Source organism: Microtus oregoni, unplaced genomic scaffold, assembly GCF_018167655.1.
Source record: "Microtus oregoni isolate MIOR12 unplaced genomic scaffold, Mior012 000017F_ref0000208, whole genome shotgun sequence".
NCBI lineage: Eukaryota > Metazoa > Chordata > Mammalia > Rodentia > Cricetidae > Microtus > Microtus oregoni.
The window spans coordinates 22719322-22841217 of record NW_024543076.1 but is presented as its reverse complement, the minus strand read 5'-3'; the positions used below and the strand labels follow the sequence as shown (position 1 = coordinate 22841217).

The following is a 121896-nucleotide window of genomic DNA, read 5'->3' as shown; positions in this document are numbered from 1 at the left end:
AGTTCTGCTGTCGGAAGAAGTGCGTCCATACTTAGTGATTTTGAGTACTAGAGTCAGGGTCTTCCAGAAACACATCTCTTGAAAAGTAACTTGGTAAATACGAAATCCGCACACAGTGATACGTAGGGGAGATAAGTAGGGATAGAAGATCTTCATGGGCTTTCTGTACTATAAGAAAGATTTTATTGTTTCATTGAAGACATTTGGTAGATGAGCTCGAATTAACAGTGGTCCCAAACTCACATTAACTAATGTAAATGCAAAAGTCGGCAGCAGATGGCGAGTGTGGGCATCGGAACTCTTTTGTTGGGGATTTGTTGTGTGGAGGGACCGGAAAAGGAGTGGGATTCTTGTCGCGATGTGGAGCGGTCGAAGGCTGAGCTCTTGTGGGGTTCGTTTTTTAGAAACGCTTGGCTCTGGGTGTCCCAGCGCAGTAGCCGAACCTCCTCGTGTGACTTCACGGTCGGGTGAGTGTCGCTGCGATTTTTCCGCAACCTTCCTTTGCCGCTGGCGGTCTGCGCAAGCGCGGCAGAGAGCGGCGGGCAGTCGCGGGCTCCACGCTGGTTCAGCTTCCAAACAGTACCTTGCGGCCACCGTCTCACCCTGGTTGTCCTTCAGTACTAGGTGTTGCCCTCCCCGGTAGTATCTCCAGTTCGCAGAAGTCGAGAAAAAACTGAGAACTAAGAATCTGGGCGGCGGGGAGGGTTTCCCGTGGGCCGCCGCCATGGGGCCTCAACCTTTGACCTGTTATATTTGAACTCTGAGCTTCTGCCCCCGGGAACCCCCAGTCGTCTTGCTGGACCCTGAGGTGGTGCTCGCTATTCTTACCAGATCAAGAAAGACACACCTGCTGATTACGTAGCACCGGGTCACGTCTTTGTTGCTCAATATCTTACCACCTCCGCCAAAGACTTGAAGGCTTTTGTGCTCTTTTGTTTTCCTCTAACAGCCCTGGCTCCGGAGACCAGGCTGGCCTGAGCTCACAGAGATCTACCTGCCTCTGCCTCCCTGGTGCTGGGATTACAAGTGTGCGCCAACACCGCCCGGCAGCCTCATTTATGCTCTTTGTTAATAACAATTCACCTGTTGGAAATGGGATTGAAAAAAAAAAACGTAGTTGCGTTTGGTGCAATAGATTTTGAACTCCCAAGTAGTAAAGAGAAAATTAGGTTCATCCTTTACATGAACATGGTAGAGTGGTGTGGATGGGAATTTTAATATGACAATAAAGGCAACAAAACCTACTTAAATTCTACTTGTACTCACCTGAAAAAAATATTAGCATAGTTTTAAGAGAGCAAGATATAAACCAGTAATAGTCATAAACTTGGAAATGTAGCAGAGAATACATATTCAACTTTAGCAAATTTAGGAATAGGTGATTTTGTATCATTTTATCATCTTTTATATGCTTTTATTTACTTAGCCTTTATTTTTAAGGATTTTTATTTTATGCATATGGGAACTTTGCTAATAGGTGCGTCTGTGCATCATGTGGGTATCTGGAGCCCTCAGAGGCCAGAAGAAGGTCTTGAATCCCCTGAGTCTGGTGTTCCTGATGGTTATGAGCTGTCCTATTGCTGATGGGTAAGGAAGCCAAGTCCCCCAGAAGAACAATCTGAGCCATCTCTCCAGACACACACATACACACACACATGCCTTTTATAATCAGACATTTAAAAAGGAACCAAGAAAACCTACAAATTTTGTAGGAAGAGCATCTAATCTGTATTTGGGATTAGGGAAAGTCTTGAGTGAGGTAGAGAGCAAATGAGGTTAGAGGGTATTAAGGTGGGGGCGCCTCCCCAGCCCTCTAACACCTTTATATCCAAGAAGTCTGGGAAGATTGGAAGCCCCTGGCCTGGACCCTGTGTGTGAAAGTGTCCGTGAGGCCAGAAGAGGACAGCAGAGTCTCCACAACAGGCGTTACAGGTGGTTGTGAGCTAGGGATGCTAGAAGCTGACTCTGGCATCCACATGGTTGTTTATAACTGTCTGTAACTCCAGTCCCAGGAAAGTCATTGTCTTCTTCTGACCTCTATGGGCACTGCAAACATCAGGTGCACACAATATTCATGTAAGCAAACACATAAAATTAAAACAAATTTTAACCAGTCTGAGGTCAGCCTGGGCCCCACAGCAACACCCCACAGGTCAGCTGAGATACAGCTCAGAAATCCCCAGCTCAGAACCATGGCAGCACAAATAGCAAAACAACAATAAAACAATTTTGAAGAGCATAAGTATGACAATAAGACAAAATTGGTATATATATAAATGATCATCATATATAAAGATACTTTACCTCACCCATGATGAATTAAAACTACATTAGTAAACCATTTTCACCAATTAACATTGCATGGGTGGTCGGTCAATGAGTAACCAGGCATTAGACACTCACGCGCATATTTTGTCTATAGGGTTATAAATGGATAGATTGATTCAATATTTATGAATGGCAATTGCAAACTTGTAAACGTGAACACATTTGGACTTTTTTGGTATTTTCACGTAAAGGAACATACAGAAAATTATTTAGTTCAATTTCATGGTTTGGTATTAGAGAAAAGAAATAACCTAAATGCTCATTCATATGGAGCTGCTTGAATAAATGATAATATACCAATGCAGTGGATTACTGTCCACTCTTAATTTAAGCAAAAAATTTACAATATTATGAAGCAGTCTCCAAAAACACCCTGGTAGATAAAAAAGCAAGGTACAAGAGAATGTGCATGTTTTATAAAATGACAGGAATTGATACATTAAAATAATTGCATATGTATAAAAAGGTTTCTGGAAGTTTGCATGCAAATCTAGTGACACTGGCTGCCTACCAGGAGAGCAACCGTATGGTGACAGCAGAGTTGGGAGCTATCCCGTTACTGCACTTTGTGGCTGAAACAACCCACAAATTGCAAAACAAACAAACAAAAAAACTATAGATATCTGTTGATGATATCTAGACTGCTTCCATTTCCTGTCTTATGAACAGTTCACTTACAAATGTGGATGTGAAAGTATTCTTTTTTTTTTTTTTCTGTTTTTTGAAACAGGGTTTTGTTTTTTTTTTTATTTAACAGCCCTGGCTGTCCTAGAACTTGCTGGCCTCAGTCACAGAGATCCACCTGCCTCTGCCTTCCTAGTGCTGGGGTTAAAGGCGTGCACCGCCACAATCCAGCTGGGATTAAAGGCATGTGCCACCACCATCCAGCTTTTAGCACATTTTTTTTTTCCTTTTGGTTACTTTGGTTAAAGATTTGTTGATCTCATTTATTTTACAAAGAACCAACTTTTTTCAGCGCTCAAGTTTAAACCTGGGCCTTGTGCTTTCCAGGCAAGAAATCTCCCACTGAACTACACCCTGTGCCCCATGAAGAGCCAGCTCTGGGCTTGATGGCTTGATTCTGTGTTTTGTTCCCATAGTCTTCATTTCGCCGATTTCTGCTTCAACTTATTTATTGTTTTATTGTTTTTATTGCACTATTTAAAGCCTGGTGGGAAGATGGCTAAGTCAGTAAAGCATCTGGCGCTCAGGTAGGAGAACCAGAGTATAGATCCTAGAACCCAAGGAAAAGCCGCTTGCAGCGACTTCTCTGTAACTCCTGCAGTGGTGGGATGGACTGGCAGAGACAGTCAGATTGGCAGAGATACGTGGCTCCTTGGAGCTCACTGGCTGGCAGCCTATCTGAATGAATGAGTTCAGTGAGAGAGTGTGTCCTAAAATATAGAGTGTTGGAGAAAGACATCTGATGTCAACTTTTGGCGTCATGCATGAGCATGTTTACAAACAATTTCATAGACACATACTGCATATACACACCACACAGGTACATAAGCACATTATTTTTATAAAAAACCTGTTATGTAACAATTTCTTCTGAATTAGAACTTTCCTTGCAGAAAGAAGGGAGAGTAAATGAATCTCACAAGTTGAGAAAGCTGAAAAGAACACAAGTCCCTCCCCAAGGCTATAGAAGCTATAAACAATTGATGAGAGGAGAGACTGGCCTACTCAACTGCTTGTGAGTCCTGCAGAGAGCCCAGGGGTTCCAGCTTCATGAGTTCTTACTCATGATGGGGTGGGATTTTTGGCAATGTAGCTGCCTTCCAGTGGCTCTGGCTCTCGTATCAGCCCCTCACCCATAACCCTGTAACTAGTACTAATGAACTCATGATGTGCCAGTTGAACTTTGGTTTGTAGTTGGCTCCCTATTGTTGCTTTTGCATCAGCACAAAGCCTGCACTTTGCTGCTGTTTTATCCGGGATTGTGGCTCCATAGTCATTGGCCTGCTTCTCTAGCTGTGGGCTGGTGGGAATTCTGTTCCTGCAGGCACCGGCTCTATCACTGCCACCAAATAACAGCTTTTAATTAAATCTGTATTGTTCTACTTATCAATAAGATTAAGGAGTCAGAGGCTGGGTTGAAAACCCGCTAGCTCAGAAAGACGGAGTGGCAACTAGCTGGCCTTCTCTCTTTGCTAGTGTCTCAGAAAGAGCTGTCCTTCCACAAAATAGAAAAAAACAAAAAAAACCATGCCACTCAAAGCCCCTTCCTACTACTTCCTGTCTGTCTCTATCACATTCCAGACATCTTCGGACTCTCTATGGTTACTTTCTTTTTTTTTTTTTTTTTTTGGTTTTTCGAGACAGGGTTTCTCTGTGGTTTTGGAGCCTGTCCTGGAACTAGCTCTTGTAGACCAGGCTGGTCTCGAACTCACAGAGATCTGCCTACCTCTGCCTCCCAAGTGCTGGGATTAAAGGCGTGCACCACCGCCGCCCAGCTGTATGGTTACTTTCTGTCAAATAGTTGCTAATTCAGCCTCCCGACCCAAGGTTGATTCTGTTTAATTAACACCAATGCAAATTCAGGGTTCACACTTTGGTTGACTATCCCACAGCACCCTATCTTAGGTCTATAGATGTTTGTTCACATCTCACGTAACATACTTGACACCCAAGAAGGGACCAATAGAACAGAAGATGAGTTGTATAGGATTGGTTGCATGGCCCCCCATGCTGAGACATGCAACTGAGTCTGATCCATGAGGGTGAAATACCTATGGGAGAAATTCCAAGGCTTCCTGTTCCCATGAGATAATGTGCCTCCTACTGTAGCAGTGGCCAGCCCTCATGAGATAGGTGACAGAACGTGTGACCACTGAGATGCCTGGGAGTGAAGCATCTTTGAGGGGAATTCCATCTTCCTGTTCTTGGTAGGGTGGCATGTCTTCTTGGTAAATGGGTTCCACCTCCTGAGTTATGGGAATGCTCCCTAAACAGCTAGTGGGCCAAAGAGTGTTCACCAGTCCCTGAAAGTGGAATGTATGAGTTGGTGTCTTAAGCAGGGTATGCCTTCAGTGATGCAGGCTTTGTTTTGGGAAACATGACATACATATGAGGGCTTAGCTCTCTTTCAGAAAGAACTTCTGAGAGTATGGGAGGAACTATGATTTTTTTTTTAAAAAAAGCAAACAAGCAAACCCTAAAATGTTTTATTTCTAGCCTCTGTACTAGTCACTAATGTGGAAAAGAAAGTTTAAAAAAAAGAGAGGAGAAGTGAAGTGTTATTGGTGTGTTGTTTCTCACAGTTGGCAAGTTCAAGTGAGAGAGAGTGCAGGCTGGGTGTGTGCTAAAGAGGCCTTCCTAGGATTCCAAAAGTTGGAACCCCAGAGAAAGATCAAAGTAAAGGTGATAGACGATAGCCCTCAGGTCCAGTCTTTAATAAGAGAAAGAAAATCCACGACTGATCATATAAATAAAAACCTTAGGAATGGTGCAATCCAGGGGACCATGCAAGGGAGTATTCTGTCTCTCAACTGTGGCATAGAAAAAACTTCATTTGTTTGTTTTCGAGATAGGCTCTCACTATGTAGCTTTGAATATCCTGGAACTCACTGTGTAGACCAGGCTGGCCTTGAACTCACAGAGATCCATCTACATCTGCCTCCCCAGTGCTGGGATTAAAGACAGTGCCAACACACCCACATGTGGAAAGGACTTTTAAACAAGCAATGAAAGCCTGTCAGTCTTTGTCTTACAACTGCATGAACATGAATGGGATTGGTCTGAATGCTGTAGAGGCAGAAAAACTATTAATAGAACCATCCATCCTTTTTCCAGACAATGGCTATATAACCTGAGGCAATATGAGAAGAATCAGTTCCTGGTGGACAGGCTTATCACAAGCTGTTGGGAACACTTGGTTATTCTCTGCTTAGATCCACACTGAAGGTCAAGAAGCAGAAGACAGTATGGGAAGGACATGCATTACTGGGGAAGTGAGAATGAGAAACGGAGTATTGATGTCCACAGGAAAAATTGAGAAAGTCGATTCAGTAGGAGCTTTAGTAGCTTTACTGAATCCTATGGTAGGATAGACTTTGGCAGCCCTGAGTGACCTAGCCTGGCTTCTAAATCAAGTTCATAAAATGCTAAAGCACTCAGGAGGAGGTGAAAGAGCGAGAGAGCAAACGATGGGCCCTGTCCCAGTTAGCTGAAAACGTCCACTGCAGGCCTGTGTCCAGCCGGAGTTCCTCTGCCGGAAAACTGATGAAGCCAAATGCTCTAATTGTGAGATTTTGGAAAGCTTTCAAACTTGATTGACAGTTTACTAAGGCTCACAAAAACAGATGGAAGAAAGCATGTCCCCACTGTATCCCTTGCTAAGGAGGAAGGCCATGTCCTTGAGTCACCTGAATGAGGGCCAGGTTTAAGGAGCAGGAGTCTTTTTTTTTTTTTGGATTTTCGAGACAGGGTTTCTCCGTAGGTGGAATGCCTTTAGTTCCTTGTCTAGGCTGAGTAGACGTTTGTTTGTGTGTCCACAAGAAAAGTCTCACATATCAGTAGATGAAGTCAAAATACTACCAAGTATAGAGAAGAGAAAAAAGAAACAAAGGATAAGAAAAATGTCTGCCTCTAATGGGGGGGAGCATAAATAAAATGAGATGGATTGAAGGGAAATGACAGATACAGATAATAAAAAGAAGACAGCAGGAGAGATGACTCAGTGATTAAGAGCACTTACTGGACTTTCAGAGGATCTGGGTTTGGGTCCCAACACCCACATGGTAGCTCACAGCCGTTTGTAACTCCAGGAGGACCAATGCCCTTTCAAAACCTCTGTGGGTAACAGACAAATGTGCACATATGTTCATACAGGCATAACACTCATACACGTAAGATAAATGAATAGGTAGAGAGATTAGTTAGAATTTTCTTTGGGCCACCAACTAGCTCCCAATAAAGACATGGAGATTTATTATAATTATGAATGCTCAACCTTAGCTTAGGCTTGTCCCATTACTTTTTTTTTTTTTAATTTAATTTAACCTGTTTCTTTTCATCTACATATTCCTCGGGACTTTTTACCTTTCTTTTATTCTGTATATCCTACCTTCCTGCTTCCATGTCTGTCTGTCTGGCCCCTGGCATTTCCCAGTCATCTCCCTGGCATCTCTTTTTCTCTCTCCCGTCAGCCTAAATTCCTGTTTCTACTTATTCTCGATGCCCAGAAGTCCTGCCTGTACCTCTTCCCTCACTATTGTCTGTTCAGCTTTTTATTAGACCAATCAGGTGTCTTAGTCAGGCAAGGTAAAAGAACAACACATTTTCACATAATTAAACAAATTCAACACATCTTTGCATAGTTAAACAAATATTCCACAATACTAGGTAGATAAATAGTTTAAATAAATTAATTAAATAGAAAAAGAAGGTGATGGCTCCTGATACCAGGCCTAACAACCTGAGATAGATTCCTGGAACCCACATGGTGGAAAGAGAACCAACTCCCTGAAGTGAATACACACACACACACACACACACAGAGAGAGAGAGAGAGAGAGAGAGAGAGAGAGAGAGAGAGAGAGAGAGAGTCTTTAAAATTTGGAGGCTCCTAGTCCAGTGCATAAAGAGGGAGAGCCAGCTGAGCTTGTGGGCTCTTGTCTTGGGTTATACTGTTGCTGAATGGTGTTTAAGTGCCCAGTGTCTTCCAGAGTAATCTTCACTGTTGGTGTTTTCCTTTTTTTGTGTGTGTGCCAGAAGCCTCTGCTTGCCACAGTTAGCTTTGCATTATGTGGGCAGGGCAGATGTCATACCTTCCAGAAGCTCCCCAGATGATACAATATAGGGCTGCTGTCTTAGCTTCTGGGTGTCTCCCAAATGACCTGGGAAGTGACCACAGCACTGGGATGAGCAAAAGCAGAGAACCTGTTGCCCTAGCTGCAAGGCCTCCTAGTACTAAGCACCCTGCTGGAGGGATGTCACTGGGAATGGTGTACCCCTCAGGAACTTCAGAGGTCATGGACTTCAGCGGTGAAGGACAGAGAGGTATCGTCAACACTGTATCTACCCACTGACTTTAGTATCAGAACTACCAAGCACCAGGGAAACAGAGGATGAGATCTGCTTCTGACCACTGAGAGAGGAACTGGTTTGCCTTATGCACTTCCCACCCTGAACCACCCTCTTGCTCGCTCCCTTTACCTTTTGGCACATCAGGCCCTCCTGCTTCTTACAGCTGCCTCTGGGCCATCCTTCATTCAGGAGCTGTGGCAGGCTAAATTGGGGTTCCTCAGGCTGTGGCTATTCCATGATGGCTCCTGGGGTGGCTTCATTTGTACCAATAGTTTTTCTCAGGATGATACTTGGCTGCTGTCCTCTGAGCAATGCAGGATGACAAAATGGGATTTTTCTTTGATGCTGTTGAATGTGCCTCAGAGGAATCACGATGTCACCAAAGCCTGTGACTGGATTTGAGGCTCTTGACCTGAGGGTGGAACTTCCTGGCTCTTATGATTTACTTTTTGCAGGCAGCTGGGGCATGGTGAAGGCTGTGTTCAGCTTACTCCTATGTGGCAGGTTTCTTTATTTCTGTTCTATTGTCTTTTCACTTCCCTCATGAATTTCCAAAACATTTCCTCTATTTCCCTTTGGAATAAAGTCTATTTCCCCCCTTATTCTGACTTCCTCCATCAGTTCTCATAGAAGTAGCCTCTAGTCTGCTGCCTCGTCCAAAACTCCCATTGATCTGTTTTCCGTAACTATAATTTTGTCATTTCAAAAGTGTTACTTACGTAAATAGGAGTTGGAGTGATGACTCAGTAGTTAACAGAGCTGACTGCTCTTTCCAGAGGACCACTGGTCAGTTCACAGCACCCATATAACTATTTATAACACCCATGTGGTTGACCATAACTGTCCGTAACCCTAGTTCCAAGGGACCTTGTACTCATTTTTGGCCTCTGCAGGCTCTAGGCACTGAAGTATTACACAAACATTACACATATATACATATACATGCAAAACACCATACACATTTGAAAAGATTTTTTTTAAATCTAGCTTTCAGGAGGCAATGGCAGGTGGATCTTTGTTGCGGGAGGTCCTTCTGCTCCTCCAGCCAATAGCCATTGAGATACCAGCCCATTGGGGCGTGGTCTCTCTCTTTAAAAAAGCGGCCACTTCCCTCCTCTCGCTCTCTTTGCTTCCTGCTCCATTTCCAGCAACTAGACTCCTTCCTGATTGCGCAGAGCGCTATTGTCTGGGACGGTGATCTGTAAGTTTTTTCTCCTTTAAATAAATACCACCCTATTAATCGTAATTCCAAACTGGTGTGGGATTGTTTGTGACTTACGCCTTCAGATCTATATGAGTTTGAGGCCAGCCTGGTCTACATAGTAAGTTGCAGGCCAGCCAGGGCACATAGTGAGACCCTGTCACAAAAACAAACAAAAATTTAAGTATTACATAAATGAATTATACATTATGTATCTTTTTATATTGCCAGTCTTTCTTACTTGGTCTGAATTCCCTTAACTTCATCTAAGTCTGCATGTATCAGTGTATGCCTTTTATTTCTGGATATAAGTTTGTAGTTATAATTTCTGAGTACAGTTTATACTTATATTTCTAAGTATAGTCATTCCACAGTTTCAAGCTGGCTATTTCAGTACTTCTTTGTTGTTCTCAGTTTGAAGGTTGTATGCATTTCACGGCTCTGAAATTAGCGTTTACATAGTACAGCTGCTGACTTGCATGTTAAACGAACGCTTTACTCTTTCGGAAGCTGCTAAATTGCTTTCCAGAGTGGCTGTACCATTTTCTGTGCCCACTCTCAGTATATAAAAGATATAGTTGCTTCTTTCCTGCTCTACATTGGATGATATCAGTGTTTTTAAATTTTAGATATTTTGGTAGGTGCGTGGTTCCCACTGTGCTTTCATTTGTTTTATTCCTCATTTTCATTAATATTGAACATCTGTTTTATTCTTCCACAATTACACACACACACACACACACACACACACACTGATCATAGTCATTCCCTATTCTTCTCCCTACTCTAATATCCATTCCTGAAGAATCTCTTCCTCCTCACAAGCCCTGTCTACTGTTAGGTGTGAGACTGTGTGAGACTCACTGAATTCAGTCAGGGTTGCTTGCATAAGCATCAGTGGGTTTCTCCTTGAGTTTTCATCCTATATGGGCGAGGATTTTGTAAAGTGTTTCATCTGCCTCATCCAGTATGGGCCTGCTAGATTATTTTTCTATGTATTGCTAGATTTTATTAATATTGATTTTGTTGTTATTTTTATGTCTGCTCTTTAGGTGGATTAATCTGTAATCTTCTTTAATTTTTTTAGAGTAATTCTAGCTTTGTAAAATGAGTTGGGAGGTATCCTGCATTGATTCTCTCTCTTTCTCTCTTTTTTTTTCTCTCTGTCTCAAATAGATAAATAACTAATTAGAAAAAAACCCAAAAAACCATAAACTTCAACAGGACAAAAAAAAGTAGTAAAATATATCAGGCTAGGGCCACTACATAGCATAGACTGACCTCCAGCTTGTGGTCTTTCTCTTCAGTGCTGGAATCACGAGTGTATTCTGTCGATGCTCACTGTCCACCACTGTGGTGTTTAATTGAAGAGGCTGGGTAGCATTGCTTGTTGTTTCTTCTTCCAGGAGCTTTGTTTAAATGTAAGGTTCCTTTGGGAGTACAAGGGATGGCTCAGTGGTTCAGAGCTCTTGCCGCCCTTGCACAGGAGATTCTTTAGTGGAACTGGCTGAGCCTGGATATTTTTTAAGAAGGTTTTTAAGTATGAAATTAGTTTCTTTAGAGGTTGAATAAGGATGATTTGGTCTATCTTTTTAAATACTCCATGAATGATTGAGAGCATGTAGATTCTACTGCAGTTTAGGTGGCGTGTTCACAAATTTCAGTTCTCCGTATTGCTCATCAATGTTCAGTTCGGTATCCTTGCTGACTTTCTTCTCCTGGTTGTTCCACCCACTGAGGAATGTTGGCACTCCACTAGAGCTGTGGGTTTGTTCTTTCTTGTTTCAGTTCTGTCAGTTTTTCTTTATTTGTTTTGAAAGTCCACGTTTTATACAAACACCACATTTAGAATTGCTTTATCATCTTGGTGAATTGTCCTTTGTCATGATTTATGTAATTTTTGTCTCTAGGATCCTTTGTCAAAATATTAATTGAACAACAGAATAATCCATTAAGCATGTCTCTATGTAAGTTTGAACATACAATCTTATTTCAGGTATCTAGCATGGAACTGGCAGAATCTGAACTAGTTTTGACAGCCTAGAAATTAATATTTTAGTATAAGATGAAATAGTTTGTATTTTGTGATTTTTTTTTAAATGCAATCTAGCGTAGATGTAAAAATTAATGGCAGGGACTGGAGAGATGGCTCATTGGATAAGAGCATTTGTTGATCTTGGAGAGGACTGGAATATGGTTTTCAGCACTAATGTCAGGTGATTTATAACTGCCTGTAACTCCAGCTCCAGGGGTGCAACATCTTTTCCTAGCTTCCACAGGCACCTGCATATCCATAGAACACAAACGCATACAAATACACACATACACACACACACACACACACACAAATAAATGTTAAAAAAAAGTGACAGGGCTTATATATTCTCTACTTAATTTTGGTAATTTTAATTTTTAGATGGAAGAAAGTAAGACCTTTATTTTTTATTTTTTAATTAAACCACAAATTAATAAACTCATTTGTTTATTAGTTACAATATACCATAGGAATGCCATATAAAAATTCTTCAACTGTATTCATTGATATAGAAAAAGGGGAAATGATGGAGGAAGGTCATTGGTTAAATAAAGAAACTGCCTTGGCCCTGATAGGAAAAAATTAGGTAGGCGGAGTAAACAGAATAGAATGCTGGGAGGAAGAGGAAGTGAGCTCAGACTCGATAGCTCTTCTCTCTAGGGCAGACGTGATGAAGCTCCGACCCAGGATGGACGTAGGCTAGAATCTTCCCGGTAAGCACACCTTGGCGTGCTACACACATTATTAGAAATGGGCTAGTCCAGGTGCGAGAGTTAGCCGAGAAGAGGCTAGATATAATGGGCCAAGCAGTGTTTAAAAGAATACAATTTCTGTGTTGTTATTTCGGGGCATAAGCTAGCCAGGCGGTCAGGAGCCGGGCTGTGGGAAGAGGCCCGCAGCTCCTTCAACAGTTCATAGCAAGAAATTACATGCTTTTCTCTGGATACTTAACTTTGTTCTCAGGTAACTCAGGGAATCAGCTCACCAGGAATCTACAGATTAAGCCAAAGAAATTCAGTGAACACAGGACCATGTGGTTTAGATCCTACAACATGGCTTTTTCCTGTGGGACCAGAATGAAAGCTTACAGGTGAGTTTATTTTTGTTATTCTGGTAGGGATTTACATAATTGTGCATAATAGTAGTTTAGTTTTGATTGTGTGTAATAAACTTGACCAGTATGTAAAAGCTCATCTGGTTTAGCTAAAGTGGCCTTTATTTAAATATTTTTAAATAGTATGTTGTAATAATTTTTAGGCTTAGAAAATTTCAAGGTCACTGAAAAGCTGTAAGAAAACATAGGATATAGCCATGTATGCTATTTATTCCAATTCAGGGACAATTTTCATTTTTAATAGATTAGACACATCTCTTTCCAGTTCTCCAGCCCACTTCCACCCTGGAGAGTGCCTTTTTCCTTCTTAGTAACCCCCATTTCTGTCCTAAAAAAAGAAAAGAGAGAAGGCTGCATTAAGGACATGGCGATGTTTTCTTCTCTGTAGTCCCCTTGTGATGGAACAAAAACATAAACACACTAAGGCAGAGAAGTCTGTAATGCTACATAGTAAGAATAAGTCAACAAATGTGTGTTTAGATTTTACAAATTCATTTCTAATCTTGTGAAAAACTACCTCCCTAGTATAGTTAAAACTGAGTCTACTTCCTGAGTGCATGGCCTTGCATCTTGTGAGCATGGTTGAGACTGGGTGTAGGTGTAACTCTTCTCTGTCAACGGAGCAACTACTTACTGTGCGTTACCTTCTGTGTGCTAGTCCTGGTTACTGAAGGTTTGACTAATCTCGCTTAAAGAAATTCATATTCCTAAGAAAACATTACAGAAAAGTGATAACTTAAATTTAAATTTTTAAGTTACATTTATTTATTTGTGTGTGTGTATGTAGGGAGGTGTCATGCATGCCTTCACACCCTTGCAGAGGTCAGTGAACAACTTTGAGGAATCATATCTCTTCTTCAACCATGTAAGTTTTAAAGATCAAGTAAAAGAGCGAGGACAAAGATCAAGTAAAAGAGCGAGGACAAATTATCCATTTTGTCTGATCTCTTCTCTTCAAATATCTATTTGACAATTATCTCCCTAGAAACTGCTGTGTTCTAGGAGCTGTTCTAGTCCCTAGGAATAAAATGATTTGCCACTGTCCTTGCCTTTCCTTCACAGTAGGTAGTCTGGTGAGTAACAGACGTGATTAGAAGGTATACACCCGTGAAGAAATACCGTGACATAGGAGTTAAAATGGGGGGGATGTGACCCATGTTTAAATACCAAGGACGATTTTGTAGTAGCAGTCTATTTAAATTAAGATTTGAGGTGCGCGATGGAAGTGCTTAGTAGAGAAAAGGAAGGGCTGTGGGGAAAATGATCGGTTCAGAAGAAACAATATCCACAAGGTCTGCGAGGTAAGAGCAAGCATGGCCCATTCAAAGGCTGCATGGCTGATGGGAGAAGATGAGGAGGAAATGAGCTTAGAGAGGACGGAAGCTGGGGACTCCATCATTTTGAGCTTTCTTTCACCCCAGGGGTTTTACTGTCTTTTCTAACGACATTGGAAACCTTGAGAGCATTTTATGTGAGAAAAAAAATTAATTAGATTTTTATTTCAGAATAATCTCTCTGTAGTTCATCTGGGAAAACTAGAAGGTGATGTATGGAGTCAGCAGACTATAGAAGAGTAAGACAGTGGCAGGAGATGGTGGAGATTAGACTTCCATGACATCTGTGAAAGTGGAGGGAGCAGGCGGATGGTAGAATCACTTGTGTTCAAGTCGGGGCTTAACCATTCACTTGACCTCTCTGAACTTTTCATTTCCCAACCATAAAATAAGGATAACAGTACAGTTGTCCAAAATAACATGTGTCTTAGATAGTACCTGACATTTAGTGGATACTTGATAAGTGATAGCTATTGTTGTTGTTATTATTTTTTTGTATTAGATGTGACCTAGAAGAACAGGCTTTGTACTCAAAAGCTTGTGAATTTATATGAGCACATGATTGATCCATCTATATATATTTAGAATCTAATAAATTAGGATATCTTTATATATAGTATATTCTGTTTATCATATTTTTTAGAACAACAGTATTGCCTGGTTCTTTGTTTTTGTCCCTTAGATCCCCTTGGCAAAGCTTATACAGTACTTCACAAACAACAGTTGACAGCAAGGAGGTGAAAACCTTCCTGGCCCTGGCTCATAAGTGGTGGGATGAACAAGGAATATTTGCACCTCTTCATTCTATGAATGACCTGAGGGTGCCATTCATAAGGTAATATTCCAGAAACTCCTTTTAAGTCTTTAAAAGTGCATAATTCACTATTTTGTATTCATTTCACTTTTGCTTTACTTGAGTTCAAAATTCCGCATCTTAGGTTTGCTTTGGATGTTAGGTCTGTCTCTCATCAGGATCCACCATTTACAAGCATTAACTTTGGGGGTGGGGAGATGACTTTGCAGTTCAGAATTCACCACGCTGCTCACAGAGGACCAGGGTTTGGTTCCTATCATGCACATGAGGCAGCTTACACCATTCCTGTTCCAGAAGATCTGACAACCTCACTGGCTTCTGAGGACACATGGGGCTCATGCACATACCCAGACCCATTCACACAATTTAAAAAAAAAAATTAAAAATATATTTTAAACCACTAACTTACAGAAACAGTACTAAAACCCAGGTTGCTTTTACAACTTAATTATAAACATTTTTGGCCCTATGAGGTGATTAGAATTCAGTCCTAATGAAAGGGAACCAAAGTGCTACACCATCAGGTTATTTTATAGCTGCTGCTCTGCAGTGGCCTTGATGACCTTTAGGCAGTTCTGATAAAGGGAACCTTACAGAGACAGATAGGTTCAACAAGGACGTTTTAAAGCTCACACTTATGGGGCTCCAGTTCCAGACTTTGAAAGCTACTTGGATGAACAAAATGTGGACCATGTGTTTCAATGGGAGATAAAGAAAGGCAAGAACTCAGTGGGCTTTGCCATTAATGTGTTATGCCCAGATCACAGAGTCCTCCCAAAACCAACTAGGAGACCCAGTCCTGTATGTAAAAGCAAAGAGCCTTTATTCTTCTATAAGTTTACAAACTCGGACTCTCCATGTGTCCAACTTACTGGAGTGATCAGACAGCCCCGAGCTCAGTGAGGGGTGGGTTTTATAGTAGGGGTGAGGAACTTCTAAGGTTCAGGATCCCCAGTGGGCTGACATTTGTCTAGGGGTGTCCTGGCAGGTGAGCCTATCTACAACGGTTGGAACGTTAGGAATTTCCTTTGGATGGTCTGTTCCTGGGTGGTGCCTGAGCAGTCTGTGGTCTTTCTTGGAACCAGGTATTGCCTTAGGGTAAAGTACTGAGACTCAGGCCTCTATTGAGCTTGTCATGGCTGGGTCCTCCAGATGCAGTTCATGTTTCAGCAAATCTAGGTGATTCCAGCATTACTAAGTTTGAGAACTGTAGTCCAACTACTGTGGCATCTTTATTTATACACATCACATAACACAGGCCATCTAGTGTGGTGCACGCTGTGGTTGTATGTTTGCATTTTATTTTCATCATAACTAGAAGCCATCAGAAGGAAACGGTACGGTCTAATTATAGCAGTCATTATGTGGCTGTTTGAAGAATGGCTTGGATTTATTTCATTGGCAATGGCTCATTCTGTACAACATCCTGAAGTGATCTACTTAGCTACTGTCTGGATTATTTTAAGAGTTTAGTTACTTTTACTAGCAATATTACATACCCTAATCTATGTTCATTATATTTATTTTCATTTTAGTATAAGTATAGTTAAATTATATATCCAATTTAAAACTTAATTTATAGTATTATACTACATATTGTGTATCAGATTATGTAGGTGCATATATATAATTGTTGTACATATGGTAAAGTATTACAGGTCTGGAAAGGTGGCTCAGCAGTTAAGAGCACTGACTGCACTTCCAGAGGTCCTGCGTTCAATTCCCAGTAACCACATGGTGACTCACAACCATCTCTGATGGGATTTGATGCCCTCTCCTGGGATAAAGGTGTGCATGCAAATATAACACACACACACACACACACACACACACACATATATATTAAACAAATAAATCTTTAAAAAAGTATTACACTGATTATACTAGAGTAAGTTTATTATACATGAAAAAGCCCTGTTAATTTAGGAGTCTAAAAGAGACATAATAAAAGACAGGAAGGTAGACCACTTAAATAAATGTGGGACTCCATCTGCTTTTCTAAATTTTATTTATTTTTATTGTATATACATTGGGGTTTTGGCTGCAGGTATGTCCGTATGCGGGTATTGGATCCCCTGGGACAGGAGTTATAGACAGTTGTGAGCTGCCATATAGATTAATGCTGGATTATTTCAGAACTTTATTGAAAATGTACAAATTAAGTAGGTTATTTAATTCTGAAAATAAAAGATACTTTTATAAAAATTTTAATGAGTCATTTCAAATTAGGATTCCAGACAGGGCATTGTGGCAACACTGTGATCCTAGAACTCAGGAGGCTGAGGAAGGAAGAGCAAGGACTCAAGGCATGTCTGAGCCTTGTAGTGAGCTCCCGTCTCCAGTAAGACAGCTAAATACGCAAATTAAATTAAATGGAGGTTAATATTTCCTTGAAGATTGTATGTTTTAAGACTTTTGTTGATAAAAGTAACCATCTGTCTTTATATATTTGAATTTTGCTTTTACAGAGACAATCTTTTGAAAACAAGTGCTAGTCACCATCCAGGGAAACCTTTGTCTGGGATGAAGATTCTTGACGTTGGCTGTGGCGGAGGCTTATTAACTGAAGTAAGTGCCTTGCTGTGTTTTTACACTCTTCATGGTCATGAGAATGGCTTAGGGAGGGCTAAGAGTGCCAGTAAAAGTGACTAAATTCTTAAAATCATCCCAACAGTAGCGAAATAGACTGTGTTGCTGTGTTTACAGAAAGAACCCATTTCTAAAGATGTCTGATTCATCAAACAGCTTGGGAGATTTATGCATGCATTTAATATGTTTTGATCAAAATTTTGTTGTTTTTAGCTGGGTAAAAAATTGAGAGTGGCCTTCTGCTTCATTTATCCCTTTACCAAATATATTGTTTATTTTTAAGTGAATAGTACTAATTTTAATATTATTATGAGTTATGATTTTATTACAAGTTCTGTTTTTTTTCTTCCTTTTTCTTTTTTTATTGAGAAAAGGAGAAAAAAAAAAACAAGTTTCCACCTCCTCCCAGGCTCCCATTTCCCTCCCCCTCCTCCCACCCTACGCCCCCTCCTCCCACCCTTCTCCCCCTCCCCCCACTCCTTTCCCCCTCCCTCTCCAGACCAAAGAGCAGTCAGGGTTTTCTGCCCTGTGGTAAGACCTAGGACCTCCCACCTCCGTCCATCTCTAGGAAGGTGAACATCCGAACTGGCTAGGCTCCCACAAAGCCATCACATTACATAGGATCAAAACCCCGTGCCATTGTCCTTTGCGTCTCATCAGCCCTCATTGTTCGCCATGTTCAGAGAGTCCAAGTTCTGTTTTTAAAATTGAAAAAAAGAATTTTCAGAAAACTACTGAAGTTTTTTTGGGTTTTGTTTTTAATAAATGGGCATGGGTCATTCAGAGCTTTGTTTAATCTCTTTTAGCCCAAGAAATTAGGCAGCTTCTTCGAGATTAAATGCAGGTTTAATCTTTCCTTTTACACATCTCTAATAAAGCCAGCAAGAGTTTTACTACTTGTGGGAATCAGTCCTTTGAAGTGTTGTAGGGTACTGGGATGTGCGGTTGTTGTCCAGGAGGAATGTGGTACAACTGTGTTTTATAGTATTCATCAGCACAGGGGCCTTTCGCATCATAATTTAATCTTTGATGGATATTTTCCATGATAGTTTTAGTATTTTATGTGCTGCCTTTTGAAACATGGAATAGCAGTTTTGAATTACTAAAGAATTAAATTAATTTAAAAAATGTATGTATGTCTATTGTATTGACATCATTTCTCTTTTATCTTTTTCCTCCCTCTACCCCTCACCCATGTCTCCCACGTCAAATCTATGACCTCTTTAAAAAAATTATTATTGCTACATATAGGTATTAGAATAAATATATGAATACAACCTTCTGTTTAGTGTTGTTCACATTTGTATGTTTTTAGGGCTGACTATTTGGTATTTGATAACCCTTTTGGTTACATTTTTGTTGCTAACATGTGTTCTGTTTTCTTCTTGAGCATAACCATTTTTATGCCTCTAGCCTCTAGGGCGACTGGGGGCTTCAGTTACTGGAATTGACCCTGTGGCTGAAAACATTAAGATAGCGCAGCACCATAAGTCCTTTGATCCAGTCCTGGATGAGAGGATAGAATACAAAGTGTGCTCCCTGGAGGAGATCGTGAATGAGACTGCAGAAGTCTTTGATGCTGTTGTGGCTTCTGAAGTTGTAGAGCATGTGATCGACCTCGAACTGTTCATACAGTGCTGCTATCAAGTATTAAAGGTAAGACAGAATTTGCTTTTCTCCCCCCTGTTTTCTTTTTTATACAACATTTCTCTCTGTAGCCCTAGCTGCCCTGGAACTTAGTCAATAGACCAGACTGGCCTTAAACTCAGAGATTTGCCTGCCTCTGCTTCCTGGATTCTGGGATTAAAGGCATGCACCACCACTGCCTGAGTCAATTTTCTTGTATATATTGAGACTTAGTTTGTGCCCTGGTATGTGGACAGGTTAGGAGACAGTTCCATGAGGTGCTGAGGAGAGGTATATTCTTTTGTGATCGGGTGAAATGTTCTGTAGCTCTCTGTTAGGTCTATTTGGTTTATAATGTCAGTTAACTCCAGCATTCCTCTGTTTAGATTTTGTCTGGATGATTTGCCTATTGGTGAGCGTGGTGCTGAAGTCCCCCACTATCAGTGCGTGAGCACTAATATGTGATTTAAGCTGTAGTAGTGTTTCTTTTATGAATTTGGGTGCCATTGTGTTTGGTGCATAGATGTTAAGAATTGCCAAGGGGGCTGGAGAAATAGCTCAGAGGTTAAGAGCATTGCCTGCTCTTCCAAAGGTCCTGAGTTCAATTCCCAGCAACCACATGGTGGCTCACAACCATCTGTAATGGGGTCTGGTGCTCTCTTCTGGCCTGCGGTCATACACACAGACAGAATATTGTATACATAATAAATAAATAAATACTTTTTTAAAAAAAAAAAAAGAATTGCCAAGATCTTTTGGTAGGTTTTCCCTTTGATTAGTATGTAGTATACTTTCTTATCTGTTCTGGTTAGTTTTGATTCAAAGTTTATTTTGTCACATATTTAAAAAAATAGCTATAATAGCTTGCTTTAGGTCCATTTACGTGAAATATCTTTTTCTATCCTTTTACCCTGAGGTGATGTCTAATCTTGATGTTAAGTTGTGTTTCTTAGCTGCAGCCAAAGGATGGACTTTGTTTTCACATCCATTCTGTTAATCTGTGTCTTTTTACTGGAGAATTGAGACCACTTATGCTGAGAGATATCAATGAGCAGTCTTTGTTGATTCCTGTTGTGGTGGTGGTGGTGATAGTGGCAGTGGTGGTGGTGGAGATGGTGTGTGTGTGTTATCCTTTTTTTGATTTGCTGGTTTGAGATTTTTTATTCCTTGTGGTTTTTTGGGTGTGACTAACCTCTTTAAGTTCAAGTTGTCCATCTACCACCCTCTATAGGGCTGGATTTGTATATAGATATTGCTAAATTTGATTTTATTGTGGAATGTCTTATTTTCTCCATCTATGATGATTGAAAGTTTTGCTGGGTATATTAGTCTAGGCTAGCATTTGTGGTCTCTTGGAGTCTGTAGCACATCTGCAGGCCTCTATGGCTTTTAGAGTCTCCATTGAGAAAGCAAGTATTATTCTAATAGTCTAGAATTACAATCTTCCCAATCCCATATACCTAGATGCTAGTATGAAAACACAACCAATCACATCCAGGACAATATCTCTCTACCAGATCCCAGGAAGCCTGACACAAAAGGCAATGAGCATTGTAACGTAACTGAAGCATAAGAAAAAGACCTTAAAACAGCCTGTATGAATATGACAGAGGACTATAAAGAGGAAATTAATACATTCCTTAATGAAATCTATGAAAACATAAACAATGGAAGGAAATGAATAAAACAGTCCAAAATATAAAAGAAAACACAAACTGAAGGAAATCTGGAAATGATAAATTTAGCAAATCCAACAGGAACCTTAGAAGCAAGCCTCACCAACAAAATAAGAGATGGAAAGGAGAATCTCACACATTAAAGACATAATAGAAGAAATTATTATGTAAATAAATGTTACTTGGTCTTTTTTCCTTGCATCTTTTAATATTCTTTCCTTGTTTGTACATTTAATGTTTTGATTATTACGTACTGAGGGAACTTTCTTTTCTGGTTGAATCTATTTTGTGTTCTGTATGCTTGTTGTACTTTGATAGGCATCTCCTGCTATGATTTTGTTGAAAATATTTTCTGTGCCTTTGGCCTGTGTTTCTTCACTTTCCTCTATTTCTGTGGTCTTTACATAGTGTCCCCAACTTCCTGGATGCTTTTTGTGCCAGGAGATTTTTATATTTAGTGTTGTCTTTGGTTGAGGTATCCATTTCTTCTATTATGTCTTTAATGTGTGAGATTCTCTTTTCCATCTTGTAGACCGCCTCGGCGGGTCGGTTAGTCTAGGGGTTGTAACCCGCCTGGCTGGTCAGTAATTCCAGGGTCCTGGAGAGGCGCTATCTGAAAGACATGGGCGGGAAAGAGGAAGGAGGCCAAGCAGATTTGTCAAAGACTCCGTTTATTAGAGTCATGGTTACAGCTTATATAACCCCTGGATGAGGAATTTGGGGGGGGCAGGGGCATGACCAGAGCAGGAAGGGATCTTGCAGCACGATCCAAGCCGGTCACAAGGTCACAAGGTTGTTGGCCAGGAGGTTACTATCGGTCAGGTCACAATTCCTCGGTCAGAGAGTTGCAAGTTGACACACCTAGTTCTCTAGATAGTTAGAATGTGGGGCGGGTTCCGCTAACAGATAGCTCTCTATTAACAGATAATTGGGTGTGGGATAGGCTCTACCAATTTTGGGGGGAAATGGCTCCTGACACCATCTCTTATTTTGTTGGTGAGGCTTGCTTCTAAGGTTCCTGTTTGATTTGCTAAATTTATCATTTCCAGTTTCCTTCAGTTTGTGTTTTCTTTATTGATTCTATTTCCACTTTTATGTTTTGGACTGTTTTATCCATTTCCTTCCACTGTTTATGTTTTCATAGATTTCATTAAGGAATGTATTAATTTTCTCTTTATGGTTCTCTGTCATATTTATACAGGCTGTTTTAAGGTCTTTTTCTTGTGCTTCAGTTACGTTACAATGCTCATTGCCTTTTATGTCAGGCTTCTTGGGTTCTGGTAGAGAGATATTGTCCTGGATGTGATTGGTTGTGTTTTCATATTAGCATCTAGGTGTACGGGATTGGGAAGATTGTAATTCTAGATACTGATATCTAGTCTTATCTTTGTTGGGTGGATGTTTTGTTCCTTGGTTTCTGTTTCATCTCTGGATTTTTTTAGGCAAGTGTAGTGGCTGTGTGTTGCCTAGTGGGAAATTCATCTGGGATCCTAGGTGGTAGCCACTGGGGATTCCAGATGAAATGTGTTTCTAGGTCTTAGAAGCTGATAAATAGAAATGGGGATGGGCTAGGAGTATGGGGGCAGGGGAGGGGGAGACGGGGCCCACCAGCTGGAGGAAAGCAGGGTGTTCCACTAGGATCTGCTTAGTCCTCTGGGAGTGGGGTAGAGAGTGAAGAGAGACCACAGCAGGTGTGCTACAGAGCTGGGTATGAGACTGGGGGATAGACTTAGAGGAGAAGGGAGAGGTGAAGATCTGCAGGTAGCTGCCTGCTTTGCCGACTGAAGTTCCCAGGAAATGCTTACTGGAATTGAGGGCTGAGACAAGCAATGAGCTGGGGAGTGAGACTGGGAGGGGAAAATCTGTGTGGTCCATCAGGAATGGCAGTAGGAAGGGAAGGGATATCAAAGCAAGTTGTCTGCTGCAGAGCTGGGGATGAGACTGGGGATTGGATTTGAAAGGACTGAAGGAGAGGTGAAGATGCAGTTAGCCTACCTGCTTTGCTGGCTGCAGCAGAAAGCGTTATAGTAAAAGAATTGTAGATTTGCAGAAGAGTTGCAAATACAGAGTGGTTTTGCCTTCACCTGTTTTTTTTCCCGTATATTAACACAGTTGTCCTCAGCCTTCCTAGTGCTGCGACCATTTAATACATTTCCTCATGTTGTGGTGACCTCCAACCATGAAATTATTTTTGTTGCTACTTCATAATTGTAATTTTGCTACTGTTATGAATTGTAATGTAAATAGTTTTGGGGATAGAGGTTTGCCAAAGGGGTTGTGACCCACTGTGTTAACAGCTCACAAATGGGTAGAGAAACCAGGTACTTAGGGCCCCATGTTGAAGGATCACTTCCTCTCAGATGCCCGCACATCACTGTATGCCCTAAAAGCACGTGCTGACCTCAATTCTGTGCCTCACTTGCCTCTTCGATGTCCTTTTCCTACACATAACCCCTGGTACATATCTACAGACTTAGACACAGACAGTGGCATTGCCTTATTAATGCATAGAGAGCTTGCTAGGCTTATCAGTTTCTCCACTGATGTTTTTCCCACTATGTATCCATCCTGCATTGCATTAGGTACTGCATCTCCTTAATCACCTTCCATCTTAGATGTTTTTGTACCTTTTAATTACTTTTTAATTTATTTATTGTATGTGTGTGTCATAGAACAGCTTGAGGGAGTTGATTCTCTCCCATCATATAGATCCCAGGGATTGAGTCAGGTCATTGGGCTTGTGTCAGGTCCATTACCCTTTGCCCTGAGCCATCTCATTGGCCCAGCTGTATAGCCCTGGCTGTCCTGGAGCTCACTCTGTTTACCAGGCTGGCCTCAAACTCACAGATCCACCTGTCTCTGCCTCCCAAGTGCTGGGATTAAAGGGAAGTGTTTCACTCTTTTTTTTTTTTTTTTTTTTTTTAATATTTATTTATTTATTATGTATACAATATTCTGTCTGTGTGTATGATGCCTGCTGGCCAGAAGAGGGCACCAGACCCCATTACAGATGGTTGTGAGCCACCATGTGGTTGCTGGGAATTGAACTCAGGACCTTTGGAAGAGCAGGCAATGCTCTTAACCACTGAGCCATCTCTCCAGCCCAAGTGTTTCACTCTTAAATGGAATTTTATTACATTCATTTCCTGTTTTTCAAGTAAAATCTTTATTTATTAGTTGTTGTATTTGTATCAGTACATATGTCTAAATTAAGATCCTTTGACACATACAAGGATGTGGATGTAATTTGGTTTTTAGTGGAGACCTGTTGCGGTCCAATGCCCCAACATAAAACTACTTTTTCCTCACTCTGGACCTGTGTGGAGTCGCAGGAAAATAATGAGACACAGTTTACACAGCAATATTGGAAGGGAGTCTCAGGCTTCGTTCATTCCTGAAGATCACCCACGTTTATTATTCAAACACCTTTTATTCTCCCTGTAAACCAAAGTGGGAGCTCATTAATATTCTCTTTTAATCACACCTGCCACTCAGTCACCAGCTTGGAATCCACACCTTTCCCCAGGCGATCTACATAATAACAAAAGAGAAGGAGCAGTTCACCCTGAGCCTTTTGTTAGGTAGCCACAGCTTGTCTGGCAGGATGGCAGCTGCCTTAGAAACTAAATATGGGCCTTCGTTTAAAGAAAAAGAAACATTGCTCACCACTATCACCATGAAGTGTGATACTACAGAACAGAGATGAGAGACTCATAAACGATTCCGAGTAAGATTTACAATACTAGAGTTTCCAGAGACAAAGTACAATGTGTAGTGATGTGCACACCCTGATATTTTGTCCTCTGTCTTAGTTTGAATCTAGGGTGGTGTTAAAAATTACCTCTTCTTCCTACTCTATACATTGCCATATCTATCTATCTATCTATCTATCTATCTATCTATCTATCTATCTATCTATCATCTTTCAATCTATCATCTATCTGTCACCTATTGTCTATCATCTATCTATCTTTTGCTCTATCATCTATCTGTCTGTATATCATCTATTATCTATCTATAAATCTATCATCTAAATCTGTCATATATCTATCATCTACCATCTGTCTAGCATTTATCTCTCTACTTATCTACCTATCTACCTATCCATCTCTATCTATCTATCTATCTATCTATCTATCTATCTATCTATTATCTATCTATCTATCTATCTATCTATCTATCTATCTTATCTATCTATCTATCTATCTATCTATGATCTATCCATCTGTTACAGTTGAGAGAGAAAGACAGAAAGACCCATAAGGTGATTTTGCAGTGGTATTTTATACTCGTTAGGCTAATGAGACTATAAGGAGTACGTCTTTCATGCTGTTTTGAAAATGAACATACGAAATAAAAAGATTGTCTTTAAATAGGCAGACTAAATACTCCCATAAATGATTTGCTTTCATCTAAGTGTTTTTCTTGATCTTTTCGTAACCGTTTCACAAATCAAAACAAAAAATGCTTGAACTTTAATCATTAATGTTTGTGTGAGAGAGCGTTTGTTGGCAGTACTCCTGAGCACACGATGTATGGGGGGTGCTGCTCCAGGCACATTAGGTGCAGCACCTGAGAGACACATGGAAGACCTCTGTATGTTAAGGGGACCCGAGGAATCAAGGCCTTCTAGACACAACAAGGCTGACACACACTCAACAGTACTATGACAACATGCACAGGGCCTGGGCCTGCATAGGTCTGCACCAGGTGCACAGGGCCGGGGCCTGCATAGGTCTGCATGAGATGGGCTCCTAAATCTGAAAGAAGTAGACAACAGACCCATTCTTCTTGTTCAAATAATTTATTTATTTTTATTTATGTGTTTTATTTATTGCTGTTTTCCCTACGTGTATATTTGTGTGAGAGTGTAGGATCACCTGGAACTGTAGTTACTGACAGTTGTGAGCTGTCATGTGGGTAATGGGAATTGAATCTGGGTTCTCTGGAAGAGCAATCAGTGCTCTTAACCGTGAAATCATTACTCCACCCCCCCCCCGCCACATTCTTTTTTTTTTTTTAAAGATTTATTTATTTATTATGTATACAACATTCTGCCTTGATGTATGCCCGCACGCCAGAGGAGAGCGCCAGATCTCAGTACAGATGGTTGTGAGCCACCATGTGGTTGCTGGGAATTGAACTCATGACCTCTGGAAGAGCAGCCAGTGCTCTTAACCTCTGAGCCATCTCTCCAGCCCCCCCTGCCACATTCTTAACCCAGAAGCTATCTCCAATTGAGAGCCAATTAGTTTTCTCCAAGGGGGTCTCATTGGAGAAACAAATCCTGGTAGACCCCATGCCCAGCAGTAGCTGGTCACAAAACTAACTCAGTGACATCTTTGAAGGTTCTTTGTCCCTTAATATTTTTCTTAATCTTATAAGTCCTTTACTTTATATATTATGGCTTCCAGTTTTGATTTTTTTGCGGGATTCCTGCGCGTTGCAAACGCGTGTCTGCATCTATGTGTTTCTTGTGCTTTTTTCTTTGGCCTTTTTTCTTGTTTGATTGTTTTGTCATATTCTGATTATTTACTTTTGGTTTATTTTATTTATTATTCCTTAGGTACATGTTTGTTTTCTACTGAGAGACAGAAAGGGTATGGATCCGGATGGGAGGGGAGATGGGAGGACATGGGAAGAATAGGAGGAGGGAGAACAGTAATAGGGATATATTGTATGGGGAAAAACCTATTTTCAATAAAAAGAGAAAAGAATGTAAATGTATGCAGGTATCGACCTTGATAAAGTGTTTAATACATATCAAAGAGATTATAGAAATATGCTATAGCAATAAAAGGATTTTGAGTTGAAAGTTGTGCTTGATGTGTACAGACTTAGTGACTGCCTGTAGATTGCCTGTGATAACAGATCTTCCCAAGAGAGAAGAAAAAGTGCTACTTTGGTAAATTCTGTTTTCTATCTACTTACATGTCTTGTTTGCACCAACATCATCTGGAAAGAAGGAGAGTGGGGAAGTAAGCCTCTCCCTGACAGTTGCTCCCAACTTTTTACACTTCCTCCATCCCTCCATCCGTTCACTTGCATGTATATTTCCTCCCTTTAGCCTGGTGGCTCGTTATTCATCACTACAATCAACAAAACACAGCTGTCCTACGCCTTGGGCATTGTTTTCTCAGAACAAATCATGGGCCTTGTTCCAAAAGGCACACACACATGGGAGAAGTTTGTTTCACCTGAAAAGCTGGAGAGTATTCTAGAACCAAGTAAGTGTTACGACTGTTGTCCAGTCCTTTCCGAACCTTTAATGCGTGTATAATTATTAATCTCATGATCTAGCGCATATTTAAGCAGGTTACCATTTTCCCCCATATTAGTTGTATCTCTTCAGCTATGTCTCAAACTCTTTGAAATGGTGGTTATGGAGGAGATACTGCTTCTGCCTGGCTCTTAGTCCTGGCTGCTTGGATCTTCACTTGTTTAAGGATGGACGTCAGTGTGTCTGTCTTACTTACACGTGCTCAGTGGCTCCTGGTGAGCCCTGTCTATCTCGATTTATCATATGATTTCTCCAGACTCTTCTATACTCAGATGTATTCCCACCTTCCATGTAATTTCTTCTGTATCTCTGGTTCCTGCAGAAGTGACCACGGTAGACATCAGAGCTGCAGTCGGCTTTGGAGCTCGTATATTTCACCCTGCAGTAGAGTGTGATCTAAATATGGCTGCATGTCATTTTCACATTTCTCCACTCTTTTCTGGCCCACAGTCTCCTTGTACTCCACTCAGTGCCTCACTGTGCTCGTGAAGTAATGCTTCCTAGCTCCCCTTCTTGGCAGAAGTGTACCCACCAACCGCTTCATTTAAAATACTCTCTGTTCAGGGCAGTGTGGTGGCTTCTAGAGATGTCTGTAATTTTGTTGATAATAGACTAGAAAAAAAATATTTTAAAGAATATTTTTGGAGCCAGGAATAGTAGTGCATGCTTGTGATTACAGCATATGAAAGGCTGTGACAGGAAAACTGGGTATTCAAGGCTAGCCTGGGCTACACAGAAAGGTGAGGCTCTGTTTCAACAAATAAAAGAGAAAATAACAAAGAAGATACCTTATGGAGACAATCTCTTATTGACAGGTATTCTCAAGTGGCAGCTAGCATTTGTTGAGAACTTAGAGAATTCTAAGTACTGAGCTATTTTAGACATATCTCCCCTAATTCCAATGCTGCAGGACACATGATCTGTCTGTGGCATTCGGAATGGGTCACCATTGCAACAGGTGTCAGAGCTGGCACTTGACCCAGTCCTCTGCTTTGGAGGACATATTCTCACTGCAGTCAAGTATGATCAAAGCAGTTTTGTTCATTAAATTAAGAATTACTGTAGACTCTTGTGGTTTGAATTGTACATGATTATTGAGTTCAAGTTTTCTGATTTGTTTTCAGATGGTCTGTCAGTTCACACTGTGGCAGGAATGCTCTACAATCCCTTCTTGGGCTACTGGCACTGGAGTGACAATACCAGCCTTAACTATGCAGCACATGCTGTGAAATCCAGTGCACAGGAATGCCAGGAGCCTGCCCCGTCTGCTTTACAGGGGGAAACAGAAACACTCCAAGCGAATGCCTCAAGTAGCCCGCGTGTACATGAAGAGCTGCAGTAATGAGATAGCTCTGACGACAGTAGTAATGTGCTTAAAAGTTTGTTGTTTACAGATTCAGAAAGCTTAATTTTTTCAACGAGAACCTGAAGAACAAAAGGTCAATAAAAATATCTAAATCATTGGAGAAAAGTTTTTGTGTCACCTAGGAGACACTTGGTGAAATTTTCTCAGGAGGTTTTGTCAAGTATGCTAAAGGAGCTTTTATTATAGAAATATGTGTGCTCACTTCATTTCATTCTACGTACTAGGCATTTCTCACATGTATATACAAAACATATGCTGTTATTTATTTTAACCAATGGAATCTCTGTTGTTTGTGGTATTTCTGTATTTTTGGTTAAAAGAAACACCTGACTAAATAAAAGCTACTGTAATTTATATCACTTTTACTTGTGATATACAAAATATATTTTGAGCCAGTGGTGGTGCACATCGTTAATTCCAGCATTTTGGAGTCAGAGACAGGTGGATCTCTGTGAGTTGGAGACCAGCCTAGTTTACACAGTGAGTTATAGGCCAGCTAGGTCTATATAATGAGATCCTGTCTCAGTCAATCAATGTTTTTCTTTGTTATTTGTTCTTTTAGAATTCTAAACAATATATTTTGTATTTTGATCATATTCAACCTCCTACCCCAATTCCTTCTCTACCCATTCACCTGTATGCGCGTATGTGTGCACATGCGTGTGTGTCTGTCTGTCTGTCTGTCAAGTTCAATTTGTGCTGCTCTTAGACTTTTGACTATGTGGATGCACTGAAGTGTGATTGACTTACCAGGATCCCCACCCTTAAAAACAAAACAAACAAAACCTGATATTATGTCTTCCAGTAGCTGTCAATTCCCAATAACTTCTAAGCTAGTGGTGGAACTTTGTACCTACCTCTCCTTTTCATACTGGGATTTTGTCTAGCATAAACTCGTGCAGGTCTTGTCCATGCTGTCTCAATCACGCTTAGTTCACACCATATGTACAATGGTTCATTGAATCTAGAAAACATTTTCTTGTACTCATCTGGTTGCACCCCATCCTTACTCAAGGGAGACAGATTTCTCAGTATTATCAACTATTTTCAATTTAATTTAGAAGACTTCTCATATTTCTTCTGATTCTTGAAGGTCAATCAAGGGTTGCTTAGAATGTTCTGCAATTTTGATTTTTCTGATTTTCTTCATGAAAATTAGTTAATTCAGATAGTGTATTTTTTATAAGGAATACTACATAGTGTGGATATAGTTCACTGGTAGAGCACTTGGCCAACATAGAAAAGGCCATGGGGGGCTGGAGAGATGGCTCAGAGGTTAAGAGCACTGGCTGTTCTTCCAGAGGTCATGAGTTCAATTCCCAGCAACCACATGGTGGCTCACAACCATCTATGATGAGATCTGGCGCCCTCCTCTGGCATGTGGGCATACATGAAGGCAGAATATTGTATGCATAATAAATAAATAAATCTTTTAAAAAAAAAAAAGAAAAAAAGAAAAGGCCACGGGTTTCTCCGTGATCCAAAGTAAATAAATAAAAATAAAAAGAATAAGAAAACAACAATACACAAACACACTACAGAAGTTTCCCATCAGGAAACTTATGCCATCAATTTCCTTATTACTTACTGGTGGCATTAATTTTCATAATTTTGATTGGTTGGTGTCTGATAGATTTGTTTCTGTAAATTTACTACTTTTTCCTTGGCACGATTAAGTGCCTTATAAAAGAATAGCTTGAGAATATTTAAATACTCTATTTTCCACATTCTTATTACCATCCTGTAAGAGCTCTCCAGAGTAAGAGAACTTATATGATGAATCTCTCCCTATATATAAAGGGATTTATTGGAATGGCTTACGGGCTGCAGTCCAGCTAATCCAACAACGGCTGGCTAGGAATGGAAAGCCCAAGAATCCAGAAGTTGCTCGCTCCATGAGGCTGGATGTCTCAGCTGATCTTCTATAGAAGATCAAAGAAGTAGGCTCTAATGCCAGAAGGAACGGATGTGCTAGCAAGGGAGGGCACAGAACAAATGCTTTCTTCTTCAATATCTTTATTTAGACGTCCAGCAGAAGGTGTGTTCCAGATTAAAGGCATTCCTGCCTCAAGGTCCAGATCAAAGATGTGTGTCTTTATACCTCAAATACCTAGATTAGAAGTGTATTCGCCCACTTCAAACCAAGCAAAAACTCTCTCACAAGTGTGCCTCCAATTCTGGATTCTAGTTCATTCCAGATGTAGACAAATTGACAACGAAGAATAGCCATCACTCATCCGGCTTCGGCTGACCCGAAACTTACTTTGTAGACCTGGATTGCCATAAACTCACAAAGATCTACCTGCTTTTGAAACCCCAAAGTAAATTAAACTTTCCTTCTTAAATTAAAATAAACTACCTTTCTAGTGCTGGGATTAAAGGCATGTGTCATGACACCTGGACTTTTGTTTTTGAGACAGAGTTTTGTGTAGCATGGTTGGCCTTGACCTGACGATATAGCCAACAATGACTTTGAACTTTTAATTCTCCTGCCACTACCTCCCTGCAGATATTCCTTACTCTACCCAGTTCACTACTTGTGGTTGAATAGGAATGCCCCCCACAGACTCACATGTTTGAATGCTTGGACCATAGGGAGTGATACTATTAAGAAGGAGTGTGCCTTTATTGAAGTGTATGTGGCTTTCGGGGGTAGGCTTTGAGGTCTCAGAAGCTCAAGCCAGTCCACTTCCTGCTGCCTATGGATCTAGATATAGAACTCTCAGTTACCTCTCCAGCACATTGTCTGCCTGCATGCTGTCATGCTTCCCACCATGACAATAATGGACTGAACTGGACTGAACCTCTGTCAGTAAGTCAGCCCTAGTTAAATGTTTTCCTTTATAATAGTTACCATGGTCATGGGGACTCTTCACGGCGATAGGAACCCTAACTAGGACACTACTATGTCTAGTTTACATGATGCTGGAGATGAAACCTTGTGCACTTTACCAACTGAACTACATACCTAGCCATGACTAGTCCCATGATGGCACTGCTCTTTCTGTCTCCCTTGCCTCTGTCTGATACACACTATACTTATTGTGCCAGTGTTTTTAATATGGGACTGGAGAGATGACTCATCAGTTAAGAGCACTTGTTCTTCCAGAGGATCCGAGTTCAGTTCCTAGCACCCACACTGGGTGGCTCACCACCATCTATAACTGCAGCTCCAGGTGATTCAATGCCTTCTTTTGACCTCCACATCAACACACACACACACACACACACACACACACACACACACACACACACAGAGAGAGAGAGAGAGAGAGAGAGAGAGAGAGAGAGAGAATTAAAGTCTTAAAAAGGAAAATTTGTTATATTTTAGCGTGGGAGCCCACAGTTGTGAATCTGTCCCATCTTGACTAACAGAGAGCTCTAACTTATTCTTGTTCCTCAAGGACAAATAAGATGTTCAGCCAAAGGTGTGCTACTGATGTCTTCCTACTCAAAGACCAGGCAGCAGGATACTTGATTTAGGGCGTGGTTACTAGGCGTTTTGAGATGTGAGGAGGTAATCATGCTTGTTTGTTCCTTGTATCATGGGAGGGAAGACTTTTTCTCTCTCCTTTTGATTGAGGAATATAAGGACTATGCATAGGAGTAAACTTTAGGCTGCTACAGTATCCACTGGAAACCCTTCCAACTCTACCCTCTGTCTCTTGTCTCTTTCTTACTCCTCACTCCCCTTTTCAGACACATGTGAACAAGTTGACTAGTACCTACATGTTAGTGTTGTCCTTAACTTCGTTAGAAGGCTCTTTGTTCTGATGACTTTCAGGGTAGGTAATGATCATAAGCTTGATACCAGGTGAGGTAACAGAGTGTTTGAGGCCATTCTAGTCCACAGTCTGGACCAGAAGATCATTCTTCAGTGACAGGGTCCTGAGGGGGACAATGAAGGGATGAGAAAATAAGGAACATAGGAAAGTTTGGGATCAGGAGGTCTTGCACACACTGATGGCTCACACAGGCAAGTTTATTAAGAAGCAAAGCTTCTTACATACAGTTTGGATGGGATGGAGTCAGCAGAATGTGGTTATACAGTAGGACAAGAAAACCTTCAAGGCCCCAGCCCCAGACTGGACCTTGCCAACTCTGCCCCTGGGCAAGGACACAGAACTAATTCTATTTTGTCCTTTCACTGGGGCCTTTGAGAAAGCCTCGGAACAGCTCCCAACAAATCCACACAGCAAAATCCTGCCTCACAAAACAAATATTTGTGGGTAAAATGTGCATGTATGTCTTAGCTCAGGTTCATCACTTTCTATTTTAGTGTAACATCTGGCACATAACTGGCACGTGTAACGAACTGATTGTAGTAAGATTTTTCTTTGGGCTGCCAGCTCACAGATAATGACACAGAGGCTTCTTATTAATTATGAGAGCTTGGCCTTTAGCTTCTTTAGCTTAGGCTTGCTTTCAACTAGCTCTTATAACTTAAACTAACCTATATTTTTTATTAATCCACATTCTACCACGTGGCTTTTTACCTCTGTCCCATTTTGTGTGTCTGACTTGTTCTGCATCTTGCTTGTGTATCTGGTTCCTAGATTCATCTCGAGTTTCACTTCTCTGTCTGGAAGTCCTGCCTATCTCTCCTGCCTAGCTATTGGTCTTGTAATTCTGTATTAAACCAATCAGAAGGTGCCTTAGGCAGAGACACATCTTTACAATGTAAACAAATACACTGTGACAAGTGATGAGGTTAATTTTCTTACATAGGCTCTTTTTCCCATTAAAGAAAATGTTTTTGTTCTTAGGGACTGAATCCTTGAAAAGTAAGAGACATGCAGTTTAGGTGAAATGGTTTTAAAAACGGAAACAGTCCATGTTGTTAGAAAAAGATGATTGCAGCTGTGCATGGGGATGCACACCCCTAATCCCAGCACGTGGGTGAGAGAAGCGGGCATTCTGTGAGTCTGAGGCTGCCTGATCCATACAGCAATTTCTATGTCAGTCAGGGCTACATAGTAAGACCCTGTCTCGATTAATCAATCAATCAAACACACAAACCCTTAAGGGCAAAACTAAACATAACAAGAAGACATGATAAGAAAATGAGAATAGAAAAAGATGGCTGGATGAAACACTTTTCAGAACTGTAGAAATGATTCCTGTGTATGTGTACATGCCTGGGTAGAAACAGAGAACGAACATGCAGGGAAATGTCAGCTGCTGGAGATTCTAGGTGCTTGTGTGAGATTTTGTTTGTGTTCTCACAAATAAAGTTTGCCTGGAGATCAGAGGGCTGAGCTAGTCACTAGGTAATCATCGAAGCTGGGCAGTGGTGGCACATACCTTTAATCCCAGCACTTGGGAGGTAGAGACAGGAAGTGATAAGGTGGGGTGGAGACAGGATCTCAGCCAGTTCAGACCCAGGAAGGAAGGTTCTCTGATCTTCCAGGGTTTTACACTGATATCTGACTTGTGGTTTTTACTGCTAAGACTGATTAGTATCACGCTTCACTTGATGGGCGTACAAAGATGCCCACTGCATTGCTTCTTTAACTTCTCTGTAAATCTCAAGAGTTCCAAAATAAAAAACAGGGAGAAGATGCATTGAAAATAGTTTTGATTAGCCTAATAGGGAAAATCCTGCATCAATCAATATGAAATTATATTTCATACTATTTTTTTTTAAAAAAAATAAGAATTCTTATGTAGCTGTGCCAGGTCTTTATCAAGAGCCAGGTCGTGTGCCAATGCTATCTCCTCTAATCCTCACAGTGACCCCATGAGATCAGGGCTATTAGCAACTCTGTTCCATGGAGCTACCACATGACATATTCAGAATTACACAGTTAGTAAGGAGGCAATTCTGATCCTCTGTACTTCATGCCTTTATATGGTCACAGCTGCATTTTTGCAGTATAAGCATGCAGCTGGATTATCTTGGCACATTTGAATGGTTTGCACACAACATAGCCCCTTCAAAAGCAAGAAAGCTGGTTTACAAAACAGTGTTTCTATGTGTACCCTTGGATGTTCTGGAACTGGATTTGTAGGTTGGCCTTGAATTCAGAAACCCACCTGCTTCTGCCTCCTGAGTGCTGGGATTAAAAGTGTGTACCACCACTGTCCATCTTTTCTTTTTTAAATTCCATTTTATTTTTATAACTTTTTCTTTTAAACTTTATTTTATGTGTATCAATGCTTTGCTTGTATGTATGTATGTATGTATTATGTATGTGCACCATGTGCATGGCTTGTGCCTGAAAAGGCCAGAAGAGGGCATCAGATCCCTGGAAATGGAGTAACAGGTGGTTGTGAACCATCAAGTGGGTGCTGAGAGTTGAGTCTTGAGTCCTCCAGACGAGCAGCCAGGGCTCCTAACCACTGAGCCATCTCTTCAGCCCTCGTTACCCTTTCTTTCTAAGTCATATATTGAGGTTTTACTATGGTAATCATGTTGAATAAAAGGGAAACTGGCATTTAAATAATATCCATCAAAACTATCTTAGTTGCATGGATAAAATGACTTAGAGGCTGAAAGTGCTAGTTACACAAACCTGATGGACTGAGTTGATCCTTGGAGACTGGGTAGAAGGACAGAAACTTCTCCTCAAAGTTGTTGTCTGGCCTACACACACACACACAGAGAGAGAGAGAGAGAGAGAGAGAGAGAGAGAGAGAGAGAGAGAATTATAACAGAAATATGGTTTTAAAATCTTAGTCAAGTAAAAAATAAAACTTTTGGATATTATTTGAAATATCTCGTTTTGTCTGCTAGATGGACTCAGGAGGGTTTCTTTGCTGCCATTGATCTAGAATACACCACAACACTGGGGAATCACCAACTAGAGATTTCGTGATGGCTTACTAACTGGTGTGTGTCTTTATGGAGATATTTAAACTTCTTTTTAAAGAATTTTTAAAGACGTGTATGGACGTTTCATGTACATGTATGTCTGTGCACTATGTGCATCTGGTGTCCACAGAGGTCAGAAAACCGCATCGTATTTGGAGTTACAGACAGCCATGAGTCGTCCCGTAGATACTGGGAATTGAATCCAGGGCCCCTGGAAGAGCTAGTGTTCTTAATCGCTGATCCATCTCTCCAGCCCCTATTTTAGAAACCTAGCCTGGTGAGATTGTCACCGTTTTATGAAACACTTGCATTATTATAGGCTACGGAGAAGTAGTCAAAAAGTCCAAGTGGAAACAAGTATGAAATGAGACTAAACGACAGTGTTTGAACAGCTAGCACACAACCACGTGGTTAACTATGAGACTAAACGACAGTGTTTGAACAGCTAGCACACAGCCACTGTGGTTAACTATGAGACTAAACGACAGTGTTTGAACAGCTAGCACACAGCCACTGTGGTTAACTATGAGACTAAACGACAGTGTTTGAACAGCTAGCACACAGCCACTGTGGTTAACTATGAGACTAAACGACAGTGTTTGAACAGCTAGCACACAGCCACTTTGGCTCTTTTAGGAAGAAACTTCTTAACTTGCCTATTACTAATTTGATGCAAATAATATGCAGGTTTTTTTCTGTATCACAAAAAGCATTTCAGCACTGATAATTGACATAAAAATCAAGGACACAGTAAAACCAATAAACCTCTTGTAGCCCAAATGAAAAAAAATATATGCAGGTCAAAAAAGAGGCTTGGTTCAGAAGATAAGAAGCACGATTAAGACCCAAAGAAAAGAAAGTGTGATCTCAAGACAGTGTGGTGGTCAAGTTGAGCTCTACTAGAGAGTTACAAGGCAGCTATGCTTGCGAGTGTTTCTCCTTCAGCCTCGAGTCCTTGTTTCCATTTTAAAGTAGGACCTTTGCTCTCAGCAAAAATCATAGCCCACATAACTTCTTATCTTTTCCCAGTCCTCAAATTAGTTCCTTTTTGAGGTTCACAGGCAGGTTTTACACGTTACATATAGCATCCAAAGTGCAGGTTTGAATAGCAGTCTCTTGGGGAGACCTGGTGTACAGAGGCGAGGCTCTTTTTTTTTTTAATATTTATTTATTTATTTATTTATTTATTTATTTATTTATTTATTATACAATATTCTGTCTGTGTGCATGTCTGCAGGCCAGAAGAGGGTACCAGACCTCTTTACAGATGGTTGTGAGCCACCATGTGGTTTTCGGGAATTGAACTCAGGACCTTTGGAAGAGCAGACAATACTCTTAACCACTGAGCCATCTCTCCAGCCCCTGAGGCGAGGCTCTTTTGAGAGGCCTGGTTGTTCAGCAGAGCCCTTGAGCAGCCAATACTGAGTACATACTCTTACTTCAGGCAGACACAATACATTCCCAGAGCTGCATCAGATAAATGGGGCTATGGGCTGGGGGCTCAATACCACCAGAGTGAGGATAGGCTCTCATGGACCTGAGGGGGCATAGCCCCTGCCCGTGCCACTCTGTGGTGGCAGCCTAGCAGTTTAAGATTTGCCTTCTGTGGTTAGAAAACACTGCAAGTGAGTGGTTGCAACCCTGCAAAAGGCCAGGTTCAAACACAGAAAACCTCAAAAAAGGCAAAGTATATTTAAAAATTTGCTTAGATGCTTAAGAAAGAAAAGAAAATGTGTATAGACAATCACAGAAAAAAATAGTTTAAATATTTAAAGAGAGAGTAAAGTAATATAAAAATAAGCCACACAAAGATGAAAAATACTATAATACAGAAAGTTTGGACCTTTAATGGAGCTTTGTTAGTTTTGAATTATTTGTTTATTTATTAATTAAATATTTATTTATTATGTATACAGTATTCTATGTGTGTGTGTATGCCTGCAGGCCAGAAGAGGACACTAGACCTCATTACAGATGGTTGTGAACCATCATATGGTTGCTAGGAATTGAACTCAGGACCTTTGGAAGAGCAGGCAATGCTCTTAACCATTGAGCCATCTCTCCAGCCCCAGTTTTGAATTTTTTAAATGCTAATGAACAAAAACCAATAGCTAACTGCTAAGAGACATTGGTTTGTGGAAACTGTCCAATTAAGCCAACCCATATATTTTAAGAGTATCTTAACTTCAAAATGAAAGTCATAAAATATGTTGCACTGGGGGAGAGGTTTGCCTTTGTTTCCACAGGAAACAAAAATTTATGGTTCTTTTGGAAGTTGCTTGCTCTCCGTTTCCTGTTTACTCAGGTAATATTATATCCTTCTCAAATCTCAGATGGAGTTGAAGATTGGATAGTTATAGTTACAGTTGTCCATAGTTTTGATAGAAAGTAAATCAGGTACAAAACGTAGGACTCACCAAGATGGATAGATAATGGAGTATTTTCTTTGAATTTACCAAATACTAATGGATTAAACACTGTGAATATATTTACTTGATAACTGTTCTTATTGCATATAGTTTTACTATGTTAGAATTAAACCCTTTTCTTTTTATTTAGACAAAAAGAGGAAATGTTGTGGAATATTTATACACTGTGTGAAGATATATTGCTATGCCTGGTGTAATAAAAAGCTGAACAGCCAATAGCTAGGCAGGAGGTATAGGCAGGACTTCCAGGCACAGAGAGGACTCTGGAAAGAAGAAAAGCAGAGTAGCCAGCCTGATGAAGAGAAAGGTAATACCATGTGGCAGATCCTAGATTAATATAAATGGGTTAAGTTATAAGAGCTAGTTGGGAAAAAGCGAAGGCCAAGTTTTCATGTCATTATTTGTGAGCGGACAGCCCAAAGGAAAAAAATCTATCTACATTTCTACAGTTTCCAAAATCACTGACTGACATAGAAAACAAACTTGTGTGGGTAGTGTGTGTGTGTGTGTGTGTGTGTGAGAGAGAGAGAGAGAGAGAGAGAGAGAGAGAGAGAGAGAGAGAGAGAAAGACGGAGAGAAAGAGAAAGGGAGAGAGAGAAAGGGAGGGAGAGAAAGGGAGGGAAGGGAGAGAGAGAGAGAGAGAGAGAGAGAGAGAGAGGGAGAGAGAGAGGAGATATGATATTCGGGGTTTAATGTAACCCAAACTGGCCTGAGACACACTTTATAGTCAAGAATGACCACAACCTTTTTATCTTCCTGCCTCTATGTCTCAACTGCTAGGATTACAGGCAGGATTGCCCTTCCCCCACCATTTTATGTGGTGCTGAGGAATCCTGGGAAAAGGAAAGGCAGAGATGCAGTGTCATCCAGAAGCAGAGGAAGCAAGATGAGAATGCCTTACTGAGAAAATGTACCAAGCCACATGGCTAACCATAGATACGAATTATAGGTTAATTTAAGTTGTAAGATCTAGTTAGTAATAAGTCTGAGTAATAGGTCAAACAGTTTATAAGCCTCTGTGTGTTTATTTAGGACTGAATGGCTGCAGGATCAGGCAGGATGGAAACTTCCATCTACATGGGCTCTCCCCCCATGAATCACTAATTTAGAAAGTGCCCTACAGGCTTGCCTACAGCCGGATCTAATGGAAGCATAACCTTAATTGAGGTTCTGACCTCTCAGATTTCTTTAGCATGTGTCAAGTTGACATAAATGACCCAGTATACAAATCAAGAGAACCAAATCCTTACAATAAAACTCAGAAGAACATTATCAAATAAATTATTTATTACTGAATAATACATAAACATTTTAATAAAATAACCTGATACATTTAATTATTTAAAATGCGCAAAAGAATCGTTTCACATCTACTTGTTACAAGTAGCAAGATATTAAATACTTTAAGTATAAAAATTGTATTTTAAAATGAGAAGTGTAGCATTATGAGAAATTTCCTAACACAAATAAACTGCCCATCTTGCTCATTTGATTATGCCTGAGAAATCTGCCAGATCTTTAACTGCTCAGGCAAGGAAGTAGAGACAAGATAACACACCTCTTATCTGTCCCCTTTTCTCCTACCCTCTTTAAGTTTCTCTACTGTCCTAAGGCTTCCTCCCTCAGCTTAGCACTTCAGGGGTCAGTTATGCATCACCTCTGCCATAATTATTCTTCTAGAGTCTTGGTACAGTTTTTAAATTTCTGATTCGATTCCAGCCCAATCCCTTTATCTGTATGTAATGGTCAAACTACTTAAAAACAGTGTGACCTGGTGGGGTTGATGAGGAACCATATGTCCAGGAATGCTTTTAGTCCTCAGAGGTCCGAATTCCTTCCGAGCTAGTGGTATAGAGAACTGCCATTCAGACTGTCTGGTATCACCTGGAAACCTGTTAGAGAGGCAGAACCCTTGCGCTGCTCAAAACACACTCCGGTTTATACTGTAACAAGCTTTCCCATAATTCATGAGCTCAGAAGTGTTTGAGAAACACTGGTGTGACCTAATTGTCATTAATTTGATGACTGACTCACAGGCGATACATGAGCTGGTTTCTTTTTTTGAAACAGGTAGTTGACTAGCCTTGAATAGGAAATTCTCCTGCCTCAGCCTGAGTGTGCGCGCGCACACACACACACACACCTGGCTATATACATACACTTGAGAGTTTGGGAAACTTGTTTGGTTTTCTCTTGGCCAGCTGTCATGGAAGAGGTGACAATGTAACTGTAGGTCACTGAGGTTTCTTAGTCATTCAATTTAGACACAGTTCAGATTGTAGCAGTATTCCTGCAATGCTGTAGATAGTGCTTCAGCACCCATGTGTGGTGTGAGTGGCAAGGGAAGTGATAGACAGCTCGCAGAGCCACTGGGTGAGACTGCAGACGTTTTTGGGTTTTGACACTGACTCTGTGGCTGTAAGCTTCGGATTGGGTCATTCACTGTTCTTCTGGGATCTTTGTTTCTTTGTAAGATGGGTGAAAACATGTGTCTAAGAAAGTTTGTTTTGGCCTGGCAGTGGTGGCATGCACGCCTTTAAACTCCGCACTTAGGAGGCAGAAGCAGGCGGATCTCTTGAGTTCAAGGCAAGCCTGGTCTACAAGAGCTAGTTCCAGGACAGACAGGGAAATCCTGTCTTGAAAAACCAAAAAAAAAAAAAAAAAAAAAAAAAAAAAGAAAAAGAAAAAAAGTTTGTTTTGAAAAATTATGTAGCATAATACTGCATAGGCAGGTGGTGTTGGGTTAATTAGTTCCTTCCCCTTTCAACAACTTGATGCAAGTTAATTTTGAAAACAAAAAACTTGGAAAAGAAAAATAACAGTTCTGAACCAAGTATGATTTTAATGCTATTATAGGAGAAATTAAGACTCCCTTTTTGGGCTCTTAGTTTTGTTCACAGACGAACTTAAAAATAGCCAATAGGAGCTCCAGGGAAATTTTATCAGTGCTAGCATCAATCTTCCTGAGGAGCTGGTCTCTTGGCCAAGTGATTGACAGGACCAAATGAATTAACTCTTAAGGGAGGAGACAATGGTATGAAGTTTTCTATTCTTCAGAGAAGATCAGAATGCCATGTTTCTACTCAGGAATACCCAGAGGTGTATTCCATTCTTTTGACCACCAGGAAACAGCAAAGCTGACAAAATCACTTGTGATAATGGGTGGGATGGAATAAAGGTGCTGGTTATGATCCCAGGATCTTCAACCATCCCAGTGACTGGTGGAACCTAGATGGAGTGTGATAGCTCATGCTTAGCTTCTACACCTTCTGCCTTCAGATGAGATAGGACCACACCGCAACTGCCAGTCCAATCTGGGATCGGAGTGTCCCCTGGGCTTTAAAAAGCCATTCTTTAAAGACTCACTCTGCCCAGCTCTTTGGTTAACCCCATCCTGTTTAGCTATTTATTTGTTTATTTATTTTTTTACTTTTTTCTAGTCAGGCTTCTCTGTGTAGCCCTGGCTGTGCTGGAACTCACTTACTCTGTAGACCAGGATGGCCTTGAACTGAGACAGATCTTCCTGCCTCTGCCTCGGGAGTGCTGGGATCAAAGGCATGAGTCACCTCTCTGGCCTGTTTAGCAGTTTAATATCCTTCTGTTGGGCTCACCACCTGGCTGAATCCCTGCCCTGAGCCCTGTGTTGCCTTCTTGCTGTAGCTGGACTGCGCTCCTCTGTGAGATTTAGGTGAACCTTGAATGAAACGCTGGCTAAAGGCTTCCATAGCTTTTATAGCTGTTGCCTTAATGGTTGTATCTGCTTTCCTTGTTCTCTCAAAGTTTACCAATTCTGAGTTGACTGTCATCTCTCAACATATTTGGCTATAGTAATAAGAATCTTTGCCTTCTATGGCATGCTAAAATTTAACCTGCATCAGATTAAGATGCTCTTTTGCTTTCTCTTGTGAGATTTTTTTTTCTGGTTTATTTGAGACAGGGTTTCTCTGTGTAGTTTCTGTGCCTGTCCTGGAACTAGCTCTTGTAGACCAGGCTGGCCTCGAACTCACAGAGATCCACCTGCCTCTGCCTCCTGAGTGCTGAGATTAAAGGCCGGTGCCTCCACCGTCTGGCCCTCTCTTGTGAGATTCTACTTGACTCTACTTGCTTCTTAAAAACACCCACTGTAGAATATCATGACCATTTAAACCACATTTGAGTCAAAGACCAGGAAATACTCAACAACTTTCCAATGACTTTCCATATACCACAGGGAACAGCAGAGGAGCTGTGTGAATGGCTTTGCGGGATGGGGAAAGGAACCCCTGAAATTCATGTCAACCTGGGTAGGGACTCCTTCCATGTCTGTGGGAGCAATGATTATTTCTAGCACGGCTGGACTACCTGCTTCTTCTAAAGGGGCAAAATCAAGGATATGGGAGGGTCCTTCATCACCACCCTATTTTCTACCATCTTGGGGGACGAATGTGTTCTTAAATTCACACCTGCATTTTAATTGTGAAGAATCTTACGTTTTGTTTTAATGTTTTAATTTTATTTCTTCTAAACTAAAATTGCCCATGCTTTGGTTAGAATTCGTGCACAAATCACAAACTTCTATAAGACACTGTTTTGTTCTCTGCGCTTAAGGACTTAAAGGGCTGGGAGGAGCATAGTTTGTTAGTAGAGCACTTGCTCTACATACAAACATGTATGTATGTATGTATGTATGTATGTATAAGAACCTAAATTCAGTTCCTAATAATCTTCTCAGTGTTATCCAGGGTAGGGGGAACCACTGAACACACAGTTGCTTATTTTACAATTGTTCTGCACCAAAGGGGAAGGAGACCGACAAATCATGCATCAGTGATATCCTTGCTAACAGTTTCTGAGGGGCAAAGACAAGCAGTCAGAGGGAAGATTTCTCACCTAGAGTTCTTTCTGCTGTTATTTGTCAAGGCAGACATCTCTTCGTCGGCACCCTACCCAGACTTAGGTGTCTGTGCCTCCCTGAGCAGAGGCTTCCTGATGGCCAGACTCTCCCGATCTTAACCTGCCCCCGCCTGACGCTTCCGGCCGGCGGCTCAGGGCAGGTGAGTCCCTCTCCCGCCCCGCACAGCGCCTGCGGGAACGGGCGGCACCGAGGGCGGCGGCTGCGGGCTCGGCCTAGCCGCAGTCACAGTCTCCCAGGCCACCCACCTCCCCGAGCCCCGGCGGCCAGCCCTGCAGTTGTCCCCGAGCAAACGGAGGCCGAGCATCGCCGAGATGCGGGGCGGGGGGGAGGGCGCGGGGTAGGTGACTTTATCCCGCCTCTGTTGCCCGGCCCAGGGGAGCAATGACATCACGTGGCCCTTTCCACGCGCTGACACAAAGAGCGGCTGCGAGAGGCCTCGGCCAGGGAGGCCGGCGGCCGCCGCTGCCTCTCAGGGCTCCGGGGCCCCGCCAGCCCGGCCCTCCGCCCGCTGTCCGCGCCCTTCTGCCGCCACCGCCGTCGCCTGCGCCCCCCGCGCACCGCTGAGCCCGCCCGGGCGCCGGCTCTTTCCCATGCGGGCTGCGAGGGCCCTGGGAGGGGCGCCCGGAGCCAGCCGCGCAGCATGCACTGGGGGGTTGGCTTTGCCTCGTCCAGGCCGTGCGTGGTGGACCTGAGCTGGAACCAGAGCATCTCTTTCTTCGGCTGGTGGGCCGGGTCCGAGGAGCCCTTCTCCTTTTATGGGGACATCATCGCTTTCCCTTTGCAGGATTACGGTGGGATCATGGCAGGGCTGGGCTCGGATCCCTGGTGGAAGAAAACCCTTTATTTGACCGGGGGAGCTTTGCTGGCCGCGGCTGCGTATCTGCTCCACGAACTCCTGGTCATTAGGTGAGCCGCAGAGAGGGACCCCCCACACGCGGGCGCCCACAGGGGCAACTGGCCCAGACAGGGCTGGCGCGAAGGGGGGTCCGGGGCCAGCCCCTCCATCCTGCCGCCCAAAGATCCAAGCGTCCTCTCCTATCTTCTTCCCTCTAAGGGTTTCATGGTCACCTGGCCACTTGTGAGGGGTCTTTTAGAGTTGATGGGAGAATTAAATTGGGAGGGGAAAGCATTTGCCTTCTAGCATTTGGATGTTAAAAGCAAAGTGCTGTGAGTCACTCGTGCTATGGATCAAAACAGTCTGTTAAAGCCCCATAGAAAGATTCTAACTGCAATCAATGCCTTTGCAGCAATAAAATGAAGCTCTGCAGAAATACGAAGGTACATTTTATAAACGCCTAATTGGTTTATGGGTAACAATGCTGGAATATTAAGTATTAACCTCATCTCTACATAAAAGGTTAGTTCTCCCTTACTCCTCTCTAAATGTCAACATTATTAAGAGGCTGCAGTTACAGAAGCTTGGAACCTCCAGTCGCTGTTAAAGATGCTTGGCTAAGTAGCCCTTGTTCAGTTTTGATGCAGCCTTAACCTGCTTACCTGCTTATCTGGTGTGAAACTGAAAGTGCCTTCAGGTTTAAATGCCATTGTTGTGTACACGGTAGGAGATCCGAGGGCAGCATTAGCACATGGGGTACTTGCCATAACAGGGAGTCTCCCTGGGCTGTAAACAGTTTCATGGCTGCCTGCTGCAGAATGTGTACAGGGCTGACTCGAAACTTAACAATAAACGGAGGCCCCTGGTGTTGGTCCTGCTAGTCCCATAGGTCTTTAGCAGAGTAGGTGATACCACAGGATACCCAGAAAGTCTTTGGTTAACTGATACGTCCGTTTATGGTTAAAATTTCCCTGATTTTGGATCCCAAGTCACTGGAGATTATTGGAGGCAGAACAGTTTTCAGTAGTTCAGCCTTTCTCTTCTGCCCAGCATTTTCTGGAGGGGCCAGGATGTGTTAACACCACTTTCCCCAGAGGTATGGTGACTGGAATATAGTGAGTAAAGACACACCGTGCTAGGTTCTAAAGTGGCTGGTGACCTCCAGTGGGCTGACGGGCGCTCCAGTGGGCTGAGGGGCGCTCCAGGAGGACGCTGTGGTAGCCCGACAGTGTTCACATTGTTTGTTGGTTCTGAGAGGGTAAGAAGTCAGCTAGGGCTGAGAAATTGTGTTGGTTTCGCTATTATTTAGCCACAGTGGAAGACTGAGTGAGAGGTTTAAGCTCGCCACATCTCATTTAGCACATTGTCTCGAATCTACTTGAACCAAATACAAAAGTTTTAAAGTGAAATGTCTCGAAGATTACTCCCCATTTGTGCCGCCTTAGAACCCTGTTTCAAGTTAGGTTCTGTCCATATAGAGAATTCGCACACACCTCTGCAGCACTTTTAACAGTAGCTAGTTATATCCCGACTTTATTTCAATCCAAAGTCTGTGGGGACTGACCCCGCACCATGCAGCTTCCCGACATTTTCCCATTTGTGGAGAGTGAACACTTCATATAATTGAATCTAAAATGTGGCCTAGATGACCTTGCAGAAATAATGGGGCCTTGGGAGCTCACTTTGGAAAAGACCACGCCCTGGAAGCTTAGGATCCTGGACACTTTTAAGTCCTCTGCCCACGTTAGGTCCTTCCTGTTTATGGTGACCACAAATCTCAGCTCTGGATACTTCCTTTGATCAAGATGTTTTAAGATCCCTGTTTATTTACTTTTGTTTCTTGAGAAATGAGTTGATAAACCTTATTATAATGCAAGCTGAAAGAAGGCTGGCAAAGTTTTCGGAACTTGGTAGGACTCTGTGCGTGTGATTGCAAGTGTCTTTAACAACTACCACTCAAGAGGAGAATGAAGTTAAGGAACCTGCCCAAGACTAAGCAGAAACAGGAGTAAGGCTAAGGTTCCAGTATGAAGCCTGGCTGCTTGTGAGAAAGGGCTCACTTTGAGGTGTTTTGTTGAGGAAGAGAGGAGAAGAACAGGGGCATTTCCTAGGAAGACAGGCCTATGGTCAAAATGCAACTTTCTGCTAGCTTCCAAGAGTAGAGAGATAAGGGACAGACAGGAGCACTGAAGACAAGCTTCAGAGGGTACAGGACAGGAAAACTGCCGCTTGCTCTGTAATCAAAGCTTCAACTGTCTGTACAGTGTAGGCAGAAAAACAAACCAACACCTGAAATGTGTGGGAGGAAAACATAATGTAAAATGTTCCCACTGTCATGCATTGGCAGCTCTCAAGCCTTCCCTACCGTGCCTGGACTTTCTGCTGCCCAGGTTAACCTTAGTCTGTGACTTTGTCTCATGAGAAAATGAAGTTGTCAGGCCACTTAAGAAGCCTAATTAATGAGTATAACCAACGTATTTATTTCTAGTAGGAAGCGTGGGTACTTGTCTGGGATATTATTTTGGGTATCTGTATTTTCTCTACTGTTATATTTTTAAATGATTATTGTCTTAACCCTTTGTTTTCCTCAAGTGGAGATGGCCTGGCATCTATAATAAATTTACTCAGGCATCTGGATATTTGCTTGTAAGCTCAATGACTAAATAATTCTTCATTCCCCGGAGCTCATCTGCGCTTTGATACTCCAGCTGAAGAGTCTCTATCTGATCTCCACAAGTGACTCATGCCTGTCACAGAGGCATGATCATCTGTGGTGTCCTTAGAGGAGGGCAGGACCTAGTTAGTCTCTTATTCGGTGGGCCAGCTGGCCTCTGCAGGTGTTCTCTTTTCAGATCTCACTCTAAGGTCGTTTCATGAAACAAACTGCACAGGAAGCAACTCATCTGTCTGACCCTAAACTAGGGGGTGGGTCCTGACAAATAGGAGGCCTATGGAGCGGCTGGATTATCTGGGTTCAAATTTGCTTCTGTATTTAGCCAACCAGACACTGTTGGTGCTAATAACTTCTTAATTAGTATCATCTATAGAGTAGAAATAATAATAGTGGTCTTCCTTTTCCAGTTGACTTAATATGTAAACACATGTGAACTATGTAGGACAGTTTGCCCTGTGGGCATTCTATAAAGACTAGCCATCACTAGCAAGCTGAGCCACACTGTCTGGGTTAATAGAACTAACCAAGAAATTTCCAGTTTTCTTTTCTTTGGAATTTTGGGATCTGGAGTTATTTCAAACTTGATATATAATACCTTTTTTTCATTTGTACTAGGGATTGGACCCAGTGTTCCACCTGTGGAAGCCAAGTAACCCAGCACAGAACTATGTCCTCATCACCTCACTCCATGTTTGGCATTTTCTTCTTTCTTTCTTTCTTTCTTTCTTTCTTTCTTTCTTCCTCTCTTTCTCTCTTTCTCTCTTTCTTTCTTTCTTTTTCCTTTCCTTTCCTTTCCTTTCCTTTTTTTGTTTTTGAGACATGGTCTAGCTCAGTTGTCTAGGCCTTGAATTTGCAGTTTTCTTGCCTTCTGAATAGCTGGGGTCTACCACCAGGCTTGGCCTGACAGACTTGATCTGAAATTGGTGTTCCTTGGGCAAGTTACGTTCTGACTTTTAGATTTCCTGTCTACTATAAAATGTTAGTCTGGTGTCCCAAATTTAAACTTTAAGAGTCCCCACTTTAGAGTGCTATTATCAGAGTTAAGTGGGCTAATATGGATCGTGTCTATAAAGTCATTAGCATGCTGGCTCCTGACCAGCATCTATTTTGACTATGAGATGCCCAAGTGAACCTTTAGAATTCAATTCTTCTGGCCAGTAGGGCAGAGGATTTCATATTTATCGCCTTTTAGTTCTTAAACTTTTGACCTGCTAATTTACACAAAACACTACTTTGTGTTGTGAATTATTTTATTGGGTAAAGTCAGTTGTGAATTGTAGAGTTTGTGTTGTCTACCAACAGTCCAAATAAGTCCTGGATTTTAATATATGCCCTCCCACACATTTCCTATCCAGGAAAGCCTTTGTTTTATAGTAAATGTTTTGTGTTTTTTTTTGGCTTATTTCAGAACAAGTCATTCTGAGTTCTTTAAATTGACTAGCCCCCTGGCTGGTGAACCTCAAGAGAACTTGTTTTAGGAAGTGGAGATGCTGAAGCTGGTGAGCACCGTGCAGTGAAGGTGATAAACCATGCCTGCTTGGCCAGAAGTCAGTGCGGAATTAAGCCGGAACGTGGAGAGGAAAGTCGAAGCTTAGAGAGGGTCAAGCCTTGACAATGGAGTTCATCAGACTGGGAAAACTAGGCAGACTAAAAGATGGAATTGTAATAGGTTTCTGTGGAGTTTATTGAGTCAGATTTGGTGAACTGGGAAGAGTTTGTATGTGAACAAAACCATATCTTGTGTAAAAATAAATTCCTCCACACTTTCAATGTTTAATAGCTTACTAAATGTTTACAGATACTGTTTTATTTAATCCTGGTGATTATTAATATAGAAAAAGAAATAGAATGTTTGTTATCAGACTCCCCATAAATATGCATCATGTCACAGCAGACCCATCCGGTTATCACCTCATTGTATTGGGAAGGGTCTGTTCCGATGTGTTGTATAAGGCAGGCACATAGGTTCTGTCCAGTTCTGCAATGTACTAACAACATGACTGTCTCTGCACCCAGCATTCTCTGTAGCTCAGGCAGGCCATAACTATGTGATCCTTCTGTTTCAGCCTTCCGAGAGCTAGCATTAAGTGCCTGACGTGCTATGCTCACCTTCTAGAACTTGCATCCATAAAATATATGCAATATGTCTACTTCATAAGGTTGTTTTCAAAGTTAAATGAGATAATACCCATGAAATCAGAATGCTGCAGAATCAGGTAGAACACATAGTAAACCCAAAACACCTCCTCTTGGAGGAAACCTGAAGGTAATCCTCTTGCCCATAGGCTGCATGTAATGGAAACAAGTTGATTTGTAGTTACTTCCCAGAGCCACTGGATTATAGTCATTTCAGAGTGTGTAAGAACCTCTTGCATGTCTACTGGGCTTCTGTTCTCTAAACAGGGGGTGAGGTAAGACCTGCACACACACACTTCCGCTTGTTCTTGGAGGACTCCAACCCTACAGGGTCCCCTGAGGCCCTAAGGCAACAACACAAAGCTAACGTGCAGGGTGTTTTTTATTTCTGTTTTGGTTTTGACAGGAAACAGCAAGAGCTTGACTCCAAGGATGCTATTATTTTACATCAGTTTGCAAGACCTAATAATGGGGTCCCCAGCTTATCTCCTTTCTGTCTGAAAATGGAAACCTACTTAAGAATGGCTGACCTACCCTATCAGGTACTTGTTTGCAAATATGTTTTATTCTTATGGGTCTCAATATCACATAGAGGGGGTGTAGTTAATGTCACACAAATGGATGTCAGAATAGAAGGGTCTGAAGGTAACAGTGCCCAGTCTTTGGTAAGAGAGAGATGCTTGACTCCAGGGTCTTTGATTTCTTTTTACATCAGTTTTAATGAAGGAATCATGGTATCTCTTTTAATCTGTCCTTAGGTTAGAGGTTTGGGTGGGCTTACTGGGCAACAAGTGAGAAGTGTGAGTGTACCACTTCCTGGTGGGACTTTTCTTTTAGGTTTTCATTTATCATTTTGTCCTTCATGAATGTGGGTTTGGAGGGCACAGCAGGTGTTGGGTGGATATTTGAAAAAAGAAAGATTGGCAATACCAAGGATTTAAGTGTATTAGACGTGTACTAGACAAGGTTTCTACCACTTAGCTATAGTTCTGGGCTTCGAATATATTTTTGAACTTTTCCATGTTTTGCTCAAGTGGCTTTCAAGGAAGTATCTGTTCATTTCAGTGCTAAAAGAGGCAAAGGTTGTTGGAGAGATGTTCAGTAGTGACTCCTGTAAGGGATCCTGGTTCGGTTTCCAGCACCTACATGTGATTCATGTATCATATGTAACTCCAATTACAGGGCAACCCAGGTCCCCTTCTGACCTCAGGCATCAAGTCAATCAATCATGTGGCAAAAGATTGATACATAAAGTAAATAAAGCTAAAAAATTCAAGAAAAAAAGAAAAAGAAACACACAGTCGTATATACATGCCTACACATACATACACACTCATAAGAAGTAAGTGATTTGCAAGTATTTTCACACCATGAGAAACAGGAAACAAGCCAAACTCTTAATTATACCTAATTACTGAAGTTTAGAATATGGGATGTGTGTATATATATATGATTTACAAATCTTCCCCAATATAAAAATGGGAATAAACATTATTCTCTTAAAAAAGAATAAACAAAAGTATGTATTTGAAGGTATCCATTTTCCCTCAGTAATGCAGGAGCTAGCTAACACTTTTGATGTGATTTTGCTGTTGTTGTTGTTGTTTCTCTGTGTAGCTTTAAATTTTTCCCTTATGTTTTCCTTTTTTTAACAAGTTCTATCTGTAGGTAAATTTGTTGAAGCTTTGTTTCTATAATGGGTTTTGATATTATGGTCAGAGAAAATAATCTCTGTGATACCAAGTCCTTCAGTTTACTGAGTCTTTATTCAAGTGTGTGGTTATTTTCTCTTACATAGTGGAAAATAATTTATAAAATCTTATCAATATGGAGCTATTTATGTGTTTCCTTGCTTGAAGATATTGAATGTGTTATTTAGAGCTACATTTTTAACTCTTATACAGTGCTTTGCCTGTTAGTCTCTGAAAGGGTAAAACATTTAAGTCGTTGTTGATTGATCTCTATTTTGCTCTTCTTCTTTTTTTTTCTTTTTTTTTAATTTTATTTAACTTTATTTCATGCACATTTGGTATAATGATGTCAGATTCTCTTGAACTGGAGTTACAGACAGCTGCAAGCTGCCATGTGGTTGCTGGGAATTGAACCTGGGTCCTCTGGAGGAGCAGTCAGTGCTCTTAACCACTGAGCCATCTCATCAGCCCCCTCTATTTTGCTCTTCTATTAGCATTTTAATACTACTTATATATTTGAGGCTATTTATTGGGTATGTATATTACAAAGGATCACATTTAAAAATGTCTTAGTTTTTAAAGTACAGTGCCCCTCCTATTCTTTCTAAACTCTTCCAATATCAGTTCTTATGTATCTTTAGTCTTTTCAATAATTCTTAAAGCTAACATAAAAAGCAAAGGATTTCATTATGTTATTTTCTTTCTTTTATTAAACATAATTATATCTTTTGAATCTTTAAGATAACAAGACTAATACACATGAGTGTAAATGACATTTCTTAGGACAATAATCGAATTTTCAAACATAAAAACATTTCCTGAAAAAAATAACTTTCTTGCATTTTTATAAATCTATTTTATTTCTATCTTATTGGGTAAATGCCATATTCTCATATCTGCTTTCATATTCAGTATTTTATTTTGGCTGATGTCAGAAATTGGTGAAGAAAATCTGACTCCATGAAGATGCATAGTTTAGAACTAGAGAGGCTGGCTTGGGGTTTGCTGTTGTTTTCCTTAGTAGTTTGTTGGTTGGGAGTATACATATTCTTACACGTGTGTCATTATTATACTTTGTTTAATTTGGCCCTGTTCTCCACTGCTCCCCTACTCTCTTGATGGTCCAATTCTTTTCCCCAAATAGTCTCCTCCTCCAGTATTCAAGCCACATAAATTCCATTACCTTCTATTTCGCCAACATTCTGTTTCAGATCTCTTCCCCTCTCATGGTCCTCTCTCTAGTTTCATGGCGCACACAAATGCATGTCTATGTATCAATTTAAATCTAGGTTTTCTTCATATGTAAGAAAATATGAACTTGGTCTTTCTGAGTCTGGTGTGATTCACTTACCACAGTTATTTCCAGTTCAATCCATTTTCCAGTTAACTGACACAATTTCATTTTTCTTTGTGGCTGAGTGAAACCCCACTGTGTACATATTTTCCTTATTCCTTCACATATTGTCAGACATCTTCATTCTGCATACTGGCTGCACCAATTTATATCCACTCCAGTGGTGCTTAAGTGTTGTTCTTTCTCTGTATTTTTTTTTCCCAGCATTTGTTATCATTTGTTTTCTTGGAAAGAGCCATTCTGCCTGGAGTGAGATGGATTATGTGCTTTTTTTAAATTCTGAGGAAACTAATGATCAATATTCTTAAAATATCCCCTTTAATAACTTTTCCTGCCTGTTTCCTGTTGTCTGGGTCTCTGCGTTTATTTCCCCTGTCTCTGCGCTGTCCTACAATTCTCTGCTTCTATGCGGAACTTTCCTCTTGTTGAGCTTCCAATGCAATGCAGTGTTCTGTTTTTGTAACCATTATTTTTTCTAAGTTTTATTGTTTTAGTTTTTAATTAGGTGTGCCTGTGTGATTAGGGGTGTGCATGTGTGCATACAGGTGCTTGGGGGAGGACTCAGGCGATCCTTTGAACTTGTACTTACAGGTGTAGATGTGATCTGCCAGATGTAGGTGGTGGGAATCACACTTGGGCTCTCCTGACTGTTGATCCATCTCTCCAGGCCCTCATTGTGTGTGTTTTTGTCTGTTGTGTTCTTTCTTTTTCAGATGGTTTCTGTGTTGCCTTGGTTGGTTTTCCCTCTTGTCTTTTTCTTCCTAGTACAGGTGTGTATCGCCATTATTGGTCGACAGTTGACTAAAGTTGACTTTTTTCTTAAAAAGTGTATTTCCTTAATCAGTTTTCCTAATATCTCCCTTTATGTGTGGGAGGATATTTATTATGCTACCGAAAATACTGGTCTGTTCCAGTATTTCTACTTCATGCTGACTATATTTAGCGTGTTTCTTTTCTCTTGTGGTGGTTATACTTCTTGGAGGTCTAGTGCTTTGTTTTTAGATCTCCTATGAGGGATACTGGCTTTCCTGTCCAGGAATTTGTACTGGGCAAGGGCTAAAGCCTTCTCCATGTTTCTTAGGCTTCACTTCCGATGTTCTACTTATTTTCCTCATCCAGTCTTTCCATCTCTTGACTCGATTATTTCCCATCTATGGATAACTTAAATGACTAGTATAATGAGCACCCCCAGTCCTTCCACACAGATCCACTTATGGTTATTATTTGGCTTCCTTTGCTTTACTCTTCTTTTAGAAACATGTTTGGGTACATCATTGGAAGTACTATGCAGAAATTATGACACTTCACCTTAAATGCTTTAACGTGCATATTTCCCAAATAAATACAGTTTTTCTACAGAACTACAATATACAGTAGATACATTGGCTTTTCCCAATGTGTTGCAGTTTTCAGAAGGTAGTCAGATGGTTTGAAGGTAGCCAGTGGAAGGTGTCTGGGGTAGTTCTGCAGTGCAGTGATTATTCACTTCCTTCTAGAGTGGATAGCAGTTGAGCTGTAGATTTAGTGGTCGGTTTAACAGGTCAGAAGCCTAAGACTTTGAAATCCCTCTTAGACTTTGAAATTCTTCATCTCAAAATGGCGGCGATGATAATGGCAGTATCACACTTAGGTATAATCATATCTAAGAAAGCTATAATTGTCTCTAAAATGCTGTCTCCTGCTTTTTGGCCATAAAGCAAAAATTGATTATGGAAAACATACTTGAGTCAATCATTTCCAGAATTAATCTCTAATTTTTATTTCTGTAGTTTTTTGTTCATTTTGTTGTTTTAGAAAAGGATCTCACTATGTAGTTCTGACTGTTCTGGAATTCACTATATAAACCAGGCTAGCCTCAAACTCACAGAGATCTTCCTGTTTCTGCCTCCGCTTTGGTGGTATTAAAGGCATGCATCACTATGCCCAGATGTTTCTGTAGGAGATTACAAGTCACACAAACATGTACCAAGAGTCCAGGGGAGAGCATGGTCTAGGGGCAGATAAGGGAACAGTTCTACTTTAGTGGAGGAGAATGTACATACACTGTTTAGTGGAAGCCAAAGGAAGGGCAGATAATGGTTTCACCCTGGGTAAGTAGTTCATCAAGGTGAAATTTGAACAAAATTGTTTAGAGGCCAGGGTATTTCAGAGGATGGGAGGGGAGGGGTTCACATAAAAGCGGTGACTATGCAGAATGATCTGGTTGGGTGTGGAAGTGGAGACTGGCAAGTGGCAGTTGCTGTGTGGTGTGAGCCTAGGGTTGCCACTGGAATTCGTTTCTTGTGAGAGGAGGTTGCTGGAATCAACCAAGGGCCTATGTATGTGAGACAAAGTGATCTATGACTGAATAACAGCCTAAGTTTTTAAATTTTGCTTTGTTTTCATGTGTGCATGTATGCTATGCCTGTGAATGTGTTTGCATGTTGGGATGTGTGTGTGTGTGTGTGTGTGTGTGTGTGTGTGTCAGTGCGAGGGTTTGTTTTTGGAGGCCCAAGGTCGATAATGGGAATCTTCCTTGATTGCTCTTCCACCTTATTCACTAAGGCAGGACCTTTCAATCAAACCTGAGCTTGCTGACTTGGCTAGTCTTCCTCACCAGCTTTGGGATGCTGTCTTTATCTCCAAGGTTGGAATTATAGGTGAGCTGCCATGCCCACCCAGCATTTACATGTGTCTGGGAATCTGAACTCTGATCTTGAGTACATGGTAAGACTGGTCTTGAACTCAACTATGTTGTCCAAGCAGACCCTAGTCTTAAAGTGATCCTCCTGCCTCAGTCTTCCTAGTGCAGGGTACAAGCATATGCTACCATGCTTGATTATCACTTGATAATTTTGAGGAAGAATATTTGCCCTTGTTTGCAGTGTAAAGAGTTCTTTCTGGTGGCATTGTTGAGGCTAGGTGACTTTTGAAGCGATGAGTCTAGAAGGGATATGTTAGGAGGATACCAGTGAAGCAAGAGAAACTGGAAGCAGTTGTGTGGCTGTGTGGTATGGGGATTTTATACCTCTAGAATACAAATTGCATGAATATCAGGTGCCCTAGTAACTTTCAGAGATGTGTGTAATGAGTCTTTTTCTGTCCCACCAGCCAACTCCCAAATAATGACACAGAGACTTATATTAATTATGAAAGCTCAGTCTTTAGCTTAGGTTTGTCTCAACTAGCTCTTATAATTTAAATTAACCAGTTATATTAATCTACATTTTGCCATGTGGCATTATCCCTCCTATATCTTGAACCCCCTTTGTCCTCCAAGTCTGGATGGTGACTCTGCCTTTCTTCTTCCCAGAGTCCTTTCTGTCCCTGGAAGTCCTGCCTAACCTCTTCCTGCCTAGGTATTGGCCATTCTGCTCTTAATTAAACCAATCAGAAGGCATCTTGGCAAAGACACATCTTCACTGTATAAATAATATTCCACAACAGATGTGTGATGTTTCTTTTAGTTAGCATTAATAATGTTAGCATTAATAATGTCTAGGCAGTGGCCATGTATGCTGTATGAGTGGTTTACTGTATAGCAGTATAGGGCCAAAGGTTCTTGGCATAGAATATATATATATATATATATATATATATATATATATATATATATGTGTGTGTGTGTGTGTGTGTATACACACACACACACACACACACACACGGTGCATAGTCAGTCTGTTTAGTTACCATTTTTTCACGGTAGGCCTAATTTCATTTGTTAATAAGAAATGAAATAAAGCATCAACACTCTATGAACAGAGACCAGTCTACCCAAAATAGTGCCAAGTGGCATTTAGCTAGTTTACACTGCTTTTGAGTCTTCTGAAAAGGTAAGATCATCTACCAGTTTGAGAAGTCCAGGACCCTGAAACTCAGTCCAAGCTTGTGAGCACAAGCCTGCCCTGTCACCATGACCCTGTGATCTCACTGAGATTTCAGAAGCAGGGCATACTCTAGAGGGTATCGTACACAATTTGTAAGAAGGGCAAGCTCCTAGACAGAGACTCGCTTTAAAGAGTTGCCATCTTCTGTTGTTATCCATTGAGGCAACGTGTGTCACTGGGAAAGGCACGTACACATTTTGGTGTGATTTAGGCAAAAGCAAGTTGAATGATTTAAAAACACATATGTCCCTAATCTGGCTTATGGGTATTTGGCCTTTATTTATGTTTATGGACCATGTATATGTGTGTGTTTGGTGTTTGTGAAGGTCAGAAAAGGGCATTAGATTCTCTGGGATTGGAGTTACAGATGGTTTTGAGATGTCATATGAGTTCTGGGACTTGAACCCAGTATTTTTAACTACTAAGTCATGTTTCCAATTGCAACATGATTGACTTTTAATACAATAATTTTTATTAATCTTTTTGAGAATTTCATACATGCATTTAATACACTTAGATCATATTCACCCTCAGCTCTTTCCTCTGACTTTTCCAAGATCTACCTTTCCACCCACTTCAATCTTTTTTTTTTTTTAAATACCACACTGAATCCAATTTGTTGGGCCCCATTTACCCATGGGTGTGGAGTCATCCGTTGGAATGTGGCCAACTTCCCAGATACCACATGCTTAACGAAAATGACTGTTCCTCACCTTCAACCATCCTCTGTGGCTGCTCCCATCAGCCTCTTCTTCCACTGTGCTACAGTTGACTGACGTGTCTTCTACAGGTCCTATGCACACAAGCACAGCTGTGGTGCATTGGTGAGCACTGTGGTCCTGTCCTATCCTATGAAGAAGACACTGTCTCTTCTGGTCTTCTCTAACATTTGGGTCTTAATCCCAGTGGCCTCCCCCCATAACCAAACACAAAGAATTTTGTGTTCTGAAATTTTTGAAGTTTTGGGATTACTAGGGAGAGTTGGCTAGTGCTTTTCTAGAATTTTCTGATATATTACACCTTTGCAAAAAGGTGTATTCTTCTTTTTTGCAAGAAGGGTTTGGTCTGAATGCTACCTTAGTTTTAGTTTGTTTTTTTCTAGCAGATAAGGTGGGTAGCTGCCAGTCTTTGCAGCAGGGGTTGTCATATCAGGCCTGCGAAGGAAGAATCTTTTATTTATTTATTTATTTATTTATTTATTTATTTATTTTTAATTTTCGAGACAGGGTTTTTCCGTAGCTTGGTCCTGTCCTGGAACTAACTCTTCTAGACCAGGCTGGCCTCGAACTCACAGAGATCCGCCTGCCTCTGCCTCCTGAGTGCTGGGATTAAAGGCATGTGCCACCACCGCCCGGCAGGAAGAAACTTTTATGCATATTTAAATACTTGAGGGGGAGTAAATAAATATTTTTTTTGTACATTATAATCAGAAACTGCTCTTTTGTGCCTGTCCCCAAGACCCGATTAATCACCCAGAAACTATATTAATTACAACACTGTTTAGCCTATTAACTCAAACTTCTTATTAAGTAAGTCTTATATCTTAAAAATAACCCATTTCTATTAATCTGTGTATCACCACAAGGCTGTGGCCTACCGGAAAGGTTCTGGGTGTCATTCTTCATCGGCAGGCACATGGTGTCTCCTTGACTCTGCGTCCTCTGTCCATGTCCTGCCTGGCTTTACTCTGCTAAGCCATTGGCTACAAAAGCTTTATTTATTACCCAATAAAAGCAACACTTATTGAGGACATCCCACATCAATACATGAAGCTCAGATTTCAATGTTCCGAGTTTTTGTTGGAAGTCAGATTTGTTCCCTTGTGGTGACCCATGCCTGCTCTTCTGCGTCTGCTGCGGTGTTGCGCTCTTAGTAGACTTTACAGCCTTAAGAATGTACTATATGTCTTTTTATGGGAAGGTTTTGCTGACATCTAGAGACACATTTAAAGATATTCAGGACTGATAGATCCCAAATTTTATCTAATACTGTCTTCTCTTAAAAGGAAAACCTCACAACTTTATATAGCTAAAATTGACATGCAAAAAGTTACACATGTTTCAAGTATGAGTGTTGATAACTCTTTTTTTTTAAAATTGTCTATTGAGCCCAAGTGTGTTTGTATTGTTTAATTACAGTGAATGCACTTGGGGTTATGGGTGAGCTCCTGGGCCACTGGTGATGGCATAGAGAGAGGAAGCGGATCCATCCAGGCTATATGGACTCTTCCCCCAGTGAAATCAGGATTCTTTATAGGAGGCTAACTGGCCTAGTAGATGTGACATGATTTTCTGCAAACCAGGAAGAGATCAGCAGGAAAGATGGACAGTGAATTACTTTTCTCATGGCTCTGACGAAAGCAGCTTAAGGAGGGAAGGGCGCCTTCTGGCTTACAGGTTGAGGGTGCAATCCACCGCTCACGGTGGCGGCAGGAGTGTGCAGCAAATGGCACCCACAGTTAGGAAGCTGAGGGAGGAGTGCTGCTTTGCCAGTCTTTCTCCTTTTCATCCAGTTCAAGACTCCAGCCTGTGGAATGGTGCCATACACGATCAGGGCAGGCCTTCCTTCTGCAGCTAAAACCTTCCTGGAAGAGTTCTCCTAGGATACGGCCAGAAGTGGGTTCCACGGGCCAGGCTGACCATGAAGATTAACCATGAGAGGTAGATTGTCAAACAGCTGTTACACTATTTAGAAAAGTCGAGATGAGTCTTCTCAGTCTGTTTCATCGTTGACAGTTCTTGAGGCATTTCATAGTGTCTAAGAACAGGGAAGATCTTAACCTGCATCTGTGTCGGGTGGGAGAATCATGGCGACTGCCTCCTCCTTTTCTTTTTTAACCAGGGAAGTACTAAAAAAGCGTTGTCACAGTCAGGAGTGAGGGGACCAGCCAGGTGGTGGTGCAAACCTCTCATCCTAGCACTTAGGGCCGGAAGCAGAAGGACTGGGAGTTCGAGGCCAGTCTTAACTACACAGTGAATTCAAGGCTAGCCTGGGCCACTTGAGACTGTCTCAAAACAAAACACAGTAAAAGGATCCATTTTCTTCTCAAATTTTTATCTTCCTCTTGGAAGTTCGCTTTCTCCCATTCTTCATTGTCCTCAACAACCATGGAAAGATCTGTCACTGGAGATTAGTTTATACTTTCTAGAGTTTCAGAAGAATAATTTACAGTGTACCTATTTTGTATGTGTGCTGGCCTGGAACTCACAGAAATCTGTCTGCTTCTGCCTATCTAATGCTGGGATTAAAAATGGGCACCCTCATGCCCAGCATGTGTGTGCCTGTTTGTGTGTGGCCTGTAGAAGCCATAGACTGGTGTTGGTATTTTCCTCTATTGCTGTCTATCGTAAGTTTTGAGACGCGGTCTCCTACTTACTGACTTGGAGTTGTCTTAGTCACTGTTCTACTGCTGTGAAGAGGCACCATGACCATGACAACTCTTTTTTTCCTTTTATTTAATTAACATTTTTTCATTTATTTTACATCCTAACCGGAGTTTTGCCTCTCTCTTCTCCTCCTGTTCCCTGCCCACTCCCACCTGCTCCTCATCCACTCCTCTTCCCTCTTCATTCAGAAAGTGGCAGGCCTCCTAAGGGCTTGAACAAAGCGTGGCACAGAGTTGAGGCAGGACCAAGCTCCCCCTCTATATAAGTCTGGACAAGGTAATTAGAATGGGAAACAGGTTACCAAAGCCAGCTAAGCCTCAGCTAAGCTGATCTCACTTCTAGGAGCCTTACAAAGAGACCAAGCTACACAACTCCCACACACATGAAGAGGGCCCAGGTGGGTCCCATGCAGGCTCCCTAACTATTGGTTCAGAGTCCACGAACTCCCATGAGCTCAGGTCATCTGTCTCTGTGCCCCCCACTCCCTGGCATGACCTTGCCCTGCCTGGCTCATACAATCCCTCCTCCCTTTTCTTCAGAACTCCCAGAGCTGGGCTTGGCTGTGGATCTCTGCATCTGCTTTCATTACGGGATAAAGGCCCTCCGATGACAATTAGGGTAGTCACCCATCTGATTACAGTAGATGGCCAGTTCAGGCACCCTCTCCACTAGGAGTCTTAGCTGGGGTCATCCTTGTGGATCCCTGGGGTTTCCTTGGTATCAGATTTCTCCCTAACTTCTAAATGGGTTCCCCATCAAGAAGTCTCTTTCCTGACTCTCCCCTCCAACCTGCCTGCAACCTGCCTCCTGCATCCTACCCACTCCCTCAAGTTCCCCTCCCCTCCACCCCCCACCCCTGGCTTCCTGTTTTCTCAGGAGAGCTCTTCTTTTTCCCCTTCCCAGGGAAATCCTTGCATACCTTTTTGGGCCCTCCTAGTTATCTAGCCTCTCTGGGCTGTGGATTGTAGGTTTGTTATCCTGTATTTTATTCCTATATCCAGTTATGAGTGAACACATACCATGTTTGTCTTTCTGGGTCTGGGCTACCTCACTCAGAATGCCTTTTTCTAGTTTCATCCATTTGCCTGCAAATTTCAGGAGGTCATTTTTTTTTTTGTTTGATTTTTTTTTTCAGCTGAGTAATACTCCATTGTGTAAATGTACCACATTTTCCTTATCCATTCGTCGGATGAGGGACATCTAGGTTGTTTCCAGGTTCTGACTATTTCGAATAATGCTGCTGTGAACATAGTTGAGCAAGTGTCCCTGGATGACAGCAACCCTTATAAAAGAAAGTGTTTAACTGGGCTTGGATATAGTGTTAGAGGGTTAGTCCATGATCATCATGGCAGGAAGGAGGCAGACATGGTTTTGGAGCAGTAACTGTGAACATTATATGCTGATCCCCAGACAGCATGCGGAAGAGGGGGGAGGCAGAGACAGCCATCCCCCAACGGCACACCTGCTCTAATTCAAACACCTGAGCTCCATTCAAACCAGCACAGAGCTCATGATTTTGACCAGGCTGGCGGGATAGCAAACCCCAGGATTCTGCTTGTCTCTGCCTGCCCAGTGCTGAGATCACTTGCCAGTTCCACTGTGGCCTTCCGTGTGGATTTTGTGTATGCTTGCAAGGCAAGCACTTTACTGACTGAGCTGTCTTCCCAGCCCTGTGTAGTCCTTTTAAGTCTGGCTAATCCTACTCACAAAATTACTTAACAGTTTATCTATATTATTTGTGTATAAGTAGTTCATTTTCTTTCTTTTTCCAAGAGTGATAATCCGTTGTATGTTTGTAGACTTGTTTATTAATTTGCCTCTGAATAACATGTTTCCTGTTTTTGATCATTAAAAATGTTTGTGCATTTTTAAAGTATTTATTTTATTTTGATTTATGTCTATGTGCATAGAATTACAGGTGGATTGTGAGCCACCTGTTATAGTCAGTGAGAACCAAATTCCAGGTCCTCTGGAAGAACACTATATTTTCTTAACTATAGAAACATCTCTCCACCCAAACTTTTGTTCAGATGTCTTTGCATGGCTATATGCTTTCTGACTTTTGGGTAAATACTTAGGGGTGAACTGGCTCAATTAGAAGAAAGTTGTAGGGGGCTGGAGGGGTGGCTTTTTAGTTGAGTTAACACTTCTCTTCCAGAGGATCCTGGTTCAGTTTCCAGCATCCACATGAAGGTTCACAACTGTCTGTAATTTTACTTCTAGGGATCTAATGATGTCTTTTGCTTCTACTGGCACCAGGCATGCATGGGATGTAGACATACATGCAGGCAAACACTTATACACATAAAATAATAAGTACATATATTTTTTAAAAAAGGTGAAGAGAGGTGTGTGTTTAACTTAAGACATCATCAGAGGTTTTTTAAGTGGTTGACCATTTAACATCCCTGCCATGTAGTTGAGTACCTGTTTTCTCACAGGGGCTAACATCTGCCAATATGTAACAGGGTTTGCATTACCTATTTGTACAAAGTATGAGGAAGAGTTTGTGGCAAATCAGATTAATTTAGGTTGTGTAGTCTGCAAAACAGTGGATACAGTTCTGACAATCAACTTTGAGGCTTAAATGACTTTATTTATTGAGAAATATGATTGAAGACATGAAATTCTCCAGGATCCCCTCATTCGTGTGGTCCAGGTCTTTGCTTTTTATACATTAGAGAACACACGTTACTGTAATTTTAACAATTAATTGTGTGACTTGATCTAGCTACCTCCTTTCTGGATCAAGATATTCTGAGATACTGTAAGTTTCAAATACCGTTATAGATCAGAATGGAGCTTGTCTGCACAGATTCTGGGTACCACCCCTAGGACTAGAAATGAAAGGTTTGGACTGAAAACCAGGAACCTGCTGAATTTCCTTTAGGAGACACTGCAGTGCTTCAGAGTTCCCTAACTCCCCTAGTCTAGATAGAATTTGAGTTCATGATAAAACCTATGGAAATGAATTAATTCTTTAATGTTCAGTAAAAGTCTCTCTTCTCCCCTTCTAGAATAATGATCTTAAAAAAATGCTGAGCTCGTTTGAGTGGATAGTATGGGCACAAACACTCATGGGTTGGGATGTTTGTCTCTGCTAACCAGGGAAATTCATAAACACATTGCTTTTCTCTTTTTTAAAAAATGCTATCCAGAACTATTTTGGTGGAAAGCTCTCTGCTCAAGGGAAAATGCCTTGGATTGAATATAACAATGAAAAAGTATCTGGCACAGAATTCATAATCGACTTTCTGGAAGAGAAACTTGGTGTGAACTTAAACAAAAACCTTGGCCCTCATGAAAGAGCCGTCTCAAGAGCCGTCACCAAGATGGTGGAAGAGCACTTCTATTGGTGAGTCCTTGCTGTGTGTCCCTGCACTCCCCCAGCTAGCCCAAAACCTCTTGGGTTTTCTGACACTCACTTTCTCATTTTTTTGGCTACATTTTACGTACCTTTCTCAAAGTTTTTTTTTTTTTTTTTTTTTTTTATCAGAAACAACTTTGACTTAGGGTCAGAGTTCTCTCTGTTGTCTCCAAGTACACCAGGACTCCACAGGTATTCTCTAGAGCCCATCTTCCACAGTTACAACCACTCAGCTCTGCCAAAAAGCCTGGAAGTTTATAAGCAGACTGCATTTCAGTAAATCTATCATGTACATTAAAACATTGGGTTTCATTTATATTAACACAATCTTCCTTTGATATTTTCCCAACCACATACTTACGCAAAACCTTCACAGCCTGCTGGATTTTAGGTGAGGTGGATATTTTAATTTGTGGGGCTCATTAGTACAACCTTCTAAATAACGACAGTGCATCAGATGCCTTTAATCCTAGCACTCAGGAGGCAGAGGCAGGTGGATCTCTGTGAGTTTGAGACCAGCTTCGTCTATAGAGTGAGTCCCAGAACAGCCAGGGCTACACAGAGAAACTCTGTCTAAAAAGAAAAGAAAAGAAGAAAAGAGGAAAGAAAAGAAAAGTAAAGAAAGGAAGAAAGAAAGAAAGAAAGAAAGAAAGAGCATCAGACACCAGAGGAAGGCATAGAAGGCTAAGTAGAGATTGGACCCCTCAGTGAAATTATCACATTTCTGAGATAATGTCACCCTTCCTTAGATAGCCTTCTTCCCTGATTGCTGCATTTCGTAGTTCATACTCCCCAAGTTTGAAGCATCACATAAATTTGAAGCATCATATAGTTGTGTTGACCATTTGCTCTGTTTTGCTTTGGTGGCCCCGAGCTACTTCAGCGCCATGTGAATCAATCCCATTTGGCTAGTCTTGCTTTGCAAACCTATTTGTCTTGTGGTCTGTTCTCCCTTACATCTAGTTTCTGGCACTTCACCCCTTCTCTATACTCCTAGAGATGACAGGAGATCTCTTCCAAATATTTGCAGACTTTTACTTTGACCTCAATACTTAATTAAACATCATTAATTCTACTTTATTAGCATTGCTATTTCTTGGCCAGATGTTGGCCTAGGAGCTTTTACTAACCACTTCCTCCCATCGTGGCCATCTCCTGCTGGGACTGGCTGTGCGATTCATCCTCGCTGGTGCACTATTTCATCCATTTGTCCTCTTTATAAGTAGAAAACTGGAAGTTCCTATCTCCGAGATTTTAAGTGAACCTCTATTTTTCTCTTCCTATGTTTGCTTTTCTTAAAACTCTGTTTATCCCAGGGCTGATGTATTCCACATCCTCTCCCCACCCTACTGTGAGGATGAAGGACGGCTGACCAGGGAGGTGTCTTGTGGGAGAGTGTAGACACAGCAGTGTGGAAGAGAGCAGATTGAGCGTTGGCAGGAGCCTGGGTCCTTTCATGTAAGGCTGGTGGAGATGCCAGGTCTGCTTTGTCACAGTGGGCATTAAGGTGCATGACTGTCCGGCTCGCTTGGCTTCTGGAAAAGGCTTTTGGAAAGGATCCCATGCCGTTTGTTTGCCAGGTTTCAGACCTGGCTCTGCAGTGGCAGAGAGAAATGAGGAGTCTGACCTTTTGACAGTGTTCTATTATTTTTATTACTACTTTATTCTCTGGTAGGAGCTCACAGATGGCATGTTTCTGTTCTTCTCTTCACTAGCCCTCCGCTAATATGGGAGGTAGAGGGAGCTGTGGATGTGATCCAGAGTGGGGCAGGAGGAAGATCATTAACTTCCAAGAGCTTACTACGCTTGGGTGGCACATAGCTTCCTTAAAGGCCAGCATTGCTTCTCGAATTCACTTTCTATTAGAAAAATTTGGGGGCATTTTGAGATATAATATATATTCGTGTCTAGTAGCAAAAGGAAAACAAATCTTTGTCCTGTTTCATTTCCTCCCCCCATTCCTTCCTGTAGAGACTCCCCCACATCCACTAGGGAGCTTTGTATCCCCTCTCTCACAGGAATGTCTAAACCACGAATCCCTGGACTGGCCCTTTTCCTGTCTTGTTCTACCCATCTCAGAGAGCAGAGTGGAACCTGTACAGGAGCTGCCCTCAGTGTATGGGATTTTCTGTGAGATCCTCTTACACGTTAACAAGCGTTGAGCTCCTGTTCTTACAGAGGTGGGAGGGCAGAGTCAGTAAAACCCTTGGTGCTTGGCTCAGCTACTTGGTCATCTGAGGTTTGTTTTTTAGGTATATTTTATTTTGGCTCAAAACTTTAAAAATGTTTGGATACAATTTTCTGCAAGGCAGAGGTGGCGGAAAGCTGGCATTGTTACATAACGTGACATAATTTCGAAGCTCTGCTTTTGGTCTGTTCAGATAAGCACAGTCAGCTCTAAAGTTGTTTCTCTTGCACTTGAAATCTATATAATTATATCCCACTTGCATTATAAAAGCTATTATTGAAGACGGAGAAGGCTTTTTTTCTTTCTTTCTTATCTCCTTGTTTTATGAGTGCTTAAGTTAGATCCAATGCTTGGAAACTGGTATAAGAGGTTTTCTGAGACAGAGAATCAAATTACCAGAATGAAATTGATTTTTGTAATACCCTTGCTTCCTCGGTGATACATACTGCCCCCTTGTGGCCATCAGAGACGACCTTGAGAGGCTTCTAACCCTATATAATAACTACAGCCCTCAACATTTTCAGTGATACAAATCTGCTTCTAGGTTCCCATAATTTGTGAATTTTAAGTTCCAGTGTGTTTTGGCACTGATATTGAAGCCAGGGCCGTGTGCATGGTAGGCAAGAACTCCAGTGTTGAAGGCCATCTCCAGCCTGAACTTGGCTTTTGGTGTGATTTTAGTATCCGAGGGAGATGGGGAACCTGCGTAAGATGGTTTACAGGGAGCCTGAACACGATGGCAGATTATGATGGCACAGATTCATTCCACTTTTTTCTTACCCAATTTTAACAGTAGGGAGTGCTCCTGTTTGGATGGTTTGTGAGATTTGAGGACAGTGGAAAAAATATATCATTAAGTGTCTACCCCTGTATAATAGAATATAAATAAAAGGCAGCAAGGGTATAGCCCCATGGAAAGAGAGGCTTATTTTATTTATTTGTTTATTTATTTTTGAGATAGGGTCTTACTGTATTATCTTGGCTAGCTGGGAACTCATAGAGATCCACCCACCCCTGCCTTCTGAGTGCTGGCATTAGTCCACCATGCCTGGCAGTGAAAGGTGTTCTTATGGCTTGGAAGACCATGCTCTCAGACTCAGTAGTTTGTAACTTTCTGTATAGTAGTATTCATTTATGCCTTGGGCCTGACTTCATGGCAGGTTATGATGGGTGGGGATATAGCTCAGAGGTTGAGCACCAGCTTAGCAGGCACAAGGTATTGGGTTTGATTCTGTACTAAAAATCAAATCAAAACCAAACCAAACCAATCAGGGATCAATGGTTTTGCCCCGTTCTTTTCCTCCTTTTCTCCACCTTGACGTTTTGGTCTCCTTGACACAGTCGTGTTATGTAGTCTAGTGAGTTATGTAAACTCACAATCCCTCTGCCTCAGCTTCCCAGGTGCTGGGCATGGGCATGGGTGATGATGCTTGGCCTTTTGCCTGTTTTCTTGGTTTCCTTTAGAAACGTTTGAGCAAGTATCTTTAAATCTTTGACCCTATTCTTGTCGGCAAGATTAGACCCATTAGTTGTGCTGAGGAAAATGAGGATCTTAACTTTCTGAAATAGATTTTCCCATGATAAATTTCTCTAATTGCTTACGCTACTCTGCTTTCCCAATTGACCCTGCCTGCTGACTCCGGTTAATAATTCAGGACTCCTGGTGCACTGGGCTTCTTCCCAGTGAAGATAAAGGTGTAGACACCGGTGCCAGCCACTTCATCTTCCTCATGGATCCTTCTCTCTCTTTTTCCTAAGTACATGTCCTCCCTCAGAAACATCATATAGCCAGCATTGGTTCAGTTAAAGTTGGTTTTTGTTCAATCAACAATTCATGCTTCAGCAAATGAAGTGAATGGCCACTATAGCGTACAGATACCATGCTCCTACCCCCCAAGTGGCTCTCAGGCTGGCAGGAGCCTTTATGGAGAAAGCTGTTCTTAAGCCTCCAGAATTGTCACTGTTGGGGGAGGGAGAGCTTGAGGAGCAGAGGGAGGGCAGTAAGCACCCGTTGGTGAGATGAAAGCAAGGCTCCCAGAGGAAGCGGCAGTGTGATAGCACCAAGGACAACTGGAGCAGCAGGTGAAGGAGCTGATGGTAAGGGCGGTTAGGATGTTCGGGTAGAGGCCGCAGTGTCTGTAAATACTTGGAGCCAAGAAACCAGGGTTTGGGGAGTGTCTCAGTCCATCTAGACTCCTGTCACTGAAGAGCAGTCTGGGAAGTTCAGAAGTTTATATCTCAAGAGTCACGGACACCAGTTAGCCTGAGGCCAAGGTTTTGGCAGACTCAGTGTTTAGTGAGGGCCTGCTTTCTGGTCCTCACATAACCATCTTCTTGTTGTAAGATCACTTGACAGAAAGGATATAGAAACTCTATGGGGTCCTTTTTATAAAGGCAGTAATATCACTCTTGAGGACACTGTCCTCATGACTTTAGTACCCCAAAGGCCCTGCTTCCTAATACCACTAGACTTGTTTCAATATAAGATATCTGGGGACATGAACATTCAGTCTGTAGTAGGGAGGGGAGGTTCATGTTTTTCTGTACAGCTGATCTGAAGGGTTTATGGGAGGCCATATTGAGAGATGGAGTCTGGGAAGGGCCAGACCTTGGTGAGGGTCCAGGGGTTTCTGACATTGCAAAATTATGTAATCTACCAACGTGTTGGCCTGTGAGCGTACGTTAGGCACACCTGGGTGGGAGCCATGGAGAAAATCTCCTGGAATTCCTGACGAGTAACTCCTGGGATTCTTCGAGGGTGAGGTGAAGCAAGCAAAAAAATGAGTCCAATTTTGGAAGTGCAGTTTGCATTTCCTGAGGGTCTCCTGTGTGGGACTCCTGGGGTCAGGACAGAGCGGTCTGGGTTAGGTATAGATTTAGGCATCCCTTTGAGTTGCTGGTATGAGTTAGATTACCTCATGACTGTAGATTAAGTAGGTAGGAGAACAGAAGAAGAGTAAATAGATAAGTCTTTGGACCATGGGAAAAATGGGAGGAAAACAGCCATATGAGCCAAAGGTAAGTTCCCAGAGAGGCTAATCGTGCCGATGTGGTAGGCTTGTAAAAGCTACGTTCAGAGAAGAGGTGCTGGAGGGCATACAGCAAGTTGCTGGCTGCTGGATTGGAAGAGAGTTGTTTGGGTGGAGGGATGGGGTGGGATCTCTCATTATTTCTGGAACCCTGGCTGAGACATGTGTCCTTAACTGTAATGCCATGGAAACACAAAATATGAAGTCGTCTGCTTGTCATAGCTGAGATAAGAGCATGCGATTCACACATTATTTCTTCTTTTGATACTTTTGACACTTGGTTGGAGTTGATCCCTAACAAGCCTGTGGGGTCCTTCTTTGACCCTGGTCTGGAATGGGGCAGTAGAGAAGCAGAGAAATCAAATACAAAGCAGGTGCGGGGGAGATAGTCATTTACTGCAGTACCTGCACGGCCTTGCAGGAGTGAAGACCCGAGTTTTATTTACATAACCCATGTTTTAAAAATGATGAGTTTGGGGACCGGAGAGATGGTTTAGTGGTTAAGAATACTTGTAGTTCTTCCAGTGGAGTTGAGTTCTGTTCCTAGTGTCCACAGAAGGCAGCTAGCAGTCACCTGTAACTCCAGCTACCAGCTATCTTCTGGTTTCTTAGGGCCCATGCACACATAAAGTGTACTGCCCGCACTGCTCCCCCACAGAAAACCAGCTGTGGTGGTGTATGCTCATAATCTCAGTGCTGGAAAGGCTCTGGGCCTTACTGGTGAGCTAGCCTAGCTTTACCTGGTAAGTTCTAGGTTGGTAGAGACCCTGCCTAAATAAAAAATTGTGGGGCAGAACCTGAGGAACCTCCAGCCTCCACACTCATGCGCACATATGCGCTCATGTGCCCTCATAATATGTTCACTTGTATACATAGTGAACATGCACATGGGTAGGCATGCACACATGCGTGCACACATGCATGCATGCATGCAGAGCAGAAAGGGGAAGAGAGAAAGACCAGTTTGCAAGGTTACTTTTAGGGCAGAGTTCTAACTGAGCGCAGTGTTTCTTCTTCTGTACTATGTCTTCAAGCTGCAATTACAGGGTAAGAACCTAACACCTTTGACTTCCTGTCATCCCTGCTGTGTGGCCCGACCGCTGCCTTTGCTGCCACCTGCTATTCTGTACCCATTGTCATATCTTACTTCCTGCACATGCCCACATGCACGCTTCCTTCTCTGGAGAGAAAAGAGAAGTCATCACAGGGCAGGAAGCTTAACCTCTGTAGCCCTGTATCCTTTATAAAGCCCTCATCCGCCTCCCCCACCCTTCTTGGAAAATGAGATTTCTCTTCTCTCCATACCCTCTTCCAGCCTCACTTTCTTATCTTTGAGTTATGGTCTTCCTGACATTGTCCTTATTCTAGAAATTTCCTTGGATAATCTCATTTCCCCTCACCGTTTTAAAACTTGCTAACATGTCCCTGCCCACCAGTTCTCTGTGGAAAGTCTAAACTCGTCTTCTGAGTTCTTTCTACTTTCTGGACGTCTTCAGTTGGCGGCTCTTCAGAACCCTCAAATGCAAGTGGGGAGCCTATCTCTCCTTCCCCAAATTCATCCTGCCCTTTGTAATCCAGCCCCGATTAGTGAAATCCACTCAAATGATTAGTTTGGGAGAAGAACCACCCACTTTCCCCCCATACCTGTCAGTTACTGGACTCTTCTGCCGCAGTATCTCTGTCCTGGTCTAGTCAGCGCCTCATTTCTTGCCTGCCTCCCACAGCCTGTCTTCTAGCCAGCCTTCCTCCCAGCACTGCCACAGGTCTGATGATGTTTCTTGTCGGGCTGACGTTTCCCATGCTTAACCTTTCCTTTTGGAATTAAGCGATTAAGCCTGGCTCTGCGGTGATCTGCTCCGTAGCACCCGTCTGCCACAGGCCTTGCAGATTTCTTCACATGCATCCTGGAGCCCACGCTCCTGGACTTCTTGTGGGTCCAGCAGGTTAGTCTTCAGGCCGGCAGCTCTTCGGCTCATGCCTGTCCATCTTGCAGCTCTGCCCAGGATCTAACTTGTGTGACTGGCTGGCACAAAACTTCCTTTCTTTTTACGTGAATAGGGTAGAGTCATCTGTCCCTTATGTTTGTTTTCCAGGCGCCTCCTCTGTTCTGTTATTACCTCTCTGTATTCAGTTTAGAATTAATTTTTTCCCTAAGGCCATTGGATTTCCAGACAGTCAAAGACTGTGTAACCCTGTTGTGAATTTTGATGATTCGGTGCTTATTATTCTAATGGAATGTGAAATCCACCGCTAGATTATTGCAGGTATAAAAAAAAGAGATAAATATTCACATTTGCATAGAATTCAGTGGAATAGATATTTTACATCAGAAGGCCTGTCGCTTGCACTGTCTATGAACAGTCAAATATTGCTGTGAAATACTTTTTCCTGTTTTCAGCAAAATTCAGTTCTTTACTTTGCAATGCTTTATTTTGAGAGATTTATGAAACACACACACAGAGAGCTTTCTACAAGAATTGTAGGTATTCCTTTTAGAAGATAATAGGTAACAGTTAAATATGGCTGTAGTATGGAGAGGGCATTAAAATGAAGACTTTTTAGTAAAAATTCAAGGATAATTAAAAAACTTTAGGTAAACCTATTTTTTTAAAACATTTATTTATTATGTATACAGTGTTTTGTCTGTCTGTATGCTTGCTGGCCAGAAGAGGGCACCAGATCTCATTACAGATGACTGTGAGCCACCATGCGGTTGCTGGGAATTGAACTCAGGACCTCTGGAAGGGCAGTCAGAGGTCTCAACCTCTGAGCCATCTCTCCAGCCCAAACCTATTTCTTGTATATTTTCAATTTTAGTTGAGTGGACCCCAATAGAACATAACTACATAAAAATGCTAAAAATTTCAGGGCATTTTTTTTTTTTTTTGGTGGTGCTAGGGATGGATACCAGGGCCAACACATACCACTGGGATGCAGCCCAGCTCCCATTTTCTTCCTAATGTATAAAATAACATTTCTTAGTAGCTACAACTTATTATCATCCTTTGTGTTTTTTCTAATAATATTTATTTTTACATTTATGATTTTTTAAGAGGCCATTACTAAATATTAGCCCACATCAGGGGTAGAGATAATGATCAATACATTTTTCAATTAAAAAATATTTCATGTGTATATTCTCACAGCTCTATTCTTCTCAGAGGGAACCCTTTACTTTATATCTGACAACATGGTTAGTTATAAAAAGGCACTTTTGAGATTGTACAGGTTTCTAAAACCAAGTAAGGAAAAGTACAGGCCTTGCAACCAATAGGATGCTTGACTGTCTGTGTGTGTCCTGTGGGAACAGGGGATGGGTGAGTTTACCACAAGTGCCACCCAATGGGAAAAGTGACTCCACAGTTCCTTGGGTGAGCACTAAACATTTTTGGAAACAGCCTGAGGTAGAGAATTGATTTTTTCTGGAGAGCAAATAATTTACATGTTCATAGCATATAATTTATGACATATCGACAAAGACAGGTGTACCTTCCCATTAAACTTTATCCAAAAGGCAAAAAAGTGTCTTAAGAACTAACGGAACCCCTTTCATCATGAAATGTAAAATACATTCAGTATAGAGAATAGAAACATATGACTTAGCACAGAGCCCTTGCCTGTGGCGCCCTCCTTAAGCTCCAGGAGGGAGCGATGCCCTCTTCCCCCTTGCTGCTGTCACTGCATGCTTCCCATAGTACTTGCCAGCTCAGTTGAGAAACTAAGGCTTCTGTGAACTGGCATAAGAGGAAGAGCAGAGGAGGCTGGGGGCAGGTGACTGGGGAGATTTGGTCAAACAGGAACGCGGGACACTATCATTCTCTCAAGGCTTGTAAGTCTAGACATCGACCAGAGCTACTGTGGTAATGCCTGCCCCCCACAGCGATTGTTGGTTCCTCCAGAAAGTGCTAACTTCTGAACAATGCTTTTGAAAGTGACTGCAGAGCTACACATCTCTGGTGCACAGTAGTAACTTGTTTCCACACAATTCCAGGACATTAGCTTATTGCCAGTGGGTGGACAATCTCAATGAGACCCGGAAGATGCTGTCTCTTAGTGGTGGTGGTCCCTTCAGTAACCTGCTCAGGTGGGTCGTGTGCCACATAACAAAAGGAATTGTGAAACGGGAGATGCACGGCCACGGCATTGGCCGCTTCTCGGAGGAAGAGATTTACATGCTGATGGAGAAGGACATGCGGTCTTTAGCGGGGCTTTTGGGTAATGTACCACACCTTCTATATTTCTGTGCTTACTGTTGCATGATGAGTAGAGTGCTGCTGCTTTATGAGCTTAACTTGGTTGGGGTTTTTGCTCCTTCACGTAGGTTGCACTTGCACCATTTAACCAAGTCCCCTAATTTCCTGGAGCCATCTCTGATATTCAATATTAGCGTAGTTACTGTACTGAGGTTCCATGTGAGAATATGTGGAGCCTGCTTCAGCATCAGGACCTGGCTGCAGAGGATGCTGTCATTTCCCAGGATAGGGCGATTCTGAGCAGGGAACCTCTTCTATTTATATACGGGTCAGGCTGGTTGCGAGCACATACACCAGTAAAGTTAGACAGATGAGGTGATGGCCGGGCTTCTGACCTTTGTGTGTGTGTGTGTGATTGTGTTGACAGTTGTCATCGTTTTAGACCTGTCATGTTGGTGTGAATCCTTAGCTTTCTTCTTCCTAGTGTGTTTTATTCCAGATGTTGCATTTGTTGCACACCATGGGCTAAAGTGTGTTTGGGGAGCTCCTTAGAGAGGCACAGGGCCTTCAATTCCCATGGACCAGTGAGGATAGACATATTCCACTCACCAGCTGGCTACAGAGAGCCCTGGGCTGCTGTAGTTCTGCATTTGGTCAGCTTGTTTCTTTGCTCTGACAGTTCACAAAGAGACTGTTCAAATCAAGGGCCTAGATGTGAACCAATGTCCTCTAATATGGGGCAGTTACAGGTACCGAGTCCTCGACGGGACTTCTAATTTTATTTTCAGAAGTTGGTTTTGTTTCCGAGCCCTCCCATAAAGGCAGTGATTTCCAGATCTGTCACCATCCTCATCTTAGAGCGTGTTAGATTCCTTGCCTCCATGAGGAAGTGGGGTATGGGACTTGTTTTGATATAACCTACCTGGTGCCTTGGAAGTGGAGGCTCTGTGGGCATCACCTCTCTGGCATGTTCATCTGTGTTGACCACTCTTTATTTTTGCACATGCCAGATATTTGCTGGACCCAGAATCCTCCTTTGAACTTCATTTGGTGCCTTGCTGTGGGAATTGAGATCATACCCTCAGATGACCAGCCCTGAGTTGGGTCCTTCTTCCCTAACAGTGGCAGTTGCTGTTTCTGACTCACTCCTCCTCCTCTCTAGTGAATGCTTCTGGAAGCCTCAGCAAATAAGGAGTTGAGTCCCAGAGTTATTGTGGCAATGATTATGGCAATAAAAGCCTTTTAACAATTGCACAGCATTAATTTCTCCATCAGAACATTGGTAAATATCACTTCACTAGAGTGTTTCTCGTTGAGAGAAGTTTAGGGGGCAGGGTGAAGGCACTAATGTAAACAGACACTTTCTCCAAGCACTCAATGACTAGACCAATGCTTTGTTCCCAATCGGGATGACAGGACGCCAGTGCATCACTGGTGGGTAGCCTGGAGACCTTGTAAGCGTGGTATTTTGCCCTCAGTCAGCTCATTTGTTACAGTTTCAGACACCAGTGGTTGACTGTGAACTGAATGGGAAGTACCATTTAATATTTGTAAATTTGAAGTTGGTTGTTGTTCTGCGTACCATGATACATTATTTTTCGTTTCTTCTATCTTTTCCATTATTAAGTATTCTGAACCATTATATGCCTAGTATCACTTGGGCTGGGAAAACTTACCAGACAGACTCTATTTTGCTTACTGCTTGTCTTATACTTTGGTTCTGTTAGTTCTGAGTCTACAGATACTTCAAAAAACAAACAGAAAATAAGACAGTCTGAGAAGAAGATTTGTACAGCTATGTCTATTAGTAACAAAGAGCTCCCCAGCTGTGGACATTAGGTATGCAATCAAAGTAAGAAAAGACCATGGAATCCAGGACAGAGTCAAATAAGACCACCCATTTGATAAATGAGGAAATCTGAAGCCTACAGAAATTGAATGACTTTCCAAAAGTCACACAATCAGGTAGATGCGAGCCGGGGTTCAAATCTGGAATGTCAAGCTTAAGACATTATTTTCGAACTGCTGAATCTTTGCATGGCTTGGGTTTGAGAACCTGACTGAGGTGATGAGGGAATAAAGCAAGGTTAGACACATATGGGAGAGCTCTGACTGGCTGGTGTGGACTCTCTGATGGAGATGCTGCAGCATCCCAAAGCTCAGTGTGTTTATTATATACAGTTGAATAAGGAGTCAGGGTTATGGCAAATAGTGGAGTCAGGGACACAGGTTTAGGTAATCATGGTGGGTGCAACTCAGTGGCGAAGCAGCCTCAGGCTATAAATCTGGGCTGAGGAGTCAAAGCTATGGTAAACATTTTCTACACATGCTATCAACATCCATACATGAACTGGGAGGGAAGGCCTTGCCATTGTCATGGGCCTGAGGCCCTGGGGTCCTTGACATGGCCCCCATGACAACACATGTTCCCTTAGGACTCCATTGACTCCCTACTACCCAGCTACACCCCCAAATTTCATCATTAATTATGCTTTAAGGTGAGTTTTTATTATCTCAGGATGGTAGATCTAGAACATTTCCGGAGGTAGTCAGAGCCTGGACTATGGAATTAAGAAATGGTCTCTAAAGTAATGTTTGAGAATGTTTTATTTGCCCGCTCCTAGAAGTGGACTATGGGATGATTTCCCGTTGTCTGGGAATGTAGCTCTGTTGCAGAGCACTTGTCCAGTGGAAGACCCTGGGCTGCACCGCCAGGACTGCAAACAAAACAAAACAATCATGGATATGTCTGTAAATTGAGGTTGTACCCTTTCTCAAGAGGCATGCTTTTAAGAGCCTGCTCCAGTCGGTAGGAGCCAGATGAAAAATGGGACTTACAAATGGAGGTGATGAAAACCTGACTTCCAGAAAGCAGCAGCTGCTTAATAAAAGATTGATTATGCATTTTCTAGTGAAGTATTTGAGTACGAAAATAGCTCAGGGTCTCTTTGGTTTTCAGTCCTTGTTGACATCAGGTTGGCACATTTGTAAGAACTACATGCGTTGGCTATTTTAATAACTATCTGTGCTCTTGATGATTTAACGAAGGGTAAATGATGCAAAGGAGGGAGTTCTGCCAGAGGCGGCCTTCCTTCCTAAGCTGCCCCCTTCCCAAGCATGTGTCATTACAAGGTGGTGCAGTTTTACAAAATGGTTATGTGGTGGTGCTGGCTAAAAGAAGTCATTTCATTCTGTTTTTCAAGTAAACATATTTGGCTCATCGCTAAGTTCTGGGTTAAATTATATATAGAAAATTAAACTATTCTCCAAGAATTGCAGAGAAAAGCTGTAATGAGAAACAGAAAATCTCTAGCCCTCTTGGGTAACCATCTTACCTTTTGTTTCTCAGACCTTCCAAGTCACAAAACAAGATTGTATTATGTTGCTTTTGAAAAAAACAGATTTCGTAGTATTGATCACAGCTAAGTGTTCCAAAATATGGAGGTAGTGACCGTGTGTGTGTGTGTGTGTGTGTGTATGTGTGTGTATGTGTGTGGTGTATGCATGACAGAAGTAAAGGGGTGGGTTGAAATGGGCTTTGGTTTCTTCTCTAGAATTTCTACTGACTTCTAAGGCTCATGATGGAGTAATAATAATAGGCTCCTGGCTGTGGGAATTGAATTTGGAGACCATCCATCTGAGCACTGTGTATCTCTGATCATGATGAAGCAGTATAGACTATTCAATTATATCTTTGCTTTGGGACAGCACTGACTGTTCTTCCAGAGGACCCAGGTTCAATTCCCAGCACCCACGTGGCAGCTCACAACTGTCTGAAGATCCAGTTGCAGGGGATCTGACACCTTCACACCAATGCATATAAAATAAAGTTAAATAGACCATAAAAATATTTTTTTAAAAAAAGAATAGTCTGCTGTGCCTGCCATGAAGGTAGAAGTTTTGGTGGAGTTTGGGTGTAGAAAAGGAATTTTTGTACTGGGACAGAGATTGAACTGGCTCATTCGGAAAGCAGTTACTTGCACTGATTATTAATGATAAATATAAAACAATTCCTTCTATAGGGTGACACCTCCTAATTTTAAAGTGTTTTTGCATTATGTTTTAATCTCTATCATAGCTCTCTTTTCTAAGGAAAAAAAGAGCTAAAACTAATTAAGTGTAGAATCACTATAATTGATGGTTTTTATTATGATGGTTACCAAATAGACAAAAAAGTAAGAGAGGTTTCATAAATCTCAAATGACTTAAAAACTCTTTGAACATATAGGGCATCCATGTAAATAAGACTACAAGATGGCCCATGTCATTTACTTCATGCATAACTGGACTAGTGATTTTCAAAATGTAGTTCTTAGAACGGAAGTTATTTGCATTAACTTGGAACCTTGTTACAAATAGTAGGTAATATAAGTACTGCATGCTAACTGATTGTGAGAAAAAGTGATTCTGAGTGAGGTAGCCCAGACTGAGAAAGACAAACATGATATGTATTCATTCATAAGTGGATATTAGCTGTTAAATAAAGGATAACCATGCTACAATTCACAGACCTGCGAATCTAGGTAACAAGGAGGATTCAAGGGGGATGCCCCACATCTTCCTGGGAAGAGGACATATAAGAGATTTTTTGAGTGAGAACATGAGTGATCACTTTGTAGGGGAAGGAGGTAGAGTACCTAAAGAGACTATTGGAAAGGGGGACATTCAGAGTCAGGTAAAAATCTGGCACAAGAGAATTTCCCAGGAATCTACAAGGATGACCCCAGTTAAGACTCCTAGCAATAGCGGATACTGGTTTTCTCCTGTGACCAGACAAGACTTCAACTGGAGGGAGTAGGAAACAAGCCCAGTCACATAATCTTCGACATACCCTTTGTCGTGCCTATGGGATGTACTGGGGTAAGGGTGGCCTAGAAATTGAGGGAGTGGCCAACCAATGACCAGTCTAGTTTAAAATCCATGCCAGGAGAGCAAGTCACTCCTGAAACAGCCAGGAGCTCCAGAGCCCACAGGCTGGATGACCCAGAGACCTAGGATAAAACCAATGGGGAAAATGTCAACGTAATGATGCCCAATGATATTTTCCTATACACATAGATTGGTGCCTAGCCCAGTTGTTGTCAGAGAGCCTTAATTCAGCAACTGATGGAAACAGATGCAGACCCATGGTCAAACATTAAGTGGAGTTTGGGGAATCCTGCAGAACAGGGGGAGACAGGATTGTAGGACACCAGAAGAAAACTCACAGAACCAACTAGCCTGGGCTTATAGGGGCTCACAGAGACTGAACCACTTGAATCATGGAGCCTGCATGGGACTGATTTAGGCATTCTGCGTATATGTTACAGTTGTGTAACTTGGTCTTTTTTTTGGGACACCTAACAGTGGGAAAAAGGACTGTCTCAGACTCTTTTACAAGCTTTTGGGACCCTACTCCTCATACTGGGTACCTTGTCCAACCTTAACACATGGGGAGATGCTTAGTCTTACTGCAACTTGATATGCCTTCCTTTGTTGATACCCATGGAAGGCCTGCCCTTTCCTAAACAGAAACAGAGGAAGAGGAGATGGAGCGCTGGGAAGAGAGGGGATTGGGTGGCTGGGGGACTGGGAGGAGAGAAGGGAAGAGAATGTAGAAAAATTAATAAACAAACAAACAAACAAACAAACAGAAAACAAATAGTAGGTACAGGCCACACTCCATACTTATGATGAGAAACCCCTGGAGTGAGGACCGGAACCAGGGGGTTTTGTTCCTGTTGATGCTGGAGGGGATCAGACCGTCCAGGGCCTCCTGCCTGCTGAGCATCAGCTCTGAGCTGTGCCTCACTGACCTTGTGATTAGTGTTCCCAAGTTTAGCATCATTTCTCCACTCTAGTATGTCTTAATGGTTCTCAATTTTTTTTCTCAGTGCCTCTCAGATTTTAGTATAAATAAAAGTCATTCAAAAATTATTATTAAAATGTGACACAGCAGGAGATTCGTTAGTGATTTAATGCCCCTTAAACTTGAGAATTGTTCATTTGAAAACGTCTTCGCATGTGTTCTCTTCTTTCCCACACAAGCATCTGTTGCATTTATTTGCGGGCTTTTGTGATTGTTCGGAGACATGTGTCCCGGGATGGCCTTTAGCTTCCCATGCAGCCTAAGCTGGCCTTTGTAATCCCGATCCTTCTCCCTCCCCTTTCAATACCGTGGAGTTACAAGTTCACATCTCCATACCCATCTTGATTTGTGTTTCTGCCAGTTCTGCTGGATGATTCTCTGATAGCTGTAGAGTTGTTCTCTGTGATTTGGGAGAAGAGTGGACTCTGAGATATAGTGGACCATAAGCTCAAGTTTGGAGTACAAATGGCAAATATTGTCAGGCCCTGAATTTTTTTTGTCACTCCTGGATCGGCATTTATAAGTCTCTTTACTTATAAGTCGGGTAAAATCTGATGAATTTTTCCCTTCCTTTGTGTGCGTTTAAAGTCAGTTGATAGAGTGCTTATCTAACATGTCTGAGTTCCTGGGTTTGATACCCAGCACATACTTATATCTCAGCATCCAGGAGGTAGAGGCAGGAGGATCAGAAATTAAAGATCATCCTTGGCTATAAATAAAGTTCCAAGGCCAGCCTGGGCTACATGAGATCCTGTCTCAAAACAAAAATAAATAAAGTATGGGGTTATAACCCATAGAACAAGTCAAATATCCATGAGTGTATACTTTAATACATAAATAATTGAATGCATTAGTAAATGAGATGATGGGATAGTAAAATTCTAATTAATTTGTACAGAAAGAATTAGAGAAATAGAAAATCAGAAGCAAGTACTGTAGCATTGTTTTAGATAATATCTACTAATGAATAAAGACATTAATGGGTCAGAATTTAAAGAAAACCGAGATATTTGTTTCAATGAATCTTTCCAAGATTATTAATTGCAAATGGAAATACAGTACTTTTATGAAGCAGCCTGTCATAACTCACTTTTCCCACATGGTCAGAGTTACCATTGCCAGTGATAAGACATAGTCCTGTAACCCTTTATACACACCCTCAGAAGGGAGTTAGTTAGAACTCTCCAGAGAAACACAGCTATTAGGATGTAAGTACATTTATCATAAGGAGCTGCTTCACAGTAATGGAAGGTGACAAGTCCCCAAATCAGCAGAAAGACTTAGTAAGTTGGAGGACTGGGGAGCCCATGGTGTGCTCCAGCGTGATGCCAAATGCCGAGAACCGGGCAGGCTGTTGCTGAAGCATAGATCTGGAGACAGCAGTTAGGACCCTCGGAGAGCCAAAGTTTCAGACTGAGTCAGAAGGCAAGCAGCAGCAAGTCTGAAGACAGTTGGGAAGGAGCTCTCCTTCTGGGAGGAGGATCAGCCTCTCTGTCCTGTTCGCTCACCTGCCAGGGAGAGACCTACCCACTCAAGGGAGGGCAGGTACCTTCTGTATTCAGTCCTCCAGCTCACTTGCTAATTTAATTCAGAGTACTTTCACAGACACACCCAGAATATTGTTTGTGCAAACAGCGCACTCCATGGCCTAGTCATAAGATGACATAATTTTGTTTGCCAATAAGAAGAATACATGAGTATCTCTGTGGTATTTGTCCCAAACAATATGGGAATCTCTTCTCAACATAAGGGAGCCTTAGATAAATTCAAGTTGATAAGTATTTGATAAAATAACCGACGGAAGCTGAGACTTGAGATCAGCCTGTGTCAGCTTCCTGTGTGCACACCGCATCCAGTTCTGACCGGTGTCATTTAAGGGTACCAAGGGTGTAAGAGAAACAGACAGACTGAGGGAGTTCAGTCAGTCGAAGCACACTCAAGTAGGACGGCTGGATGCAATGTGGAATCCTGAATTGGAACCTGGAACAAGAAGGGATGTTAATCCAAAAACCAATAAAATCAGAAAGAATTCCACAGTGGTCTTAATTATATTGCGCTCATGCTTGATTTCCTGGTTCTTGATTTTCATAAACATAAAATGATTATGTAGGGTATTACTATTAGCAGAAACCAGTTGAAAGACATACAGAAACTTATTTTTGCAGCCTTTCCATGGCTCAACTTATTTTAAAATAAACATTTAGATTAATTTTTAAAAGGATTTATTTCATTTTAATTAGATGTGTGGGTGTATATATCCGTGTGTGGGCACATGCCCACAGAGGCTGTAGGTGCTGGGTTTCCTGGAGCTGGAGTTACAGGTGATTGTGAGCTGCCTGATGGCAGGCGCTGCAAACGGAACTTGGGTCCTCTGTAAGAACAATACATTCTCTTAACCACTAAGACATCTCTCTAGCCCCTCAAAACAGAAGCGTAATGGGTACTCTGAGGACTTTTTAATGATAGAAGATATTTTTATACCATTTAAATTTACAACTGTCTCATGTTTGTGAGCATGCGCATGCAGTTTTCTGTCTACCTCAATGTTTTCCACGAGTGTTAGATTCAATTTATATTTATTTTATGAATACCTCTTTAAAATCTCTCAGATTTCTGTCTTACTTTTCTTTTTCTACTCTGCTTTTCCTCTCTTGGCTCTGCTGGCCTTGTTGTTTCTGGTGCCTTTGTCTTTGAGATGGATGCATGCATATTATTAGGAAGACAAAGAACACTGGGCCAGAACCCATAAGGCTGTGGTGCCAGCAGCTTAGTCTTGTTCTGTTGTTAATTTGGCTTCTTTCCACTTGTAATTTTCTAAGACCAAATAGTTTTGGCTAACTACCATGCACACAAGCTGATGGACAATTTAAAATGATTATATAGATATTATATGTATTATCATGCTCTACGTTGAGATTTTCTAAATGTTTTGTCTGTATGCAGCTTTCCATTTTGTCCTCAAAGTCTTTGATTTTTTATCAGACTTCATATTACACACCCTAGTATTTCCCTTAGAGTGCTTGCGTGTGTGTGCGCTTGTGCATGTGTGCTTGTGTGTGTGCTTGTGCATGTGTGTGCATGAAGACCCAGAGGACAACTGCAGGTGCCGTTCCTCAGGTACTGTTCATCATTGTTGTTCTTTTTTAATGCAGACCTCTTAGTGGCTGCAGCTTTCTGAGTGAGCTAGCTTTCCCATAAATCTGAAGGTCCTCTGTCTCTGCATCCCCAGTTCTGGGATTACAAACATGCGTCACCCTGTTCAGTCTTTTAAAAAAAATCCCAAAATGTGTTCTGCAGACAGAATTCAGTTGTGCTTGTCTTGCTGATGATCCATCTCTCTAGTTCCTCTAGAATACTTCTTTCCTTTTTGGGGGGATGAGGGACAGGAGTCAGAAATCCTCCTCCTTCTTCCTCTTTCTCTTCCTCCTTTTCTTCCTCCTCCTCCTCCTTCTCCTTTTCCTCCTTCTTCCCTTTTCCTCCTTTTTTTTCAGTGTTACTTGCTCTGTAGGTTTTATGTGGCTTCATTTTTACTACCTTTAAGGTGTCCACGTGGGCTGGCCTGGTTTGGACTGTGACTGGGAGGAATCCTGACACAATCCCTATGAGGGATTCTTGGATCATCTGCTGATGTCTCCTGCACTAGCAGAATAGCATGAGAACTCTGAGAAGTATCTCTCAGCCACCAACATTTCCCATGTAAATAGAGCAGTAAGTGAGGCATGGAGAGAGCAAGATCTACCATCAGAAAATCATTGGCCTGGGAGATAGCTCAGTGGGGAAGCCTTTGTCACACAAGACTGAGAACCTGAGTTCTGTCGCCCAGAACTCACATAAAGCCAGATACTGTAGTGTGTGTCTGTAGTGTCTGTGCTCCTGCTAGTAGGCAAAGGCAGGAGAGTCCTTAGTATGTCAGGTAGCCTGGTGTAGTATGGCACACAGAGATGCAATGTAGAAGTGGGGACTGGTACCTGAGATTGTCCTCTGACCTCTACATACCTGCTGTAGCAGATGCACACACACACACACACACACACACACACACACACACACACACACACTTAGAACTTTTATGAAGTTAAAAACAGAGACATTGTAGTCCTTCGATTGAATGATGACCTTCTTGCCCAGATAGTATATCACTACTTTCCTATTACTTGAGTAAATTGCTTAGATTCTGAGGTAATACAGAAGTAATAGAGATCAGTGGACAATGAGAAACACCGAGGGCTCTATCAAGGAAAACTTGATTTTCTTCATCAGGAAGAAAATTTGGCTAAGCTCAGGTATTGTCCTAGTATAGGGTATCCCTTGGTTCCTACAGAATACATAATAGATGTTCTCTCTCCCTCTCCTTCCTCCATTCTCTTCCTCCTCCACTTCCCCTCCTCTTCCACTTCCCCTCCCTCCCTCCCTCCCTCCCTCCCTCCCTCCCTCCCTCCCTCCGTTCCTCTCTTTCTCATTTTTGGAGACAGGATCTCATTATTTTTCCCTGGTTTTCCTGAAACTCACTGTGTACACCTCAAACTCACAAAAATTCTTTCTGCCTATGCCTCCAGAATTTGGGGATCCAAGGGGTATACCCCATGTCTGGCAGTAGACGTCATTTAAAAAGCAGCATCTCCCAGTTTCATTTGTCTTTACATCTAATTTCCTCGTGTTGCCTCCTCTAGAAGTTCTCCTCTTCCTTGGCCTGTGCTTTGATATCAGAGGTCCAACTTCCTCAGTGCGTCACTCAAAGATATGACAAGACCAGGAAAATAAAAGCACATTGCAAGAGTTTGTTAAGTAAAAATCAGAAATGACCCCTGCTTTCAGAGAGCTTTCTTTCCATCTACTAGAAGGATAAAATCTACCAATAAAAGACAACCTGAGCACACACAGCAGAGAAAAAATACATGTAAGGGGCCTGAGAGGAGGAAGCCAGGTAGATACTTATTTTCTCTGTGTTCAGCTGAAGTCACCTTAGTCTTCTTGATGACTTGAAACTATTCCCACTTTATAGTTCAGGACTATGATGTTAGTAGACATTAAATGCTTTATGTCCTGGGCAGCTGATGGACATAAAGATGGACAGACTGAGCTTCTGCTGTGTGAACTGGAAGCTTCCGTCATCACTGGGCAGAGTGAGGGAGAAAGCTCTGAAAGGAAGCTGGTGATGAGCCTCAAAGATTGACAGGGTGGATGATGCAGAAGTGGGGACTAATACAGGCTGTGGAGCATAGCATGTGAAGTATTCAGTGGGAGACAGAGTGTTCTGGGGAACGGAACAGTAGGGCTGCTAGAGTAAGGGAAGAGACACATTTCACCGAGTACAGGTTGGTTTGGGAGCAGAGTACCATGGGCCTCGTCTTCCAAGTTGAGTTTGGACTTTATTTCTGGACTCCTTTAATAAACCATTGGAAGTGTCTGTGGAAAGGAGTGACAAGGCTTTATAGGTTTACATCCATATGGTGTGAGGCACGCACTTAATGTAACGCACTTAAGAAAGGGAGAATTTCTCATCAAGAGTGCTAGTGTTCACCAAGTTACTTGAAATGGATGCAGAGTGTTTGATATCCCCACAGCAGTCCTGAGGAACAGGCTCATTAGTGCTTGGCATCTAGAGGTCAGGGAACAGCCTCAGAGGTTTTACCTCAGGTGTCATCCCCCTTTCTTTTGAGAGGCCCTCCTACTCACCTGACATTCACAAAATAGTCTCGACTTGCTGCCTGGCGAACCAGGTTCCATCTCCCCCAAAAGCACAAGCAGATGCTGTCGCACCCATTTTTGCTTTATGTGGGTTGTAGGGAGTGAATTTAAGTTATTATCCTTGCAAAGCAAGCACTTTATGGACAGATCCTAGGAACATCTCCCTATTACAGACAGGAAAACTCTGAGAGGTTCTGTAAGGATGGGTTAATCCAGCGCTACTGTTGCCTCTTTCTGACAACAGCCCAAGGAACAACTTGGGACAGTTTTTCTTCTCCATTAGATTAATTAAACTTTTTACATATGTGAATGATAATTACCCCCCATTTCCTCCCTCCAGCTTTTCCCTAGTCCACATACTCCATTCCCTTTCAAATTCTCGGCCTCTTTTACTTTCATTATTATTGTTACAACTACAAATGAATAAGCACATAAAACCTGCAGAGTCTATTGAGTATGGGTAATATGTGTGTGTTTCTAGGTCTGGCCACTGTATTGGGTAACCAACTAGGGGGCTCTGGCCTGGGGAAGACATTCTCCTCTGCTCAGCAGTTGTTCATTGCCTATAGCTCTTCATCTCGGGGTGGGGTTCTGTGACTGATGTCTAAAGGCAGATGTCCTCGTCCTCTGGCTCTTAAAATACTTTTGTTACCTCTTCTATTATGCTTCCTGAGCTCTAGGTATAGGAGTTATATTGTAGATGTATCATATCAACTGGGACTGGGCATCCCATGATCAACTGTTCTCTACATTTTGACTGGTTGTGACTTTCTGTTGGTCTCAGTTTGCTGCAAGAAGTTCCTGTTTATGCTATACAGTACCCAGCAACAGCCCAAAACATAACGTGGGCAGTTCTTTTTAGCCAAGTGTGATAGACCTGAACTTAGTTAACATCAGTGTTGGATAAACAGAGACACAAGGACTGTTATGTGAGCCTAGGTCCTGATGCCAGGGTCGAACCTGTGACCTTTTATCTTCTCTGTAGTCGAGGTTTCCCAGGGAAGCTGGCACTCTGCAAAACAGTTGTCCTGTTCTTGGGAGTATCATGGACAACCTTGCTCCAAACTCCTTAGCCTAGGTTTTTCGCTCATTTCTAAGCAAATGTATTGATTTAGGCTTATAAGTATCGAGGTCTTGGGTGTGTGGTGTAAATTACTTTTGAGATGGTTCTAGCAAACTTCCGGGTTTTGGTAAGCATCACATCTTTTTATTACTAGAGTCGAGACAGGGAGGTTCTCTGGAATTTAATTGTTGATGAATTATTCCCTTTTCTGGGAGCATCCTTATTCCTTTGTGTATGTAAGCATGCCTCCCTGCTTTGCTACCTTGGGAGTTACATTTGTTCATTTTTGTTTTTTTGTCAAGGGCATGCTTGTGTTTTGACCTTATAAAAGTTTTTGGTGTACAGTTAAACAGCTGCATAAGGAGACTCTGCTCAATGTCTGTGATCACATCAGACCATGTGGGCCAGTCTAGTGACCTTTCTGTTCCATTTGCTGCAGGTGACAAGAAGTACATCATGGGGCCCAAGCTTTCCACTCTTGATGCCACTGTCTTTGGGCACTTGGCACAGGCAATGTGGACTTTGCCAGGGACGAGGCCGGAGCGGCTAATCAAAGGCAAGTACCAACCCCTTTGTGTTATAGGAGCTGCTGGGACGGGTGGGTAGGGAGCAGCACGGGTTTAATGAGACTCAGTGAGGCCCCCAGTTCTGTGTCCCTAACATGTAGCCAATTTGGTATCCACCACTTTCACTGCTTTTGTTCTTTTGGTAGAAACTTTGCCAAGAAAGTAGCAATAAAGGACCAGGATGATTTAGAATTGGTCCAAACCCAGGAGCCTAAGTGGCTTGGGTGGGGAAGTTTTCTGCCATAGCTTTGGAACAACCAGGACACCGTTGGCCTTGACTTTGTGTATGAGTGTGATGGAGTGGGTTGTTCTTTGGTCCTTGCTGCTGGCAGAACCACACGAGCTACTACTGGAGCTGCTTGACAGGGTGAGAAATTCTCCTTAGTGTAGATGACTAGGAAGACAGACCAAATAGTCAGCAGTTCTGAAATTACACTTGTGGAGGGTCAGTGAGATGGCACAGCAGGCACAGGGGCCTGCCCCCAAGCCTGCTAGCCAGTGTTTGATCTCCAGAACCCACACAGTAGGAGAGAATCAATTCCTCTGACCTTACTTGTGCTACTCTGAATAGATAAGTATAATAAAAATAAAGCCATGCACTGCAGCTATACATACAACTGTCAGATATTACACATTTAACTGGAGGAAAGATAGAAAATGTAAAAAATGAGAAAAGTAAACAAGGCATGGGGGTTCACACCTGTAACCCTGGCACACGGGGGGCAGAGGCTAAAGAATGGTGGGCTTGAGACCAGCATTATTGGCATAGAGAGTTCCAGGCCTGAGCTAACAAACAAGCAGACAGACACACATAGTTGTGATTTCACCCATCACAGAGAACACTGATATATTGTGCTATGTGTTTTCATTTTTTTTTTTATCAAGCACAAGTGTGCATGCACTTTAAAAAGCTGGAACTATCGTGTTGACACAGTTTTAACCTGAAGTTTTAAATAGGCAGTATATTTTACACTTCCTTTGTCATTAAATATTCTTCAAGAATGTATTTTTAGTAGTTATATAATATCCTATTCTTTTGCTATATTGTAATTTATGTGGTTAGTATTTTTTTTGTATTTATGGGTTTTTAAAGATATTTTTGCTAGTATTCTTTTTACAAGTTTCCAGCACATGGGACAGGGCTGTACTGAGTACATGCCTGCCTGCAGAACGCGTGTATGTGCGTGTGTGTGGCCCCATGTTTGACAAAAGCTTGCTGGCTAATGCCCCAGAATAGGCAGTAGGGATTGCCGGGGAATGTTGTAGACCTCTCCTTCTTCCTCATTCCTACTGTATGTTATTGAATCTTAGAGAAAATTGTCTTGGATCTCGGTCTGGTGACAGTGTTTCCAGTGGCACAGAATGTTTTTTGATTATTATGGATATTAGGGTGACACAGGAAGAGAAAACTACTCACATTTTTTTTTTTTTTTTCCAAAAAGGAGTACAGGGTGTTTCCCTGTGGGAAATCCCAAGAGAAGGCTCTTTTCTGTCTAGGATTGCCTTCTGGGTAGAAGAACATTCAGATTTGAAGTTGTCCGAGAGAGTCACTTCAGTTCTTTTCCTTCCTTCCTTCCTTCCTTCCTTCCTTCCTTCCTTCTTTTCTGTCTTCATTGATTGATTGTATCCTTACCACACATCCAATACTCTACAGAGAATGAGATTGTTATGTGATTGTTGAGCATGCCTTGAAGAAATCCTGTTTTTCTCTTCATAAAGATTATATATTTAGCATAGGCACTTATGTTAACATGGTGTCCTCTCTCCCTCTGTCCTTCGCTCCCTTCCCCCACCTCTCTCCTGTCCTGCCAACTTCTGCTTCTATAGTAACCTTTACAATTTTTTTTTTGGTTGGTGGCATGCTGAGTGGGCCATCTCAGGGTAAAGGTAGATTCCAGCTCCAGATGTTCACTCTTTGTTCCATTCTCTTTTCAGGGGTAGGGTGTGATATGTGGGGTCCCGGAACTTGCACATCAAGGCTAACCCTCTTAACTATGCAATAGAATTATGACTTCGTCTTGCATAGCTCATGGCTGTTAGGAAGTAGGTCCTTACCTCTCGCAATTCCAGGAAGAAACACAGGGCAGTAGTTCATGACCAATAGTGTAAAGTTCCATGCCAGGTCAATCTACTCCTCAACCGAGACTGTAGGATCATGGTTGGAGGTGATGAATGTGCAGGTGAGTATGAGTCCAGCAAACGAGGAAAGCACATGCAGTGGCGTCTTGGTCACAATGAAGAGCATAGAAATGTCCCCTGATTATTTGTAAATGGACGTTTCCTGTCCCGACCATCAGGTTCCAGATAACTGACTCAGAGGCTGACTATGAATTATAAATGCTCGGTCAATAGCTCAGGTTTGTTACTAACTAGCTCTTACATTTATGTTAACCCACATTCCTTATGTACACTCTGCCACTTGGCACTTTCTTTATTGGCTTCCTCTGCGCCTGGCTGGCGACTCTGGCTCTTCCCTTCCTTTTCTCAGAATTCTCCTAGTCTGGCTGAGCTCAATTTCTCCCTGGGCAACTACTGGCCAATCAGCTTTTTATTAACAATGAGCATAATCCACAGTAATTATTAATTTTCATGATCTCACACAAAAGTGACATTAGTGTCCCCCCCCCCCCCCCCAAGGGAACGACTCCTCTGTTAGAAAGGTAAAGAAACAAGGGCATAGAAAGAAAAGCAGTCTCAGTGGTAGAGGCTCAAATGCTGTGTGTCTCATAGATCTTATGGCTAGAGTTTTATTTTCTTTTCTTCTTTCTCCTGCTTTTCTTGTTCTACCCTTTTATCTTCCCACTCCTTCTCCTTTTGCTTCCCTTCCTCCTCTTCTCCCATTTTATTTTTTTTTTTTTGTTTTGTTAATGCTGGGAATGAAACCCAAGGCTTTTTGTGGCTAGGCCAGTGCTCTGTAACTGAGCCATGTCCCTAGCTTTCATTTTAATATACTTTTAAAAATTTTTACTTTTCGGGCAATGGTGGCGCACGCCTTTAATCCCGGCACTCGGGAGGCAGAGAGAGAACTCACTCTGTGAGTTCGAGACCAGCCTGGTCTACAGAGCTAGTTCCAGGACAGGCTCCAAAGCCACAGAGAAACCCTGTCTCGAAAAACCAAAAAAAAAAAAAAAAAAAAAAAAAATTTTACTTTTATATTTAGAGACAAGATCTCATTAAGTTGTCCATGGTGGCCTTGAACTCACTCTTGTAGTCCAGGTGTCACTATTTTATTGCTGTGAAGAGACACCGTGACCCACAGCAACTCTTATAAAGGAAAACATTTAATTAAGGGGTGACTTACAGTTCCAGAGGTGTGGTCCATTATCATCATGGCTCAGAGTGTGGCATGAGGCATAGCGCTGGAGAAGTAACTGATCTGCAAGCAGAAAGAGACCCTGGGCCTGGCATGGGCTTTTGAAACCTCCAATAGCATCCTTCCTCCAACAAGATCACACCTGATTCAACAAGGCTATACATCTCTTAATATTTCCAGTCCTTTCAGATAAGGCCATTTTCTGGTGAACAAACATTCAAATGTTTGGACCTGTGGGGGGCATTCTCATTAAAACTACCACTTTAGACAAACCTTGACCTTCTGATCTGCCTGCCTCAGGCTCTCAAGTCTTCCTCTCTCTTGCTGCTGTCTCCACATTCTTTTACAGTTCCTGGTTACCTGTGGTTCTCATTGGTACTGGGAAGATGTCCCATGCCTATCCCCGAAGGAGAAAACAGGGAAAGAGTTTATATGCATCTCCTCAAGGGAGTGTTAATGCTCATTCTCAGTTTCTGTCTCCTGAGCCTATGGATAACTACCTCAGTGGAAGACAAATAGCATGGGCTCTTAAACCACGTGGCCTTCACTATTGTGATTTAAGAATAAAATTGGTGACCTCTAACCAGTAGAAGGCCTTAGATTTGCAGGCCCGTAAAGCAGGGACTCTTGTGTCATTATGCTTATGAGGGCGTGTAAATTCAAGGAAAACACCTATCAGGGTCTGGATGTTTTAATGACAGGGGAAAACGTTTACAGTAATGTTAAATGGGGTAACCGGTAATGACAGTAGATAAGGAGAAAAGACAAGTTAAGTTAAAGCGTTAATAGTGATTACCCTGGATTGATGATAAATGCTTTTCCTTTGTGTTTATATCCTTTCCATGCACAGACTTGTAGTCTTACAAATCATTTTCTCTAATAGAGCAGTTAGACTCTAACCAATAGCCATCAGTGTGGAAAGAAGTGAAGCGTCCTTTGTCAAGGGACTGAAAGAAAGAAAACTCGTGTGTGCTGCCTTCACATACTAATAGGTCATGAGATAAGCACAGGTGCTGTACTGTGAAGCTCAGGTCCTTGTGTGTGCTGTTAAGTAGACAAGGGACCGCGACAGACTGTGTAGCAAATGCAAGTCTGTGTAAGCACGGGAAAAGCACATGAACATAAAAAATGTTACTAGACATTCTTTGATCTTTGCTTATTAGTATTTTCTAGTTTTTTCACTAAACATGGATCACACATGTAAGAAGGGAAATGTTTATAAAGCTAAAAAGAAAGCGTCTTTAGAGGAAGTTAGTCGAATTACTGTTTATAAGCAACACTGCCATCTGGTGGATCAAAGGCAAAACTCACACAATTTCTTCATTTTTCTGCTGGAAATGGTGATCAGATACTATTTATAATTGTGTGTACAGCTGTTTAACTTGAAATATTTAAAGGAGTAAAAACAAATTTTATTAGGTGTGTTTGTAGGCACAGTTATCTGTAAGGACAATTTTTTTTCATCTATTTATTTTACATCCCACCTGCAGCCCCCCCCCCCCCCCCTTCCTCATTCCCTCTCCCAGCCCTCAATCCCCTTTTCTTCCGTCTCCATCCAGGAAAGGGCAAGTCTCCTATGAGTATTAATAAAACATGGCCTGTCAAACTGCAGTAAGACTAAGTACCTCCCCATATATTAAGATTGGTCAAGGCAACCCAGTATGAGAAGTAGGGTCCCAAAAGTCAGTAAAAGAGTTGGAGACAGCCGCTGTCCCTACTATTAGGAGTCCCATAAGAGGACCAAGCTACACAACTGTAACATATATGCAGAGTGCCTAGATCAGTCTCATACAGACTCCGTGGTTGTCAGTTCAGTCTCTGTGAGCCCCTATAAGCCCAGGTTAGTGGATTGTGTGAGTCTTCCCATGGTGTCCTTGACCCCTGTGGCTACCACACCTCTTTTCCCTCCTCCTCTGCAGGCTTCCTGAACTCCACCTAATGTTAGGCTGTGGGTCTCTGCTTCTGCCTCCGTCAGTGGCTGGTTGAAGCCTCTCTGATGACAATTGAGCCAGGCACCAGTCTGGTCACAGGAGACAGCAAATATAGGTTACCTATCTACTATTACTAGGAGCCTGAGCTGGGTCTTCCCCACAGACTCCTGGGAGATTCCCTTGTGCTGGGCTTCCACACAACTCCGAAATGCACCTCCCCCAGCAGTCTCCCTCAACACTCTCCCCTTTTCTGTCCCTCCCCCAGCAGTCCCCTCAACACTCTCCCCTTTTCTGCCCCCACTAACTCGATCATTCACATTCCCATCCCCACTCGCCCTCGGTCCATTCACAAAATCTCTTCTATTTCCCCTCACCAGGGAAATCTGGGTGTTCCACAATGAACTCTCCTTGTTACCTAGTCTCTCTGGCTCTGTGGATTGTATCATAGTTATCTTTTATTTTGCCGCTAGCATCCATTTATGAGTGAGTACGTATCATGTTTGTCTTTATTCGTATGGGTTACCTCACTCAGGATGATTATTTCTAGTTCCATCCATTTGCCTTCAAATTTCCTGGTGTATTTGTTTGTAACAGCTGAGGAATACATCATTGTGTAAATGTACCATGTTTTCTTTATCCGTTCCTCAGCGGAGGGATATCTAGGTCGTTTCTAGGTTCTGGCTATTACAAATAAAGCTGCTATGAACATAACTAAGGAAGTGTTCTTGTGGTGTGATTGAGCATCCTTTGTGTACATGTACCTGAGCCCCTCCCTCATCCCCTTCAGATGCCCCACCTGAGCCCCTCCCTCATCACCTCCAGATGCCCACCTGAGCCTTCTCCCTCATCCCCTCCAGATGCCCACCTGAGCCTTCTCCCTCATCCCCTCCAGATGCCCACCTGAGCCCTCTCCCTCATCCCCTTCAGATGCCCCACCTGAGCCCCTCCCTCATCCCCTCCAGATGCCCACCTGAGCCTTCTCCCTCATCCCCTCCAGATGCCCACCTGAGCCCTCTCCCTCATCCCCTCCAGATGCCCACCTGAGTCCTCTCCCTCATCCCCTCCAGATGCCCACCTGAGTCCTCTCCCTCATCCCCTCCAGATGCCCACCTGAGTCCTCTCCCTCATCCCCTCCAGATGCCCACCTGAGTCCTCTCCCTCATCCCCTCCAGGTGCCCACCTGAGCCTTCTCCCTCATCCCCTCCAGATGCCCACCTGAGTCCTCTCCCTCATCCCCTCCAGATGCCCACCTGAGCCCCTCCCTCATCCCCTCCAGATGCCCCGCCTCCCAACATCTCCTTGGGAGTTTGGATTGTAGCACTTGGATTCCGGGGGGCACAGACCTTCTGACCATACCACTGTTAGGTCATAGCCGTTGAGCGCTAACTCTTGCTTATCTGCCACACTGCAGGGGAGCTGATCAACCTCGCCATGTACTGTGAGAGGATCAGGCGGAAATTCTGGCCCGAGTGGCACCATGACGACGACAATACCATCTATGAGTCTGAGGAGAGCAGCGAGGGTAGCAAGACTCACACACCCATGCTGGATTTTAGCTTCTACTCAAGGACAGAGACCTTCGAAGATGAGGGGGCTGAGAACAGTTTCTCCAGGACGCCAGACACGGATTTCACGGGACACTCTCTCTTTGATTCTGACGTGGACATGGATGACTGTACAGACCATGAACAGTGCAAGTGATGTCCCGCCACGGACCCCTCTTCCTTAGGAGCTACCACTCCCTGGGGTCGGTCTGGTTTCCCAGGTAGAAATCCACCTGAGCTGGAAGGAGATCTTCAAGCTTGGCTCAGTTTTAACATGCTAACGGGACTATAAGCCGCCTTATTTCTTTTTTTGTACAAACAAAACACAGAACCATTCAGATGGCTCCGTTTAAAACAGACCAAACAAATATCAGCATGGTACCTGAAATCCATTTTCGTTTTCATTAGAAAACCAATATTGTGTGGGAGGGCAGATACATGAGTGTGGGTTGTCACCTGAGTGTTGACATTGATCCTTTCCAACTGAGGACTCTATTGTCAGGTGGATTCTTGAGCATCAGCCATCTACCTGGGTTTTAAGTAATAAGAGGTATCATCAAAAAACATGTAGGCGGTGATGTCCTTCAGCTGCTGCTGTACTTTGTGTGTGTACTTGTATGTTGAGACAGAAGTCAGATGAAATCCGCCAATATTCAGTGGACAGATAACCGTTATGCGTGCGGCGCTGAGTGGGGGTGCTATGCAGCAGGAGTTTCGCTCTGAACCCTGCCAGTGACTAGCTGGGTGATTTGGGGCAGGTCCTTTAACTCTTGTGTGCCTCATTTATCCCACCTGTAAAGTGGGCGTGACAATACTCTCCACCTACCTACCTCACAGGGGTGTTGTGGGGATTCGCGCGGGCCGCATTAGTATGGCGCTTTAAACTTCCCGGAAGTGGTGCAACACGAGCCAATTTTATTCTTCACTGGGCTTCATACATGTTAGGATCTGCCGGCAAAGTGACTTCCATAGCTGGGCAACAAGCACGGCCACTCGCAAAGGCTGTGCAGAATAAACACACACAAAGCCAACTAGGGCCGAGTCATTCCTCTTTGTGGCTTGGCTGGAAGAACTTTGGAAGTAGCTTCGCAAATCATCATCAGCTACAATGTGGTCCTCCACTCTAGGCCTTTACGGAACAACGTTTCCTTCATTGCCGAGTGCATTGGCGTGTGGCTTCATTGCCTCCCAAGTGCTAATGTACCCGTGTTTATTGATTTGGAGAAGATAAAGCTTAGGACCATGGCGGGTTAACAGAGGTGAAGGAAAGTATTTGTTGTAGGCAGAGCTTGTTGACTGTCATGGCTTTTTGAAGACAAAGATACATTGGAAAGAGAAGCCTCAGGGTGTTCCTTGTGTCTGAGTCCCCTGCAGTTTCCGGACTGCACCTTGTTAGGTGTCCCACTGTCGTTGGGTCAGAGTAGGACAGGACTGACACCAAATCCTAGGGCTTCATGATCTCTCATCCCTTCTCATCACCCCCCTCTCTCTCCCTCTCCCTCTCCCCAGAGCCCCCGAACAGGTGGAATGTCTCTGTATTTGTCTCTGAAAACAGCGTTGGATAGCTTAGTTCATTTTCCAGGCAGTGGTGGGGCAAGGGTTCTGTGTAGTGGCTGTGGATTGGGCTGTAAGACTTAATGACTTTGCTTCTGATCAACTGCGTAAAAGTTACTCCTTACTGGGTTGATGAGGCCCCTCAAAGATGGAACTTCCTGACAAATCAATGCATTTTGCTTGAAAAGCAACCTATTTTTGATATAGCTTTCCCACAAAAAAAATCTTTAAAGAGTGTTGTTCATTTTCAAAGAGGCCAAGAGGGAGCGTTTTGAAGATGCTTGCCACTTAAGCCGCTGCAGAGCGTTTGGAAATGGGGATAATGTTGAACTCTTAGGTTAGAAAGTCTTACCTGTAGAAAATTTAGCTGTAGATTATTTTCTGTTGAAGCCACTCCTCTGTGGAGGAACCTGTTTGGTGAGTAGTCAGCACAGGCTTGAGAAGCTGCGTTTGATTAAACACACTTGTGTGTTGGTGTTCTGCGTGTGTGTCCCGTTTGCCTCCTGGTGTTCTGAGCACCTGGCGGCAGTCCTCTGTGACTAGTGAAACTACTGAATGAAGCGTGGCTAGGACGACTGTGGACCTGACCGGGTACAAGTTTTCTTGTCCGCTCCTCTCTCTCAACTGGAAAGAAATTCTTAACATTTTGCTTATAACTGATTTATTATTCTTCCTGTGTGATGCTTTTCCCTGTATAAATGTTTTCAGTATGAGTATGTGGACTAATATCTGCTTTCTTGTGCATTATTTGTAGGGCAACTCCATAGACAGGCAGTGTTTGTTGTTAAGTCGTAGGGCGATTTATTCCATCCAGGCACCGTTAGAGGGGGGTAATGAGTGGGCATTCTTAACTGGAGTCCTAGACACTTGGACAGCTTACAGCTGGGTACCTTGTAGATACGGATTTGAATAGAACCCAAGACTATACCTCTGTTTCCCTCCTCCATATGGATTATTGGAACAAAATGATAAAGAAAAAATTATGGCTGTGTGGGTCCCTAACGAGAGGGCTTAACTTCTCTATGTGTTGCCCAGATTTGAAGGCCTGTGCAGTTGGGTGAGTCGGTGCTACTTGTAATGACAACAATAAGAAACTAGAGGACGTTTTACTCATTTGCTCAAGTCTTTCTTTTTTCCTTCTGGAAAGTTATGTAAGGGAGCACAATCTTTTAATGTAAACTGATGCTTTTGATTGAGCAGAAAATCCGAGGACCAAGGGTTACTTTTAAGTTTTTATTATAGAAACAAAGCTTCTTATATGTCTGTCCACACCCAGGACGAGAGAGCAGTAGTTATGAGCTCTGGATCCATCAGGGCAGTTAAAAGGACAAGGTACATTTTTGCAGAAATAGACTATGTGGTCAGAGTCTACCATTTTGTTGTCCTATAATCAGTTGTGACCAGTGACACACCAAGGCCATGGCCACCACATCTTTGATTACAGACTTAGAACCTTTGGACTTGAATCATTATTGCAATCTAGGCTTCAGGTGAGTCTTGCCCGAGTGCACAGAGGTATTTGATTTGCTTCTGGGAAATGAGTAGGAGTCAAGGAAAGGAAGAACTAGAGTTCTTTGCAAGTAGAGAACTGAAAAAAAGTCTAGGACATAACTGTAGAGGGGCCCTTGCAAGAGAGCTGCAGAGGTCATTGCTGTCTCAATCACACACTGTGTAGTTGGAGGAAGAGTAAGATCCACAACTGTCTTCTTTGACCTTGCCCTAGAGCGCTCTTGCCACCGCACCACCTTGCTTTGGCTTCCTTACACACCCATGTTCTGAACAATTGCTCCCTGTTTCAGCACCAACACACCCAGGCCTCTGAGTGCTGGATTCCGACTACATCTCTTTCACCTCCCACACCCAGCCAGGCTGGTTCAGGCCAGTTCAAGAGACCCTTCCTCAGTATCTATCCTATGTATAGCACTGCTAAGCTCTGTGAATCACAAGAAGATGGCTTTTCAAATTCAACACTCCCCTTTCCGTCTTTTGTTACCTTTAAAATAACTTGTGTTCCCTTAGTTCACTGAATCTGTACTGAGCATCCACCCTGTGTCTGGCCCTGGGATGCACATTGGCTGTAAACTAACTGAAAAGGCAGACTGACACTGACTTCAGAGCATCCTCTTTTGCTTAGATTTGAGTGATAACCTTCACACGCCCAGACTCTCCCCAGATCTGTCTCACACATTACCACCGGAGGAGTCTTTGGAACAAACTTTTGGTCTGTAGGGGGTCTCAATTGCCTTAGGCTGAGGCTTCCTCCTTAGGGCTTGATATTCTCAGTTTTTTCTCTTGTCTCCCATGGCTCTTCCACACACCCTCTAGAGCAGCAGATCCATTTATCATTACCTCTACAAGCCTCCCGTATCCCACCTTTGGGTTGCTGGTCATGCCAGCCCCTCTGCTGAAATGCCCTACCCTCTGGCCCTAATCATCATCTCTTAAGGCCCAACTTCATCAGTTCCGCATGAAGAGCCCCAACTTATTATCATCCCCCCTTTCCTCTAAAAACAAAAACACTTATCATTTCCTTCCCTGAAGGCTAGATGGGAAAAACGTGCTCAGAAAGTGGGCCACGTGCTATAAAGTAATGGGTTTTCATTGTGTGTAACAGTGCCTCCTCCATTGATAATCTAATGAGAGTCCTAGGCTCTATTCCCAGAAAAGTGCGCATATGCAAATCTCCACAATTTTACATATAAATTCAAAGATTTGGAAAGTAGAATTGCTCTTTGATTCCTCAGGGGGTCCACAGACCCCAGATGAGGAGGTCTTGTTCTAAAGCGTCTCTAAACAGCACTCTTGGTGTTGTCTTGTCTTTTACACTTCCAAGGAGGAGAGAATTGGTATGAGACGTGCAAGCACAAGGCTATTGTTATTGACCCTGAATATGTGCTGAGTGACAGAGAGGGAAGAAAGACGAGCTGCCTCACATTGTCTAGGAAAATATCTTTATTCAGACAGAGCTGGGAATTTTTATGTTATGTGTGTGTACATTGTCTTTGGGATGTACGCACCTTTGAGGGTATACAAGCCAGCATGGGGAATTGGATCCTGCTCAGCTGGAGATATGGGTGTTTGTAAGAAGTGGGTGCTGGGGTTAGAATTCTGGTCCTCACAGGCTGGAGAAATGCTTAGTCTGTTAAAGGCTAGGCTCACAAGCAGGAATATTAGGATTCTGGGCCTCATAATTGAGCAACAATCACTCGAAACCACTGAGCCATTCCTCTAGCTCCCAGATTTACAATTTTGAAAGCGATAGAGTTTGTCATTGTTGTCATTGTTACTTATTTTTAGCCACTTCTGAAGTTGATGTAGCAAAGTGAGTTCAGGACCAAGTCAGCATCATTTCTGCCCTGAAACCCACCACTTCTGTGTGGCTAAGCGGTGGCCTTGGGGCTGAAAGAAGTGGTTGGAGTTTTTTTTTTTTTTTCTTGTGGAATGAGATCTATGCAACAAATTTTCCTGTGTTCATCTTATTATGGGTCTATTGCTGATTCTATTTTCCATAAGATGGTGATGCATTATCCTGGTAGGGAACAGCTCAGTTTATTCTTCAATTTAAAAACAAAAAATAAAAACAAACAAACAAAGCCAGAACAAAGTTATCTTTTTTTTTTTTTTTTGGTTTTTTTCGAGACAGGGTTTCTCTGTGGTTTTGGAGCCTGTCCTGGAACTAGCTCTTGTAGACCAGGCTGGTCTCGAACTCCCAGAGATCCGCCTGCCTCTGCCTCCCGAGTGCTGGGATTAAAGGCGTGCGCCACCACCGCCCGGCTCGAACAAAGTTATCTTTAGTGCTTCCAACTGACCTTGGTTCCTTTCTGGGTGTGCAGTACTGTTTGACTAGATTTAGGACTAGTATGCTAAATATACTAGGAATGTATATTCAGTGGCAGTTTCCCACTTTGAAAGCTGAGCTCTGCCAGTCCACTGTTAGCAGGTCCAGAGAGCAATGGTGAACACCTGTGACATGCTTTGCCTATATTCTGTGCTTCTGGTGAGCTTAATGAACTTGCAGAGTTCACAAGGATCCCCTTGGTGGGTAGGTAAGACTGGTGTGCCCCTTGCCTGTAGAATTCTTACTAATGCCATGGGTAGGTAGCAAACACACATAGGATGCTTCTTTTATTTCAATTCTTTGCTCTTTCTTTTTTCCAACTCTTCACTTGGAGCTTTTGGTCTTTGAAGAATACCTGAAGCCCTGAACCAGTGATTGCTAGCACCAGTCAGTACTTTCCTTTTCAGAGTACAGTTATGGGAGGTAGTGAAAAGCGGCTTCAGGGAAAGGGACTCGGCAATTTTAGAGCTGATAGACAGTGTGACCACAGACATTCTGTCTTTTGCTGAAGCAGAGAGCTTCTCCAGACCCACAGTTTCCAAAAGTCATAGTGCTAGACCGTGACAACCAGGAAGCTCTGGTTTCAGGAGGATCATTGCTCCAGGATATCTAGCTTGTGGGCACAAGAAGGGGCCTTTGCGATAGTGAAACCAGTAGTGAAATAGTGTTATGAATCTGGTCCCACACCAAGTACTGCTACAGTGCTTTGGAGTTCAGTGCACAGTGAGTTCCAGCATTGCTTCCCAGCATTTAAGAACACTAGCACCCCTCATTACAACTTTCATTACTCTAAGACAACCTACTGACTGCTGAGTACTACACATACCCATTTATTATGGCCGGTTTATAGTTTAAAAAGCAGTATTGTTAAATGAGAACAATTTGTCTCCCAACTTCTGTCAGCAAGCATTTATTTTTATTTATTTGCTTTTATTCTTTGACTCTCGAATACTTCATTTGTCAATAATATTTTAGTGTTTTCCTTTATTTAGCACTTGAGCTACCCTCTGATCTTAAAAAAAAATGGATTTAGCTTATAAATTGCCCTGCTTATTAGTGCTGGCCTAACCGGTAACAAAAAAGACAGAATGGTTGTTTCATGGCTATAAGAGAGGGAGGCTCTTAAGTCGGAGGTGTTTCCCCTTTAACAGCTGTTCAGAATGGAAGTGCTCTTCTATACTTCTTTCCATCTTACACGCTTTGGGAGATCACTTTTGATTATTAGCCAAGTCCAGTGGCTATATTTTAATTTTTCATTATATTTGATTTTTTGTAGTATTATGACAGAAGACAACCTTTCAACGTTTGGCAGGTCTCTCTGTCAACAGGAGTGCCATGTTTCTGTGGCTCCTGTCAAAGTGATTTTGCCTTAGTAACAAGCCTCCTGAGATCAGATCATGCCAACTGTAAACAGAGTTTTGACTCACTTACCTGCACTGTATTAAATGACAACTCAAGTTTTAATTTGGGTGATGGTTTCTTCATGATGGTGGTTGGGAAGGTGAGGTACCAATTCCCTTTCCTGGAATTCTTAGCCTTTCACCGAGACAAGAGAGAAAGAAGTGCCAGTAAATACCAGGACTCAGACGACAATGGAGTGTGGCTGGGTTGATGATGTGTTGGTCATGGAAAGTTTTTCAGGTGATAGAATGTTATGAAAATAATAAAAAGCACAGGCTTCCAAATGAAAAAAAAAAAACAGTCTCCACAGTGATGGATTGCCTATGGATGTACAAGTGGCCAATGTGGGAAGCACCGAAGTAAGGTTTGTTTAGCTTAATTTCTGACCATAGACATGATCTCTGAATACATAGTGCTGTTCATCCTGATCTCAGTACTCAATATCCCAGCGCTGTCCCACTGAGGACAGTCACTGCTCATCCTGATCTCAGTGCTCAATGTCCCTGCTGTCCCACTGAGGACAGTCACTGCTCATCCTGATCTCAGTGCTCAATGTCCCTGCTGTCCCACTGAGGACAGTCACTGTTCATCCTGATCTCAGTGCTCAATGTCCCTGCTGTCCCACTGAGGACAGTCACTGTTCATCCTGATCTCAGTGCTCAATGTCCCTGCTGTCCCACTGAGGACAGTCACTGCTCATCCTGATCTCAGTGCTCATGTCCCAGTGTTACCTCACTGAGGACAGTCACGTTCATCCTGACCTCAGTGCTCAGTACTGTTCCACTGAGGCTGGATTGGCAATTTGCTGTGCAATTGACAGGTCCTGGCCCAGTGTGTTTACTCTTTTGATTTCGCAACTACGTTCTAGTATCAAAAGTCATGGCACTTATAGAAAGTGTATGAAGCAATTATATTTTTTTTGAGACGTTTTAAAATGTTTGGAGACACAATAAGTCATTCATATTTAGGCATCTGTCCAAACCATTTATTTAATTTATCCGTAGAACTTTCTGTACTTGTCTCTCTGTATCTACTTATGAGCAATGCAGATGTATATGTGCAGACACTGTTGTAGATGTGTATATGGCTCTGCTGATTTATAATGTTCATTTCAAAGCATCTTAGGCCTAGACATTAGAAAGTGTATTATTATTCAGTAGAGTTTAAGGAATGGGGGCGATTACTTATCACCCAGAAGGCTGTAGCTGATTATAGAATGTGTCTGTAACCCGTGTGGCAAGTGGATAGATATGGATGCATGGTTTGGGTCAAGTTATCTACTAATTTTTCTGTAAAGTAGGTGGCAAGAAATATCAAGAGTTAGATGTAGCTTGTTTTCACTTGAGGCAGGATCTCATGTGGCTAGATCTCACTTTCGCAAGAACTCGTTTTCATTCTGGTTTGGGGGATACTTGGTCTAGAATGCCTTGACAATTCCCCAAATTCTTTCACCATACTAAGGTGAAAACAAGAAGATCAAGGGAGATGAACCCCAATTATTCAATAAAAATGCATTGTCGGAGAATTTGGGCACCTTTCTGAAATGCAAGCATTGCTAACACCAGGTAATCACCCTCCCGTCTCACTTGTGTATCCGAATGTGTGGAAGATGTCCGGGTTTACCCTAAGAAAACTAAAAGAGCGAGGGCCTACTGGCGTGATTTGGGGCTGATGGAGGACATTTACCTGTGTCGTCTGGTTCGCAAACACGGTGACTAGCATCTCACTGATGGAGGGCCCCACTGTGGAGGCATCGTGCAGTGTTATTTCTGGAGCCACGAGTTACTTTAGCACAGTTGCTGTTAGTAGTTTATAAAGCCATACTTCCACTTGTACACTTGATTGTAAGATAGACTTAAATTGTGCACTATGTTGATTACTCCATGTAAATGTGGAAATTCTCTATATTTGGTCTTATGCTGTATGTATTTGATGTGTAAATGATAACTAATGGATACGAAATAGCTTGCTGTGAATGTCTTTATTCCAATTCATTTCTATTGAAAATTTAAATGTTTAATATTTATACCTATGAGGAAATATGGAAGTTTGCATAGAATATGCTGTTAAGAAAGTGATGGCCAGCCGGGCGGTGGTGGCGCACGCCTTTAATCCCAGCACTCGGGAGGCAGAGGCAGGCGGATCTCTGAGTTCAAGACCAGCCTGGTCTACAAGAGCTAGTTCCAGGACAGGCTCCAAAACCACATAGAAACCCTGTCTCGAAAAACCAACAAAAAAAAAAAAAAAAAGAAAGTGGTGGCCTCTTCTTAACATTTTAAGGTTATTGTAGGGCTATTGTACAATTGGAACAAGGTAATGACTTCCTGCTTGGATTCTGAATGAGTGTTTTAAAGAGAAGCAGCACTGGTCTCTGGATTATGCAGCTCTCCCTTTTCTGCTTTTATGTCATGCTCCATGTGGCCTCTAAGAACACTAGAAGGAGTGATAACCCTGGCTAGGAAGGAATCAGAGGGACAGCTAGTGGCACTTCTTAAAACTTTAGCTGTGGCTAGAACCTGTAAAGAACCCACTTGGATGATATTGCCTCTCTTAGTTTCTATACTTCTTCAATAAAGTAACTATACTTTCCATTTACAGACCAAGGGGGTGGGGTTTGCATATGGCTAATGTGTGGATAAATCTTGGCACCAGAGGTACACAGGTAAAGTTTTGGAAAGATAAATCTTGTTTCTACATGTCTCACAGTGTGTGGCATTGAACCTTAGAGGGTAACTGGACCTATAGGTATATCAGGTTCTGTGGAGATATGCAGAAAGTTTCAAATGTAATCATCAAGTTGGATCCCTTAATAATCAAATAATAGTTTTTTTTTTTACCATTTAGGATAAATTACAATATGGTAATATCCAAAATCTACCACACAATTAGAATACTACATAGAAAATGAGTGGATTCTCTCTCTGATCCTACATTCTAAATAGAATGGGAATTTCTGTCCTGTGAGAACTCATGGGTTGGGATGTAGCTCAATGACAGAGTGATTGCCTAGCACCCCCAGAGTCTCCACCACCCCATATACACAAATCTTGGTTAAGAACTCCATTTTCTCCTCCCCCCCCCACTCATATTTTTCAAGACAAGGTTTCTCTGTGTAGCCCTGACTGTCCTCAGATTGCTCTGTAGACCAGGCTATCCTTGAATAGAGAGATCTGCCTGCCATTGCCACCTTAGTGTTGAGACTAAAGGCGTGTAGCACCACCATATGGTCTAAGAACTCCATTCTTAACCATTCACCCATGCCTACTTTAACGTTTTGTACTTTTTGAGACACAGCATTATTTTGTAGACTTGGAATGCCTGGGGCTTGCTATGTAGACCAGGCTGGCCTTGAACTCACAGAACTCCCTTTTCTCTGCCTCTTGAATTCTGGCATTAAAGGCATGCAGCACCATGCCAAGCCTTCATGGACCCTCATCAGATATATTTGGCTATAAATATACTCTACCCAAATGTAAGTTGGTACCAGACTCTTCTAGGAGGAGGGGGCGTATACTCTAAACTTGGCACCTGCCTACTTAGGAAGGCATGGCTGTACTTGCCTTTAGGAGTCACTAGGGGAGGGCTGTTTGCCTTCCCTGCTTGTGCTGCTACAGAGTGAAGATGAACACTTTGTTTTGCTGCTTGTACTCAATGTCTTTTGTCTTCCTTTCCTGCAAGGGGAGAGTGGAAGAAGTGGTCTCTGTGCTCTAGGAACTGCCTGCTCAGCTCCCGTTGAACTCTCCCAGATATGCTGCTACTTTTTGGTTGTAGACTTTTCTTTTAGAGACTTCCTATGGACCAAAGGGAATTCTAGAAAATAGAGAGGAAAGAGAGTCAGTCCCTTCTTTAGGGAGTTAGGGTAAGGCTGCTCTTTGGGCATTAGCAGGGTGCATAGTTGGTTGATGCTGAAACTCCTGGAAGCTGTCTGTAGGGGAGGCACCATTGGGTCTGAAACTGAGGCTTTCCTACTTGAGGGGAGGGGTTGCCTTGGCTTGGGCAAGTGTTCTATAGTTCATACTCTTCAATGTAACCTGAATTCCAAGCAACACCAAGACCCTTGGCGGCCTTGAAAAGGATGAGGGTCAGAGAAAGGTAAAAAGAAGCAGGAATCTCAGCCCCCTGTCCTATGAGGTTCACAAGTAATATGCAATCATGCTGGGTTTTTTCTCAGTCCTCCTAGGCCTCTCTAAAACTTTACTTGAGAATTCAGGGAAGGTGGCAGAAAGTTTATACATTTACTTGGTGACATAAAATAATTCACATTTGCTGGTGGCTTAAGCCTTGATGGGGTATATGAGGAAGTAGGACCAGGCTACTTGGAAACTATCTCCATGACTACAAAGAGGGCACTTGAGCAGAAGACTAGCATGGGTACTGCATTTAACTGCATTTAATGAGGGTAGCCCGTGTAAGGGAATGCTCAGAGAAGAGGCCACTGTGCTGACAGCGGCACCGAATTTCCGTGCTTGAGATGAAGGTGATGCGGAGGTTCCTGGCCTGATGTTGCTGATGTCAGGTGGCAGAAAAGGGAAGGAAGAACACACTAAACCCATCCTGCAGGAGGTTGAATTCTGAAACTTTTTCTTTCTTTCTTTTTTTTTTTTGCATTTTTTATTAATTAAATTTTGTTTTTAAATTTATTTTACATCCCAAGAGTTCTCAAACTTCTCAAGGTGGGAAAGTGAATTCACCCTGACGAGATGCTGAAGCAAAGGGGCAGGTTAGAGAACAATTAATTAGGAGTTTTTTTTTTTTTTGGTTTCTTCGAGACAGGGTTTCTCTGTCGTTTTGGAGCCTGTCCTGGAACTAGCTCTTGTAGACCAGGCTGGTCTCGAACTCACAGAGGTCCGCCTGCCTCTGCCTCCCGAGTGCTGGGATTAAAGGCGTGCGCCACCACTGCCCGGCTGAGAACAATTAATTATATTAATTAATTAAATATAAATATCATACATGTAAAGAGCAATATCAACCATGCCTGAGCCCTTCTCCATAAAATGAGGAATCTTCCATGTTGATCTCTGCTATCTTCCAGCCCAAATCTCCTCCCATTCTTCCCTGAAGCTGGCTCCTTCTCTGTAAACACTGACTTTACTTCCTGCTTTGATGATTTTACAGCAGTGGGAAGAGGAGTTAATTGACCAAATCAAGTAATTATAGCTAACATGAACAAACTGCTATGCACTAAGCACAGCGTTCTTAGGAGTCTGCACATATAACTCATGTAATCATCCCTACAATGCTAGGAGATACGTTTTGTCCTTGTCGCCACCATAGTCATTATTGTAAATATTCATTTTTTAATGACGAGTTAATAGTGGTTAATTTTATTAACCATCGCTTTAATTTTATGATGGCTAATATTATGTGTGAGCTTGAGTGGGTCATGAGGTGCCTTGATTAAGCGTTGCTTCTGAGCGTGTCTTTGAGGGTGTTTCTGGATAAGATCAGCATTATAGGAATTTATATGCTGTAGGAATTTTAACACTGTAAAAGGTGAATAACACAACAACATGGTAAGCTGAGAACATACATACTTTATTTCCATTCCTAAATATATTTCTGACTCAAAGCCTCAGGAATAAGGATCCTGAACAACAAAGTGTGCAGAGGGAGGACAGGAGACGAGAAGGTACAGAAGACCCAGAAGACCGGAAGCTTGGGTCCAGGAGGTCCTGCATGAACTGATGGCTCATGTCAAGCAAATTTATTAAGAAAATTTTTAAGAAGTATTATACAGCATCTTATATTCAGTTCGCGGTGAAAAGATGGGACAGAGTCAGGAGAAAGTTACCATACAGTGGGCAAAACCAGTGGGAAGCTAATGAAGCAAGGTTGCACAAAGGGGACACAGGGTGTCTCACCGTAGACCGAACACTCAACAGCCTCGGTTCTATTAACTCCAGGGCTCTTCACAGGGAAAGGCCAGCTTCCCAGGAGTGGAAACCTTAAACTCGATGAGGTCCCAACCCCACACTGGACCTTGCCAACTCTGCCCCTACGCAAGGACACAGAACTAGCATTCTCCTGTCCTTTCATCAGGATTGTTGAGAAAGCCTTGGGTTGGCCTCACTCTCGACGTATTCCAGAGAAAAGGACTCAGCCCTGTCTACAGGGGTGGACTAGGGTGGCACCATTCATTCCACAGAGGGCCCAGAGAAGAAAACGTGTAGAGGCAGGAAAAAGTAAATCTTCACCTCTTGTCTGCCTTCCTATTTCAGTTGGAAGTTCTCCTGTCGTCTGTCCTCAGACTGAGATTTACATATTAACGCCCGAGGTTTTCTTGTTTCTGGACTCAAGATTAGATCCTTCCACCTTCCATTGAGGGTGGAATCAATAAAGATAAGCACTGACCTTCCCTTCAGTGGAAGGTAAGGCGTGAACACACAAACGTGACCAAGCAGAGGTGCCGGTAACAAGATAGTCTGGGCCCCACAGTGGAATGAGTCCTTTAAGCCTGCGAACATGGGATCCTTGCAGATGGAAGTCCTTCCGGGCTCTTTAATCTCCATTATTCACAGGCCTTCGTAGCACGAACAGTTAACTTCCTCTTCCAAGTCAGAACAATTCCGGAAGTGTCCTCTCTCTAGGAGAGTGGGAAATTTAGCTTTCTTTGTTGGAAAAAAAATATTTTTAAAACCAGATAGTTGAAAAAGGACAGGCTATAGAATGAATGACCTGAATCCCAGTCCTCCCCCCCCCCCCTTTTGTGGTCTTTGGACAAGATAAGAAATTTTATCTAATCATGTTCTGCTCTTTTAAAATGTACACAGAGGGAGAGGTTTGACTAAAATATGCACAAAGCACAGGAGACAAAGACAATTTCTGCTAAAACCAAGAGAAGTAAAAAGCAATCAGAACCCACCACCAGAGGGCTAGCCCCGTGGAAAGCAGTCACACCAAATGTCCTTCGGCCCCTCTGCATTTGCTGATTGTGTTTTAACAAGTTAATATGCATCTCAGGAATGTCCAAATTCTTTTTTGTAATCATTTCACATAATAATCGTCTTTTATTTATTAATGCACTATCAGGTAAGAGATTGCTTCTATTGCCTATATCCATAAAATGCATTATGCAAACTGCTTACTTACCAGAGCTGGCAATGGTAGGAGCAGATTCAACTGGGGAAGCAGTGCTAAAATACAGGCAATGTTCTTGTATGAGCTGGTACTTAAAGCTGCATCTTATCCCCTTCTATGTACAGGGAAAGTTCCTTGGGTCCCTAGTGAGTAACCAGAAATGACAACTTCTTGATCCACAGGTTAAGACAAAGGGTATTTCCTTGTCTTCCAGAGGCAGGTTTCTGATTAATCAGAAGTTCTCAGTAGGTGGCGCTAGAAGTATGACATCAGGGAAGAGAAGTGCCTAGTAGTTATTATACATGAAAGATTATACATGAGCTAGAAGCTTGGATTTTGTCAATAGAAGCCGAATCAGGATTGTCTTTAAAATCTTTGGATATTCAAGCTAGCTCATTTCTGCACTCTGTAAGAGATTTCTGAAGGCTGTGTGGCAAAAAGCCTGCCCAGTGAGAAGTGAATTCTTCTAAGGAAGATTCCCACTGTTAAAGTTTGAAGACTTCCTGCCCTTTCCTTCATCAGGCGTCTTGTGCTTCTTGTCTCGGGATGGGCCCCAGAGCTTTCAGGACCACTGTGGTGGATGTCTCTCTGAGTCCACTTGAGTAGACTGTAAAAGTCATCTGGGAGCTCCTGAGGGATGTCAGGAAACTCACTCTGTGGATGTGATACCGCATATCACCATGGATGAGTAGTGACTCTGCTCCTGAAACTATCGCAATTGTTAACCACAAGAAGAATATGCATTGGGAAGGCGTTGCCCAGGCTCTTCCAAGACCTCATTAGTTGAGAAGCAAAGGAACATCCTTCATCTACTTTAGGTTTGCTAATTGATGTCCCATTACCCAAGTTACCAGTTTTATACATCATTCCAGCAGAGAGAGGACAATCAGTTAGCTTCAGTTTTAATCTCTTTGGGTCATCACTTGGCATCTTATGACACATAAAGATGTTGCTGGGTTTGATGTCCAGAGTTGTGGATGTCCTTAAGCCCCAGGGCAATCTGTAGAAGGATACTTTTAAGTTGGACTCTTGAACATGGTTACCAGATGTAGCATTAGCATTATCAAATACAGCAACTCGCAAGCTCCCATCCTTATTTACTTTGATCAATCACATGATCCTCTTCTGCAAAGGAAGAACAGTAATGTACCATGTGGGGCTGAAGGCTAAGCACCACATGAACATTAACTTGGTGCAAATCCAAACTTTGATAATCCTGGAAGGGTTTCTGTAGAGCACTTTATTGCATAAATGCTTCTCTCCAGCCTCTTAATGCACTTGTAGACTGTACCAAATTCCTCAGCTCCAATTTCTTCTACTTCCAAGAGTTCTTTTTTATAGCAGGAAGCCATATTAGTTTTGTTTGTAGAACAGTTGCCTTAGCAGGCAGTCACATTCTGTTTTGCTTTCCCCTTCTGCAAATTTCTTCAAGCTAGTTCTGGGCTTCCTTGTGGCCTTTGATTGAAGGAATAATGTTCTATGGGACTCTGGAGTGAATGCATTGATATTGACTAGAGGCAAAGAGGTCTTATTGATGAGGCAAGCAGGCAGGAGTCTCAGATACTTAGAGCTTTGGACAGAGACCTACTTGTTGAAGGAATCTCTGGCTGGCTCAGCACTCTTAGGAGTAGAGGGGTTGTCACTGGATCTGCAGCTTGCTCTTGTTATGTTGGACTGATGTCTTGAGGCATTTAGGAGAGTCTGAAACTGGAGCCTGAAGGATTGGATCTGGACTTTTCTTGTCTTTCTTGTCCTTCTTAGAGGCATTAAGTTCATCTCTGAGGGGAGTGTCCTCATATCACGTACATTTTTGCCTCAAGGTCTCCTTGCTGTCTTCTGCCCGTCGTTCCATCTCTTCTTCACAAAAGGATGTGTAATTTTATATTTAGTCCCTGGTTAGCCCCATTGCTGTCTCAGCAAAGGGCCTTACAGTGCAGACAAGAGGTCTCTGAGTAACACTAAATCCATAAAAGGAGGGAAAACCAAAATAAACCCCAGCATCTTCCACAACTTTAGCCCACACTTCCTCCTACCAATCAACAGCTGTTGACCTGAATCCTAAACCAATCAACAGCTGTTGACCTGAATCCTAAATAATAATTGTGAAATTCAGCGGTATCATCAGCCAGGGTGACTCATACTATCAAGGATTCTCCATAATTCACTAAATTACACTAAATACTGTGTGAAACGAAGGGATGAAGAATGTAGCAAGGCATCTTAAAATAGACACACAGTGTCTTCAATAGGAGAGAAGCAGATTTTATCCAATAGCATTCTAGCTCCTTGGAGGTCAGTGGTATGGGCTGATTGGTGTCTACCTTATATTTTAGCTTCATCTAAGTGTTTCCTTCAAGAGGCTTCCTTAAGGGGCGCATTTCCACGTCATTGTTCATTAGCTTTCTTTCCCCCAAGTAGAGTTCTGGGAAACTATTTAGAGCCCCAAGGATGTAATCCCCTGAGAATCCCATCCTGAAACCTTTGTAGTTGTGTCCTGAATAAACATTTGCTTTCATTTCAGATGTCAATAGGTACTTATTTTCTAGGCAGGGCTTCCTCGCTGGCTCTGGGGTGTCTGATTTCTGTGCTGGTTAATATGAAGGACGTCAAGCCTGCAGCAGCTGGAGGTCCAAACAGGACCACACAATCCACTTCTCTCCGCAGCATGACAAACATAGTAAGTGCTCAATGAAGATTTGCTATAGAAGTGGACAGATTTTCAGATAAGAGACAAATCAAATTGCAGAGAAATATCCAAAGTTTGAAGTTTGACACACCATACTGTGCAAAGGGAGTTCACAAATTACTCATAAAACAAACCACAGGTGGCTGAAATACAGGATAGTAATTTTTGTAGGCTCAGGTGGTTTATGCAGTCTTCAGCATCTCTTGATGGAATTATAGCCCCACAATTCAAATTGCTCCCGCTTCCTTGAAACACATGTAGCATGGATATGAATTCCAAATCCTGGCCTTGGTTGGCACTGTGTGTCTTTACTACTGAACTTCTCTGCTGCCCAATAAAGTCTCTTGTTGGCACCTTCAGTGTTAGGGATCTTGATTTCAGATTAACGAAAACACAGGTACATTCGGAGATTTCTTTGTATTACCTTGCTTTCTACATTTAACTTGATAAAGGTATACATATTAAAGTGTTATAGAGTGTTCTGAAATCCATTACTAGGCTGGCAATGTTGCTCAGTGGGTAAAAGCACTTGCTGTACAGTTCACTCAGAACCCATCGTGGAAGGAAAGAGTTGACCACCAAAGGCTCTTCTCTGACCTTCACATGTGTGCTATGGGATCAGTGGTATATGTAAACACACACCCATGCATATACATAATGAACACATACATGCACACCCCCCCATATACTTACCCACACAGTACTAACAGTAAGTACTGTAAAACAATTTTAAAATTAAGTTCATTCCTGTTATCTGTTGGCTCTTGCATTCTATATAAAGAAGACTGAGGTTAGTGATGTTCTGTTTGCTTAAGTGCCTGCACACATGGGTGCCCTTAATCTCTGCACACAGAGACAGTGGGAGAAATTCCTAGGTAGTAGGAGATGATGGACCCTCTCATTTTTTTCTTCTCCTTCTTTCTTCTATAAGATGAATTCCAACTTATAGAAACATGGTGTTGTTTTGGGTCCTCTTTCCTATGCTATCTGATGTGTGAAACCAGTATTTCACAGGTGCAGCTGTCCAGCAGCTCAGTAGGGCATGTGTCCCCCATGATATTGGATGGTGTACCAGGAAAGCCTCATTATGTGTGTATTATATTTACTCTTAGACAATAAAGAGCGGAGAGGGAAATCTCTAGTTCCTCAGAATAGTTACTGTCCTATTATGAAAACATGGAATGGTTAGCATGAACCGCACTCACCTGCCATCCTTGGGTCCCCATCTAAAGATGAGCACAACACTTTCACTTTCTTTGCTCGATCAGCTTCATCTCCGTCCTTCTCTCTGCTACCCTGTGCACACACTGACTATGCCCAGATCTCAATCACAGCACTTTTTTCTCAAGTTAAAGTAGAAGATTGCTTTGAAGGAACATCTCATTTGCCTAACACCAACTGGTTGTAGATGTCCACAGATGTGTAAAGATGACTTTCTGGGGCACTTTCACAGCCCCCTTGAAGGCTTCCCTCTAATGGAGACCTATCACCTTTAATAAAACAAGCAGCTCTCCCTCGGACTGGCTTGGCTGTGAGGCTGTTGCTTCTTGTTTCAGATTCTACCTCTCTTCCAGATCCTTTCTGGGAAAGTCTCTTTAAAGTGGTGCCCTTCAGAGCTGTGGAGTGATGAAACATTTACTTAAAACTTTGAGAGAATCACGTCATTAAAGAAAAATATTTTCTTTCCCCCAAATAAAGGTGGTTCCATCTTAACTTCTGAAGCAAACACAGTTCATTTGCTCACTTAGCACTTAGCCTAGGTATACACAGTTTCTATCCATCCCCAGGGATAGATATACCATATCTCACTGTATACATTATACACTTCCAGAAAAAAGTAACCGGGTTCCTGAATGAAAACAAACTATTCCCTTGCTAGGTGTGTGTGTCTCTCTGTGTGTGTGTCTCTGTGTGTGACAGCGGAGTGGGAGGAAGTAGGGATGTCAATAACCGTCCTGTTGAAGGTGGGGACAGTGAGAATGTAAGGGAAAGGACACATGACAGTGATCTTCAGGGAGGTGGCAGTGTGATATGGTCTTACTGTGCTGCCCAGTCTGTCTCAAAACCTCCAGCTCAATTGCTTCTCCTTGCTTAGGCGTGAGCCAACACTGCTCCCCACTGCTTGGGTGATTTTGAAAGAAAACCCCATAGGACCCTGTGGTTAGTGACTTACCTAAGTTATTGTTGTGCTTGTTTTTGTTGTTGTGCCGTTCAAACTTTTGAAATGATGGGTTCCGCAAACATCCAGACTCCTGGGCAAAGAGCTGCTTCCTCCTATTTGTTCTAAATTGCCCTTTATACTGATGATCCTATTTAAAGCAGAAGGTCTATATGCCCTTTAAAGGTTAGGGCACTGTTTAGCCAGACACCCAAATATTTATACACAGAGAGCTACACGAGTGTTGTCTGATTAATGCTTGTCTTCTTGGGGAAGCTGTGAGTAATGTCAACACGCACTACGTTATTCCGGCTAGAAATTTATCCATGTAGTCTAATTCGCATGTAACAACACCTGGAAGTCAGGCGCTGCTTGCTGAGTGCTGCTGCAGTGCCGCTGTAGCTCGTTCATAAAGAGGGGTGCTGCCGAATCTTCCGCATACCGAATGGGGGGCTCAACATACGTGGGGAGTTTAGGTGATGCTGGAAATCTTTAATAAGTGGTGGGTATAAAGGGTCAAATGCCGCAAGTCTCAGGGAAACCCTTGTTTGGACAAGAAGAACCTTTAATAATGAAATTGAATTGGAAGTTAAAACTGTGGTCCTAATCACGTGACTTGCATTAGTGCCATTGAGATTTCCTGAAGCGCTCTGGATGGCACTTTGAAGTAGGCTAAAGAGAGGCTGAGCATCTTCACCACCATGTCCATGTGCATCCTCCACTTCGCTTCTGCCTGTTGTTGTCTTTTAAATTCCCTGTCGTTACATAACTTTGGTTTGTGCATTTCCTTTCTTTTGGAAATTTTCCTTCCCCTGGCTATTGTTTAGCCTGTGCAGACCCCTTTCCTTCCATACTCCCCTTCCTGCTCTCTGCCTATAGCCCTTCCCTGCCGGATGTCCCTTTTCATCGGAAGATATGAAGTTTTGCAATGTGAAACAACTTGGAGGCCTACACTAGTCTTTTCTTTCTAGAGGTGAGGCTGAAAATCCAACACAAAATCTGCTGCGTTATTTCATGAGTCACCTGGAAGGAGGGACTCTCAATTGAGGGGTTGGCCTGGGCCATGCATTTTCTCATATATATATATATATATATATATATATATATATATATATATATATATACATATATATGTGTGTGTGTGTGTGTGTGTATGTGTATATGTGTATATGTGTATATATGTATATATGTATATATACACATATAAAACTATATTCTAATTATATATACATTTAAAAAGGCTTGTTTGCTTTTCTTAATTTAATTATTTGAGATCATAATACAATTTCCCCTTCCCTTTCTTCCTTCCAAACCCTCCCATGTGTGCTACCCCCTGATCTCTTTCAAATTCATAGCCTCTTTTTCCTTTAACATTTTAGCACATATATGTGTGCATATGCATAAAGAGATGCACACATACATACAAAGTCCTAAGTATATAAATATAATATGACTAGTCTATATAATGCTGCTCATATATATGTTTTCAGGGCTGACCATTTGATATTAGACACCAAACTGGGGAAGACTATTTCTCATACTCCCTGACTGAATTCCTTCATTTCCTGTCCTTACTTGTGTGGGATTGAGACCTCGTGAGATTTCTCCCTTCTTTGTTAGCATGTTACTTTTTTAATGATTGATGTGAGAGAGCATGACCCACAGGTGGTGGGAGGTCCATTTTGGGGCAGGTGGTCCCAGCCTGGTTGAACAGGTTGGTCAAGCCATGGAGAACAAGCTGATAAGCAGGATTCTTCTGTTCTCTTGTGGTCTCTTCTTCTGGTATCTGTCTTGCCTTCCTTCTAGGATTGACTGTAAAGTCTAAGATGAAGTACAGCTTTTCATGTCCAGGCTACTTTGGGTCATGGTGTTTATCAGAGCAACAGAATCAAGCTGGAGCACTTGCTCAAGTCATGCAGATGATGGCTGATAGAACCCTAGGAAACCACCGCTCTGCATCTTAGTGTGGAAAGAGACTGGGTGGCATCTCCGTTGTTCAACGTCCCCGCCATGCAGAAGAGATTTCCAAATACTCCAGCACAGAGAACAGTACCAGGAGAGCAGCCCCCTCGGGCTTATGTGCACTTATGTGCATTCCTATACTGTTGGTGAGCTGTCGTTCTCACCCACCTGCTCTGTCCGCTGGAGTTACAATCAGGATTTTCCTGTGAATCTTTTTTCTTTTCTTTTAAAAACGGTTTTTGAAGACGTCTTACTACATAACTGTGAAATTAACTGTGTAGATCAAGCTGGTCTGGACCCTGCTGAAGATCGTCCTGCCTCTGCCCTCCTCGTGTTGAGCTCTCAGACATGGGCCCTCACCTGCCTTGTTCTTCTTTGTTTCTTTTAATATGTGGCAAGACCGTTGGGTTCTTTTATACCTTTCCTGCCCTCATTCCTCGCACCTGGGTTCCTCATGTTATGTGGTTTACATGTCTCTCATCACCATAGGGCCCTCATCTGCGTGACAGCAGATTAGGGAAAACCACTTCAAGTGATAGTAGCCCACACAGACTGAACATCTCTAGTATCTATCCTGATCTGGGTTTTGATCCCATGTTCCTTCTCATCATGTGTGTACATGGTGTTGATTTCCACCCATCTGGCTTTGAGTCATTTCTCATCATGCACATTCATGCTGTTGGTCTACACCAATCAGGCCCACCTGAGACCTCTGAGTCTCTTCCTGCCAAGAAGCCAGATCGTCTGAACGTCTCTTATCACAGCGTCCATATAGGTCTTACAATTGCTTATATAAAATCTGATCATTTTGATGCATGCCTGTCTTATCCCTTGGCGAGCTCAGGTCACACCATGAGTAGTTTGAATTTGTGTGCGCGAAGCTATGAGTCTGGGTCTCAAGAAAATAAAAGCACCTTTTAAACATTCCTTCTTTTGTATCATTTCCCCAGCACTCTGGGTGCTTTCTAGGTCACTAGTTGTGCCCTTGTCCCTGTACGTCACGTGCATACAGGATGGCTTCCTATTGGTGAGCAGCTGATGTTCATCAGTGAGTAAAAATATTCGTGTGATTATTAACCATCCACAGTCCTGTAGTGGTGTCTGTGCCAGGGTAATGTGCTCCAGAGTGGAATGGGGCACACCCTGTTTGGATTAGTTATGATTCATTGGCTTATGAGCGCTAGACTCCTTTGGAAGAACTCGGTTGTAGCTCATAGAGGTATAGGAAGAATGTTGTTTTCCAGGGACACAGGACTACCAAGTTCTTCCACTTACTTTAAAAAAAAAAAAGTTCATCATTTTGCCTAAGACCATGAACCTAGTTTGGGCCAAGATTTGGCTCCAGGTTTCCTGCTGTCTTGTAAATTTTCTTTCTTCTGGATCTCTAGTGCTGAGGGAGGAAGGCACTTACTCTGTTGGGAGCACCATTTCAGCTGTGGCAGCATCATGAGATCAAAGGTCATCTTTATTTTTACAAATAGCAGTTCTCTGGTTTTACAAAGTAATACTAACAACCAATAAAACATTTTCAATAAAATGTATTTTATTGAAGAACTGTTGACAAGTTTTATTAGTTTATCTCATGTTGCTGTAACACAATAACCAATGAGAGGTAGCTTATAAGGAAACTGATTTCTCTCTTTATCCTGGTGGCTGGTGGGTTCAGGTGGAAAATCAAAAGATTGGTGCTGACACCCTTCTGGCTATCTAGCAACATGGCAGAAGAGCAGAAAGAGGAGCAGCCATGTACCAAAGGCCAACCAAGTATGCTGGGTGGATTCACATTTAAACAAGTAGCGTTCCAATGCATTCTTTCACGAATTTATCATGGGGTGATCCATGACCTGGTTACCTTTAACTGGGACCCGCTGCTTGAAGGTTCTACCTCAACACCATCTTACTCGTGAACTAAGCTTCTAGCTCATGAAAATAAATCACAGAAAAGTATTGATTAATTTATATAAAACAAACAGCTATGGATTGTTCATAAGAGACCATATATTACCCATAGACAGACGACTTTGGCTTATCATGCTTAAATCTATCATTTTAAATTTTTGGATGGTATGCAAGTGATATGCATTCAATTCAAGTCATATTTTGAATTTTGATATTTTCTGGAGCATTAATATGTAGACAGTACCCTCTCAACATGTGTTGTCCGATATAGCAGCCATGCCTGCCTATCAAGTTCTTCACATGTAACTACTGCAAGGGAGACATTTTGAAATATAAATGAAAAAAGATAAACATGGCTTGTGGCTTCCATACTGGACAGTGAAGCTCTAGAATATGGGGGGCTAAAGTCGTGTCCTGGTAGGGCCAGACACTGTCAGGTATGACTTCCATGAATTCTCTATCTGAAGAATTATTAATAAGAAGCTATTCCTATGCAATGCCAGTGTAGTTAACCAAGTAAGAAAAAAAAAAAAAAACTGAATCAGCCAGTTTTCACATTTAGTCGATTTAGAATCAATGGCCGTGGGATGAAGCAGGCTCCTAAAGCAAGCTTTGCTGTTGTTAATAATACTAGTGGGATCGAAGTGGATCTTCCTACGAGCCACTGTGCCAGCCATGGTGACATACCACCAATATAAAGACAACAGTAAACAAGATACTGTTTGTGAAGGGTCTTCTCTTTCCCCAGACTACTCACGTGTGCAGTTGCGTTTTTGGTAAGATTTCTGAAATTTCATTTCCATCTTAAGAATGTAATAATTTAAAAATATCCGTTCTGGTTTATTTGCCTGTCCCTAGTTAAGTTGCAAATGATGTAGGAGCCGACCGGGGAATCTTAAATCTTTCATTAGCACAGGCTGCTCTCTAGAGGGGCTGTGACTTGCACTTTGGATTTATTCCAAGTCCAGGAGGATATTTTTCGACATTCCTAAAGACAAAACCAATTCTCTCAGTCGTTCATGGGCCAAGAGTCTTGTCTGTCCTCTTGAGAACAGGACTTGGGCTGCGGTGGAAAGAGCTTTGCACAGCATCTGTCCCCGGCTTAGCCTTGCCTCCCTGCTATTCCTCGGTGCCCAGGTTGGTTTCACAGTTGATCTGATCCAGGATTTCATAATGGCTTCCAGTCCCCGAGCAGAAGTACCTTAGAGAAGGTATAGCTCCCCACGGTACAGCTTGCAATCCCTTTCTTCTATCTTCCACTAGAACAGCGGTTTAGTCCCGGAGCCTAAATCCAGGTTTGTGCCCTAGGAGAGTAAGAGAAGCGGTGGCAAACCAGATTTTGTGTTTTCTTTTCCCTCTCGTTTCCCGAGGCTAAGGGTACAGCACAGACTTCCTTGGGGGTGTTTTTAATTTAGATGGAGCTAGGCACGAGTGGGGACTGCTATGCCTGTGAGCCCGAGGGGGCACTGTTTTCTAGGTTCTTTGCCGCAGCCTGCAGCGTGTTTCGGTCTACGGCTTATCCCTCGTCAGGACAGGACCCCGAATCACCCACAAGAGGGCAGCAAATGATTTTCAATCTGGTTTTGACACCTTTTAAAAACATCATTTTGCTTTGCTTCCAGAGAGCTTCTGTTTAGTCAAGAAATAAAAATTTGCAGCCGATGGGAGGAATGGGACCTGGCTTTCATTTCTCCGCACATTCTTGTTAGCACAGCTTATCACTGGAGCGTGGCAAGTGTGGGCTGGTGGTCTCCCGGCCCGGGGAAGGGTGGAGATCGTGCCTCTTTGTATGCTCAGCTTTCGAGGTCAGGGTTTATTCCCAGGGAAAGGAAGGTTTTGTACACTGCATTTGGTAGAAGCCAAATACATTTATTGTTTTAGAGCTCCTTATTCCCAAAGAGCCTTCACACTTCACACAAATTATTAGATGATAATAAATTGACTATTTCCCTACCTAGGAGGCTGAAGAAGGTATCTCGGAGGGACCTTTTCCTTGTTGATCATAGGGTTGGATGCTGTCCTGTGAGTGAGTGTATATCACCACTCCTGTGTTTCCATCATGGAAGGCACAGACAGGCTCAGGCTGAATTATGAGTTTGGCCCTTCCTTGACATCCTTTTATTCCCCCTCTCTATGTCCTTCTGTCTCATGGGAGGGTCCTTCTATAGTCTCCACATTCAAATCAATGAATATTTATTAGGTACTTCTACAGGAAAAATCACTGGGTACATGCCTTCTGGGACATAAAATAATACCCACAAAAAACGTATGTATTAGATATGTGTGCTTAGTTCATTGGCTGACATTTCATTATCCCCCAAACAACCCTATAAAGTAGGTATTATTTCTAATATACAAATGGAGAGATTGAGGCTGTGGGAGGTTAACAATTTGTCACTTAGCTTGTCAACAGCAAGAGCAGGAACTTGAATGCAGACCTCCCTGACTATCCCTAACCACACTGCTATATTCCTAGAAAGGCATTTAGTACCAAATATCGTCTGAGTTAATGCAGTAGTTCTCTGATGTGGGTGCAGCTAGGAGGTATCTAGGGAGTTTTTAAATTCAAGGGTCAGCGTCCTGTCCAACAAGGTAGGTAGTGTGTGTGTGTGTTGGAATTTCCAGGCATTCGCATTTTGTAAAGGTTTCCAGGTGATTTTGAATTGGAGTTAAAAAGCCTTGCTTTGATGGATGGGAAAGGGTGCAGAATATGAAGTCCAGACATGAAAAGAAAGAGAGGAGTATGTCTGTGTGTGTTGGGACCACTTGTCAGTGTTGTTCGGCCTTCTCTAGTGGGTAGATGACTCTTTCTGTAAGGGGAGCACCTTCATGCAATGGTCCCCTCATCTGATAACAGTTACAGCTAGCTCATTTTTAAGCATGTCTTCATGTACCACAGTTCCTAGTTTCCTCACTCACAGTAACTTTTCTTAGTGCTATGATTACCATTAAATGCTAACCATATGAGTGGGTTCACTGTCCATCTCACCACAACTTAGTGAGAACTTACCTTGTCATCAAGCTAAGGTATGGCATGTCCTAACATACAATATGTGTTACATATGCTGGGAGGTAAAGGAAAAACATGACCACCTAACTATAAATCATCCTACGTTGTGATTTTACAGAGATATAAAATGTGAAGAAACACATATCTTAAAGCTAGCGAGAGAGAGAGTACATTTCAGTGGGTGCACGACAGAATTCGTGGCGTTTTTATTCTGCAGCACTTGCCCCATACACCGAATGAACATTGTCGTGAAAGCAGATTAAGAGAGAGATCTAATCTCAAGGATTTGCGGATATGCAATTGCTTTTCTATTGTTTTGGTAAAGATGCCAAGTGTCAATGTATTGGCAACAATTTTTTTCTAGAGGAACAGGAAAACATCACTGACAAGGTGAACAGCAATTTTATTGCCCTGGTTACTGATCATCCAAGTCAGGAAGACAAAGGGAAATTAATTGGCATTTTCTAATAATTCTATGATAACTATAATTAGCTCATCATCATGTTTTGTTTTGGCTGGTAGAATTCTTGTCTTAGCTGTTGGCGCTCCTGGAGAAGGAACAGCGAGCCCACTGTTGGGACAAATAGCAAGATAGATACCGGCCTCAAGGCATTGCAACTATTGGAGGACAGGTTCTGCATCCTAACTTCTTAACCATAGTATCTGATGCGGAGGACATCAACTGTGAATGTGGTGTGAGTGGACCTATGAGAAAAAAACGAAGGAGACAGGCAAACCCAGAGAACTGCATATAATATAAAAGATAAAAGAAAAAGAAAGCTCTTCCTACATAGACCTTCACATGTGGCGGGAGATGAGCCCAACTGCAACAGGGAAAACGTGTGAAGCGGAATTGTGACAAGCTCACCGAGAAAAGCTTGCAGGGTGTTAATAAACAGCGAGAGATTAGGAATAGGGAGGCTGTTGTCGGGAACTGATTTCTCAGACACTTATGTGCACACAGGGATTCTGACAAAATGAAGATTCTTATAAGATTCATAAAGGCCTGGAGATCTTTATTTTTAACAAAGTTCCCAGTATTAGAGAGCCCTGCTGTCCCAGGGGAATCTTGCAGAAAGGAGAGGCAGGACGCAGGTTTTATGGAAGAAAAGCGTTTGTGATACTCAGAGTTGGTGCTGATGAGTACTGCGAACGCGGTCCTGTCTCTTTAAACCTCACATTCAATTTTCTCCTAGTGTGTTAGGATTCTGTTTCACTAACAGCCTCCTTCCGAGGATCTCCGAGGGAAGTAGGGAACTTTCTAATTTTTGAAACTACTTTGAGATCGTGAACAGATGTTTCTGCCATCCAAAATTTGTTTGAAGATTGACATGATGTTTAAGGACCCCTAAATTGTCAAAGATGAGAAATTCTTAAACACACTAAAAGAATATCCCTTGCTTAGGACTGTTACTTATTCTCATTTTCCTTAAATGACACAGCTTTCATTTTCCCAGCTAAATATAGTGAAAAGTTCGAGCTTCGTGTGGTTCCTCTACTTCTAGAATCTGCTCCGAGACCTCCCTGCCCAACACCGTCTGCCTGCGTGAATGAAAACGAGGACATTACTTCTCCAAGGTATGGTGGAGAAGAAAACTTTTATTGAAGAATGAGGGAGAGTGCAGCCAGCAACAACTGGAAAAATCTGGACTGAACACAGCCTTGAGAGAAGAGAGAGAAGAGCCAAGAGGACAAAGAGAACAGGATGAGCCAAGAAGTGAAAAGAACCAAGAGACAAAGATGAACCAAAAGAACCGAGAGAGAGTGCGTGGTCAAAATGGCAGGGTTATATAGGAAAGAGAAGCTGGGGGAAGGGAACAGAAGCCCCTAGGCTGAAGAAGTTTTTGGGTGTGTGTGGTGGTGGACAAGTTTGGGGAGGAGCCATGTACACTGAATGAACCTGGCAGCATTTTGGTATGCTAATAGGTACTACAGTTAACCAGTTCTCCTGGGTTTCTTTGGGGACGGGACACTGGGTTCCAATGGAACCGTGTAGGAGGGGCAGATTTCTGGCCTTTACTATAGCTAAACAGAGTTCTGTGTCTCCACCCAATGTTGCTTGGGTGAGAGGTATAGACAACCCAAGGTTGCTTGGCACCCTTCCTGGCGAGAGATATAGACATGAAGGAAGGGCTTACAGACCTCTGGGTCCTCTCCACCTCCAGTCTCAGCCACTGTTCAGACAGCGTCTATGTCCTGCTGTCACATCTCCATCAGTGTCTGGGACATGACGGTTAGGATCCCTAAAGGAAATATTTCGAGCCCACTCGGTGGTCTTTGTTTATAGTAGTTATCCAGACGTCTGCCTTCCAGGCTTTATGAACTGTGGCGTGATGTCTGTGCTGTATAGAAAGAGTTGATTTGCAGCACTCATTTGCCGGATAATTGTTTTCTTCAGTCTTATGTTGCTGGTGAACCCCGCCATGGAAAACTAATACAGTATCTTCTTCTTCTATTGTGGTCTAGCTTAGATAAGGAAACATGATTTCAGATCTTATCCAAAGCCCATGCAAACCACTTTAGTTCAGGAAATTGGTCTGTAAATCTTACGGAGTCCAGGATTTTCTTGGGCACTTACATAGTTTCAGGTGGGTCAAGAAATATTGATATAGTCCTGCCCTTAAAATTACAACATGGCTTTCTGAGGCCAGCTGGTAATTGCAAATGCTAGAAGTATTATGAAATGGAAAGGAGGGGTTCTTAGATACTGTGAGCTCTAGGAGAACTTCTGTACTGAGGATTGAACTTAAGGACTTATGTATGTGAGGCAAGCACGCTACCACTGGGCTATGTCCCAGACTCTGTCTCACTATTTTACCTTGAACTTGTGATCCTCCTTCGCTGGCCTTCTGAATGACTGGATACAGGCCGCTGTCACTGTGCCAGGCTTAAAAAAGAACTACTGTGTCATTTGCATTGGCGTTTTAAGGTCAGCCCTCTCTGATGACAAAGCAAGCATATGTTGTCCTCTGCCTGGCCTTCAACAGGAAAACTTTGTTTTCACAAAAGCATGTTGTGCAGGGTCCAAAGTTGAAGGCAGCTGGCTGGGTTAGCTTGGTGAGCGGCTGCACCTGCTGTATTTGGTGGAGTTGAGTGGTTTGGGGTACATACGGTAGCTAGGTATAAAAAAAGCAACAGTAGCATACACACTGCTGATGCCTTGACTTGTTAGGGAATAAGACAGTGCAAACTGCTGGCATTACTGTATGTCACCCTCATTCTTGGCTTTGTGGAGCTACCAGGTCATGTATTTCCTTCAGCCGACCTGGAAATAGGTCTCATTCTCACTGCCCACTGAAAAATACCAGGCTCAAGCGAAAGAGTCTCTAACTCTCTCCTGTAATGGCATTGGAAGGATTTGCCAATAATCTGACTTCAACAACACCCAAAGTTACCTAAATGACCACCGCTTCCAACCCCATTGATCCTATATTGCTCTTTGGTCTTGTTCCCCAATCCTTTTGTCTTCTCTTCAGAGTTTCAGAAAGGATGATAAGGCTAGAAGGAGAATGAGTACAAAGAAAACCACAAAAATCTGTGTAAATTGAGGTAAATGCAATAAGGTTGTTTCGTTATGATTTCCCAGGCTCCAACATATGTAAACATTAATTTCTTTTATGTGTGCGAGTGTTTTGACAGCATGGATTTAGTTCACCACATGCATGCCGTGAGCAAGGAGACCAGAAGAGAGCATCAGATCTCTGGAGCTGGAGTTGCAGATGCTTGTGAGGTAACCTTTGGGAGCTGGGAATCAAACCCAGGTCCCTTGGAAGAGCAACCAGGGCTCTTAAATGCAGAGTCATCTTTCCAGCCCCTTATGAACATTAAGAAAAGAAAAAGATTAAAATTATGTGTCTGCCTGTGGGGCCACTGGCAGCGAGATCAGGATTTATCCTGATCCTGGATTTTTGGAACCCATTCTCTTTGGAGGGATACCATGCTCAGCCTAGATATAGTGGGGAGGGCCTTGGTCCTGCCTCAAAGCAATGTGCTAGACTTTGGTGACTTCCCAAGGGAAGCTTTACCCTCTGTGAGGAGTGGATGGGGACGGAATGAGGGGGAAAGTGGAGGGGGGCGAGTGGGAAGTGGGATTACTATGTAAAATGAGAAAAGATATATTTTTAGATAATAAATTAAAAAATTACGTGTCTACCTATGTGTCTGTGTGGAGCTATGTGAACATGAGTACAATTGCCCTCAGAGACCAGAAGAATGCCCTGGAGTCTCTGCCTAGAGTTACCGGTGGTTATGAGCCGTCTGATGTGGATGCTAGGAACCAAAAATAGGTACCCTACAAAAGCATTATGTGATTGGAACCGTTGAGACACCTTTCTATCCCCTAAAGATAAAGAAAATGTTTAAATGTGTGTGTGTTCGGGAATGTGCTAGTGTTTTTGAATGCTAGAAGCATAGGATTCCATGGAGCTAGAGTGTGGGCATTTTTGAACTGCCTGGAACGGGTCCTGAGAACTCAAGTAGGGTTCTTTCTTTGCCTGTTCAAGTGGCATGGAAAACATAGGTGAAGGAGAGGGTATCTGGGGCTGCAACAGATTGCAGTGGCGTGGATGACACAGATCACAAGGAATACACTTGTCTCTAAAGACAGGTCTTTGTCTTCTGTCATGACATTCAGCCGTGATAGGTATTTTGTCTTTTGTTTTCCTCAATTATAAGGAGCCAGACTTTCGGGGAAGCACTTCTTCAACTTCGTTAGTTCTGCTCTGCCTCCAGGGTGAAGATGCTGCTGCAGCATGCCTTACGAAACTGGGGACTGAGGTAACACAGAACCTGGCTCTGGAGAAGCAAGGGTTCCTCCCAAAATCTTCTCTAGGAACTTTGGTTTGCGTCTCCTTCCTTTGAAATGGGGCTTATTTGTTAAGCCAAGGCAGCAGTATTACATCTAGCTGCTGCTTGGAGCGAACATCAGTAGCAAATGATCCTCTTAAGCAAGTGCAAGTGGCTGCAGGCAATGCTGGGGGCTAAAAGTACAGAATGGACTAAAACCAAAACAACTGCTCAACCTCAATGCCACCAAGCATCAGAGGGACCCTTCAGAATACTGATGCGGGGAAGGCTTTTCTTACAGACAGCTGGTGGACTAGGAGA

The 121896-nt window shown here is 42.4% G+C and overlaps 2 protein-coding genes across 4 annotated transcripts; both read left to right on the top strand.

The window, feature by feature from the left end:
* Positions 1 to 335: 335 nt before the first annotated feature.
* On the top strand, positions 336 to 28808 carry Coq3 (coenzyme Q3, methyltransferase). The gene is made up of 7 exons (XM_041667683.1): positions 336 to 467; positions 12561 to 12687; positions 14728 to 14880; positions 17328 to 17427; positions 18862 to 19104; positions 26818 to 26977; positions 28155 to 28808. Exons 1-7 carry the CDS (start codon positions 359 to 361, stop codon positions 28370 to 28372), a joined length of 1110 nt encoding a protein of 369 aa, XP_041523617.1. The 5' UTR covers positions 336 to 358; the 3' UTR covers positions 28373 to 28808.
* Positions 28809 to 42556: 13748 nt separating this feature from the next.
* Faxc (failed axon connections homolog, metaxin like GST domain containing) lies at positions 42557 to 96394 on the top strand. 3 transcript variants are annotated; one of them, XM_041667429.1, is made up of 7 exons: positions 42557 to 42672; positions 43318 to 43439; positions 48585 to 48720; positions 61634 to 61830; positions 71051 to 71274; positions 84291 to 84407; positions 91073 to 96394. In XM_041667429.1, the coding sequence occupies exons 2-7, from the start codon at positions 43333 to 43335 to the stop codon at positions 91360 to 91362; spliced, it is 1071 nt and encodes a 356-aa protein (XP_041523363.1). In that variant the 5' UTR covers positions 42557 to 42672; positions 43318 to 43332; the 3' UTR covers positions 91363 to 96394. The 3 variants fall into 3 exon arrangements, with proteins under 3 accessions (XP_041523363.1, XP_041523364.1, XP_041523362.1); XM_041667430.1 differs by lacking the exon at positions 42557 to 42672 and adding an exon at positions 42772 to 42870; XM_041667428.1 differs by lacking the exon at positions 42557 to 42672 and having other exon boundaries at positions 42880 to 43439.
* The last annotated feature ends 25502 nt before the right edge of the window (positions 96395 to 121896 follow it).

Excerpts from the sequence above, each read along its gene's own strand:
- Coq3 (XM_041667683.1), top strand. The coding sequence starts at position 359 with ATGTGGAGCGGTCGAAGGCTGAGCTCTTGTGGGGTTCGTTTTTTAGAA. Across the intron at positions 14,881-17,327 it reads CTGAGGGTGCCATTCATAAG|AGACAATCTTTTGAAAACAA; the intron begins GTAATATTCCAG and ends TTGCTTTTACAG. Across the intron at positions 17,428-18,861 it reads GCGGAGGCTTATTAACTGAA|CCTCTAGGGCGACTGGGGGC; the intron begins GTAAGTGCCTTG and ends TTATGCCTCTAG.
- Faxc (XM_041667428.1), top strand. The coding sequence starts at position 43,174 with ATGCACTGGGGGGTTGGCTTTGCCTCGTCCAGGCCGTGCGTGGTGGAC. Across the intron at positions 43,440-48,584 it reads CACGAACTCCTGGTCATTAG|GAAACAGCAAGAGCTTGACT; the intron begins GTGAGCCGCAGA and ends TGGTTTTGACAG. Across the intron at positions 48,721-61,633 it reads TGGCTGACCTACCCTATCAG|AACTATTTTGGTGGAAAGCT; the intron begins GTACTTGTTTGC and ends AATGCTATCCAG.